General features: G+C 57.5%; 7 protein-coding genes and 1 non-coding gene across 15 annotated transcripts in view; 4 read left to right on the forward strand and 4 right to left on the reverse strand.

The window, feature by feature from the left end:
* LOC123831903 (angiotensin II receptor associated protein) overlaps nucleotides 1-9,105 on the forward strand; it is a 10,533-nt gene extending 1,428 nt beyond the window's left edge. The window contains exons 2-5 of the mRNA XM_045859225.1: nucleotides 4,373-4,407; nucleotides 5,626-5,731; nucleotides 6,580-6,775; nucleotides 8,384-9,105. Coding sequence (XP_045715181.1) covers nucleotides 4,373-4,407; nucleotides 5,626-5,731; nucleotides 6,580-6,775; nucleotides 8,384-8,499 — 453 coding nt within the window. The 3' untranslated portion in view covers nucleotides 8,500-9,105. The remainder of the gene's footprint in view (nucleotides 1-4,372; nucleotides 4,408-5,625; nucleotides 5,732-6,579; nucleotides 6,776-8,383) is intronic.
* On the reverse strand, nucleotides 8,032-9,704 carry LOC123831902. Its single transcript, XM_045859224.1, has 2 exons — nucleotides 8,983-9,704; nucleotides 8,032-8,281 (listed from the first exon to the last, which is right to left on the reverse strand). The coding sequence occupies exons 1-2, from the start codon at nucleotides 9,658-9,660 to the stop codon at nucleotides 8,120-8,122; spliced, it is 840 nt and encodes a 279-aa protein (XP_045715180.1). The 5' UTR covers nucleotides 9,661-9,704; the 3' UTR covers nucleotides 8,032-8,119.
* An 8,597-nt stretch (nucleotides 9,705-18,301) lies between these two features.
* Nucleotides 18,302-36,008, forward strand: CUNH1orf167 (chromosome unknown C1orf167 homolog). The gene is given in 15 exon segments (XM_045858757.1): nucleotides 18,302-18,370; nucleotides 18,781-18,971; nucleotides 19,987-20,970; nucleotides 21,813-21,930; nucleotides 22,599-22,729; nucleotides 22,815-22,923; nucleotides 24,361-24,466; nucleotides 24,937-25,126; nucleotides 28,098-28,231; nucleotides 28,234-28,272; nucleotides 29,375-29,496; nucleotides 30,959-31,371; nucleotides 34,716-34,780; nucleotides 34,872-34,942; nucleotides 35,859-36,008. Coding segments are annotated over 15 exon segments (2,892 nt in total).
* A 297-nt stretch (nucleotides 36,009-36,305) lies between these two features.
* MTHFR (methylenetetrahydrofolate reductase) lies at nucleotides 36,306-48,939 on the reverse strand. 7 transcript variants are annotated; one of them, XM_045858897.1, is made up of 12 exons: nucleotides 48,833-48,939; nucleotides 46,296-46,547; nucleotides 44,959-45,197; nucleotides 44,058-44,168; nucleotides 41,412-41,605; nucleotides 40,454-40,704; nucleotides 40,022-40,156; nucleotides 39,646-39,826; nucleotides 39,248-39,430; nucleotides 38,449-38,550; nucleotides 37,560-37,679; nucleotides 36,306-37,212 (listed from the first exon to the last, which is right to left on the reverse strand). In XM_045858897.1, the coding sequence occupies exons 2-12, from the start codon at nucleotides 46,535-46,537 to the stop codon at nucleotides 37,015-37,017; spliced, it is 1,956 nt and encodes a 651-aa protein (XP_045714853.1). In that variant the 5' UTR covers nucleotides 46,538-46,547; nucleotides 48,833-48,939; the 3' UTR covers nucleotides 36,306-37,014. The 7 variants fall into 7 exon arrangements, with proteins under 7 accessions (XP_045714853.1, XP_045714852.1, XP_045714850.1 ...); XM_045858896.1 differs by having other exon boundaries at nucleotides 46,296-46,550; nucleotides 48,833-48,922; XM_045858894.1 differs by lacking the exon at nucleotides 48,833-48,939 and adding an exon at nucleotides 46,807-46,970.
* A 118-nt stretch (nucleotides 48,940-49,057) lies between these two features.
* On the forward strand, nucleotides 49,058-86,668 carry CLCN6 (chloride voltage-gated channel 6). Of its 2 annotated transcripts, XM_045859296.1 has the most exons (23): nucleotides 49,058-49,321; nucleotides 50,110-50,169; nucleotides 55,770-55,835; nucleotides 56,155-56,220; nucleotides 58,699-58,765; nucleotides 62,188-62,294; nucleotides 62,876-63,002; nucleotides 68,539-68,606; nucleotides 69,793-69,851; nucleotides 70,712-70,844; nucleotides 71,429-71,542; nucleotides 71,879-72,045; nucleotides 72,589-72,715; nucleotides 75,739-75,865; nucleotides 76,187-76,340; nucleotides 76,467-76,626; nucleotides 76,716-76,822; nucleotides 78,042-78,228; nucleotides 79,125-79,282; nucleotides 79,479-79,635; nucleotides 81,270-81,377; nucleotides 81,489-81,614; nucleotides 83,689-86,668. In XM_045859296.1, the coding sequence occupies exons 1-23, from the start codon at nucleotides 49,235-49,237 to the stop codon at nucleotides 83,767-83,769; spliced, it is 2,613 nt and encodes an 870-aa protein (XP_045715252.1). In that variant the 5' UTR covers nucleotides 49,058-49,234; the 3' UTR covers nucleotides 83,770-86,668. The 2 variants fall into 2 exon arrangements, 1 of the variants encoding a protein (XP_045715252.1); XR_006787985.1 differs by lacking the exons at nucleotides 81,489-81,614; nucleotides 83,689-86,668 and having other exon boundaries at nucleotides 79,513-79,635.
* A 2,337-nt stretch (nucleotides 86,669-89,005) lies between these two features.
* Nucleotides 89,006-90,478, reverse strand: NPPA (natriuretic peptide A). The gene is made up of 3 exons (XM_045859629.1): nucleotides 90,245-90,478; nucleotides 89,820-90,146; nucleotides 89,006-89,289 (listed from the first exon to the last, which is right to left on the reverse strand). Exons 1-3 carry the CDS (start codon nucleotides 90,365-90,367, stop codon nucleotides 89,278-89,280), a joined length of 462 nt encoding a protein of 153 aa, XP_045715585.1. The 5' UTR covers nucleotides 90,368-90,478; the 3' UTR covers nucleotides 89,006-89,277.
* A 28,617-nt stretch (nucleotides 90,479-119,095) lies between these two features.
* LOC123832390 lies at nucleotides 119,096-119,211 on the forward strand. The gene has a single exon (XR_006788044.1). It is a non-coding gene; the product is annotated as a U5 spliceosomal RNA (small nuclear RNA).
* Nucleotides 119,212-122,822: 3,611 nt separating this feature from the next.
* KIAA2013 (KIAA2013 ortholog) lies at nucleotides 122,823-128,895 on the reverse strand. The gene is made up of 3 exons (XM_045858581.1): nucleotides 127,661-128,895; nucleotides 124,867-125,720; nucleotides 122,823-123,534 (listed from the first exon to the last, which is right to left on the reverse strand). Exons 1-3 carry the CDS (start codon nucleotides 128,694-128,696, stop codon nucleotides 123,517-123,519), a joined length of 1,908 nt encoding a protein of 635 aa, XP_045714537.1. The 5' UTR covers nucleotides 128,697-128,895; the 3' UTR covers nucleotides 122,823-123,516.
* Nucleotides 128,896-132,993: the final 4,098 nt, after the last annotated feature.

A 132,993-nucleotide genomic window follows, 5' to 3' on the forward strand; every position in this document is an offset into this window, starting at 1 on the left:
CCCAGATCGGGTGAACAACTTGCCGAGGGCCCGTAGGGATTCAGTGGCAGAGCCGGGACCCGAACCCGCCCGGTCAGACTTCAAAGCTGTGACCTTTCCTGGCCACCGCCAGGTAGGGAGGGCCGGCGTCGGCCTCGGCCGTTTATGTCCATCAGGAGGACTCAGTCTGTCCAGGCCTGCCAGCCAGGTGCCACCGCACATGTGAGCTGCGCTGGCTTTGGGGGCCCCGAATGAAAAGGCTGATCCTACCCTTGACTTGGGAAATAAGACCCCTTGTCTCTAAGGGTCTTTGCTGCCACTAGTCAGAGGCCACTCAGTGCTGGGAGTCTCTGAGGGGCTGGGGTTGCCGGGTGACACACAGGAGGTGATGGACAGATGGACAGGACACGATGGACCTCCAGCGGAATTTGAGTTTCAGGTCAACAATGAGTGATTTCTTTTTTTAGCATAAGTCTATTCCAGGCAATATTTGGGACATACTAACAAAAAATTCAGGATCTGAAGTTAAAAGGTACCTAGGTGTTCTGTGTTTTCGTTGTTGAACCTGGCCACCCTGTGGAGGGCAGCGGCGGATTCCTTGTTCGCAGGCACTGAGTGGGATGTTGTGAGGTCAGGCCCCGCGGGAGCCGGGGAAGTGCGCCCCGAGCCCCCGCACCTCCGCACTCCCGGTTTCTCACCTTCCTTGGGCATTGGCCGCAGGCCTGCTTTTGCCCGGCCAGGTGGGCAGTGGGGCCAGATGAGAAGAAACCGCTGCCCCGGGCCCTTTGCTCGAAGGGTGGTCTCTCACGGAGCCCTGTCCTGAGGCAAGTCCTGGGTGGGAGGAGTGACGTTGAGACAAGCTTAGAAACGACTAGACTTGGGTCCAGGAGGCCTTGCTGGAAGAGGCCCTGGGGAGGGGTGGGGGGGGGTGCAGTCTGAGTTAAGAGCTCAGGACAGCTGGGTAGGAAGGGCCGACTACCTGGTAGGCACTTCGCTGAGTGTCTCAGACCCCTCTTCAACGCTGCCCCCCCCCCCCCGCTGCCCCGCTTCCATACCACTAGATCCACTCAACAGCCCTGAGAAACGGGAGCACACAGCAGCTCTGAGAGGTCAGGTGACTTGCCCAAGGTCACACAGCTTCCTGGTCTTGAGTCCAGGATCCGACCCACCTATTTGGCTGGTTCTGTCTCCCCACTAAGGCAGCCGTGACTGGTGGCCCTTAGCCTCAGCCGCCCTCGGGGATCGTGCTGCCTCACGGAACGGGTCGTGTTTGGACCAGGGGCTGGCAGGGATATAGCCCACCCATCGACGTGTGTTGATCGGAGGTTCTCCGCCCCCACCCCAGCCCCCCACGGGCCCTCTGGTGGCACACAGAGGGCCTACGTCCCCGTCCACATGCCTGCTTAGTTTCCCCTCAGCCTTCCCTTCCTCGGGTCCAACCCCATGTCCATCCGCCCTTCCCTTGCTTCCCCAGGTCCTGACAGTTGCACAGGCCGTGGGCCCAGGCCGGCAGTCAAGGCCAGACTTGGCTACTTGTTAGCCGTGTGACCTTGAGCAGGTTTCTTAGCTCTCTGAGTATCAGTTGCCTCACTGTGAAAAGAGGATAAAGATAGCCCCTGTCTTCTGGGGCGATAAGAGGAGGATCCCGTGGTCCTGGAGGTGGTGCAGCATTACGTGTTTGTTGGCTGGAAGACCCGGCCTGGATAGGCCAACTCTGAGATTGGCATCTGCGCTCTATTATTTATGAGTGTTCCGGTCTGGGCCAGTTTGCCTGATCTCCCACAGCCTCCGTTTCCTCACAAGTTCAGCGGGATTAATGCTCTCCTCCACGGAGTTGCGTGAGTGGCGAGGGTTCGGTGTTCAGGGCAGTGCAGACACATGGCGGGCGGATCCTCATCGGGAGCAGGAGTTGTTCTTGCTGATGCTGGTACAGGACGCCTGTCGCACACAGGCGTGTGTGCTTGTCAAGTGGATACATACAGGGACCATCCAGATGCCCGCCTGCCTGCCTGCGGTGGAGGCACCCCCGTGGGATGCATGGGCGACAGGCATTGCCTCCATTTCACAGGGAAGGAAGGCACCTGGGGCTCAGACGCAAAGGGACCTGGTCCTTGGACCGGAACCCGGGGCTCCTGTGCCTAATCCAGCATCCCACAACCCCCGCCTCCTTGGCCATTTGACCCTCTCCCCTCACGGCTGCCGACACAGTGCAGACGCCATCCGGGAAAGAGCTGGGCAGCCCCCCTGGGCGAGCACTGTTCAGGGAGTCCAGGAGCTCAGGTCTGTCTTTCCTCCTTCCCTGGACACATTCTCAGATCCCCTCCCCTCCCTCCCGCATTCTCTGGGGTGGTGCCCGAGAATCCCAGGTGTCCCCTCGGTGACCGGTGACCGGTGACCGGAAGCCTTCCCCAGAGCCCACAGACGTTGTTTTGTGCTGAGATGAGTCACCGTTCTCCTGAGCTGGGGGAAGGGCGGGGCCGGTTTGGCCAAATTTCTTGTTGGAGCTCACCTGGATGTGGGCCTGGGGGTGTGTGCCCCGCCTTCCAAAGACGGGGAAACTGAGGAAGAGGAGGCTAGTCTTCAGTGGGCTTCTTTTCCCAAGGGCTTAAGAGAGGTGATAGGGTAGTGCTACCTCTCATAAATATGTATAAAACAAAAGCAATGTTCACGGGGGGACTGGATGCCTTTGGAGGATCTGCCCTGTTTCCAGGTTATTCCCTTTTCTTCCCCAAAGGGATGGTGTTGTTTCAGACCTTAGCCAGGTTCTCGCTCTGTCTCTCGGAAATGTCTTTATCTCACGGGTAATAGTAAGTGACCTCCCCCCGGGAGTCCCCCTGCAGATCCGCTGCTCTCCTGCGTCCCAGGTCCCAGCCGTTGGCCTCGCCGCAGTAGGGCCGGGCTCTGCAGGGCCACGTGGGAAACAGCTGCGCTGCACACAGCCTGGACGGAGCAGCCAGAGCCCTGGCGGATGAGGCCTGGTTCTGATTTTCAGGGGGACGATGGGGTGCGAGCTGCCACCCCCGTGCCTCCTCTCTCCGCGTCTGAGTCTAAAAGCCGGACACCGGGACCGCTGTGGCCGGCCACATGGCATGGCAGGTCCCCTCCCGCCTGTTAGAGGGGACAGCGGTCTGCTCTTCAGATAAAGATCAGGTTCTTCCCCCACGCAGGCCCAGCCCTGCCCACACCCCGATTCCTGCCCCTCCCCCACTCTCCTCTTATCTTCTGCTGCAGTCACACAGGCTGCTGTTCAGTTTCCAGAATGCCCACAGAGCAGCTGAGGTCCCTTCCGTTCAAAATGTTCTCTCCTCTCTGCCCCTACTTAACCCCCTGCTCACCATTTTCATCTCGGTGGCCCTGTCGTCGAATGAGGTTTCTCTTCCTTGGTTGTAACTTTCCTTCAGGACGGGGGTGTCACTGGATCCCTCGTTCCTCAGGCGGCTGTGGTTCCTCGGGTGGTTGTAGGATTAGCGAGTGTCTCCAGCCGGGGAGGGCCGTACGGTGCCACCTCTGCTGTGCACGCCGTCTCCGCAGGGCAGGGCAGGGCAGGGCAGGGCAGCGCAGCCACCAAGCGGCTATCAGGGGTGTCGGGTTAAACCAGTAAATATTTGAGAAACTGAGAACCCTCTGGTCGCTTCTCTTAAGCCTCTGGGAGAAGACACCCATGGAAGACGAAGCCTTCCCTGCTTCCGTTTCCCCATCTTTGTGATGGGGTGAGCACATTCACACAGGCCCCGAGAGGCTGATGGTTTGAGTCCTGGCTCTGCCGCTGTCCAGGTCTTTGACCGTGAGCGAGTTACTTGCCTCTGAGCCTCAGCGTTCTCAGCTCTAGAATGCACCCCAGAGGGTTGTGAGGATGAAATGAGTTCCTATACAGGACGTACCTAGAACGCACCTGACACACAGGAAGTGCTCACAAATATACAAAGGTAGATGATCGCGCAGATTCCTTCTGGAGCTGGCCTGTGATGTACAGACGCGACCTTTTCACAGTCTCAGGACCTCCCTGACATCAGTCTCATTGGTCCTTACAGAATTATTTTCCTGGTCTTCCGAATTTTGGGGCCTCAGACCCCTTTTGGTCCACTTGCATTGGCGAACTGAAATCGGGGTCTCCTCCCCTTCCAGGGCAGATCCCCGCTCCCCAGAGGAGCCTCTGGCCGAGGGAGCAAGAAGAGTGTGGGTGTCTGCTGTGGCAGCGTCCCCTGGCCTGGCCCGGCCCGTGCCTCCTCCTCCAGCCGGGTTCTCGTGCCACCGCGGGTGTTTTACAGCAGATGCCTGTGCAACAGCCCTCTTACTTAGGAGCTAGGGAAGGGTCTCCTGTGTTTTCTGGCTCCCCCACTCCCATGGCGGTCACACTCACAGATCTCTCCCCCGCCCCCATTTCGTGCTGCAGATGATCATCCTGGTGCACTGGCTGCTGACGACCTGGTAAGTGACTCCCAGTGTCCACCTCCGTGTCCACCTATCTCCCAGCCACTCCCAAGACCAAACAGCACTTCTGTCCAGCAGATCATCAGCAGGCTCCCCACGTCCCAGGAACTCTGGAGGGGCAGGCAGTTCCCTCCCAGAGGCCTTTGCCGTCACCGCCTCCTAGGAGCTTTGAGCCCTCACCCAGGGTGGCAAGGTCAAGTACAGGTTTCTCAGTCACACTCCCCTAGATCCCAAGTTAGTGAGTCTGGGCCGCAGCCCAGCACCCGCTTCCTGAAAACCCTCCAAGACTGCTGAGCCCGGCTGCATGCCACGCTCAACTGCTTTGCACGTGTTTTCCATGTGGAACACTTTAGCGAATGTCGTTGTTGCATTTACAAAGGGCCTCACTGCATGCCGGGCCGTCGAGGCCCAGTGGAAATGCTGAATAAGAGCATGGCCTCTGGAGCCTGATGACCTGGGTTCAAATCCCAGATCCGCCACTTAGCAGTTGTGGGATCTTGGGCAGGTTACTTGACCTCTCTGTGCCTCAGTTTCCTCATAAAATATAAGGATAATAATGCCTCCTTCCTAGAGTTGGTAACACAGATGCATGTGAATGAGTTAATGCAAAACATTCAGGAATGTACCAGATACTGATAAGTAAATGAGTAAACCTATTGGTTAGTTGCCGTGCCCTAAAGAGTAAAACAGAGTGGGCCTCATGGCAGAAAGGGACAAGGCAGCATTTAAAATGGGGCAGTCAGGGAAGGAGTCCTGGAGTTAACATTTGAGCTGAAACTAAAATGACAAAAAGGGGCCAGGTGTTCCCGGTAGAGGGACATAAAGGGGGGCTGTGTCACCAGCAGCGCCCACAGGGCCCCTTGGACCATGGGGCAGAGTCTATTTTATTTCAAGTGGGACAGAAAATCGTTGGAGGACTTTCAGCAGAGGACTGATATGCTGGGATTAGTATTACTAGTTGCCATTCTGAGAATGGCCTGGAGGGGGCAGCAGTGGGAGTGAGACCAGTGGGGATGCGGGTCTGGTAAATCCTGGCAGGAGCAGGTGGTGCCATAGAATTTGCTGAGGTTCCGGGCTCACAGCTGGGCAACAAGTGGCCTGGCAGACGGTGACCTCTTCTCAGACCCTGGAGCGCGAGGGAGGTGACCTGTGGGAGGGGGTGGGCACCGGTGGGGCCGTCACCTGCTAACCTGACTCAGGTGCATCCTCCTGCAGGGGCTGCCTCACGTTCTTCGGCTCGTATGCCTGGGCCAACTTCACCATCCTGGCCGTGGGAGTGTGGGCCGTCGCCCAGCGGGATTCCATTGACGCCATAAGCATGGTGAGCTGGGGAAGCAGCGTGGGGACCTGCTCCGGCCTCCCCTCGCCTGTCCCCCTCTTCTGCCTGTTCCTCGTGCCCATTTTCCACTTCCTACAAGCCTTGCAGGGCAGCCCGCCTGTGCAGCCCACGAGCGTGTGTGTTCACTAGCCTGGCCTGCCTCTGCTTGCCTGGCCCGACAGCCTGGAGTCTCTCCCTGCCTCTCCCCGGAAAGGCATGGGGTGGGTCCCCCCAGTGGCCCAGACTGGCCACGCCTGGAGAGTGGCAGAACACGAACTCCTAAATCACCCCCCAGAACCCTCTTAGGAGGGAGGGACTTGGCCGGGGCGCCCACGAAGAGGAAGCTCCACTGCTCCGTGAGGTCAGAGTGCACACAGCCCCACCGAGTGCCCCCTCGGGGGCTTCGCAATACCCACAGAGCCCTTGGAGGGCGATGGCTGGTGCCTCACAGGGGAGGGGTTTCCTCAGTGGTGGAAACAGTGGGCGAACTCCGAGGCACCTTCCATCTTGGAGGTTCTAAAACCAAATCTTGTGCCTCAGCATGACCTCAACGGTGGTGACAGGAGAGGCAGCGGGGGCTGTTGTGGAGCTGGCAGGCTGGCTCGGGACCTCAGGGACCCCCGAGTCCCTGCTCTGGCCCTGTCGTCCCCTTGGGAACCTTAGCCACAAGGTCCTACCTGCTCACTGAGGCCGCTTTCCAGCAAACCCTACGGACAGGGCGTGGATGCAGCTTCTGGGCTATGCACGGTGGAGGTGGGGGCAACGATAGGGACGTGATAGGGCGTCACAGTGCTCATAAATGGATGACACGCGGTCACGCCTGGCCCCTGTGCTGTTGTCCTGTCTTGCAGTTTCTGGGTGGACTGGCGGTCACCATCTTCCTGGACATCGTCCACATAAGCATCTTCTACCCGCGGCCCGACATCACTGACACGGCCCGCTTCGGCGCCGGCATGGCCATCCTCAGCCTGCTCCTCAAGCCGTTCTCCTGCTGCCTGGTCTACCACATGTACAGGGAGCGTGGGGGCACGCTCCCGCTGCACACCGGTGAGGCGCCCCTCCGGCCAGCTCCCAGCCCCCTCTCGCTGGCCAGGTGCTGGCCCTGCCCTCTCCCCAGGTCTCCTTCGTCTCCTCACCTCACCCACAGCCCCCACACCGGGGAGACAAGGTGCAGGGAGGGGCTGGGCTCGAGCACGGAGCGCCAGGCCACAAGGTGGGCTCCAGGTCTCTGCTGCAGGAGCTCCGCGGTCTCCCGCCGTCCCAGCCCGCCGTGACCTTTCCCATCCCAGGCTGAGCTCAGGCTCGGATGCAGCGGGGGCGGGGGGGGTGGTGCCCCAGTCCCAGCTCTGGGCCGTCTGCAGTGTGAGGAGTGAGGTCACCTGCAGGGCCTCTCAGCTCCCACAGACCACATCCCTACAGCCCCTCGCCTGCCTCCTGGGGTCCGGGTGGCTGAGGGAGAGATGGTGCCGCCATGGCCGACCGGCCCTCTCACCTCAGCCCTGCCCTTCACTGCCCTCCCTGAGTCGCACCCCTTCCCGTGGGCCCAGTGTCCCGCTCCCTCCGACACCTGTGCTCATTTCCTTCCCCCACTCTCTCAGACAGAAGTGGGGAGGGGTGGGCGAGGTCTGCTGCCTTTCACTCCTGAGAAGAGGGTTAGAGTGACCCGTGGTGACCCACCTGGGGGAGCAGCGGGGCCAAGGGCGCACCTGCCCCGGCTGACCTCAGCACTGCCTGGGCCTGCCCAGCGGGGCGGGGCAGGGTGGGAGGGGAGCCAGTAATATCCCTCCATTGGACAGATGGGAAAACTGAGGCCCAGAGCCCCTGGGACTTGTTCAGGGTCACAGGACAGATGAACAGAGTAGACAAGAGTGTGGAGGGGGGGCACCGAGACCCCTACCACCCGCCTTGCGCCCCAGCCCCAGCTGTCTGGGCTCTGCGGCGGCCGGGCGCTGGCCTTCCGGACAGAGCGGTGACTTTCGGCCTGTGCGCCACAGGCATTTTCACGATATGCAATACCTGACCATTTAGTCAGGGGCGCTGACCCCTTTTCCCTCAGATCGTCAAATTAAAAGATAACAATAGCCAACACAACACTAGCAATTGGGTGTGAATGAATCAAATGCATACCTGTTTGTGTTTTTTTTGGTCCCATCTGCAAAAAAATATTTTTTCTGTTGTGCTGCAGAATTTTAATAATTAGCTTATGCGTGCCATGCAATGAATGAAAAAGGTTGAAAACCACTGGACAGAGTAACCGTGTCCATCCTGCCTGGGCCGGGGCCGGGGCCGGGGCCGGGGCCGGGGCCGGGGCCGGGGCCGGAGGGGAGCCCAGGCCCCGGCCTCGTGCTGCCTGTGTGTGAATCCTAGTCCTCAGCTTTGAGCTGTGTGATGTCAGGCAGGTCGGGTCATCTCCTTGATCCTCAGTGTCCTCATCTGTAGAGTGGGGACAGCAAAACTGCCCATTCTGTAGGGTCGGGGGACGATTGAGTGGAATACACACGTGGAAGGCCTGGTGCCCTGGCCGTGGCCGCCGTCGCTGTCCTGCCGGCCTGCCTGGTGGGGGGTGGAGCGGGCCCTGCTTTGGGTTCAGTGGACCGCCCCTCACCCTCACCCTCCGTGTTTCCTTTCTCTCCACCCCCCCTCCCACACCCCCAGGTCTCCTCGGGCCTTCGCAGGAGCAGAGCGCCTACCAGACCATCGACTCGCCGGAGGCCCCTGCAGACCGCTATGCAGACCTGGAGGGCAAGGGTCACAGCCCGCAGGGGTACTGAAGCCAGCCCCGCTGCGCCTGGCCCCTGCTCAGGGGCCAGGGTGACGAACTGTAGGGGAGGTCCGGTCCGCTGGCCTTGCTCGTGCCCTGGACGCCCTCCCAGGGCTGCACCTGGTCCCCTCCTCGGACCTGTCGCGGAACGTGTCCTCCCGTTCCCTGTCTCAGGTGTTGCCTGAACGCACCTGCACACACGCCTGGCCCCAGGGCCCCAGGGCCTCCCCTCCCTTCCGTGTACCCCACTGGTCCCGGGCGGAAACCACAGCCACTTTCCTCACTGCCACCCTTGGCTGCTCCGGGCAGGCTCCAGGCCACGCCGTGCCTGAAGCTGGTGGAGCCCAGCCTCTAGGGGCCGGAGACGCCCCTGCCCGCGGCCTCCCTCTCAGTTTGTCCAGCCCTCCGGCAGAAGGCCTGTGGGCTGCCAGTTGTGCTCGGCCCCAGGAACCATCCGTCAGAGCGGGGTGAGGTCCTTGTGCTCCTCACTTACCTGGTCAGTGGGTCCTGGGAACCCCGGGGCTGGAGGCAGGAGGTGCCTGCTATGCCCGACGCCCACCACGGCCCCCCGCTGCTCTTCCCAGAGCCATGGCATTAAAGTGTGGGGATTTCTGTAGCAGGGTGTGTGTGGAGCCGCGTTCGCTATGCCCGCTGGGCGGGGCCCGGGCCTGCCACTCCTGGGAGGCTTTGTTCTGTGAATGCCCGGGGTGCCTGGGCTGAGGGGCCTGCTCTGTCGTGGCTGGGGAGTCCGGGGCTCCCGCTCAGCGGGGCCCATCATGCCGAGGCCCCCGCAGAGGAGGACGCTGTCAGTGTGGCACAGGGAGGTCTGTTTCTCTGGGTCACATGACTCAGGTAATGGGCGGGTCTTGCTGCGCCGCTGGCTGGCTGTGTGCCCTCGGGCAGCGCAGCCTCTCTGACCTCGGTGTCTTTCCAGAACTAACACCTGCCTGGGGGTGATGATGCCCGCGGAAAGGCCCCGAAACGACAGCCAAGTTGGTAGTGGGGTTGCTCCTCGAGCTGTGCTGGGGTTGGGTCTGGAGGTGACAGGCAACCTCTTCCTGGCGGGCCCTGTGTCTTGGCCGCACAGCCGACTGGAACTGCTTCCTGTGCAGAAGCTCTGAGGGTCCCTTCCTTGGCCAGGACCCCACCCCACTTCGGTGGGGATGGGCATCGAGCACTGGCCGCAGGTGTCTGGCCCAGCCCGGCTTGTGCCCAGCACGGAGAGGTCAAGGCCCTGAGCACAGCCCCCACCGTCCTCCCGTCTGCTGCACCCATCAGGGCAGCGGAGCCTCTGCCAGTGCCGGTGCTGCGGGGTGAGTTCCAGGGCTTGTTCTCAGGGAGCAGACTTTCAGAGGCCGCTGTCGGGAGGCAAGAGCCCTAAGAGAAGAGAACGTGACCTCTGGGGAGGGATGCTGAGAGCCATGGCTGTGGCCACCCGGAAACAGCCTGTGGGCGCGCCGCCCGCACACCAGGGTGTCTGGAGCTGGGGGCAGGGAGGGAAGGAGGTCAGGGAGGCAGCAGGGGCCTGATGGTGCAGGTCAGCGGGTTGTTTTGAGGACTTGGGCGTGAACTGAGTGAGAAGGGCAGAGTTGGTCACGCTCTGACTTGCTCTGAAGGGACAGTGCTGGTGACTTGGGCTGGGAGGTGCAGGTGGGGCGATGACACGCAGTCACGTGACGCAGAACACCAGGTCCCGGCTCTGGTCCCGGGGCCGACTCAGATCCTAGCACCCATCGCGCCTCGGTTGTGGAGGTGCCGAGGGGGAGACGCCACACTGAGTGGACCATGCATCGCTCAGCCGAGATCAGCTTCAGCAGCGGGCGTCCATCCCCCAGGTCTCCTCCCCTACCCCTGACCCCCTGCACCGGCCCCCAGCGTCTGACTTGGGAACATCTGCTACTCTCGTGCTGAGGGGGAAGGGCCCTGCCCCCTCTCTGAGGAAGACACAGCAGCGGGGCTGGCCAGGTGCCATGTGGCACCCATGCTTAAGCAGAACAAACAGCATGCGTTGAGCTACAGAAAGACTGCCATTCAGGGTGACCGGCTGGGCACAGGCTGTGTGGGCTCCCTCTATTGGTGAGGAAGTGTCACCCAAGGCCCTTGGTGGCAAGGCAGCCTGGGGCTGGAAGACAGCTTGCAGGAGACTGCCTTCCCCCACACAGCAGCTGCCGGATAGGGTTCAGTGATTGCAAGGTTTGGGGCCTGAACAGCTGGGGGCCAGAGCTGCCACCGACCCGGGGTAGGGGGAGGACAGCAAGAAGGCCAGGGTTAGGGCCAGGCCAGGAACTTGGTCTCAGGTGGGCCACAATGGGGCTTGCAACCAGACTTTCTCACCACTGGGGTTTTTTGTTTGTTTTTTTTCTAAACACCAGCTTCCGTATGGACTGGGAAATAGTTTATAGGTTATGGTGTCTGACATTCTAGAAACTTAACCACAGGAAGCAAATTCTTCTTGCCTCTGGTCTTCTGCGGGGGAGAGCTGAAAGGGCCTGTGTAGTTCACAGATAATGCATTTCTTGTTTTCACAAAGCCGAATCTTCCCGATGAGGAAGCCAGAGTAACTGCCCCAGGGCCGTCACTGTCTCTGTTGACCAAAACCAGACCAGAGCCAGTGGAGCCCACAGATCCCCACCTCACGCCCCTGCCCTACCCACCCACTTGGGCCAGCCCCCAGAGTGTCCAGAACAGTCTGGAAATCCCAGCTCTCACAGCCTCCCTCCAGACCAGCTCTGGAGCCAGCAGGCATTGCTTTCAGTCCCGCTGCCCTCTGTCACTGGCTGTGGACGAGTCTCTTCACTTCACCGTGTCTCAGTTTCCTCATCCGAAAAATGGGGATAATAGTGCCTAACTTGGGAATTAATGAGGACTGAAAATTAGCAACATGTTTAATAAATGTAAGCTCTCATTACCTGTATTCAGAGACAGGGAGGGAAGGAAAAAGTTTTCCTCAATCCTCTTGGGGGGGGTCCCCAGCTGGGTCTGAAAATTAAACTAACAAAGATAAACAGGAGGAAAGTACACATTTTCATTGAAGTTGTATGTGTACCTGCAAGACTTCACAAGAGACTGAAGACCCGAAGGGACCAGAACAGGAAGCTTTTATAACTTTTAGACAAACAACAAACTTGGGAAGAAATGACGAGACTAAAGGATTTGAGCTAGGGGTGGTCGATGGTGAAGTAAGGAGGAAGATGAGGCTTAGTTTCCCAAGGCTTGTTTATACAGAGTTCTGGGCCATAATCCCCTATCTCCGGTGATGAGAAGTCTTCTTTTCTCTTGGTAGGAGAGGTGACCTCTCTCATCAGAGGTGTGTGACCTGTTTCAGGGAAGGAGAGTGAAAGGGGTGGGGGTGGATGTCGGAATGACCTTCCTGCTTCTGTGATTTTCTTAAACCCCTTCAGCTGAAGGCACCAATATGCCCCGGTGCCGTGTTTGGGGGTAGCGCGTCCTGAATCCCAACACCAGGCTGTCTGGCCATCCATCCATCTACTCATTTACTATTAACTCTGTAAGCATTTATTGAGTGCTTTCTACAAGTTTTCAAAAGATTGAAAAAACTGTCGGGAAGTAAAGCAGAGAGGTTCCTCACTGGCCAGAGCAGAACCCCGAGGGGCCATTCTCCAGGTGCCTGGGGGCTTGTGCGCACACCTGCCGCTCCCGAGACTGTCACCAGAGTCACCAGGTGGTTATTCTTAAACATTATCATCTCGGGGATCTCCATGCAGAACCACACACCTGAATTGGAAGGAAGCTCAGCGCTTCCCTAGCCCAGGGGTTTGGGAAGTCTTATCTTATTTCAAACCCTGTGTTCAAAAGAAACCTCACCCCGTATGTGAAACAGGCAGGTGGGTGGAGCATGTCCCCTGGATGTCACCACTGTCATTCTAACGTAGGATCCCCAGAGCACAAACTGAGGGCAACCCTGGGTCCTCCTTGTGTCACAGCTGGAAACACAGCCAGAAAGAGGAGACTTGGTCGAGGACGCCAGAAGGGAGAATCAGTAGTCTTGCAGACAGATGGAAAGGAATGACTCAGAACGTACCAGAAAAAGGCAGAAACTATGAGACGTTAAGAAATAAAGGATAGAGTGAGAAGGCCCAACATCAATGTAGTCAGAGTTCCTGCGGGGCACGATGGGAGAGGGTGGGGGGGACCCTCAGGAGAAAAATGGCAGAGAATGTTCTAAAATAGACTGACACCGAATTTCAGACCCGGACGCCAAATAATCACCAAACAGAGTAAGAAGAAATCTACGCTCCTAGCCCTCACAATGGGACTTGTTTCACCTGCTGCTGTATTTTCAGCACCTGGAACAGTGCCCGCACCCAGTAAGTCAGCGGTCCCCAGCTTTTTGGCACCAGGAACCGGTTTTTCCCAGGATTGGCGGCGGGGTGTGGGGTAGAGGGTGGGGCAGGAGGCGGAGCTGGGGGGAGGGACCAGAGGCAGAACTCAGGCGGAGTGGGGGTGGGGGTAGGTCAGGAGGCGGGGCTCAGGCGAGCTTCCCGCAAGGCTCGGTTCCTAATAGGCCACGCCTGCCGCCCGGGGCCTCCTGCAGTCAGTGCTTCATAACAGGTAGAACGAATGGACAAGGGAAAACCGCAGAGCACCGGACACACAGTAAGACCCCCAAAGCAGCCCGGTAGGAAAGCTATCCTAGAAGGGATGACAGTTACAGTGGCAACTGATGACTTAGCAGCAGCCACAGTCGATGTCAGAAGACTGGAATGTCAACTTCGAAGTACTGATAAAAATAACCGTCCCCCTCAAACTGTGCTTGCGAGTTATCGCTCAGGGATGAGGGTGAAATGAAGACATTCAGAGAAATGACAGTGGAGTTTATCACCGACAGACCTTCAAGAAAGCAACGTCTAAAGAATGTCTTTGGGGAAGAAGGACATTTTTCCTTAAGGGAGATCTGACAAGCACAAAGGAAATAGTAAATGTGGTTTAGTGTTCACGACAATAATATATTTCCGGAGGAGCTGACCAGACACAATGTATTATAAAGCCTTTTTATTTTTAGGGGGTGGGGGTCTGGAAGGAAGGTAAATACTGGATTAACTGTAGACTTAGTCAAATGAAATACACATATTAAAATGTCTTGGATAACAACTGAACGACAGAAATACAACGTATAAGTTCCAAGCTAGTTGTGGGGGGTTGGGGGGCAGGAGATTTGCCAAAAAAAAAAAAAAAGATAAGAAAGGAAAGAAAGAGAAACATGATACTTGACTACTAGCAAGCACAAAATTAAGATGGTTTGTAGAAATGTGTCATAATCATATACTTGTAAATAATTTTTTACAAAACTCCGGCCATATTGTGTTCATAAAACACACACCTAAATACATGGACGCAGCAAGGCTGAAGAAAGTAAAAGGTTGAAAAAGTTAAGTTCAGCCCTGGCTGGCGTAGCTCAGTGGATTGAGCCGCTGGGAACCAAAGTGTCGCAGGTTCCATTCCCAGTCAGGGTACATGCCTGGGTTGCAGGCCACGACCCCCAGCAACCGCACATTGATGTTTCTCTCTCTCTCTCTCTCTCTCTCTCTCTCTCTCTCTCTCCCCCCCCCTCCCTCCCTTCCCTCTCTAAAAAATAAATAAATAAAATATTTAAAAAAAAAGTTAAGTTCAATCCAGCAGGTTTAGGAGGAGGTATTAGATGCACGGACTTAATCAGGAAGCCATAACCACCCCCTCCTTCGAGGACTGCGTTAGAATTTGAAAGGCTGCCTGGCGTTCCTGAAACGGCTCTCCAGTCAAGCCGGAGGGCAATGGAGTGGGTGTTACCACTCCCCTTTTACAGATGAGGAGCCTGAGGTTCGCAGAAGTTAGGGACTTGCCTCAAGTCACACAGCCGCGGAACCGGTCTCGACCGGGTCTTCCGGGCCCAGTGCTCTTTTCTCTCCCGGTGGGTGTTTAGAAAGGACAAGAACACATTCCAGACCGAGGAAGGAGTGGGCGGGGTGGAGCAGGGTGCTGTGGGGAACAGCACGGACCAGGACTTAGAGGCGGAAAATGCCGCAGGGGAAGTGTGATTTGGCCGGAGCACACGGCGCCTAGAGGAGGGCGTAGGGTGGATGCCAGCCAGTTTCGGAGGGGCCTGGAGGCTGGCAGTCTGACGTGTCTTGTGCGAGCCAGAAGTCTGCACAAGGCCACGTGCTTTTCCAGCGGAGACCCAGCTTGAGTGGCGGCGGGGCCGGCCAGAACCCCCAGGGCCGAGGACCGCGGGCGCCCCCTGGCCCCGCCCTCGGACCCCTACATGCGCAGACTGCGGAGGCCACGCTCACAGCTAGGGGCTCACAGGCGCACTGCGCACCTCGAGGCTGGTGCGGGACCCCGGGAGCACGCTCGCTGACGTTGACCGCCACGCCCCTACCCTTTGCCTTCTTGGATCGTTAGCGGTCCTGCCCGAGGTCCCCTCCAGGTTCAAACCCAACTGGGTAACAAGGGCCCGAGGAAGACAAACGCACTGAAGGGCAAGTTCAGGAGGGCAGGGAAAGTGATCACAAGTTCTTTTGGTGGGAAGAGGAGGGAGGCTCTGCTGTCCTTGATTGGAGGGGAGTGGAAAGGGGGCAGGTAGTGTGGGGGGTTAGAGAGAGAGAGAGCCCGGCTGGGGTGGGGGGAAGAGAAAATGGGGGGGATGGAAAGGGATATGTGGTTTGAGCTGTCTCAAGTCTCCTTTGGAAAGAGGTGGGGCGTGGGACTGTCCTGGTGACGCCTGTCTCCAGCCGGGCGGTGGAGTCAGGCCCAGGGGGCCCCTCTGCAGCCTCAGGGCCGGGAGGGGAGCCCTGTTAAGCTCCAGTTTCCTCTTCCCTAAAGCAAAGCCGTAATTCTTTGGGCCGCGGTGCAGATGAAATGATAGGAAGCATCCTCAAGGGGGCGTGGTGCTTAGTACGGCTCATCCACTGAGCACAATGCGGGAGCTCCTGTGGTGCGCCAGGTACTGTTCCATATGCTGTGAATACGGCCTGGAAAAGAGACACAGTGGCTCCCGGGCCGCTGGAGAGAGAGAGAGGCAGACACCGACTTCCTCAGTCTGTTAGGTGGCGCTAAGTCACGGACAAAGATCTTGCAAAGAGAGGAGGGGGCGGGAGAGAGAGCTGTGTTGCAGAGACAGTGGTCGGGGAGGGGCTCGCTGTGATGTTTGAGGCGGGAGGTGAAGGAGAAGAGAGAGGGGGAGAGAGTTCCAGGCAGAGGGAACAGCAAGTGCAAAGGCCTTGAGGCCAGAACACACGCAGCATTTGGGGAGAACAACAAGGAGGTGGGTGTGTTTGCAGCAGAAAGAGCTGGGGAACAGGAGTAGGGATGAGGTTGGTAACCAGGGCTAGGTCACTGGGGCAGGGGTCAGCAAACATTTTAAAACATAAGTAGAACTGGTGTACATTCTTATGTTGATTATATTAGTCAGGTGTACAATGTGGGGATTCAACTTTGTTTTAAGATGTTATTTATTTTTAGAGGGGAAGGAGGGAGACGGAGAGAAACATCAATGTGTGGTTGCCTCCCAGGCGCCCCCTACTGGGGACCTGGCCCACAACCCAGGCATGTGCCCTGACTGGGAATCGAACCGGTGACTCTTTGGTTCGAAGGCCCATGCTCAGGCCACTGAGCCACACCAGCCAAGGCAGGATTTGACCATTTTATACCTCACAATGTGATCACCCCACTAATTCTAGGAGTCCTCTGTCACCGTGCAAACTTATCACAATATGATCGACTACATTCCCCTTTTCACTCATTCCCCAGTCCCCTTACTTCTTAAACAAACTTCCCTAGAAGCCAGAAAGTAAATGTGTTAGGCTTTGGGGGCCACCATGTGTCTGTTGAAACTACTCTGCCACGTGGTGAGAAAGTAGCCATGGACAAGCCATCTGCCGACAGACTGGCTGTGTTCCTGTGTCCCCTTGTCTGACCAGCAGGCTCCCTGATGTGGGGACCTGGGAGCCTTCACTGAGGACCGAGTGGGTTGGGGAGTCTTTGGAGCCGTTCGCGTTGAGTCCAGACCTGCTCTGACCTAAGTTCTCAGGGTCACTCTTGCCACTGTGGGGAGGAGGCCACAGGGTGAGGGGGGCAGGGCAGAGTGGGAGACCAGTCAGGAGGCAAGAGGTGGTGATGGCTTGGCCTCAGGAGGTGAGGACGGAGGGGGTGAGCAGGGACTGGATTCTAGATATCCTTGGAAGGTAGAGCAGACAGGATGAGCTGATGGATTGCGGGTGGTGTGTGGGAGCAGGAGGTCAGGGGGACTCCAGGATTGTCCCCTGGGCCAGCAGGAGGCTAAAGCTGCCATTCTCAGAGAAGGGACAATGCCTTAGAAGGGTCTGGCGCTGAGATCACTTGGGGTGCATGCCTCAGGGAAGGGAGGAGGCCCTGGCACCCCCAACACTGAGAGCTCAGGAGAAGGGGAGGGACCAGCAGTGGAGACTGGGAACGAGATGCCGGCAGGAGGGAGGGAGGCTGAGGGGTGGCGTCCTGGGGGGCGCCGAGGAGGACCAGTGACCACTGTCCTACTGCTGCCTGGGAACTGGCCGGGGACCTGCACCTCGGAGGTCACCTGGAGGAAAGCAGCTTTGGGGTGGGGTGGGGGGGCTGATTGCAATGAAGTCAGCAGAGGTAGGAGTGGGAGAAGAATTAGGATTTGGGTGTTCTGAGAAGGGAAGAAGTTTAGTGTTTTTGCTCATCGTTTTTAAAGGTGGAAAAAATACCGCCCTGTGTAAGTGCTGATGGGACCGAGTCGGTAAGGAAGTGCAGAGGATGGGGCAGGGGCCTTTGAGAGCAGGGTCAGGGCCCTGACACAGCATAGCCCGTGTCCTGACCCCCAAGCTCTGCGCCCTGGTGTGGTTTAATCAGCTGTGTGGCGTGGACATCGTTATGGGTCCTCTTCCTGATTCAGAGAACGGTATCTCAGAGACCGGTGATGGCCCTGGGTGCTGCCCTTTGGCGGGGGACACAGAAGGGCACCCAGAGCTTAGGGGAGGGTCCGGCGGGGGATGATACCAGATGGGATGGGGGAGGGGCGGGAAAGGCAGTGGGCATGACGCTGGTGAGGGAGCTGGTGGTGTTTCTTTTTGATGGCCCTATTTTGTGGGCACAATAGCCAACAAGTTCTGCCAAAGGGCGTGTGGAGGGAGAAGGGGTGGCAGAGGTTCAAGGACAGGAGAAAGTGTGAACTAGTATCTAGACGGGTGGGGGGGGAGGGGAGCAGAATCTGACTCTCCAGTAGCCTTTTGGGACTGGAGACGGAAGGTTCTGGAGCGAGGCCGCAGGGCGGGGTTGCAGGGGTTTCTTTAGCCACTCGGACCAGCGTTGCGACTCCACGGAGGGAATGTGGCGGAGAGGGGGAGCCAAGGGTGTGCAAACGGGGTGATTATGACCCTGGGCGCTTAAGTGCAGGAGCAGAGAGAGACATCAGTGGGCAAGAACAGACCAAGGAGCCCTGGCTGGCATAGCTCAGTGGATTGAGCGTGGGCTGCGAACCAAAGTGTCGCAGGTTCAATTCCCAGTCAGGGCATATGCCTGGGTTGCAGGCCACGGCCCCCAGCAAACCCACATTGATGTTTCTCTCTCTCTCTCTTTCTCCTTCCCTTCCCTCTCTTAAAAAAAAAAGAAAAGAAAAGAACAGACCAAGGGGGTGGTGTGGTGGCGAGAGGGAGGGTCCCTGGAGGGGAAGACTGTAGGATCGGGCACTCAGGGAATGGACTGGAAAAATCAGGGGCGGGCTCTGAAACGGAGATCGCGGAGGGGTGCAGTTATTTAGGATGACAAAGTCTGGGAGGGTCTCGGGAGCTGGTGGCCGAGGTTGGGGGAAGGGCAGGATGGTAGGAGAGGAGAAGGCCGAGGACCCCACAGGCCAGGAGCTGGAGGGATCGTTGGTGTGGATCGCGGTGAAATCGCCCAGAACGGAGACAGGCATGTGTCGAAGAAAGTGCCAGTAAGCCAGGAGCTGAAATCTTCAGGGAGCCAGGGGGCCTGACCAGCGCTTCCTTCATCGAGCACCTGGAGCTTGGAACCCAGTGTCTTCGAGAGGGAGGAGGGAGAATGTTCAGAAACTGGAGACAGGAAACAAAGAGAGCCTTGCTCCCTCTAGGGGCTGGGCAGGGATACTGCAAGACAAGAGGAAATGACCATGATGGAAAGAGGGTCTTCGGGGGTGTACAGGGCCAGGAGACTCCAAGGGGGCCTGACCGGGACAGCTGGGGCTGGGCTAACTAGGGGTGCTGGTGAGGGGTGGGGTGTGGGCCAGGGCTGGGGTGTGGCCTGGTGGGAGCCAGGACACTCTGTCCTCGCCCCTCAGATCTCGTGTGATCCAACAGGCCGCTGGCTGTGGGGTGACCAAGGACACTACTGCCCCCCTGGCTTTGCCCTGGAGCCCAGGAAGCTGAGACCTGATGCCAGTCACAAGGAGAATGTGCCCCCCAGGCCTGCGACCCCCCTGAGGCCAGGCAAGAGGCGTAGTGGGTCTGGGTTGGAGGTGGCAGGAGCCGGGTCCCAGACAGGCCAACCCAGGGCCTTGCCAATTCCAGAGATTAGCTGTACTGGGCCAAAGGCTTCTCAGCCTGGGGCCCAGGGGGAGGTCAGGAAGTCAGGGAGGGAGGTCAGGAAGAAGGTCCGGCTGGGGCCCCGGGGGAGGAGAGGCTCCCACAGGCCGGGCTGTGCCAGGGATGGTGGGCTGGAGAACCTCCAAGCTCAGGTGCCTGGAGCTTCAAGAAGGCCGCAGGGTGGGTGCAGCCACAGGCAGACGCAGCCCAGAGCAAATTCAGATTGTGCTTCACATGCCGGTTTCTTAGTGTTCTAGCTGTGTGCCTGTGGGCAAGTTGCTTGACCTCTCTGAGCTTTAGTTCCTACTTACAAACTTGTATGGCCCACACTATATTTGCCAGGCCTTCCCAGGCATGGTGCCAGCTCCCAGGAGGCCCAGTCTCCGGTGGGATGGCCTTAGGGGTGGGGGGCAGTCGGAGGGAGGGCTCCAAGGCCCACCCCTGGGTCCCCAGAGCAGCTCGCCTGGAGCCGTGTGACAGGCTGGGTCTTGCTTTCATCCCCAGCTGCTGCCTGCTCCCCGTCACCTCTTTGCTCAAGCTGGAAATCAGCTTAATTTCCCTCCCCCTCTTCTAAGCCTCCGCCTCCACAGCAGATCCGAGTCTGTCTCCTCTCTACCCTCCCTGCCACCCCTGACCCCAGCCCCGTCACCTCTCGCCTGGGACCCTCCGCAGCCTCCTCGGCTCTGACCCTGCCGTGCCCCTGCTCCAAGCGGCCAGGCGCAGTCAGACCGTGTCACCACTCTCGCTCAAGGTCCCCAGGCTCTCACTGCCTGCTGACCTGCAGAGCCAGGCAGACCTCCAAGTCCCAGCTCCCTGCTGCTTGGGGCCCTGTCCCTCCCCGGTTCTGGGGCCTGACAGGCCCCCACTGTCCCACTTGAGCACTGGACACCGAGTTTGCCCACCCTCAGGGCATGACTGTCTCTACTCTTTTTAGAGCCACAGAGACTCCTGGTGACACAGAGCCGGGGCCGGTGGGCGCCCAGGGGCCAGGCTGAGAGGGGAGGGCCTGCCACCGCACCCTCCCTGGGTGCGGTGCTTCGCCGGGAGCCCTGCCGAGTCCAGAGCAACCTGGCCAGTCCCAGCCCCCGCCTGGGCCTTGCCCTAAAGGCCACGACTGGTCCTAACCGGCTCATCAACTCACGCTTCCAGCAGCAGAGCAACTTGCAGCCCCTGCGCAGCCTCCCCCAGAGGGGAGTACGAGCCTCGGCCATCCAGCAGAGTAACCTGGGCCTCGGGGAGGCCAGCCTGGCCAAGTGTGAAATTCGCAGCAGCCCCCACCTTTGGTCGGAGCCTCCAGAAAGCTTCTGGCCTCATGTGATGCCCCTGAGAAGTCCCCTACCCCAAGGGCCACAGGCTCGCCCATCCTCCACCCGGAAGCAGTCCCGGCTGCTGCCCACAGACACCCCACGCCTGGACTTCAGCCCCACCGTGCGCTATGCCTCTGTTGATGGGCACACACAGCCGGGCCCCAGCTCCTGGGGTGGCCTGGGGAGCTGGGCCTCCGGGCTCATGGGGGAACCCCTCACCCTGGAGGACCTGGCTGTCCCTGCCAAGAGCCAGGCTCGGGCCCCATCCCAGGCTGCCATGTCCCAGCTGCTGGCCTTCCTGCAATGCCTGGAGCACAAGGTGGCCCACCTCAGGTGCCGGGGGACCCAGGAACCCCCAGTCCCTTCACAGCAAGAGCCCTGCACCAGTGATGGCCAGGGCCTCCCTGCTGGCCCCCAGCCCTGCCAGCCTGTTCTTGCTTCCTGGGAGAAGAGGAAGAAGCACCCCCGCGGTCTCAGGGGAGCTGTGAATTTCCCAGGGACCCCCGGGGCCCAGCGTGGTCCCTCAGACTCTCAGGCAGGCAGCAAGCCCGAATCGCCCCCACCAGAGACCCCTGCGGAGGTGCTCTCTAGGGATTTCCTCGGCTCCGAGCAGGGCGCCCTTCCTGCCTGTGCCCTGAGGCAAGGAGAGAGGCCGCGTACAGCAGGGAGCAGGAGGGGAGCAGACTCTGCTCTTCCACCTTCTCCAGAGCAGCCAGGGGTGTCCTCCCTGGGCAGGAAGGAGGGGCGGAGGCCCCCAGGGAGCAGGTCAGCGGGGAGACTTCCTGTCTGCCAGCCCCAGCCCTGGCCGGAGGTGCCCTGCAGGTAGAGGACAGAGGAGTCTGGGAGCGGGACTGTGGGGGGCTCCAGGCGGCTGCAGCCCACCCTGGGCATTCCCACCGCCCTGTCACACCCGGTTCCCTCAGAAAGGGAGGCCTCCGGCGGGCAGGCCCAGCAGGCGTGTCCTGTCCTGCTTGCTGCTCGGCCTGAGAGCTACCTTATCCTTTTGTTTTCCAAGAACAAAGCCCGAAACACGGTGAGCCTGGAGTGGGAGACAGCTGGAGTGGGAGACAGCCCGGTGAGTTCCTGGCTGCGGGCCGGGACAGCTCCTCTCCCATTTGCCTGGGCGGAGGGACTCTAGGGCCTGACGGAGATGCGTCCCTGAGGGCAGATCCACACAGGCCCTAAGGGGGAGGAGCTTCCTCCAAGCCGTCCCTGCTGGGAACCACAGGGGGCTGCGGGAGACAGGGGACAGGCACGTGGGGCCCGCTGTTTCTGCGAATTGTCACTGTGGGAAGGGCCACAGGGGGGCGCTGCTGCCCTGCCCCCAGATGCTGCCCTGGGCTGAGGGGCAGGCCCACCTGCCAACCAGCCCTGGAGCACCCCCAGCCCGCAGCTGCTGTCTAGTCCAGATGTTTCAGAGCCTGGCGGCACTCGGTTTGGAACTGGTGGGCTGTGGCGGCCACAGTGGTCCTGGGCCAAAGGCAGCTGCTGAGCAGGGGCCTGCAGGTGCTGTGCTGGGCACGGTGGCTCCGGGTGGCCCAGCTGGAGGCGGTCTGGAGTCAACACACAAGGGCCGGGCTGGCCTGGAGCTTCCAGAAGGTCGGGGGCCTCCCGGCTGGGTCATGGGGAGGTGGTGAAATGCCCGAGTGTCTAGGGAGGAGCTCCTTCTGGGCACAGGTTAGCCCTTCTGAGTGATCTGAAGTAGGGTGGACAGTTGTCAGCCCAGACACCTGAACCAGCTCTGCCTCAGTTCAAATCCTGCCTCCACTACTTTCTTTCACACTCTTTGGCTGTGTGGCTGTGGGCGAGTTACTTAACCTCTCTGTGCCTTAGTCTTGTAGCTCTAAGATGGAATAGTAATAGCACATCACACTTCTTGGGGTTGTCGAGAGGCTAAATAAGTAAAGGGACTCCAAACTCCGCCTGGCCCACAGCTAGCACTACCATATCAGCGGTTGCTATTTTTCACTAGTGGTTTGGGGCCAGGCCCGGGAGGGAATTTCTGTGTTCCTCCCACCTTGGGAAAGGGGTGCTGTGGAAGGTCCCAGCTCTGGGTTCGGCCTCCCAAGGAAAGCCCTGCCTCCTGGGCTCCCTCTCTCCGTTCACTCGTGCATCTCCAGAGTGGCAGGGCATCCTGGTGGCTAAGCCCACAGGCCGTGGAGTCTGATGGATGTGTTTGGCCCCGTGCCTGCCCTCCTTGGGGCTCCCTCTCAGGGCACATCTGAGGCCACAGGTCACGTCCCTTTTCCCCTTCTCTCACGGTCCAGGGGAGAAGGCTGACTCGGCAGCAGAGACAAGGGTTTGAGCAGCCCTACCTCCAGGCCGGGCCAGCACCCCCACCCTCTGGGGGGAGCCCCTCGGGAAGGAAGCCAGGGGTGGGCCCTGCCCAGAGAAGCAGGTAGCTGGGGACACCTCGGGTCGCCCAGTGTGGCTTGGGCAGTGCTGGCAGCCTTCCCCCCTGGTCCCCCATTCCCCCTCCCCAGCAAGAGAACGGGCATGCACACAGCAGCTGCCGGCAAAGATTTGTACAAACGGATGTCCATCACAGCGTCGTGTGTCCTTGCAAAAACTGCGAAAGAGCCTGCGTGCCCCGTGGGTGAGGAAACCGCGGCTTCACCGTGTGGCGGCTGCTTGGCAACTGTTCGGCGTAGTGTTTATGAAGACAAGGATGCCCTCCCTCTCCTTCCCTTTATCTTCCATTGCCATACCTTTAATTTTTATTTCTAACCATGACAGTCCTGTACGCTTGATTTGAAAAAACATCCAGTATCACTGGAAATGTTATCCCCTCCCCACGTATCCTCCTTCCTGGAAGTCTTTTCATGGGCATGTGTGTAGAATTTTTTTCCTAAGATTTTATTTATTTATTTTCAGAGAGGGGAAGGGAGGGAGAAAGAGAGAAACATCAGTGTGTGGTTGCCTCCCACGTGGCCCCCACTGGGGGACCTGGCCTGCAACCCAGGCATGTGCCCTGACTGGGAATCGAACCTGCAACGCTTTGGTTCTCAGGCCGCGCTCAATCCACTGAGCTATCCCAGCCAGGGCCCATTTGTGTAGAATTTGATGGCAAGGAACAATGGTGAAGGATAAATAAGTAGTATCTAAGATGTTTTCTCTATGCACCTAAAACAGTGCTTAAAAAAAAAAGACCAGAAGGAAAAAATACTAAAATGTTCCACACTGAATGTTAAGTGAAGGACTTAACATTACTGAGTTGTCCACTGGGAAATGGTTAAAATGATACATTTATGTTATGTGTATCTTGCCACTCTTAAACATATGATTAAGAAAATATTTCATCCGCGGGTGGGTGGGCTGGATTGGGAGTAAAAGGGAGAAAACTGTACTTGAACAATGATTAAAATAAAAATTAAAAAAAAAAAAGAAAATATTTCATCCTGCCCTGGCTGGCATAGCTCAGTGGATTGAGTGCAGGCTGCGAACCAAAGTGTCGCAGGTTCGATTCCCAGTCAGGGTACATGCCTGGGTTGCAGGCTACGGCCCCCAGCAACCGCACATTGATGTTTCTTTCTCTCTCTCTCTCTCTTTCTCCCTCCCTTCCCTCTCTAAAAAATAAATAAATAAAATCTTAAAAAGAAAAGAAAACATTTCATCCCTCAGCCCCCCAAAACCTACAATGCAAATAGTGCTTATCTCTGGAACAGCAGGGTTAAAATCGGCTATTTTCTTCATTTCCTCAGTTTTCCACTACTGTGATGTATTGTTCTTATTTTGTTTTCAAAACTGTGTTTAAAATAATGATTTAAACAATATCTATTTTACTACATGTTCATTGTAAAAAAAATGCAAATAGTGTTGAAGAGAATGAAGCCAAAGCAGAACCCCCTCCCCAAATCCCTCGTGTAATGGGGGGGGGCGAGGGAGCTGCCTGGAACAGACCTGGGGGGGCCGGCACCCCTTTGCTCCCGCAGGCCGGCAGCATCGCCCCGGGCTGGGTTGGGCAGGTCGCATCGTGTGCCCTTCCTTGGCCCTGGGCACCAGTTTCTCCCTGCGTGACTTTCCTTTCAGTCCGGGGAGTCTGAAGGAGAAGGCCGGAGCCCGGCCAGTGCCATCGCCTTCTGGGCAGAGACCAGATGGAGGAGACAGATCCTGCAGGCCCTGCAGCAACTGGCTGGTGAGAGGCGGGGCCTGGGGAAGCTGGTGGCGGGGGGGCGCGGGACGCAGAGCTGGGCAGGGCCCAGCTGATGGGGGTCCTGAGTGAACAAGTGTTTACTGAGCATCTGCTCTGGCAACTTCCCAGACACGATCTCATTTGAGCCTCTCGGCAACCTTGGCAAGACATTGTGCCCCTTTCATTGCTGGGGAGGGGCTGGGGCACAGAAAATTGAGTGCCCAGTTTGAGGACACACAGTACGAGGTTTATGTGCCGTTGACGCTGGCACCGGCCCAGCAGAAGCTTGAGTGTTAGACCTGGAGCGGCCCTGAGACCTCATTCACTCGCAGCAGACTGCAGTCCAGAGCAGAGGAGCTGACAGCCGAATGGCCGAAAGCCACACAGCTGGGTGCCCTGGGTGCCCCGGGTGTCCCTGGCCCTCCTGGCCCGGATCCTTCCCTCCACTCACTCTCTAGCCTCTCCCTTTACAGCCTTCCTCCTGTGGGGCCGTGGGAAGGAATGGGCCAGGCAGGAGCAGAAGGGGGCCCAGAGAGAGACCTCCGGGGCCGTGCGGAGCACTCTGAGCACGGGAAGGGCCCCCCAGGCCTGGAGCTCTCCCGCTGCAGATACAGCCTGGGTGGCCCCACTGGACCTCCAGCACCAGAGAGCCTGGCTCCGCAGGTAGGCGGAGGTGGGAGGGGGCGGGGCGGGGTCCCCTTCCCCAAGGCGGAGGCAGAGGCAGAGGGTGGCGGGATGCAGCTGGGAGGCGCCCTTTGAGTTCTGGACGCCTAGTCTTCAGAGACAAAGATGAAAGCGAAAGGCGAAGGCAGCTGCCGAGCACCGAGAGCCTAAGGCCACCCAGGAGCTGGGTTAATGCTACGTAAAGCACACTGCCACTCGCCGCCTGCCTCACGTGGAGCCCGTGGCCAGGCTGGGGGACACACAGGAAGTCAGAGGGGCGTGTGCAAACAGCACCTGAGTTTAGTGTTGTGAAGGGAAGGAACGCAGATCTGTAAGAGTTTTTTTTCTGTGTTAACTCTTTAATTATGGGACATTTTTATCTCACACGGAAGTAAAGAAGGTAGCACGATACACCTGTGTAAAGCACCCAGCTTCCAGAAAATCACCTCCTGGGAAACCTCGTTTCAAAGGCACCCCAACTGCTTCCCCCTCTGTGTTATTTTGAGGCAAATGCTAACCATCTCTTTTTTTAAAAAAAGATTTATTTATTTATTTTTAGAGAGGGAAGGGAGGGAGAGAGGGAGAGAGACATCGATGTACAAGAAAAACATGGATCAAATGTGGATTGGTTGCCTCTCACACACCCCCAACCAGGGATACAGTCCGCAACCCAGGCATGTGCCCTGGCCAGGAATCGAACTGATGACCTTTTGGTTTGTAGGCCGGCACCCAGTCCTCTGAGCCACACTAGCCAGGGCCTAGCCAGGGCCCAGCCATCTCTTTTCAACAACATAACCACAAGGCCATGCTCACACAAGAAATTAATGAACAGTAATTCCTTAATGCCGGCAACTGTCTGGTCAGCCTTCGAGTTCCCAGTTGCTTTACAAGCCCATACCTTGTTACAGTTTGTTTGAATCAGGTGCTTAACACAGTGCACATGTTGTAATTGGGCGCTTAACACAGTGCACATGTTGTAATTGGTTGATGAGTCACTGAAGTCTTTGTAAGCTGTGGGCTCCCCTGAATTTCTTTTTTCCTTGCGATTTACCTGTTGAAGAAACCACGGTGCTTGACCTGTGGTTTCCCGCTGTCTGCATTTTGCTGATTGCACCCCCGTGGTAGAGTTTTCTATGAGAACTATTTTTTAAAATATATTTTATTGATTACGCTATTACAGTTGTCCTATTTCTCCCCTTCACTCCCCTCCTCCCTGCACCCCCTTTCCCACCCACATTCCCTCCTTTTAGTTCATATCCATGTGTCATAAGTTCTTTGGCTTCTACATTTCCCATACTATTCTTGCCCTCCCCTGTCTATTTTCTACCTACCATCTATGCTGCTTATTCTCTGTACCTTTACCCCCTCTCTCCTCCTCCCACTCCCCTGTTGCTAACCCTCCATGTGATTTCCATTTCTGTGGTTCTGTTCCTGTTCTAGTTGTTTGCTTAGTTTCTTTTCATTTTGTTTTAGGTGTGGTTGTTAATAACTGTGAGTTTGCTGTCTTTTTACTGTTCATATTTTCTATCTTCTTTTTCTTAGATAAGTCCCTTTAACATTTCATATAAGAGCTTGGTGATGATGAACTCCTTTAACTTGACCTTATCTGAGAAGCACTTTATCTGCCCTTCCATTCTACATGAAAGCTTTGCTGGATAGAGCAATCTGGGATGTAGGTCCTTGCCTTTCATGACTTGGAATACTTCTTTCCAGCCCCTTCTTGCCTGCAAGGTCTCTTTTGAGAAATCAGCTGACAGTCTGATGGGAACTCCTTTGTAGGTTACTGTCCCCTTATCTCTTGCTGCTTCTAGTAGTAATGGAAAGAAAACTGGGTCTCAAATCAATGGAGTGGACCAGAAGGAAGAAAAAAACATACAATCAGAAAAGAATTAAGAAATAAGAATTCAAAAAAATGAGGAGAGGCTTAAAAACCTCTAGGACATCTTGAAACATTCCAATATCTGAATTATAGGGGTACCAGAAGGAGAAGAGGAAGAGCAACTAGTGGAAAATTTATTTGAACAAATAATAAAGGAAAACTTCCCCGATCTGGCAAAGGAAATAGACTTCCAGGAAGTCCAGGAAGCTCAGAGAGTCCCAAAGAAGTTGGACCCAAGGAGGAACACACCAAGGCACATCATAATTACATTAGCCAAGATAAAAATGAAGGAGAGAATTCTATGAGAACTTTTAAAAAAATTTTATTTATTTTTAGAGATGGTAAGGGAGGGGGGAAGAGAGAGACAGAAACGTCAATGTGTGGTTGCCTCTCATGTGGCCCCCGCTGGGGACCTGGCCCACGACCCAGGCATGTGCCCTGACTGGGAATTGAACCTGCGATGCTTTGGTTCGCAGCCTGAGCTCAATCCACTGAGCTACACCAGCCAGGTCTCTATGAGAACTTTTAACGGAGGGAGCTGACCTCGACCGGAGCTCAGCAGAGGCGCGAGGATGAAAGGTGGACTAGGGGAGGGAGGCGGATGAGAGGGAACAGCAGGTACAAAAAGGACCGTGAGGGCAAAGTGCGGAGAACTCAAAAAGAAGGGCAGTCGAGCGGCGGCCCTGTCAGCCCGGGGTGGGGGTGCTGGGGGCGGGAAAGGTGTGTGGCGGACCTTGCAGGCCTGGGGAGCAGCTGCTTGTTATCATCCACGCAAGGGGGCTGCCACTGGAGGATGTTAGCAGGGGAGTACAACGGTTTGCTTTGAGATTTGAAAAATTCACCCGGGTTCCCGAGTAGGAACCGAGTGGAGGGGCCCAGAGTAGATGCGGGCGTCCTGGTAGGAGGCAGCTGAGACCATCCTGGCACCCCGAGGTGGTGGCCTCGGGTCCTCACAGCAGCCCCGTTTCACAGATGAGGGAGCTGAGGCCGAGAGGCGAAGTGACGTCCCCCAATAGTGAGTTTGGCGTAGGGCAGGCGGCTGCGGCTGCCGCCTTCATGATGAGCGCCTGCGCGTCCTCTCGGCTCCCCCAGGTGTTTCGGGGCCTGGCGGCGGGTGGTGAAGAGAGGCGCCTAGGACCCAGATCACCTGGCTCACCGCCCCACGGGAGCCCTGAGGATGTGCCTGGAACAGTGGATGAGGGTGACGTGGCTGCGGGCCTCCGGTGGGCGAAGGTGACTCAGCTGTCCCTCTGCGGGCAGAAGGCCGGTGAGCAAACAGCAGTCCCTCCCACCCCAGCAAGCAGCGTCACTTAAGCTCCTTCTGCCGGAAGGGGGCGGGGCATGTTGAATATGGATCGCTGTAATGGGAAGTGATGGGATCGGGACCTTTCTCAGGGGAACAGCCTGGGAGGGTTCAGGAGGGGTCCCCAGAATGGGTCAGCCTTGGCTGGACCTCGTCCCTGTCGTGAGCTCCTGTAAGCAAGACACTTGGTTCATCTTCCACCAGGAAGGGACATGGTCCCTGCTGGCAGAGTGAGTGGGGCCTGCGACGGGGCACCAAGGCAGAAGGAGGGCCATCAGGGAGACCCAGGGGAGTCCTGATCCTCATGCACAAGGTTCAACAATGACAGGACCCCCACAGGGCAGGGCCAGGACCGGCATGGACACTGGTCCCCAGGTTCACGTCCCCACTCCCATTCCTGGCTGTGTGGACTTTACACAAACTACTCATCCTGAGTCTCACAGGGGGATTGTGGGGTCCCGTGAAGCAATCCACCCACGTGCCTGGCACAGAACCCAGCTCCTAGAAGGGTTCTTGTTCATCGGCCGCCTCGTCCTCCTCACCTGGCTTTCAGGAGTCACAGGTCTGAGCACCGCGTCACGGGACCCTCAGGGCCCAGCACAGGAGGTGGGGGGCCGCTAGGGGGCGTTTTAGAGGTGCCCCGTTACACGGAGACCTCATACCAGTGGGCTGGGGAGGGCACTTATTGCTCTGGAAGCTCACGTGCTGTCCACAGGAAACAGCTGCTTCTCCACCCAGTGGTCCCAGGTGCCCAGGAGGGCTGGCCCAGTGCTGCCAGAACTCTAGTTTTTAAAGAAAAGCTGGGAATCTAGATTTTTATGAAATTCTCAAGATTCCTAAACACCACCAGGCAATTTTTTAAAAAACCAACAACTATGAGTCGGGTGGGCCTGGTCACCTGTAGGGCACCTGTATACCAAAGCACCTTGACCCGGACAGTTAGGGTGGCCTCGTCTGTTTCCAGTTGGGTAGAGGGCCAAGGACCAGCTAAGCAGGGGCCCACGGGCACCCAGGGAGGGCCCGGGGGTGAGGCCAGGAAGAGCACCCAGCATCTCTCTGGCCACAGGGCAGCAGTGCCTGCATGAACAGTACCGGAGGTGGGTGTGGGTTCGCGTCCAGGGCCTGTGAAGAGCTGTGTTCTCAGCAGAGACACAGGGGGGCCCGGCCAGAGCAACTCCTACTGCAGAGGTGGGTGGGTGGGTGGGTGAGCTCAGGATGGGGAGGGGAGGCGGAGGGTCATCCCCACCCCTGGGAAGAGCAGGGAGAGAGCCCAGGGGATGGATGGGAGGCTGGGTTGCATCTGCAGCTCTAGTGGAGTCCAGGCTGGAGGCCCGGGACCTGGAAAATGGCAGGGGTTGGAGAGCGTGAAGGGAGACCCCACCTGGAGCTGCAGAGCCTGGCCCTCCCAGCCAGGTCAGCCCCTCGGTTTCAGAGGACACAGTTAAGACATGAACCCCTCAGACCTCCACCCTCATCTGTGTCCCAACACCGCGTGCTGTCTGAGGGGTCGGCTCAGGGGAGCTCTGTCTACAGGGGCCAAAGGAAAAGGATGCAATCTCAAATAGAGACATTCTCGTGAAACATGTACATAGTTCGTTCGTGCACATTTAAAAGCAGCCAGCATAGGCCCTGGCTGGGCAGCTCACTTGATTGGAGCGTTGTCCCAATACACCAAAGTTGCAGGTTCAATCCCCAGTCAGGGCACATACAGGAATCAACCAATGAATGCATAAATAAGTAGAATAACAAATCCATGTTTCTCTTGCTCTCAAACAAGCGAACAAACCAGAGTCCACAGGTGGCGCGTCCTGCTGCTGTTCAGTGACAGATTTGCAGGTGTTCATGCTGTCCCCACAGCCACGCTCCACTGCCCGCAGAGCGGCTGACCTCTGTGCTTTCACATCTAAAGGGTGTGGACATTTCCCCAGCCCCTCAGGGAGTGGGAGACCCTCTTCCCCTCACTGACCTCCTGCCTGGGAGCAGGCTTGTGAGAGGGGGCAGGGGCGGCTGTCCGCCAGTGGATCTGGGACTTGAACCCTCACCCGCTGGTTCCCTCTCTCCTGTGGGGCTTCAAATGAAAGCCGGTGTTCTCCCCTCTACACGTCGGTCCCTACATTTTTAAGACTCAGGGTTGTCTATCAAACCGTGTGTAATTTATAAGACTTGGTGGGGAGATTACAGGTGTAATTTTGAACAAATGTGACGTTTTTTAAGAGAGAGGGGAAGAGCCTGGCTGGTGTGGCTCAGTGGACTGAGCACCAGCCTGCAAACCAAAGCGTTGCCAGTTTGATTCCCAGCCAGGACACACGCCTGGATTGCTGGCCAGGTGCCCAGTGGGGGACATGGGAGAGGCAACTACATGTTGATGTTTCTCTCCCTTTCTTTCTCCCTCCTTTCCCCTCTCTCTAAAAATAAATAAAAACTTTTTTTTTTAAAGAGAGAGGGGAAGGGAGGGAGAAAGAAAGGGAGAGAAACATGGATGCGAGAGATAAACATTAATGGGCCGCACATGCCCCTAATGGGATCCTGAGCCTATACCCAGGAGTCCCACGGGACTGTGCCCAGCCAGCTGAGCCACACTGCCCAGGGCTGAGTAAACGCTGACTTTGACTGTGGCAGCCACCGGACCCCTCCCCTGCTCGTTTGGCAGCCACTTCCAAGCTGGTGCGGATCTGCAGGGAGCGCTGGGATGCCCCGGGCCCGGTGTCGGGTCTTCCAGGACGGACCGAGGAGAAGGGCGGTGGGGGCCACATTCACCCCATGGTGGGAAGCCAGAGTGGCCGCAGCCTGGACACGGGGGCAGGGCACTGCCTGGACCTCCGCTGCTCGCTGGAGAAGCCACGTGCTGGGTGGCCGGGCAGAGAGGCAGCTGAGGACGACCCGGGCCCAGCAGGCCGTCATAGCATGGCGAGTGGCCCTGGGCCAGTGCCTTGAGGCCCGCCAGCAGACAGCAGAGAGAGCTCGGGCCCAGGCTCGGGTGGCCCTGTGCTGGACACTGTGGGTGCCTGAGTCCCACCTACGTCAGCTCAGCCAGGCCCACCCTGCCCAGAAGCTGAATGCCAGGTGGGTTCCCGTGGCCCGGGGGCAGCCTCTCACTGTGCTTCCAGCTTGGGCCTCGAGCTTGCCTGGGGCAGGGGTAGCGGGTATTTGGTGGCTGGTGCCAGGGCTCAGGACGCTGAGGGTGATAAGGAGAGGTGCTCCTGGTCATTGTCATTAGTACTGGGGTCAGATCCCAGCTCCCCACCCCCCAGCTGTGTGACCCCTCCTGGGCAAGTCTGACTTTAAAGATCGAAGGAAGATAACAGCCTGTTGTGCAGGAGGGCCCAGAGATTAGAGATAATGAATGCAAACGTTCAGCTGGGAGCCGGGGCCAGACGAGGGAGACAGCAGCTGCTCAATAAACCAGTTCCCGGGGGAAAGGAGAGGGAGAGTGTCGCTGGCTGGTGGAGCTGTCCTTTCTCTGAACAGAATGCTTGTGCCTGTTGTGTGAGACTGTGCTGCTCTCCATGCCCATTTCAGCCTGTCTTCTCCAGCAGAGGGCTGGGGTGGGGGGTGGGGAGGAGAAGCAGGGCTGGGGCTTTGCCTGCAGGCCTTATACCGAAGGGCACTGGTGAGGGCTGGGAAGGGCTCCCTGCAGCTGCCAAAGCGCCCCAGAGCCCTCAGGGCCTTGGGTGTGGGCTCCTCCCTCTCCCCCAGGGTCCTAGAGGCCTCGGCTCAGTCAGCCTCCCAGGGTCGTGTGCAGTGGGTCGCCATCACTCAGTCCCAGCAGGTTGGGCACAGGCACCCACTGGGCCCAGTGGGGGACAGCGCTGCTCAGTGTGTGGCCAGAACCGGGAGGCCCAGGAGACCAACACAGCCCATCCCAGGCCCAGGGCTCAGGCACTGGCCCAGACTGGCCAGCAGAGGACGCCGCAGCCCCAGGGAAGCAGGTGAGGTGGGGCCCAGGTGCAGCAGGAGGCCCCAAAATGAGGGCAGGGCCCGTGGCCTCAGAATCAGCCTGTTGCGGCCCGCAGCGGCCAGCATGGCTGGAAGCTTCTGCAGGGGGCCCCGCAGCCTCGTGGACAGCACCCCTGCCTCGTTCTCAGCCCCCGGGCTCTGGAAGACGGCCGACTCCGGTCCATCGGCAGACAGTTACTGGGCGCCTACCGCATGCCAACCCGGCTCAGCTCTGCTGCACAGACAGACGGCACCGAGTCTCATGACACGTCGTGCTGCGGTCTAGCAGCGGGACAGGAACACCAGGACAGCACCACTTTTTTACACTGGAAAAATGAAGCATGCTCGTCACAGAAAAATCAGAAAACATAAATGAAAAATTTTCTCTGATGACATTCTCTACCCGAAGCGAACTGCCAGCCGCTGCAGACCAGACGCAGTTAGTTCTGACACTAGCAAATGGCGGCAGAAGCGTGACGGCCCCGCGGGAGGGAAGAGGCCACAGCGGGAGCCAGTGCACGGCAGTCCGGGGACACGTCACCGCGGTGCCTACAGCCCCTGGGCCTGGCCGGGCCACATCGTGTTCCTGAAAATGAACTGGCATCATCAAGGGTCCTGCTTCAGAATGCCAGGAAGTAACTAATGGACTCCAGAGCATTGAAGAAAAAAAAGATTTTTTAAAAAGATTTTATTTATTTATTTTTAGAGAGGGAAAAGAGGGAGAAAGAGAGAGAGAGAGAAACATCAACGTGCGGTTGCTGGGAGTCATGGCCTGCAACCCAGGAATGTACCCTGGCTGGGAATCGAACCTGGGACACTTTGGTTCCCAGCCCGAGCTCAATCCACTGAGCTATGCCAGCCAGGGCTAAAAAGATTTTTTTTTTAACGGAACGGACAGGGAGCAGCTTTGGTCGTTTGCAGAACCCACGTAGTCAGTGCGTCAGTGCGTCAGTGCGGGGCTGCGGCAACAGCAGACTCTGGGGCCTCGGGGCATCTCATTTCCAGATCTGTGTCGCAAGACGGTTCTGCTTTCAGAGCATGTTTACAAACACTTTCATGCGATTCCTGTCGGCAAAGGTGGGCGGGGCTCCCACTTAGGATGGGGAAACTGGGGCTTGTAGAAACTGGGTCAGTGCTGGGAATGGGAACTAGGGTGCTGAGAGTTCCAGGCCTCCCCACCTCCCTCCCACGAGATCCCAGCGCGCAGGCCGCCCTCGCCCCACGTCTGGTACCGTGCCCCGAGTCCCCGGGAGAGTCCAGCACCTGTGTGCACGGTAGCGGGGGGCGGGGGGCGTGGGCCTTGGAGTCGGACCACTCCTGACAGGTGGGGCCTCAGGGAAGTGGCTGAGCTTTTGTGAAGCTTCCGTGGGAGAGCCATGACCGCCTCTCGGGCCGTACCTGGCACAGGTGCGTTCTCACCGAAGGGCAGCTATCACTGGGCCACCCCGATGCTGGAGTCTCCAGCCACCTGGGAGGATGCGGGGAGAGACGGTGGTGCGAGCCGATGGTCACACTCCCCGTGGGCACCTTCTCCATCTCTGGGAGCCTCAGGGCTCACGGGCGGAGGCGCAGTCCCACGAGCTATCCCACGTCGGCCCACCCAAGTAGGAGACCCCGCTCCCGGGGTGGGGGGTGGGGGCAGGGGCAGGGCAGGCAAGGAATCCCGCCCGGTCGCCTGGGCCCCAGGAGGGCCACGCCCGTTGGGTTGAGGTTTTCCTCTCGGGCTGTTTCCTCAGCCCCACAGCCGCAGGCCACAGGGCGCGGAGCCCAGGCTGGCCGGCCCCACAGGCCCCCATAGCGTCACAGCCTCGGCGGACAGAGGGAGAGCAGAGACACACCCTGGGCTCAGAGCAGTCCCCTGGGGAAGTGGGACTTCTGAACCGCAGGGTCACGGGCCGCAAGGGCCTGGGCGTGAGCCCTGGCTTCTCGGCACATTCCTCCTGTGTACCTACTGCATATTTTCCCCACCCGCTCCCTCTTCTGGGGGATCTCAGCTGCTTTCAGAAAACAGCACATTCTGCCCGCCCCACCTGTCAGTTCTTGGGGGGCAGCAGCGAGGGCCTGGGGGCCGGGTGGATGTGGTAGAAGAGGGGGCACAACGCTTACCCCAGCCCCTTTTCTCACCCTGCCGCGTGCACGCCACTTCCAGGAGCGGACTCCAGGGGAGTCTGCCCTCCTGAACGAGTGTGTTAGCATTGCCAAACTCAATCCCCCCTTCCAGGCGACAGTGCCGTCCAGCTCTGGACACAGTGGCCTGGGCTGACCCACTGGGCCCAGGGCCAGCCCCCTGCGGGACCAGGAGGGGACTGGAGCTCTGAGGCCAGCACCCTCCCTCACAGGCGAAGGCCAGAGGGTTAGAGGCGGCTGGGGTGAGCAGCTGCGTGGAGAGCGTGGGGTGGGGGGCCCCGGCCGAGGGGCTTGTCTGAGTGCGGACAGCACTGGGCCTCTCCGGCCCGGGCTCATCCCTGCAGGATCCTGGAGGAGTGGGCCCAAGGCCAGAGCTCGGCCCGTTTGGAAGGGGTCATGGTGCCCGACTGTCAGGACACACACAGGGCCTCTCCCCCTGGGCCCCCGGGAGGAGATGCCTGCGACACTGGCACCGGGAGGCACTGCTCCGCCGGTTGCAGGGCTCCCAGCAGGCCAGGCGCCTGGCAGCAACATGGCAGCGTGGGGGGCAGAGGAGCTGGTGCGGTCACAGGTGAGAGGGGCGGCCCCAGCCTCACTCCGGTTTCCCATCCCATTGCATCCTCAGTCCAAACCCCTGGAGTGCGGTCTTTTCAAAGTAAGGTCTTTGGACCTACTCAGTCTGAAACCCGGGGCCAGGCCAGGAATCTGCCCTGTTCACACACTGCAGACGACACCCCCGGTCGCATTCCCTTCTTCGCTGTGCCACAGCGGGGCTGGGGGCTGCAGGGAGCATGGGTGCCCGAGGCAGCGGCGGGCCCAGCTTGGGGCCTTCTCCCCCGCTGTCCCCACAGCTCAGGCCGTGGCACCTGGGAGGGGCCTGGCGAACGTGGCGGCGGCGGGTCGTGCAGCTGCAGGTGGCTCGGCGACTCCAGCAGCGAGACAGTGGCTGGGCCCTTTCTCAGACACCAGTGGGGCAGCCCCCACCGCCAGCGGGCCCTTCCCAAACCGGTGCCACACCTGGACATTGCTGAGCTCAGGCCCCCTCCTCTCACCACCCTGGGACCCCTTCTTTTACAAGGGAGCAGGGGTCAGTTTGGCTAGGGAAAGCTGCTTGGATTCTGGAGCCCTTAATACAGCTGGTGGCCACGTGGCCAGCCCTGTCCTGCCCAGCACTCAGACTGGGAACAGGCTCGGCCTGAGGCACAGCTGCCGCACATGCGGCCTGACCGGCTGTGCAGGGTACGGCCCCTGAGTGTCCCTTCCCTGACAGCTCTGGGCACGGCTGCCAGATCACCGGCTGGTCAGTGGGTCTAGTCTGAGCCGATGCATTTGAGCTGGGGCAGGGCTGGCTGCCTACCCGCCTGCGGTGGAAGGAGGGACCTTACTCCCTCAAGGCACAGGAGCTGGACACAGGCGTGAGCCTGGCACACACCACCCAGGCCTGGGAGGGAGCTGAGTAACCCTTCCTCCCCGCTCCCTGATCCCAGGCCTTTGAGAAGTGGCACCGGAACCAGGCCACCAGGGGCCTGCGGAGAAGAGCCACCAGCAAGCAGCCTGAAGCCCCCGAGGGAGGTGGGCGTCGGGAGCCCCGGGAGCGGGCTGGCAGCTGCCCGAGCCCCTGCGTGTGGTGGCCTTGAGGCGGAGGAGGGGCCCAGCGGCAGCTGTGACTTATTTCCCTGGAAAGAACATCCGAACGGAGCCCATCGCTTCTGGCCTTCCGGCTAAGACCGAGTGCGGGGGAGCCGAGCACAGCCTCCCCGGGGCGGGGGGAACTGCGCCCTACTGTCCCACGAGTGCAGGCCCTCAGGAGTGCAGAGACCTAACCCCAGAGGCAGAGACAAGCCCTGCTCAAGCAACCTCACCTTTGCCCCGGGTGGTAATGCGGGGGGGGGGGGCGGGGGGAGGCCGGGGGCTACGCCACGCACGAAGGTTCGGACACTTTAAGAGGTACTTTATCTCTTGAGCCACCAGAATCCAGAGAGAACTGTTTCAAACAGCAGCATTGCAGAGCGGAGAAGGCCCAGCGGAGCTCTCAGGTGGGAGGTGGCAAGAGATGCTTGTGTCATTAGGTTGCGGTCCCTGACCCGCCAGGGGCCTGGGGCCAGGGAGTGTCCGCCTCCCCGGACACAAGGAGGAAGTGCCCGGCTGCCAACGTCTCGGAGGTGGAAGGGGGCGACATCTTCATTTTGCCACAGCTCTTTGGCAACACCACCAGTGCCCGCTGCCCGTGTTCGCTTTGCCCGTCTCCCCAGGCCCCAAGTGTAAGGTCACTGGCAGTCTCGGGCTGGCTCCTAGCAGACGGCTCAGTCAGCAATAACCAGTCTCCTCCCTTCTTGGGGAGGCGGTGACCCACCCACTGCGGCCCTCGGCAGGGCGGAGGCGCTCCCCACGAAAGAGCAAAATCTCCCAGCTGAGCAGGGAGCACCAGGCTCCCACGTGGGGCGGACTCAGGTCCAGCCGGAGCCCGGAAGCCCCGCACCGGTCTAGCTTCCGCTGTAGGCGGGGGAGTGGAGCCCGGGCCTGGGGAGGGACAAAGACAGGTGTCCCCAGGAGAACCAGTCCCCGGGAGGAGAAAGGTGGGAGGGACGTGATTGGCCCGAGCTGAGGGTGCCGGGGTGCAAGGTCACGGAGCTAGTAACCCTCTCATTCCGACGTGGGTCTGTTGAGAAGTTCAAGTGTGTCTTCCAGCACCTGCCACAGGCAGCTGTCCAGCGGAAACTCGTTGTCCACCAGGTTGACGAGGAAGTAGTTGTCGTGGATGTGCTGGATGATCCGACGGGACGGGGACTTCTCGTCGTACAGCTTGCCCCACCGCTCCACCCACAGGGCGAAGGCTTCGTCCTGCACGGGCCCGGGAGCGCAGGCGCAGACACGGCCATACACACAGACACACACACGGGTGCAGACACACAGGCAAGGTCAGCAGGGCTGCCCTTGGGTCAGGGCTCCCCGCCCCGCGCCGCAGAGCCTCTGCCACAGCCCGACAGCACGTTCCCAAGAATAGAATCAGGCCCGTGGCCAGGGCCGCCTCCCACCGCCCTGCCCGGGAATAAACTGTGACGCAGCCACAAGGGCCCCGGCTGGCGGCTGTGGGAGTGTGGCTTCCAGCGACACCCTGGGGACCCAGCCGTACTGCCTGTCCAAGGCTTCCCATGAGGGCAGGGCGGGCTGGCTCCCAGCCCCCTCACCTTCCAGAACATGAAGCTGACAGGGTCCACCACGGTGGGCTGGATGATCTCCCGCCCGGGGAAGATGCCCCACGTGACAGCGTTGGGCTGCAGCTCAGGGGCATTGGTGATGTTTTCCCCCTGTGGGTGGGGGGTGGGGAGAGAGGGGAGGTCAGAGCAGATGTGGCAGAAACAGCTAGAGCCTTCTCACTGCCCAGAGCGCCCGCCCTCCACACCCTGCGTGCCCCCGCCCTCCCACTCCGTAAACCGAAACCTAAAGGCCATCCCGGACATTTCCTTCTCCCTCCCTGGGCCTCCGTCAGCGCCACACCCAGGAGTTTCGTCCGCTTCCTCTCCAGTCCGTTCCCACGAGTCCAGCCCGGCCACACCTCCCTCCTCTACTCAAGACCCCACCCTGGGTCTCTGGCTCCCGTGTTCCCACCACGCCAGTCATCAGCTGTCCACTGGGACCCGCCTGAGATCAGACTCAGAGCCAAGTCCCTCTGCTGCAGGGAAAGGCTCCCCCCACCCCTCGGGGAAAACCCAGACTCTAAACAGGACCACGGAGACCCCGGCTCCCGTCGGCCTCACTCTGACGCCCCCAGGCCTGCAGACGATGCCTCTGCCAGGAATGCCCTTCGCCTCCTCATCCTTAAAGACTGAGGCCACACAGGACCCTCCAAGGAGCTTCCGTGACCTCCCAGGGTCCCGAGCATCCCACACTGAACTGTATGGACCTAACGATCCACCGACGGGCCTCCCTCGCTAGACGGGGAGCTGAGTTGGGGCCTGCCTATGTCCTCCTGTCTGTCCAGCGCAAGGATCGGCCGGGGCCAGGACGCAACACCTGACCAGTGGGGGCGGAACCGTGGGGGCCTTTGGGCCACCCCTCCCCACCGAGCCGGCCCACCTTCACGTCCACGATGTGGTAGTTGACTCGGAGCTCGTACTTCTTCAGCACCCGCAGCAGCGCCCCCACTGTCTCCCGGGAAGTGAAGAACTCCAAGTAGGCCTGTGGGGGAGGCAGGTGCCCGTCACGCCACCCCAGGTCCCCGCAGGCCGCCTCCTCGGTGCTCGGCGACACCGGTCAGACGCCCGCCCCTCACCATCCCCAGGGAGGGGCCCGTGTGCACAGGCGTGGTAGGACACAAGGCTTCGGGACGAGCGCCGGCCACAGGGATCGGATACGACTGTGGAGTCGGCAGATACACATGCCAACCGGGGTGGGGGGGGGCGGAGTGGGTACGTGGAATTTCTCAGCTGGACAGGGCGGAGAGGCCGCTGCACCCCGCTCCCAGCTGGGGAAGGCCCCGGAGAAGCCGCCTCAGAAGCCGCGGAGGAGGCCCAGCCTGGCCAGCGAAGGCTGGTGAGAGAGGCCTGCCACATTCCCGCCGCCCACCCACGGGGCGGTGCCGGGGCTTCGAGGGCTTCTCTGGCACCAGCTGCTGTGCACGTGCGGAGGTTAAGCTGGGTGTGAGCGGAGGTTAAGCTGGGTGTGAGCGGAGGTTAAGCTGGGTGTGAACGGAGGTTAAACTGGGTGCGTTTCAGTTCCTTCGCTCTGAGGCCCGTAATCCTGCAGGGCGGGCCCTGTAATCCCTTGTCGCAGACTGGAGGGTTCTGGGAAGCCCAGCAGCCGGTCCAGCCCATCCGCCACCGCTCAGCACGAAGGGCCCCTGGGTGCCGGTCAAGGTGGGGTGGCTGCCGCACACCTTCTGGAAGACGTAGCCCCCGCTGGGGCCCCAGCCCACGACGGGGTCGGAGGAAGGCTCCCCGTTGACTCGGGGTTGGGAGTTGATGGTGAGGACGCCCCGCTGGTTCACTCGCAGCAGCTCCTCCTTCATCAGGCTGGTCTCGGCTGCCAAGGGCTCGTCGTTCCAGGGCAGGCAGGTGACCTGCGGGGGGGGGGGGACCGGGCTGGGGTGACAATCGGACCTGGCAGCCTGGGTCCCTGCCTCCCTCGGGCCATCAGAGATCCAGCCTGTCTCTGCCTCCGTAAGCCCCTCCGGACCCTCAGGTGGGGATTCCCTTTGCTGAGATGCCACGGCCAGGCCAGGGAGGGAGGGACCACAGGGAGACGGGGCCGGGGGTGCCTGCCAGCGCCACTCACTGGATGGCCGTTTTGGTTCGGCTCCCCCGAGAGGTAGCACACAAAGATGTCGAAGACGCTCTTCTCGCTGCTCAGCTGCTCCCCCCACATCTTCAGCAGCTCCTCCCGCGGGGCCTTGCCCTTCAGGTAGAAGAGGTAGTAGTCCTTCAGCTCGCCGAAGGCCGGGGAGGAGGAGTTGCCCCTGGCACAGAACGCACCCAGAGGTCAAGGCACCCTCCAGACCTCGAGCTCCCGGCAGACAGTTGTCCCACACACTGCCGAGGGGACCACTGCTGGGACTCCTGTCCCCAGGGGTCAGGTAAGCGTGCAACCTCCTCCTGCCGCCCGCCTCCCAAGCCATCGGCCCCATCCGCAAAGGACCGCGTGCCGGCCTCACCAGCGGCCGTTGGGGAACTCGTCCCAGTCCCGGGTGCGGTAGATGTAGCTCTTTGGTCTGGAGGCCCAGAAGATGGGGCGCACATCTTCCTCCCGGCGCTTGGGGTGGGCACTGAGAGCCCAGGGCAGGGGACGCCTGGGTGAGAACGGGCACAGGGAGGGTAAGGGGCTGGCTGGAGGGGGCAGGGGGCAGGAGCCCACCGAGCCTGGGTTCTTCCACCTGACTTGGTAACTTTGGGGTGCACAGGAACTTCGTGCCGAGACCGGAACCCTGAGTGTGCCGACAGCCTTGGCAGACAGCCCCCGGCGCCCCCGGCACCCCCGGGCGGCCGGCACTGCCAGGGCACATGCTTTCTGTGACCTCTCTCTGACCTCCTGCCCGCTGCCTTGCCTCTGGGGCTCCTGGGCCTGCACTCGGGGCCGCTGGCCTCACCTGGGCTCCTCCGTCCACATGCCCAGGCGCTTCAGCACCTCGGTGGTGGCCTTCAAGCGGTTGAGGGTGTAGAAGTGCAGGCCTGGCACCAAACCACTTGCCAGCAGCTTCTGGCACAGGCTCACGGCCTGATCGATGCCATAGTTGCAGATGGCATCATCATTGTCCTTGATCGGCTCGATCACGTCCCTGATGCTCTGCGGTACCTCCAGCTTGGACAGCTTCACGAGTTGCTGCAGGGAGTGGTAGCTCTGTCCGAGACACCAGGGGGCTGTGGGGCCGGGTCCCACCCCGTGTCTCACCCTATTGATATCCTGTCCTGCACCCACCAGGTCTCCTGGCCAACGGCAGTGTGACATGGAATGACCCACTACACTACAGACTACACTGTACGAGGACGCTTGCCTGGCCCTGCCTTTCCTACCCCGTTGAGGACGGCAGCGGCTCAGAGCGTTCCTGCCGTTGGCCTGAGCCAGCCCTCTGGCCCCGGTGGTTCCCAAGCCTCCGGGGTCATCAGAATGAGCTGCAAAACTTAAGAAGTGGCATACAAATTCCAGGCCCCACCTCAGAGCTACTAAGTCAGAACTTCCAGGCACGGGATCGGGAAGTCTGTCTTTGACAAAGCTAGTCCAACGATTCTGATGACAGCAGAGTCCGGGAGACACTGATTTAGTCGAGGTTCAGGGTGACAGCTGTAACAACCCCTCGTAGGGACACTTAAGCCAAAGCACAAGAAGCCCCTCCAGCAGGTACTGCTGCTGTTTTGGTGGGAGCGGGGGATTAAGAGGTAACCAAAATGGGGTGGTGAGACATTTTACAAGGAACACCTGACAGGAAGTCCCGTGAGTGTCAAAGAACTTGACCGTGAACGGAGCACCTCACCCTGGGCCCTGGCCTGTGCAAGGACGGGGTGGCGGTGGGGGTGGAAGGAGGCCATCAGCCCTCCTGGGCCCCTCACCTGAATAAGGAAGATTCCGGGGAGGATGGGGCAGGTAATGCCTATATCGGAACAAGCCTTGACGAAGAGGAAGAACGTGTCAGCCTCGAAGAAGAGCTGGGTGATGATGAAGTCGGCTCCCGCGGTTACCTTCTCCTTCAGGTGCTTCAGGTCATCCTCAAAGCTCACGGCATCAGGGTGGCCTTTGGGGTACCCTGCCAAAGGGGTGACGGTAGGGAGAGGCTGGCTGCACCTGCCTCAGGTGAGTGACGAAGACATCGGAGCTGGAAGCAGAGAGCACCCCCCACCTCCACGGATCCGGACGCGTACTTTCCAACACCGCAGCTCGGGCAGGTGGGCAGCTCGGACAGGTGGGCGCGGGGAGTGGCTGGGCGCACAGCTGACGTGCCCCTCGGCCCGGAGATGGCCTTTGGTGACAGGTGGCTCACAGCCACCCTCCCTAGAGTGGGGGGGTAACTGCTCCACAGCCCCCACACTGTCCTACCTCGTGTTCCCTGCCACCGGCTGGGCAAACCAGGCCTGTGCTTCCTGGCCATGGAACAGAGGAAAGGCTATGCTCCGCACAGCCGGGCAGTGCTCGTGCTGTGCCGGGCGCCAGGCACCGGGTTACAGCCGTGCTTTTCACTTAACATGACGATTGCTCAGAGCTCTGAGACAGTGAAAAGTCAGACACCGCATTACCCGAGGGGGAACTGAAGAAAGCGGTGTTTTGCTTGGAGAAACGAATCAAGAGAACGTGGTTACTATTTCTAAATGACCAATGGCCCCTCATGGGGAAAAAAAGGTTCACTTCAGTCCTGTTCCTTATTAGTCCTGTTCCCTGATGCTTCTGCTGGCAGAACCAGGACCAGTTTTGGGGGCTGCCTGACGCCGGACCAAGTGGCCCCACAAAACAATGCGCTTCTGGGGCGTGAGAACACTGGGGCAGCCAAGATGGACTCTGGGGTTGCCCAGGAGGTGGGAGCAGACGTGCCCTGGGCTCCTCACTAGCTCCAGAAACTCCAGGACCCCTTCCTGAACGCACTATCGGCCCTGCCTGCCCAAAACCACAAGCTGCAGGCAGGACGCTGGCTTCCTCGGCCTGAGCCCAGCGAGGGCAGGACCCCAAGCCAGGTGGGGGGCAGGCCTGGGACCCAGGCTGGTGGGTCGCCAAGCTGCGTGTCTGTGATAAGGCAGTTTCGTTCCGAGGAAACCCCGAGTCATGAAAAGTGGTGGTAAAAGCTGTTGTTTTGAGAGCTGAGGTAGGGGGAGCTGAGGTAGGGAGGATTAAGCACCAGAATCACACTTTTCAATCACAAGGCCACGTTTCCAGTAGGAATTTCAGAAACAAAGAGGTTTTACCAGCTGAAACTTTGTGGCTGTAAAACTTTGACACCGCCGAACAAATGTAGCATTTGCACAGAGCTGGATTTTGCTCGGTTCCCTGTATGCTTTTCCTGTTGTGGTCAGCTGGGTGCTTTCCCACCCACCGATCCCCCTTCTCGCCCACTGAAGCGGGCGCAATGCGCGGAACCACACGGCAACTGCACGTGCACAGCTCTGCTGGCTTCCACTCGTGACCGTCCGATGCCCGCTGCACACGTGCTCACCCCCAACTAGCTGACCGTGGGCCGCGGCCGTGCGAGCAGTGGCCACGCGAGCGCTCAGAAACGCCTGCCCTGTCCCTAACTCCGCCCAGACCCGTCCACCCAGACACCCCTGCGGGGCTGAGCGGAGTGGAAGGGTACGTGGGGCTTGGGACTGAGTCCAAGGTCGCCCGCAACAAGCAATTTCCTCGAAGCTGCATGGCTTAGTTTTTAAAGTTCACATCGCTTTGACACTCGACTCCGTGATATGGCTGTGTTTGTTTTAATATAAAAAATATCATTTCCCCTCAATTGTTTGAAAAAAGTGTCGAGCCAAGATGACGTGCCAGGGCTCCCATGGACAGCTGCCCCGCCGTCCCCAGCCCCCATGTGAGAGGCCGGGCCCCCAGCCCTGGGCAGTGGACAGAGGAAGGAAGGCCGCCCCACCCATTTCCAGCAGGCAGGCCTTGCCCCCAGCTGCAGCCAGTGGCGCTGGAGTAGAGCTCACCCGACTCTCTCTCCTGAAAATCTGGAATGGACACTGAGGCCTGTCGATCAGTCTGGGCTCTTAGCTAGAACTGACCAGGCGCCCTCAGGAGCAGACGAGCGAGATTGTGCGCAGCAGGAGGCAGAGACAGGAGCTCACACTCCCCAACCAGGGGCCGAACCTGCAACCCAGGCATGTGCCCTGACCAGGAACTGAACTGGTGACCTTTTGCTTTGCAGAGTGACGCCCAGCTAAACGAGCCACACCGGTCAGGGCTTGACCTTAGGTTCTGAGAGACTCTGCCTCCTGAATAAATATTCCTCTTTCGTTTTACGGAAGAAGAACAGGTGAAGAGCAGGAAAAGGCAGAGAGTCAGAAACTGGAAGGGCGGGGATGGCTGGGGCGGGTGGCGGTGACGGAGCGTGAGTCAGGGCCTCGCTTCGCTGGCCTCTGCGCTGCCCTCGTCCAGCGCAGGCTCGGGCCCCGGTAGCACTGTGTGGCCAGACCCTGAACTGAGTACTCCCAGGCGTGCCTCTCGGGGTGTTTCGATCCTTCCCCTCTGTCCCCACCCACGGGGACACTCTGGCCGCTCACCTGCCACACAGATGTCAAAGTAGTCACCAAACTCCCTGCGGATGTGCTTCACCAAGTCTGTGGCATGGGAGAACTCTCCTTCCTCCTCCTCCCACTGCTCACCTGGGGGGTCTGGGGGGGTGAAGGTCACGGTCACTGGGGCTCAGCCGCTCTGTTCCTTCTCCCACCCCTACACCCGGGTCCGTGAGCTCCTCAACGGCAGAGCCTCGTGGTATTCAAGCTGGCGGCTCCTCTTTCTAGCACAGCACTTGGTAAACCGTGGCGGGGAAGGCGGTGCCCAGCCTGCCAGGCGTTTACCGAGCCAGGCGCTGGGCTGGCAGCGGTCAGCAGGGGACAGCAGGGGACAGCTGGTATGCTTAGTTTAGCCTGGAGCATCTGCGCCCCCGCCCCCCCACACAAACCTGGCTGCGTTCAGGCACCGTTGCCCGACCCCACTGTGCACCCTCCCACCGTCCTGGAGCTCCTGCCTCCTGGGAGAATCTTCTGCTTATCTTGAGGGAGAAACGGTCTTGTGGCCGGGAACACGAGGCCACAACGCCCACCCCGCAGGCTCCCTCTGCCCACTCTCGTGGCCCCGGGCACAGGCAGCCGTCTGCACTTCTGGGACAAGTGCCAGAAGTGCCGTCTTCACGGGGCCGAGGGCTGGGAGCAGCCGGCGGTGGAGGCGGCCGCGCCACCAGGGCAGCGTGTTGTCAGGCCCCCGCTGCATTCCCGACTGAACGTGGGGGTCAAGAGGTCAAGAGGTGACTCCATCTGGGCCGCGCCTATGGATGCTACCAGCGGGGATGGGACCTTAAGCATGCTCAGCGTGGGACCCGGAGAAAAGCGAAGGGCCATTTTGGGGACAGAAGAGGAATGCAAGAGGAAAGCAAGACCCCAGAGAGTAGCGCTAGCTGTACACCTCCTCTCAGCGCCAAGACGTTCTTCAGGCCCAGCCGCCTGGCCTTGCGCAGGTGGCCCGTGATGGCCTCCCGGCTCTGGCAGAGGCAGGTCATGTGCAGCATGGTCTCCAGGCCGCAGTAGTTCACGGCGGTGCTGGCGATCGTCATGGAGGAGGTCTCCTTGTCTGAGCCAGGGTCTTGGGTGGGGCGCCAGGTCACATCTATGAACAGGGGCCCGCCTGCCCCCATCTGGTCAAACCTGTAGGGAATTTCTCTCTGAAGAGAGGTTCCTGGGGGCACCCCACCCATCACCACCTTCCCATGGGGTCCGGAAGTTAGAGAAGCCTCACAGCAGGTGGCATCAGACCACCGTGCATTCCTATCCTGGCTCTGCTACTTACTCGCTGTGTGACCTTGGGGAAATTACTTAACCTCTCTGAGCCTCAGTTTCCTCATTTCTACAACGCAACAGAGGAGAGTCCGACAGATGGCCCCACAGCTCTTAGAACAGTTCTCTGCTCTTACAGCTGAACTGCTATTATTGTGTTACTATGATTGTGGAGATAATATACAACAACAATGTGACCGTTTTGCCTGAAAGTAGTACTGTAGACTTTTCCAAGTGCTTGCCTGTTTCTATCTTGGTTGAGTAAAGTTCAATGGCCAAGGGTTGGCGAACCCTCGGTGTGGCAAGCAGAGCCTCCTTCTAGGAGCAGGAAAAAAGAGGAGCAGCAGACACAAGTTTCCACCGCGGCCCCTCCTCCCCAGTCCCAGTGCTGCAGCCGCCAGCACTGCGGAGCGCGGCCCCGGTGCGGAACTAGGCTCCAGTGGCACGGCTGTGCACGCGTGCTGTGTCACAGCCCGTTCTATGGTGCATTTAAATGTCCCGTGCCTTCAACTCCAAGCCCCGGGAGTGAAACATGAGATGCACGAGTGGTAAAAAAAAAAAAAAAAGCATCAACTCTAAAAGAACTGCAATTCATAAAGTGTTAATGTAATTCAGTTGGCATTTCTAGATTTCAAGACGCGTAATCCAAATTCCTAACTTGGTGAAAATGTCCTCCGAGCTGCTGCTTTGTGACTTCCTACACGGTACTCATGATCCAGCTTGGATGCCGAGAAATCAATTTCGAACCCACTGAAGAGTATGTTTAAAAATCCAGATGCTTGCTTCTACTTGGGGGGGACTTCTGCTGCCAAGCGAGAAGCTACAGATCGAGTGACTGAGCCTGCATTTACTACCCTTTCCTGTCCCCTCTGGCTGCCTTTCCTGCCGGGTCACAGTGGCCCTGCGTGCACTTTCTCCCCCACCCCCCCTTCTAGTCCAGCCCCACTCCCGAACCTTAAAGCCACTCACATTGCGATGAGGTTGACAGCTCCCTGAGCCATCCGCGGAGGGAAGAATTCTAGGGAGAACCACTTGTCGCCAGATTCCATCTTCCGCTTCATTTTCTCCCGGAGTCTCTCCCGCCGCTCGGGGTCCAGCCCTGGCGAGGAACCTCTCAGACTATCCTTGGAGCTCTCGATGCCACAGCTGCTGCCCTCCCAGTGGGCGCCGGGGGCGCCGGGGCCGCTGTTCCCTCTGGGTTCGTTCACCATGGCCGAATCCCTGCTGCACGGGATGGGGGCAGAGGGTGTCAGGAGCCGGCAGGCAGCCTAACCCCCGAATGGCAGGGTCAGGCGAGAGGTGCTGCATTTCCACGCAGGATTAAGGCTGCCGAGGGGGAGCGTGCCGATGCCCCTACCGGCTGGCTCCACACACCATAGCTCCAAGCTTTTCCTTCCTCTGTAGCCTGGTTCCCTGTATGACAGCCCCCGCCCGTACGGAAATATGCACCGTCAGCCCAAGGATCCTCAGTGACAGCTACCTGATGGAGGGGGGCACTGACAGGCTCACAATGCCAGCTTCCAAGGCCCGCATTCCTAGGGAGGGCCAGCAATGCCCGGCTGGGAGGACCTCCGGATTTAGAAGGTCCATCCTGGCCAGCTTGGACCCAGACTGGGCTAGGAAGAAAGAGGAAACTTCCCCAGCACTCAGGGGCGGAGCAGTGACTGAGGAAGGGCTTACAGCTGGAGCTGGGGCCCACGTCAGGGGCGGGGCGAGAGGTGGGGGCAAGGCTTCCCAGCAAGAGGGAGGGCTGAGGCGCTAGCTGCCGCAGGCAGATGGAAGGAGGGGAACTCAGGCCGGAGACGGCAGGGGCTGGTGGGAGGAGGCCTACAGACGTTCAGGGTCACCAGTTCTCTCTCCAAAGAAGGCATGGAAGGGCGTGGTTGTGCGGGGAACATCTCCAGTTCCCCGGAACAGTTTGTGTGCAGGATGGACGGAGTGAGGGCTCGACAAGTCAGCCAGATTTCTCCCAAGCTCACGCTACTCCAAAAGGACCAGGTCACGCGTTGGAACTTGACATGGGCTGGGTTCTAAAAGTAGCCCGACCCAGTTCAGGAAGGCCATGAATTTGTGTCCAACTCGGAACACAGGCTGCCTTCCAGGCACACCACCACTTACACACACCACTGAAGTCAGTCAAAGTAAGGACGGTGACGGCACGGCCACAGCATCCGAAGCCCTGGGCGGTGCCAACCACAGGCCGGCCGACAGAGGGCGGGCACAGTGCCAGTGGGCAGTTCAGTGGGACAAGTAAGACCAATACTTAAAAACGAAACAAAGCGCTACTCATGCCTGGCTACGTGCAAACACGCAGTCCTGGAAGCGTGGGGAGTGGTAACACGGAGATCAGAGGGATAATCGGGCCAAGTTCATTCCTTTCGAGGAACTTCCACTGCCAAGCTGGTGTTTTTAACCCCTTTGGGGTCCTAGAGCCTTGCGAAGCGGACGAAATCCAATGCTCCTCTGAAACACACACAAGTGCGCATAACACACACAAGTGTGCCTAACACATAGCGACACATCCAAAGTCCATAAGCCAAGACCAGACTCAGAACACTTGTGCCAGCATTTTCTCTCCCTGGGGACCCCCCTTTTGATTCTGACATAAAACTCCAGCTTCTCAGTGAGGGTGACCGTTGGGAGCCAAAAAGGGGGAATGTCAAGATCAGACTCCCTGGCCCTTCCCAAGAATTCAAGAGTGCCCACTGCCTGTCTGCTGAAACAAAATTAAGAGTGAGGGGGTGGGGGTGGGGCGGGGAGATGGACCCAGCAACAAATTATCTGCTCTTTCATTCGTTCAATAAAGACTTACTGCCTTCCCAGGACGCGCCAGGCACACGCCCTCTCTCCCCCTGCTTTCTCATGCCATTACTTATCCATCTGGAGCTGGACTCGCACAGCACTCTGGGCTGTGATTGTGGGTTCGCAGGTTTGTCTCAGAGCTCCAAGACCAGGGCGGCTTCCTGCCTTTGACAGGCATCTTGCTATTCCAGTGACTGCCACAATGAAATGGGACTGCCAGCAATGCGCGCCAGCCGGCCCGGCGCTGTCACTCCGATCTCAAAATAACCGTCTGTCATTTACCGAGAGCTCACTTAATCGGTGCCACTGGGGGCATATGAAACCCACAACTGTGCGCGCCCGACGCAGTGGGCATCAGAGGCGGCAGTGCCAGCGGCCCAAGGCTCTTCTCCAGATGCTCGGCGAACGGGCAGGTTTAAAGAGCTGGAGCCGGAAAAACGCCTCCAGCGCCCAGGTGGCTCGAGGGGCGCGAATAGGGTCGCCAGGTCATTGGGTCATGGGAGGGGAGCGGGGACGCGGGTCCTGGGGGTGCTGGGTCACCATCTTTTTCTCAAGGCCGCCTCATCCTCGGGCCGGAGCCCCCATCTACAGAGTGCAGCCCGGCCCCCATCGCTCTGTGCGCACGAATAAGTCCCCGTCCCAGGTGGTGGTCCCCGGATGCCAGGTCTCTCTACCCGACAAGCCCAGGCCACACCGTCACTCACCCTGCTGTCGCGGGTGTCTCAGAACACGCGCGCCAGTCCCAGATGCCCGGCCGCTGCGGAGGCGCTTGCGGAGGGGGCGGAAGGCCGGGAGGAGGGGCGTGGCGCAGGAGTCGCGTGGCCCTGGAGTCTGTTGCTAAGGGAGGCGGGGCCAGAGGGCCGAAACCACCCTCACGGGCGACCGGAAGCTCCGCCCCTAACATGGCCGCGCCCAGCGTTCTCGTTTGTGGCAGTTCCACCGCCCGTCATGTGACGCGGGCCCTCGTCCCACCCGTCTGCAGCCATTCCACGTCTGGTCCCCAAGCTCGAGAGGGCCACGTGACACTCCGGGGCCCAGTCACGTGAGGCGCAGATCTCGGGTGGGGGGGTTGGCATAAGGGTCCAGAGTGGCAGTAAACGAGGAAGATGGCGGGGTGCAGGGGGTCCTTGTGCTGTTGCTGCAGGTGGTGCTGCTGCTGCGGTGAGCGTGAGACCCGTACCCCGGAGGAGCTGGTAAGATGCTGGTGGAGCCGGGCTGGAGAAGGGGCGGTTGCTAAGGGACGGTGAGAGGCGTTGCCAGAGGTGGGGCTGGGTCGAGCTGAGCCAGCAGGTGGGGACCGCATCCTGGGCTCTCTCAGAATCTGCCCTGATTCCCGTGCCCGAGTCTGTAGTCTTTTTCTCATAACTCATCCCTGGAGTGGAAGAGAGAATCCAGACTAGCTCTAATTAATCCTATACATATTTTCCCTTATTTCCATCTGAAAGGAGTTTTGAATGAAAGAAGTCTTTTCGGCAGAAGCCCTTTCACTGGACCTTGTGTTTATCATGCAGCTGGCTTAATTTCTCCAGTCCTTTCTCCCTGTATCCCTAACCCTTTCTGGGTCATTAACAATCCAGCTTTTCCCTGCAAAGCACCCTGGGAAAACCGGAGTTGCTGTGTCCTCAGATTTGACAGGTCCCTTCCACTTTCAGATTCGGCACATTATCAGATGGAATCTGATCCCCCCCCCCGCCCCCGGCCCCGTCCCCGTAAGCCGACAGTGGACCTCTTTCACGTGTTCTGAAGACAAGACAACACTGGTTATTTAGAGAACGTAGTAATAGAAATGAAGAGCTCAGCTGGATCCCCACCCAAATCGCCCCCCATCCCAAAAGTTTGTTTTGTTTGTGAGGTCTTGTTTTGTGGTGATAATGGCTCCAGATGATTTAGAAACTAGCAACTGATTTCAGTAGACACACTCCTGCCCCCTTTCACGTGTAACCATTAAAAGGGTCTTCCTTCCATGGATCTGTTTTTCTAGACCATCCTTGGAGAAACCCAGGAGGAGGAGGATGAGATCCTTCCAAGGAAAGACTATGAGGTGAGATTCTCAGATGCTGTCTTGAGTAACAAAAGCGGTGAATGACCTGGTCCCTTAAGACTGAAGCATGAGGTTTCCAACTAGAGGTGCTGTTTGACCCTCTGTCCCAGGGAGTAAGTGGGTAGGGGGTAATTTCCCTCTGGGGAAGGGGCTGTTTAACAAGCCCTTCTCTCACCTCAACTGCAAAACAAGGTCTGGGTGTCTCCACGCTTCCATGGGTCTGTTAGAGCCTTAACCTGGATAGAGTATGAGTTTGCCATTAAACTGCTTGCTTTTACAGCTCAGAGACCCAGAGTCAAAGCCACTGACAGTGTATGCTCATAGCAGGCGTGGGCCGGTAGACCTTGCTTCTCTTCTGGGAGAACTTAGTGTTCAGAAGATTGTTTGCTGCTTGAGCAGCTTCTCTCTGAAGCGTTCTTGACTGTGGCTTCTGATTTCCATGTGGGACTTGTAGATTGTGTGTGTGTGTGTGTGTGTGTGTGTGTGTGTGTGTTTAGTACTGCTGGGGTGAGCCATAAGGTAATCAGTTTGTAATGACTTCTGAAAACACAAAAAAGCCATCATTGTGATGGAAACTATTTATGAAAAGGAGCTAGAGGAAAACCCATAATCCTGCTCATTGAAAGATGATTATTACTACCTTATTAAATATTCTTTTTTATACATGCTTTGCAAAAAAAAGATTTTATTTAGTTATAGAGAGAGAGGAATGTAGAAAGAGGAGACAAACATCATTGTGTGGTTGCCTCTTGAGTGGACCTGGCCCACAACCCAGGTATGTGTTCTGACTGGAAATCGAACCAGCAACCCTTTGGTTCACAGACATACATGCTTCCTTCTGCGTAACAGAAGTGAGATTCTACTGAATATTTTAACCTCTTTTTCTCCCCACTTGATAGCAATTTTTGTATCACTAGGGACTTCTCTACACTATCTTTTTAAATAGGGGAATATTATTTTATTGTGCCACAATTTATTTAATTTGACTTTTCTCTTTGATGAACTACATGGTGGTGACCATCCTTTCTTGTTCATCCTTAATTGCTTCCTTAGGATTAATTCCAAGAAGTGAAATGATCACGAATATGTTTAATACTTTCTTAAAAATGTCGTGTAGACTTTAAAAATTCAATACTCTAGGGCAATAATATATTAAGACTGATTTTCTTAATAGTTCATCTTTTATTGCAGAATTTGGTATAACTATTATGATTTGTCATGTAGCATGAACATTTTTAAAATCTTTTATCACAGCCCTGGCTGGTGTGGCTCAGTGGATTGAGTGCCGGCCTGTGAACCAAAGCGTTGCTGGTTCGATTCCCAGTCAGAGCACATGTCTGGGTTGCAGGCCAGGTCCCCAGTTGGGGGCATGGGAGAGGCAACCGGTTGATGTATCTCTTGCACTTTGAAGTTTCTCTCCCTTTCTTTCTCCCTCCTCATCTCTCTAAACATAAATAAATAAAATCTTTTAAAAAAATGAAAGCCCTCACTTCTTTTTTTTTTAGAGATTTTATTTATTTATTTTTAGAGAGGGAAGGGAGAGAGAGAGAGAGAGAGAGAGAGAGAGAGAGAGAGAGAGAGAGAGAAACAGAAACAGAAACAGAAACATCGATGTGCGGTTGCTGGGGGCCGTGGCATGCAATCCAGGCATGTACCCTGACTGGGAATCGAACCTGCAACACTTTGGTTCATAGCCTGCGCTCAATCCACTGAGCTATGTCAGCCAGGGCAAAAGCCCTCACTTCTGTGTTAGCTAGCACACAGCCCACAGAACATCAGCCACCTCTCCCCTCCCGTACCCTGACCCCAAATACAATTCCCAGCTTCACTCCACCCATGGAGGAGACAAACTCAAAGCAATGGTTTTGGGATCTCAGGTCAGTTTTCTCATCCAGTCCTCCGCTCCCATGGTCCTCCAACTTGATCACGTATCACAGTCCAAGGGAGGCCTTGTTATAAGACACAGAGCTTCTGTTCAGCGGGCCTGTGGTGGGACTGCGTTCGCACTCCTAACTAGTTCCCAGGAGGTGCTGCAGCTGCTGCTGCTGGTCCAGGAACCACACTGAGAGCCTGGAGGCAGTGCTTCACTGAGGACAGTCCTAGAAGGGCATCCCCAGCCAGGGGAAGGGCTTGCATGGAGGGGCTGGGCGACACCCTGCCTTTTCTCTCCATCCAAGGCAACCACACGCTGTTTCAAGTGGTACCGAGCACCTTGGAGGCATGTAAGCAGAGGGCATGAGACTATATTGCCCACACATAGCATCTCCACTCCTGCTTAAAAAAAAAAAAAGACAAAGAAAGAAAGGAAAAAAAAACTTTTTACAATTTTAAACATATACCAAAATGGACAGAAGAGTGTATCGGAACCCCGTACTCATCACGCCACTGGGCTTGACCTTGTTTCCCCTCTGCTCCCATCCACTTCCGGGTCTGCTGACGGTGGGTGGATCGGGAGGCTTCATCAGAATTGAATGACAAGACCTGGCTGGCATAGCTCAGTGGATTGAGCACGGGCTGCGAACCAAAGTGTCGCAGGTTCGATTCCCAGCCAGGGTACATGCTTGGGTTGCAGGCCATAACCCCCAGCAACCGCACATTGATGTTTCTCTCCCTCTCTCTCTCTCCCCCCCTCCCTTCCCTCTCTAAAAGTGAATAAATAAAAAATCTTTAAAAAATTTACATTAAAAAAATTGAATGACAAGAGTTTTATTCGAGGGTCTTAAGACAGTGTTCTGAAGAAAATAGAAAAGTTGAGAGTTTTTACAAGTAAAAAGTACATTCTTGAGAAAAATCAGTCCTGCATTCTTTTTTTTTTTTAAGATTTTATTTATTTATTTTAGAGAGGGAGGGAGGAAGGGAAAGAAACATGGCTCAGCTGCCTCTTGCGGGCCCTCTACTGCAGCCCAGGCACGTGCCCTGACTGGGAGTCAAGCGGGTGACCTTTTGGTTCGCAGGCCGGCATTCAGTCCACGGAGCCATGCCAGGCAGGGCCATCCTGCGTTCTTAACCTCTGGGTTGGTCTGAGACGGTGATCTCTCAGGTGTCAGCAACCTGGATCCTTGGGCATTCTTTCCTAAAACCTTCAGAGGCTTCTTGAGAGTGTATGTGCAGAATCTTCAGGCACTGATGTACAAACTGAAAGTTTCAAGAGTTTTAAGTTTTCGGGCTCAGTAAAGTGAAATAAAATCGATTTCTCCCGTTTCAGCCCATGCTGACTGAAGTAATTTTGTTAGCTCAGCTGTGCTCACGCCATGTGGTTCCTTCACTCTTTCCTCATCCCCCTCCCATCTTATTTTGAGGGAAATTCTATACGTGACATCATTGCATCCATAAATAATCCAACATACATCTCTAGAGAGTAAGGGCTGGTTTGTTTGTTTTTTTGGCATAACACCATACCCATTTTCACATCTATGAAACTAACGATAATTCCTTGATATCAAATGTCCAGTTTTCCAGTTGTCTTACAAATGTCACGTGTATTTTTCAATAGTTTGTTTGAATCGGGTCCCAAATAAGGTCTTCACATCGCATGTATTTGATTTGTATCTTAAATCTCTTCTGTCTTCAGGTTCCTCCATCTTTTTTTTTTCCCCCTTGAAATGTACTTGACAAAATAATCAGGATTCTGGAATTTGCCTGCCCCACCGTGGTGTGGTTTAATGTGCCACTCCAATGGGACTTCTTTTAGTGAGTCAGAAAGCCTGGTGTCCACGGATGTATTTTCTTACACTTTTAAAATACTCATTTGCTGTACATAGTTGAGAGGTTTGCAGGGATAAGGATAAGATGCTGAATACTGTATTATCATCTCAGTAAACCTGGTGATATCATCCTGTCTGTTCCCAGGACTGACGCCATCCCAGCGCTCTTCCTCTTCCTCTTCCTGTGCCTGGGGGCTCCCACACCCCGCCCCGCCCCACCCCACCCACCGTGGACCCTGCTGGTCCCAAGCCGCCTCCACCCCTTTCACTGAGTTGCAACTTACATTTGTAATGCAGTTACTTCCCGTTGATATGCATACTTACGTAAGTTTTATGAGTTAATGTTCTTTTCTGTGAGTCATTAATATTTCTCAATTAGCCATGTTTTGTATTAGAGCTTCGTGAGAGTGTGAGCTTTGTATGAAAGCACATTTAGCCAGGCACTTCCTTAGAAAAGCCTGCTCTGACGGTGGTTATTAAGGCTCACCTTGAAACCCCTTCTGCTGAAAATCTTTCTACAATGTGCTCCTCACCTTAGTAAGAGTTCATCCCACGTACTTGGCTCTTTGTGTGGTGAGGTGGGGTGTTACGAGATGGTAGATTCTCCTTTTTGCCGTCCATTCACAGAGGCGGGTTGAAGAAGAACTTCCTACCTGTCCTCTGGGAGTTAGATGGTGTGGGTTCCAAACAGCACTGTTTTCTTGCAGGTCACAGGCTCTTTTGGATTAGAGAAAGGCACCCCTCGGAGCAGAGGACTTAGAGTAAAAGGCCCACCTCTCTGGGCCATAACAACATCCCCAGATCAAGGCCCACCCAAGATGCTTTTTGGGTGAGCGCTAGGTGCCTGCCTGGTTGAATTTGGGCTGAGTCTTAGCCCCCACCTGCCTCCACGGCCAGGTGCTGTTTTGCTCATAACCACAGGAAGCAGCCCTACTGGACACCTGTAAAAAAACTTTCTAAAAAGTTATTAGTCTCCCAAACCAAAGAGCAGCGTATACAGCGGAAATAAGAGGAAGTTAGTCACGGCAAAGGAGAAGTAACTCTGATTATAACAGCAGCTCCTATAGTTAGTTCACTGGGACGTACTTACAGTGTTAGGCTCTCGACTGATTTATTTAAAAAAGGAAGAAAAGATTGGTGTTCTGGCGTTGCATTTGTTGCTAGCTGCCCCTCTGAACAGCTGTATTCAGGGTTAGGTTGGTATGTAATTCATGGACTACACAACTCACCCCCTTGCAGGGTACAACTCACTGGCATGTTCAGTGTGGTCAGAGTTGCGTGGTCATCGCCAAATCCGTTTTAGATCATCCCGTCGCCTCCCCGTCCCCTTAGCAGGGTCACTGCCCATCCCCCTTGTTGCTGACCCCAGGCCGCCACTAACTTACTTTCTGTCTCTGTAGATGCGCCTGTTCCGGACATCTGAACACCTTTCAAATGTTCGTGGACTCGCAGCATTGTTAGACAAAGCCATCAAGCAGATAATTAGTTAACCAGTCATTTCTATAAATATTTGGTATGAGGGATATTCATGCCTTTCAACATTTTCTTTTCCTAGCCCTAGAATGGGATGTCACTCACTTGATTGAAATATGTATATTTAATCACTCATGGATGAATCCAGTTTCCCAGCAGAATTTCTTACTGTGGCCTTTTGTCGTGTAATCAGGAAAAAATATTTTTTAATGTAAAAAATGCACCGTGCTTGATGTGAAAATTCCAGACAATACCCAGCTGTGAACACCTCCTAAAATACCACCTCAGAGGTGGCCACTCTCACCGGTGTTCCCAGATGCTTTTGCTTTATGTACGCTGACGCGCAAATGACCTTCATTTTGTTTCCTCGAAATGGGACCCTGACACTGTACGGTGACTTCCCCCTGCATGGCCCTCTTTCAGAGTTTGGATTATGACCGCTGCATCAATGACCCTTACCTGGAAGTTCTGGAGACCGTGGATAGCAAGGTGGGCCTCTTACCGATCTCTCAGGACTGAGCGGGTCTTACGACAGCTCCTTCGCCTCTGCCCCTTTGCCCTTTTAACTTCCTTCACGGGGTGCCCTCGCCCCCCGTCCTGCCCTGCCAGCCAGAGCACGTGCTGGCCCAGCCTTTCAGAGCCCCCGTCCTGGCACTGCAGAGCGCCCTCCGCCTGGGACATCGCCGCCCTCGCCATCTCCGCTGCCCGAGTGAACCTCACTCCAAAGTGGGCTGGCCAGGGCGTGTGCCTTCCCCGCCGCCAGCAGAACCCACTAACAAACTGAGTCATTCTTTTCCTGTGTGCACAGAAGAGTCGCAGGTACGAGGCGGTGAAGTGGATGGTGGTGTTTGCCATTGGAGTCTGCACGGGTCTGGTGAGCCGGCGGGCATGGGAGGGAGGGTGGGCTGAGGGGGGGTGGGGTCAGAGGTCAAGCTTGGGCCTGCTGAAGAAGCTGTTTGTTATAACAGGGCCTGCCTTGTGTTTTTTCCTTTTTTTTTTTAATTAATAACCTGTTTTTCATACTTCTCTTTTGCTTTCCCTTTATGAAATGAAAGTGAGTCATACAGCTCTGGTGTTCTTTAAAGCACTCAAAGGTTTGGTCAGGCCCTGATCCTTACATAAGGGATGGTCTTATCAGGTAGATAACTTGGGAGGGACAGTACGCAGTGGCCGTCAAGGTCACTCTGTAGGGAAAAAGCAAAGCAGTGAGACCGAAACTATGAGCATCACGCCCTTCCCTACAGGACAGTGCACCGGTGTGAACAGGACCCCATCGATCTCAGGGAATTTTTTGTGCTGTCCTGGGCTGCTTGCCTGCACACTGCCGGTTTTTTTTCTAGAAGGTAGAGCTGGCAGCCGTGGGCAAAGGGAAGCCCGATGCTCGGAGTTCCGGAGTCAGCACACTCACAGAGGAATCACCAACAACAAAAGATTGTGAAACATTACCCGAGACCACAGTAACGCAAGGTCTGGGGCCGGAACTGCTGACTTAACTGTGGTTAAACCTGGAAAGAGAAACTGGCGAAGTCAGTCGTCCGCTGGAGTGATAACCCGTCACAGCTGATTTCCGTCAGTTCGGTGTTTGAGCAGGGGCTTGTCTTAGCCCATTCGGGCTTCTGTGACAGAAACAGCACCGGCTGGGTAGCCTAAACAGCAGACGTCTATTTCTCAATAAGGCTGGAAGTTCAAGATTCAGGGTCAGCAGATTAGTGTCCGGTGAGGGCCTGCCTCCTGCTTCGTGGATGACCGCCTTTCCGCTCTGTCCTCCCCTGGCAGGAGGGAGCAAGAGCGCTCTTGGGGGTCTCTCTCTTTGTAGTCCTGGTAAAGTTGGTGTAGTATGTACTACTACATGTTAGGCACACTACGTTATAATTCAGTATTTGTGTTACTACGGAGTGTTCGTTACTGTGAGTGCAGTTTCCATCTGTCACCATACAGTGAACCCCCTGCCCCTATTTTCCCCTCCCCTAATTCCCTTTCCCTCCTGGGGTCTCCTTAAGAGGGCACTAACGCCATTCATGAGGCCTCCGCCCTCCTGACCTTGTCACTTCCCAAAGGCCCCTCCTCCAACTGCCGCCCTACTGAGGTCAGAACGTCAACAGGGATTTGGGATGGGGGCGAACACAAGCATTCAGCCCCCAGTAGGGGTCACACGCATTCCCAAGCAGCAGTGTGTTCATCCCCTCTCTCCAGAACTGACCGCAGTCTCCTACTCAAGTCTGTGTGACGTGCCCGGGAAATGAATACACGTGTCCAGTAGAACGTAGCCCCAAGGGCCGGCCACAGTTTTTGTTTCCTGGCGGTTGCCAGATGTTCACTGCAGTAGATTCAGAGATCACGGAGCATCTTACTAGTTAAGACTAGTGGCCTCCCGAGGTCTCTCTGGTAGCATTTTAACGGACACCAGTGTGGGGCAAGTTGGGCTGATTTCACCGCTTTATTGAAATTTCAGAGTGTCAGTTTTGCTGCGTATGGTTCTGATGGCAGATTTCCCTGTAATAAGCATAGCTGTTAGCCATCTACTTGTTCGTTTTCTTTCTGTTTTCCTATCAAACTCCTCTGAACTGCCATTTAATCAATACTAGCAGCTTGACCTGGCGCCCTCGTGTCCTGGGAAGGAAGGCCGGCCTCCAACAGGTGTCTGTTGCTCCTGGCTCTCTTGGCCTTGGACTTGTCACGACTTATGACTTCCACATTTAAGAGCCTCCAGCACTGGCTTCAGGGAAGTCGGGAGTTAAAGGCCTCAAGCCTTTGATCCCGAATCTCCGAAATCAGAAGTCTGTCCAGTTCTCCTTGAAGTAGGGACCTTAGGAGGGTAGAATAGGGGAACATGAGTGTTTTTTTTCTTATTTACCAGGATAACCATTGACTATATAAGACAGGAATAAGCCAGAATAGTGACTTATATAAAACAGTAATAGTACTAATAAAGCTCACAGCGTTTGTGAGTTCTGCAGCGGTAACCACCATGCAAAACGCACAAACACCTGCGTGCGCGCTGTCATTCAGAGTCACCTGAGCCGTGTGCTCACCCTGCTGAGCGTCCCTGAAGACAGGCGTCCTCCCCCGTCTCCCGTCTTCTGCTGCTGCGTCCTGTTCCTCCGTTGTTTCACTCTCCTCCTCTCATGGCTGTATCTCGTGCCTTTGTTCTTCGGTGGGCAGTGGGGCCAGGCTGGAGTGGGGCCCTCCAGAGAGCCGGGGTGACCAAGGGAAGCCGGTTCACCCAGCAGCTGTGCGTGCCCAGGGCCGCAGACGCAGCGGGGGAGGCCCGTGCCTCTGAGGGCAGCGCCCGCACTGCCGCCGCCGCCGGGAAGAGCTGCGTGGCTGACGGCTCCTTTGTTGCTCTTCACAGGTGGGTCTCTTTGTGGATTTCTTCGTGCGCCTCTTCACCCAGCTCAAGTTCGGAGTGGTGCAGACATGTATCCTTTGCGTCGGCCTTGGGGTTCCTGGGTGTCAGCCGTTTCTGGGTTTGCTTTCTCGTTCAGAAATGGGTTTAACAGTAGACGTGATCTGTGAAGAGCTATTTATTAGCCATTTTCAGCGAAGGACACAAAAAGAACACTTTGATAAAATAGATACTCGTACTTGTGGTTTAGTAAGACATGAACCACCAGGATGCCTACTTTGCCCAATCTACAAATTCAACGTAGGGCCAATGAAAGTGCCAATAGAATTTTTCATGGAACTTGAAAATTATCTTCCTAAATCTGTGCGGAAAAGTAAAGTGCCAAAAGTAATTGAGATACTTTTGAAACCAGAGGGCCACTGAGTCCGGGGGTCGTGCTGCCTGTCACCACTCAGCCAGGAATCCGAGACGGGTCGGATTATAGCTGCATTGGCATTAATATCAGAGGCCACAGTCTGAGAAGCCTGCAAACATCCACCCTCCCTTGAGCTTTCAGAAGCAAGTTTACATGTGGGGGAGTGTGGGGGTTGGGAGGGGGCAATTCTGAGGGGTGGGGCAGAAATAAGCGCTGTTTCTCCTGGGGGGGCGGGGGCTGCCCAGCCTCATCCCCAGCTGGCTCCCTTTGTTCCGTGTTATCGCCCCATTTGCATCGCATTCCTTACCCCCCTAGAGGCCTGTGGTTTATGGCCAGGGAGGCTTTGTATTCTCTGGTCAGGGAGGAGAGGCATAAACCATTTGCCCCCTTGCCCTCGGTTAGGTGAGATAAGGTCTCTCACATTCACCAGCTGGTTGCAAGTTGCTCCAACTATTTGGCCTTGTTTGACGTTCATATCTCAGTTTCTCATTCCACTTGTCCAGGAATTATCCTGACTTCTTACTGTCCCGTTCAGTTTTGAGCCACAAGCAGGGAGATTTGCCCTACCCGGCGTCAAGAGACAGTAATTGAAACAGTTGCACGGGTGCAAGGACGCCTAGTTAGACGACAGGGGTAGTAGAGAAGCAGCTGCTGGCCTGTCCGGGCCGTGTAGGGAATGACAGAGTCAGTGCGATCACGCGGTGAGGAGGGTAAGACGGACCGTTTGGTAAAGGATGCTGGAACGTTGGGTCTCCGTCTGGAAAAATAGAAAATTAGACTCCTGCTTGGTACTAGAAATTCATTCCAGATGGACTGAAAATGTAAATGGGCAAAACAAAACTTTTAAGGCACTATGTGATGTCAAGAGTAGGGAATCGTTTCTTAAAATTCCGGAAGGCACTCAGCGAAAAGGAAAAGATGAAAAAACTTGACCACATCAAAGTCAATAGTCTACGGATACAAACAAACCCCAAAACAGTATCAACAAAGTGAGTAACAAGCCCACAGCCTCAGGGAAACTATTCACAATACCTTTAAGAGACAGATCAGCCCCTGGCTGGAGTAGTTCAGTGGATTGAGCACGGGCTGCGAGCCAAAGTGTTGCAGGTTCGATTCCCAGTCAGGGCACATGCCTGGGTTGCAGGCCACGGCCCCCAGCAACCGCACATTGATGTCTCTCTCTCTTTCTCCCTCCCTTCCCTCTCCAAAAATAAATAAATAAAATCTTTTTTAAAAAAAGAGACAGATCATTTGTATCTAGAACATGGGAAGACCTGTAGCTCTAAGAAGAAAAGCCCAAACAGCGCAGTGGAAACACTAGTAAAGGATGCGCACAGGCACTTCTCAGTAGAGGGACACTGAATGGCCAGTAAATAACCCGATGGAACAGTGCCCCCCTCTGCGCTGATCGGGGAAGTGGACGTTTAAAGCTGCACCTTCCCGGGACTCAGGAGTCCCTTTCCCAGCCGTGGACCTGAGACACATACGAAGATATTTATTGCAGGTTTGTGATTGCAAAAAGTTGGAATCACACCAAGTGGGAACATGGAATGTTCACATAGTACAGTTTTGTGCAGAAGTTAAAGCGAACGAACCGGAAGTGTGTATGTGGATGTAGCTAATTCCCAAAAACGTAACAGTGACTAAGAAAAAGAAAGTTGGAATATGTGCCTAAAATGTAATGCCATTACTTTAGTTTTAGAAACACACGGAACAATATGGGTACATCTGAAAAAGCACAAGTGCTGATCTACAACTGAAAGGCCAGACGCAAGAAACATTCATTTGAGATTCAGAGAACAGCCTTTTGGGAAGCCCTGACTGGTGCCGAGCTCAGACAGTGCTGCAGTTAGGAGGGGAAGGCAGGAGGAACTAGTGAGGAGGGAGAGGGGAGCAATCACGTTCGTGTGTAATTGCGTCATGGAATGGGGGGAGAAACTTTGGGTGTCAGGAAGCTGGGGAAGGGCTTCCTGCCGGTGCAGATACGCTAGCGTGAGTGAGGCTAACATCAGTCGTGACGCCGGCTGTGTTCCAGTGTTTGCATGCCGTGTGAGCACTGCTCTGTCAGTCGCAGTCTGAGGGTTAATGTGTCCGGTTCCCACGTTCCAGAGGCCTGGGGAGCCAGACGGGCAGGGCAGGGCAGGGTAGGGCAGGGTGTCTGGGGCGGCGGCTCTGCCTCCTCTTCCCAGAGGCTCTGTCTCTGCAACTTGTCTCAGAGGGAAGGAGGCACAGCAGTTTCATGGTGGTGGTTTCTCCCAACGAGAGAGGACAGAAGCGTGAAGGTCGTTTTTCTTTTAATTGTGCTTTAAAGTTTTATTTTTAGAGAGAGGGGAAGGGTGGGAGAAAGGGAGAGAAACAGTGATGTGTGAGAGAAACATCGATCAGTTGCCGCTCATAGGCGCCCCAACGGGGGACCGGGCCCAGGCATGTGCCCGGATCAGGAATCGAACCGGCGATTCTTGACTTTGTGGGATGACGTCCACCCAACTGAGCTATGCTGGTCAGGGCGAGGTTTTCTTTTTCTTTCTCTTTTTCTTTTTCTTTCTTTTTCTTTTTCTTTTTCATGGCTCTTAATGTTTTGTCTTAAAAAAAAAAAGCCCTGGCTGGTGTGGCTCAGTGGATTGAGCTCCAGCCTACAAACCAAAAGGTCGCCAGCTCAATTCCCAGTCAAGACACAGGCCCGTGTTGCAGGCAGGGTCCCCGGTTGGGGGCGTGAGAGAGGCAACCAGCCGATGTGTCCCTTGCACACTGATGTTTCTCGCTTTTTCCCCTCCCTTCCCCCCTCTCTAAGGATATATAAATAAAATCTTTAAAGAGAAAAAATAAGTAATAAAGTAAATTTTAAAATGGAGCAAATAGGGTATCACATTGAGATTTATTAAAGCTAGGGCTGGGAGGGTTGTAATATTCGAACCATCCCATAGTTAAAACGGTTTCTAGTTGTTATTGTTCGGACGTGGAGACGTGGAGACCAGGAAGGGGTGCAGTAAACGTGCTTCAGGAGAGACGCCGCGCCATGTCACGGGTTCGCAGGGAAGCCCTCGGTCGGCGAGCCCGGTTTCCTTAACCCCCTTCCGCAGCGGTGGAGGAGTGCAGCCAGAAAGGGTGCCTCGCCCTGTCCCTCCTCGAGCTCTTAGGCTTCAACCTGATCTTCGTCTTCTTGGGGAGCCTGCTCGTCCTAATCGAGGTGAGGGGCGTGGGTGCTGCCCCTCTGTTGTCGAGGTTTGGGTCCTGCACGCCTCCTCTCCGGCGCCGTTGCTGGAGGGTCGGAGGCCCGGCTTGGACCTGGAACGCAGATTCCTGCGGAAAGTGGGCACTCACTCACTCACTTAGAAACGGTTCTGAGAGGAAAGGCGTGTAGCCTCTCCTGCTGAGGTTAAAGAGGAAACATCTCGATTAGGAGGGTGGTTCTCCACCTCGGGACGCACAGTAGGATGCCCTGGGGAACTTCGGAAACAGCTGGCACCCGGGCCCCAGCTCAAAGGAATGAAATCACAATTTCCAGAAGCCGGGTGCCTGCACGTATGATCGAAAGGCTCCCCGGGTGATGCCGAGTCACCGGGAACCTGTTAGAAACGCACGTCCTCCCATCCCCCCTCTGACTCCGGGGCCAGACACCGGGGGGATGGGGCCAGGCATCCCATCTTCCCAGGCCCGCCAGGGGATGCTGGCGCTGAGGGAGGAGTCGGGTGTCCCTCTGTCGCCTTGGGTGAGGGTGGGCCGGGGCCAAGGGACCTGGGTGCATGGGCACGCCTGCTCTCCCGCCAGCCAGTGGCAGCAGGTTCTGGGATCCCCGAGATCAAGTGCTACCTGAATGGCGTGAAGGTGCCCGGGATTGTGCGTCTCCGGACCCTGCTCTGCAAAGCCTTCGGAGTGCTGTTCAGCGTGGCCGGAGGTGAGGAGGGTCTGACGTTACCTGCAAGTCTTCGGGGGGCGGGAGATGGCAAGGAGCACTGTGTATGTGAACGAGGCAGATCTGGGCCGGGGGCCCGCCCTCAAACAGGTCTCGGCGCCTCCTGTTGGTGGTGGGCTCTTCTCCGTGCAGACACTGCTGGGGAGGTGCCCTTCCGTTTGAAGTAGACTGACCATCTAGTTGGTCTGTGGCGTTGGCTTTCAGCACAGTCAGCCAGCAGTTTATGCAAACAGCCAGGTAATCGGTAGTTTAGGCTTTGTGGGCCAAGAGGCAAAATGGGAAATGTTATTTAGGAACTTAAACATACATAGCTGTGGGGTGCCCGTTCCCACGGAGCTCTGCCGGCCGCCTCGGATGAGAAACGAGTCGTCCCGGACAGTCTTGCTGCTCTGGCAGGAAAGGGGACGGCGAGTCCCTCTAGTGGGGAACGCCCCGAGCCCTTCTCTGAAATGGCTTTCATTGGGAATGGTGTGTATGGGTGCACAGCATACATGCATGGCTCACCAATCAATGTCAAAGGCTACAGTCACACAGACACAGGTGCCGTCCATGGATAACAGCTGAAGCAGCACAGAGACCTGCCTCAGGTCAGGGTCTGTGAGTCATGCTGACGCCAGAGGGTCTGCAAGACGTGTTTCATGAGATACGGAGTTCACTCCTTAAGCCGTGAACTTCAACATCCAGTGTGTATCGACAGAGCCATAAAAGCCAAGCAAGCTTCAAAGGGTACAATGTATTCTTCAGGCCTGCCTTCCCACGGGAACCGTGGGTGCTAGTGTCGGGTCATGCCTGCCTCCAGCATTCCCGACGTTCCAGTCGAGACTCGGGGGCCTCCCTCAAGGCCTTGCTCGTGGGGGGCTGCAGTCTCTGATGCCACACAAAGTGGTCCCCAACATCTCCCCCCCTTTTTAAAGTATTTTTAATTGATTATGCTATTATAGTTTTCCCAATTTCTACCCATGTTCCCCCTCCACCCTGCCACCCCAACCCTCCAGCATTCCCATGCCCTTAGTTCATGTCCGTGGGTTGTACATGGTTTGGTTTTTTTTGAGTTCTCTGTCTCTGGTACCATTCTTAACCTCTCCCCGTCTATTTTATGCCTCCCAATTATGCTTCTTCCCCCCATTCCTCCCTTCCCCCCCCACTGAAATCCCTCCATGTGACCTCCATTTCTCTGATTCTGTTCCTGTTCTCGTTGTTTGCTTAGTTTCTGCTTTCGTTGGTTTTCTTTTCTTTTAGGTTCATTTGTTGATAGTTGTGAGTTTGTGTTCATTTTACTGTTCATATCTTTTATCTTTTTCTGAGATGAGTCTCTGTAACATTTCATATAATAAGGGCTTGGTGGTGATGAACTCCTTTAACTGGACCTTATCTGGGAAGCACCTTATCTGCCCTTCCATTCTAAATGAGAGCTTTGCTGGGTGGAGTCGTCTTAGATGCAGGTCCTTGTCTTCCATCTCCCCCTTTCCTGTTTGTCATGGCGGTCTCGGTGGTAAGTACGATGAAGCCTGCTACTTGCTTTCCGCCTGCACGGTCTCCGGAAAACAGTTGGTGCGTGCATCTCAGGGCTCAAAAGACGACGGTGATCAGGAGGCAGCCCGTAGCCCCTGTGACCTAGACCCGCAGATTTGGTCCTTGAAACCGAGTCCTTGCATTGAGCCGCTGTAAGTTGTCATGCAAGGCCCGAAAGACCCCTCGTTCGGTGAACCGTGTGTCGTCCTGGAGTTGTTGACGTGGCTCAAGCTGGGGTTGGTGGACTTGTCCCTGGAGATCGGTGGGAAAGGCCCCTCACGGGCCAGGTTGGACCTCCTCCCATGAGCACTGACGGGAGTCCCACTGCGGAGGGGTGACCCACGGCTTGGGGAGGCCTGGGTCGCAAGTGAGCTGTTGACAGGTGACGGGAGCATCTCCGTCAGCTGTACTGTTCCTTCCTGGGTCGGGGGGGTGGGGGTCCAGCGGAACGGAGGCGGGCCACAGAACGGGGTAGCCCTTTCCGTGATACGGCTTCACCCTCTTCGCCGGCAGCCCCAAGGGTCCCTTGGGAGAGGAGACACGAGCACACCCTCTTCCCCAGGGTCGCTGTCGGGCCCAGTCACGGCCCTTGAAGATAAGCTGACTGAGGGCTGTGATGTGGGGCTTGACGTGGCTGGGGAGGGAAGAAAAGCCATTCAGTGACTTCAGATTTGGGGTTCGCTGTCCTAACACTCCTGTGGGCGTGCGGAGAGTAGGAAAACAAAGTGACAGCACTGGGTTCGAGAGATCCACTGGAGTTAACTGCCTGGTTTGATTTGCTTGATTGACAAGACTCAGCTCACAGGAGTGGGGAGAGACACCCCTGTGATGTTAGTTCAGTGCCTCCTCTTCTGTCGTCTTGAAGCCCTTTACCCTTGGCCGCGTGGCACACAGTATCCTAGTGGGGGAGCGTCTCCAGCCTCGTCTGCTCCGTGCTCCTGGTGCCCCTTGGCCTCTGCCCCGCCTTCTCCCAGGCCCGGAGGCCTGACGATCCCTCGTCTGGGAACCAAGGGCAATAATACTTCAGCTTTTGCAAAAGACTCATTCAGTGCTGGTCGGTGACCTGGCAGCCAGCTCCTTTGATCAGCTGCTGGAGCAATCGAAAGTAAACTTCTTGTTCCTTCCATAGTCCCATTCCCGTCTCGGTTAGAGGTCAGATAGTAGAAAGATCTCTCTCCTCTTAAGAATTAAACCTGAGTGGGGAGTTGAGCGGTTAAACAGTGGCCCACTCCCTGGGAGGGAGTGGCCTGAGAAGCAGTTTGCTCCATCCTTACAGTGACCTTTCCCCCACTTTGCTCTGCTCCGGAATCTGGACAAAACGGAGCTGGCGGCTCAGGCTCAGGCCTCAGGCGGCAGCTGAAAACCAGCCTGAGCTTTCAAAGTGTCACTTTCTTCCCCTGCTCGGAAAGACAGGCCCCCTGCTGTGTCTGCAGGTTGTGACGCCAGTTAATGGCCCTGCTGTTCTCTGGACCTGGTAGCTCCTAGTTCTAGAATGTGCAGTGTTTTAAAGACTTCGATGCTTATTTTTCCTTCTGTAACAAGTCTTTCAAAACTCAAGGCTGATGAGGTTTCCGAATGCCTGACCGAAGGAGAGTATATTAGGAAATGAAGAGAGGGAAACTTATGAATGGAAGCAAATATGAGCGAAGAAAAGGCATAACTAGGAGCAAAGAACCCGGAAAAGCTAGCTCTTCCACTAAAGGCTAAAATCTTGCTTTCTCCTCCCAAAAACTAAACCTAAGTTGTTCCGCCGCAGGGATGGGAGTGTGGTTGCTTCCACAGTGTGCCCCTCGTCGCCTGGACTTCCTCCTGCAGCTGGCCGTGAACCCAGCGTCTGTCCTGGTCCCCGTTCCGGCCTGTCCTCTCATGGGTGTCTGTCTTTGCGGCAAGTGCCCTTGAGGTCTTTAATGCTCGACCCGTGCCCACGGGGTGCGGCAGTTTCTGGAGGGAGAGAGGGAAGAGAAGAGGAAGGATAGTAGAGAGAGAGAAAAGAAGTGGAAGGATAGTAGAGAGAAAGTAGAAACCCCTTTCTCGAAACTAAGCGCACCGGCAGCCTCCCAGACCCCGGGGGCTGCTGTCCCGTAGCTCAGGGGTGACCGGCTGGAATTCCCCTTCCGGACGTGCTGTCTGCGCTGCTTAGTGACGATGGGGAAAGCGGACAGAGCTTTCCAGTCCCCGGCTGCGCAGCCTCTGGGAGACGAGGCTGCAAGGCGCTGGCAGTCTGGCCGAGGGCCGAGGTGAATCTGATGGGGGGGTGGGGGGAGCAGGTGGCTCCTCCAGTAGGTTTTCCTGGAGTGGGAACGGAGGGGGGCTGGGGGAGGGAGCCTTCCTCCTCCGTTTGCGGCTGTGGGTTTTCATTATTAGGTTCGGCACCTACGTCCGGTGCCACCACCCTTTGTGTCCCCTCTGTGGTGTCTGAGCTTTGCTGAATATCAGGGTTTCTAGTATAAATAGGGGCAAGAGCCACTCTAACTAGCTCCTGGGTAATACATTCTGATGTCCTATAGGGGTCCTGTTCTCCTGATCCCATTTGACTTCTGCCCCACTTTTCCCCACACTTCCACATCTGAAGAGCCCTTATCTGGGAACCACGGGCAGTAAGTAGCTCTAACTGTCTGCAGTAAGTTAATTAAGTTCTGTTCTCCAACCTGACGTCCCGCAGCCTGAAGAAGTTGCTGAAGCAGTCAAAAACATATCTCCTGCTCCCTGGAAAGTCCAGAGCCCGTGTCAGGGGCTGGGATGGTTTTGCTTTTGCTTTTGCTTTTGTCTTCCCCCACCCTCACTCCGCTTATCTGGTTCTGTAACCCTCTTCGGGCTGATTGCTGGGGAATGAGCAGACGTCAGCTGATGGCGGTTTCCTGGAATACCTGGAGGCGGAGGGCAGAGGAGAGGAGAACAAAACTAAACTGGCACGAGAGGTGGCCCTGAAAGAAACCCCCCTCTCCCTCACCCTAGACGCGCCGGTGGCATAACCAAAAGCGCTGGTGCTGCTGCCCCTCACCGTGGGGTGCAAGGCCCCGAATCCCAGCCCCTGTCTGGGTGTGCCTTCTGTGATGATGGCTCGTAGCCTCTTGGCCGATGCAGGTCCCGAATCAAGGGTCGCCGTCGGGGAGCTAAGATGTGGGCTGCCCCGTCCCACGGAGCTGTGCCGGCCGCCTCGGATGAGAATAAGTCATCCTGGACACAATCTTGCTGTTCCCGAGGAAAAGGGGGTGGCAAGTCCCTCTAGTGGGGAACACCCCGAGCCCTTCTCTGAAACGGCTTTCATTGGGAATGGTGTGTGTAGGGGTGCACAGCATGCATGCATGGCTCACCAATCAATGTCAAAGGCTACAGTCACACAGACACAGGTGCCGTCCATGGATAACAGCTGAAGCAGCACAGAGACCTGCCTCAGGTCAGGGTCTGTGAGTCATGCTGACGCCAGAGGGTCTGCAAGACGTGTTTCATGAGATACGGAGTTCACTCCTTAAGCCGTGAACTTCAACATCCAGTGTGTATCGACAGAGCCATAAAAGCCAAGCAAGCTTCAAAGGGTACAATGTATTCTCTAGGCCTGCCTTCCCACGGGAACCGTGGGCACTAGTGTCGGGTCATGCCTGCCTCCAGCATTCCCGGCGTTCCAGCCGAGACTCAGGGGCCTCCCTCAAGGCCTTGTTCGTGGGGGGCTGCAGTCTCTGATGCCACACAAAGTGGTCCCCAACACATAACCATATAAAACATGCCCAGGTAAGAAGGTAAAACTTACCCTTCCCTCTGTAGCTATATAAGAACAGCCCGGTGGTCCTCTTTGGCCTGCAGGCTGTAGTTTGCTGATGCCCAGTGAGACTTTAAATTAAGAGTGTTTCCTCTCCCCTGATGGGGATCTGACTTGCTCCTTCCGTGAGACAGTCACGCGACCATCTCTGTTGCAAAGTCAGCACGAGGAAGACTTGCGTAGCCAAGGCCTCCTGAGCTGGAGCTGGCTCGGTGCTGACTGGTGGTCTCCCCTCTCCCCCTGTCTCAGGGCTCTTCGTGGGGAAGGAAGGCCCCATGATCCACAGTGGCGCAGTGGTGGGCGCTGGCCTCCCTCAGGTAAGGACGGCTGGGCGGGGAGGGGAGGCCCTTGCAGCACTCTCCCGGGCGGGGGCGTTCTGTGATGCCATGTGGGCAAAAGTCCACTGGGAGCACCTGAACCTGACTTTGGAGTCTGATTATTGATTCTAGGGAGAGGGGAAGGGAGGGAGAAAAAGAGAAACATCGATATGAGACAGGAGCGATAATCAGTTGCCTCTTGCACGCGCCCCAACTAGGGACCGAACCCACAACCCAGGCGTGTGTCCTGGCCAGGGTTCAAACCGGTGACCTTTCGGTTGGCAGGATGCCACCCAGCCAACCGAGCCACACTGGCCAGGGCGTGACACCTCAAAGTGTTCACGAGGCCCTGCCAAGTCCTGGGGTCAGAAACGGGGCCCAGAGGAAGTGTGTTCAGGTGGAAGCCACCCGGGGCCCCGCAGCCACTGCCTGGCACCTCCACACGAGGTGGATTGGCGGCTGGCTCAGGCTGCCGCATCCCAAGGGGCTGGGAGCCCGTCCCGGGTGGCCCCGGGCGCAGGGCCTCGCCGAGTGCACCGGGCCTTGCCGAGTGCACCGGAGACAGCACAGAGCCAGCAGCAGCACAGGGGGAGGAGCCGGCCCGGTGCTCCGAAGCTCCCGTCCTTGCCGGCTAGTCTAGACTCGGGCTGCGGGGGGGGCCATCTCCACTCCTCGTGATCTGTCACGTGTGGACGCCTCCCTCTCCCGCTCTGAGGGGCGAGGGTGACCGATAGTGAGTGGTCGGAGCAGAGGAGACAAGTGGGTCTCGCCCACAGTCCATCTTCTCCCCATCCTGCTGCTGCTGCTCCATCTTCTCACCCAGACCCCGCGTCCTGGAAGTCAGTGTGTGGCGGACAGGTCGGCGGGTGGCGCCCGGCCCTTCCTTACCGCCAGCCGAGTGGGCTCCACTTCGTCTTCTGCGGCAGCTCCCACTTCCTCCCGGCCCTCCGCTCAGCCGCTTCCTTCCCCGTTCTCTTTCTGCCGCGCTGACCACGTACAAAGTGCAGTTTCCGAAGATCGTAGACATTCAGGGGCAGGAAAGGAAGTCCCTCCCAAAGATAACTTCTTCTGGGCTGCTATGCTCGCAGAACACCTGCCCAGGTGGTCGGCGGGTGTCAGGGGGAACCTGCCCCCCCCCCCGGGGGTCCTGTAGGCTTGGCCCTGACTTGGTTTCCTCTCATTTTAGTTTCAGAGCATCTCCTTCCGGAAGATCCAGGTGAACTTCCCCTATTTCCGAAGTGACAGGTATGGAAAGGTTAGGAATTGGATTTTCTTTTTTTGGCTGGTGCTTCTTTAAATTATAGCGGGGCGACCTTTACCGCCCCTCAGGCCCGGCGGCACTCGCTCTAGCCGGCTCACCCTCTCCCCTGCCGGGCAGGCTGCGTGCGAACCCCGGCATCAGGAGGGAGCGGGCCTTGGGCTTCTGTCGTGGAAATGAGCGGCAAGGGCCCAGCTGGTCCAGTGGCTTCTGTTCTGTCGTGAACTGAGGCCTGGAGGCATCTCGGGCCAGGGAGGTGGAAACTCCCTGGACAGAGACAGCCCACAGGCACGCTCTCAAGGGTGCATTTCGTAGTCCAAAGCAGTGTGCTTGGTCTGCGCCTCTCTGGGTGGACGGTGCGCTCTCTCGGTGGGTTTTCGCCCTGTGGGATTTGTGTGTGAGAAACCGCCGAGCACACCGGGCCCGTGGAGTCCGGGGCCCTGGGTCAGAGCTGTGGTGCACCTTCCTGTCTCAGTGTTCCTGCAAGTCATTGCCACCCACGCCTCTGCATGTAACCGGCACTTGGACATTTTCACGAAGCTGTGGCTCTCTGGAAGGAAGAGCTGGGGAGAGTCTGGCTCAGCAGGGGCCAAGCTGGGGCTGAGCTGGGGCTGAGATGCTGTGTTCAGCAACAGGGGGCCCCCTCCACCTGGCGGAACTCGGGCTGGGGAGAGCACCTGGCTTCAGGGGAGCAGATCTGCTGCCCAGGCGGCTTCCCCAGAGACCTGCCCTCCAGCCCTGACCCCATGGGTCCCCAGATAAGATGTTGGCAGATAAGGAAGGGAAGAACTGCCTTTGGCGGCCTGAGCGCTCTTTCCAATAAACCGCCTGTCCCTTCTCTCCTCAGAGACAAGCGAGACTTTGTGTCTGCGGGGGCAGCCGCCGGCGTCGCCGCAGCTTTCGGGGCTCCCATCGGGGGCACCCTGTTCAGCCTGGAGGAGGGCTCGTCCTTCTGGAACCAAGGGCTCACGTGGAAAGTGGTGAGGGGGGCCTCCGGGGAAAGCCTTCTCCTAAGGAGCCACGCGCACAGGGTCAGGCTGGACACGCCTTGCCCGGTACCTGTGGCCCTGATGACCGGCGTGGCTCCCTGGGTCGGAAACTCCTTTGCCTTAGACGCCCATGACTGCCAGGCCATGGACTCTCCTGTGCTTTTCGTGTTCGTGCCCCCACCTCCCCACGTCACACTGGCCTCATCCTCTCTCGGCGAGCCGTCCGACGGGAAGAGGCGGTGCTGGCGTGGCCGTCAGGCAGGCAGGACCCCGGTCCCCTACCTTAGAGTAGCGCGTTCTTCCTCGAGTGCCTGCTGTTCCTTTCTGGCTCGGGAGCTGGTGCGTGACTGGCTGTGAGCAAATAGGCTGTAGCCACAGGCCGTTGAAGTGGAAGCTTCTTGTGGCCCGTAGTGCAGTCGGTCGCACCGGGGGTGCCTCCCCGCAGCGGTCCCTGGACCCTGAGTCAGACCTGGAGTTCGCAGGTTGCTGTGGAGAGCGGGGGGCTCTACGAGGAGGGCCAGGGAGAAGTAGGAGTTGTCCCTGTTGAACGTCCTTGTTTTGTCACCTGTCCCCAGCTCTTTTGTTCCATGTCGGCCACCTTCACCCTCAACTTCTTCCGTTCTGGGATTCAGTTTGGGAGCTGGGGCTCCTTCCACCTCCCTGGACTGCTGAGCTTCGGCGAGTTTAAGGTATGTTCCGTCCTTTTCCCCCAGAATTTATTGCGTGACCCGTGACTGCTGCTCTGAGTACCAGGGAGAAGTGATCAGAAGGGCGGGTGCAGCTTCTGGTTGGGGGGGGGAGTCCCTGCCCCGCCAGTCTCCCAGGCTCGCCCCACCCCCCGGCCGGTGTGGGCGGGGCTCCAGCACCACGTGGCTCCCGGGGAGAGCCGGCAGCCTCGCCCCCCACCCCATGTCTGCCTCCTCTGCTCCCGCCCCTGCCTGTCCTCAGGGGCCCTGCCTGTTCTCAGGGGCCCTGCCTGTTCTCAGGGGTGCTTCTCTCTCCCTCCCTTGCCCTCCTCCTCTCAGTGCTCTGACTCTGACAAAAAATGTCACCTCTGGACAGCTGTGGATTTGGGTTTCTTCATTGTGATGGGGGTCATCGGGGGCCTCCTGGGAGCCACATTCAACTGTCTGAACAAGAGGCTCGCAAAGTACCGTATGCGAAACGTGCACCCGAAGCCCAAGCTCGTCAGGTACCTGAGCAGCCGCCTCCCCTGACCTGCTGCGGGGGCTCCCTGAGCTTTGTGTGGGCGGGGCCCTCTCTCCGGAGGGAGGCGGCCACGTGACCAGACCCTGCCTTCCACACCAGCTCTGATCTCACGTCCAAGGTTGGGGCAGTAAACAGGGTCACACACCGGCCGTATCTGTCAGACAGGCCAGAAGGCTGCGTCTGAGCTTAACTGACACCAGAGTCGCTGGTGGGCCCCCAGCCTGTCCTGACTCGCCACTAGGGCACGTGACCGAGCCAGGAGGGTCAGTGAGGCTCTCAGCCCCGGGACCATGTACGAAAGGCCATCTTGTTGTTCAGAGGGAGCCGATGTGGACGCCGCAGCCACGTCCCCGGCTACCCACTGTTTGCGTAGAAATTGCTAGAACAAGTGCTGACTGACTGGGGGCTGCTGCGTGTGCGTGCCTTTGGGGAGACGAGGGCGGGGGGCAGGCAGGGCTGTGTGTCGAGTCTCCGAGGCTGTGGAGTGTCCTGTCACCCCGTCATCGCGGCCTCCTCTGCCTCGCAGAGTCCTGGAGAGCCTCCTGGTGTCCCTGGTGACCACTGCGGTGGTGTTCGTGGCCTCCATGGTGCTCGGGGAGTGCCGGCAGATGTCGTCTTCCAGCCAGACCGGGAATGGCTCGTTCCTGCCCCAGGTAACCCCGGCGCCACTGCAGCCGCCTTCGTGCTGCGTCCGCGGGAAGGATCCAGAAACACGTAGCACAGGACGTGACTCTGTTAGAGCTGCTGGGCGCGTTGTTCCGCGCCTGCCCGGCCTGCCGAGGGGGAGGGGTGTGCAGCAGCCTTTCTGCACCAGCAAGCGTGCGCCTCTGCCTCCTTCGCTGTCCTGGCTGCCCTGGTGTCACGGACGTGACCTCCGGCCCCTCGCTTCCTCTCTGGAACAGCACCACTTGGAAGCAGAACAGTCTGCGTCTTCTTCAAGCCCCAGTCCACTCTTCTAGCTGTCCACACCTGAAATGTGCCACCAGCCTCACCTCCTCCCCCGACCCCGGTGGCCGCGGGTCTCACTGAGACAGGGCGGCAGGAGTGACCGCCGCAGGGTGAACAGCAGTGCTGGCTGTTCACGGTGGTGAGGTCACTTCCTGGCACCCGTCCTGTCCGCACTGCCCCTTTTCCGTTCTTAGGAGCATGTGGGAGTGTCCAGAACCTCTCCCTGAAAGAGCAGGGGCCGTGGGGCAGGAGTCGGAGCTGACTCTGCCCCACGGCTTCGGGGCCAGCCTGGCGGTGGGTCTGTGAGCTGGACTTTGGTTGGCCAGCTGCACGGCTCTGGCCTGCAGGGTGGGGCCTGGGAGTGCTGTCTAAGTACCCGTCTAGTAGTCCCGAGGGGCCCCCCGAGTGCCCCAGGGGCCCTCTGGGGCCTTGTCTCGGATGGCTGCTTCTTCAGGGTGCCCAGGCCTGCCCAGGCAGCGGAGTCGGGGCGCAGGGTGGTAGGCAGACTGCGGCCCACGGGCCAAACGCAGCCCTTGGCAACTGCTTGTTTCCTTGTAGCCCCTGAGGTAAGACTGGCCTCTGCATTTTTAAAGAGCTGAAAAAGGCCAGGAAGAATATGTGACAGAAGTTACATGTGGCCCCTGGCTGGTGTGCCTCAGTGGGTTGAGCGCCAGCCTGCGAACCAGTGGGTCACTGGTTCAATTCCTGGGCAGGACACATGCCGGGGTTTCGGGCCAGGTCCCCAGCTGGGGGCGTGCGAGAGGCATCCGATTGATGTTTCTCTCCCTCCCTTCCCCCCCCCCCCGAAAATAAACAAATACAATTTGAAAAAGAAAAAGAAAAGAAAAAGTGTATATGGCCTGCAAAGGCTACAATATGCACTATCTGGCTCTTCACAGACAAATTTCACTGACCTGCTACTGGTTATTCCCAAGGCCACCGCCTCGTCACTAAACCAGTGTCTTCTAAAATGCGGTCCAAGGAACACTGGTTTACATGATTCAGAAACACGTGGAAACGGGTTCTGTGGTCAAACGGGTTAACCAGAACGGAATACATTTCGTCAGTGCCAGACTTCGTAAGGCCCTTAAGTTCCAGTCAGAGTTACGAACGTTTGGAACGTTCACTGCCCCAGATTTTCCATGAGGCGCTTTAGAAAATCATCTCATACCGCCCCCACCACGGCCATGCAGGCGCGTGTCGTTACCCCCATTCTGCAGGTGGGGAAACGGGGGCCAAGTGAGGTCTTGCCCAAGGTCACTCAGCTAGCAACGCGTGGGGTGGGGGCCGTGCCCGTTTTGCAGATGAGGAAGCTGAGGCAGCACAAAACGGAATACCTCATTTTGCCGTGAATAATGCACACCACGTTTTAGTGCTAATTCCCATGTATACTTCACACTGCACATGGGAGTTAGTACTGCCCACATGTAACGCACAACCTTCTTTTTCACTCGGAAATTGGGGCGAAAGAGTGTGCATTATACACAGCAAAATACGGTACCTTTCCTAAGGTCACAAGAGAGTGTCAGGTCCCTCTGGTTATATGAGCCCGCACTCTGCTTTTAGGGGATGCTCCGATTTCCAGCAAGTGCTCTGGTGCTGCTCAGGGCATGTGACTCTTCCCCGGGAGCCTTCAGGACTGGCGTTCCTCCCGATGTGGTTTGGGAAACGCTGCACGTGTTGGCTGCTGCACTGTCATCTCAGCCTGTCCATGCATCGCTGTCCTAAACACATTTCTCCCTTGCCAGCTTTTCCCCGCCACCTTCCACCAGTAGGGGGCACTGTCCACTTCCTCCTGCAGCGTTCCTCCAGCTGAACCCAGCCAGGTTCACCCGATAGGGTTAGACAGGCCCATCACCTAGCATTGTTGGAGTGTCCACACACGGCTGTCTCTACAGTGTTATCAGTAGGACTGAGCCCAGGACTAGTCCACAGCCTTAGTGAGCTTTGCAGGAATGCTTTCTGTCCATGTGCCCGAGGACGGGGTGAAGTTCACCCCCATGCTGTCGCCCACCATCAGATGGAAAGCAAGAACAGCCGTAGTCCGGACACCCTTGCCCTCTAAGGAGTTAGGCAGTGCCAGAATCTCACCTTCTGCACAAGGTGATGGGGAGAACCAGAGGTCTCAGACACGAAGTAGTGACCTGTTTCCTGGACGGGGTCTTGCTCAGCTGGGTCTTGCTTAGCCAGGTGGAGCGTGGCGGGGGAGCCCGCAGCACCTGGTGTGCATCAGGCCTCGTGCGGAAGTGGCTTTGCTTCTGCAGCAGATTCAGGGTGGAGGCTTTTTCCATTCGGAGCCGAAGTTGGGCCGCTAGGTCAGCCATACCCTGGACACGGCTCCGCAAACCTGCCAACCCCCAGCCACTTGTCTGTCGCCTGCCTCACCTCCCCCTGGTCGCCGGGGTCTTGGGCTGGGCTTCCTTCCGGGAGTGTCGCTCACAAAGCCAGCACAGGGGGCAGAGGCGAGGCCAAATCCGCAGGGGCTCCTAATCCCAGCTGCGTGTTCTCCACGAGCGTGGGTGAACCAGGGCCACATCCTGGTTCATCGTTCCCCAGTGCGAGGAGTACAGTCTCAGTTGGCTGCTCTTGGGTGCAGAGCTCTTTTTTAATGCCTGGTTAATTTACGGGGAAAACTCGAACGCCAGACGTTTTCGACCTAGCCGGGAACCTCCTGCCGGAAGATGGAGGGGTGCAGTCAGGCGTGCTGACCTTGACTTCTGTTTCTTAGGTCGCATCAGAAGATGTGAATTCGAGCATCAAGACCTTTTTTTGTCCCAACGAGACCTACAACGACATGGCCACGCTGTTCTTCAACCCCCAGGAGTCTGCCATCCTGCAGCTCTTCCACCAGGACGGTGCGTTCCTGCGTGCCCACGCATCCCGGGCGGCCGGTTTCTCTCCGGGGAACAAAGAACAGGGACTCCTCAGCGCCTCTGCCGGCCGTCAGATGCAGCCAGCCTCGCCCTTAATTCTGGGTGGGAACCGGGCTTTCCCGCTGCCGTGCCGACCCGGACAGATCAGCATCTCTGCCTCCGGTGGTGGTGGTGGTGTTGTTGTTGGTGGTGGTGGTGGTGGTGGTGGTGGCGGCGAACTGGGTGGGGTGCAGGAGCCACAGTGGCCCGGTGGGCCTCGGCGGGCACCCGGTCTCGGGACTCAGGTCTGCCCTTGCCTTGCAGGCACCTTCAGCCCCGTCACTCTGGCCTTGTTCTTCGTGCTCTACTTCCTGCTTGCGTGCTGGACTTATGGCATTTCTGTTCCCAGCGGCCTCTTCGTGCCTTCTCTGCTGTGCGGCGCTGCTTTTGGGCGTTTGGTCGCCAATGTCCTCAAAAGGTAGCGCGTGTGCGTGCCTGAGCATGCGCGTGTGTGCACAGACGCACAGGTGTGGGGGCCGTGGCCCCCGCCCCCCCTCCCCCAGGCAGGATTCTAAGCCACGTTCTCGGTCTCTCCCTCCACCAGCTACATCGGTTTGGGCCACATCTACTCGGGGACCTTCGCCCTGATCGGCGCCGCGGCGTTCTTGGGCGGGGTCGTCCGGATGACCATCAGTCTCACGGTCATCCTGATCGAGTCTACCAATGAGATCACTTACGGGCTCCCCATTATGGTCACTCTGATGGTGAGCGCTCCCCTGCGAGGCCCCTTTGAGGTACAGGGCCAGGGTCGCCCCACAGCGGTCTCTCTCCAAGTCCCGGCTGTGTGTTGCAGGTGGCCAAGTGGACAGGGGACTTCTTCAACAAGGGCATCTACGACATCCACGTGGGCCTGCGAGGAGTGCCGCTTCTGGAGTGGGAGACGGAGGCAGAGATGGACAAGTGAGGCCACACTGCCCCCGCACGTCCTGGGTTCAGAACTCGTAAACGCTAGGGCCCGAGGAAGGTTTGCTGTCGGGTAGGAAGCGGTTGTTCGGACTCTGGGGTCGGAAGTGAGTGAGACAGGAAAGAACAGGAGGGTCGTTAAACTAGCAAGCCCGTTGGTTCCCGGACGTGTCTGGGGACATGGCTCAGCTCGGTGTGGCTGGGCACTAGGGACAGGGCAGGGGACAGAAGGGCAGAGCGGGCAGGGCCGACGCCTGGGCTCGTTTGGCTCCTGGGGCATTCTGGTTAAACAGGAAGTGAGCGCTCCACAGCGCAGAAGTCAGCGTCAGGATTGAACGTGGAAGGGTCTGCTGAGCCCTGTTTGAGGACCAGCCCGCCTCACGGGCGCCTCAGGGGATCTCATACTGTCGGCAGTGATTTCCCGGGCGCAACCCCCAGACCGCCCACCAGCGCACAGGTGTCTGCGCCTCCCGTGTCGGGGCTGTCGCACAAGGCCCCGGGAGTCTCTCAGAGGGGCCAGCAGCGCTCTGTACGGAGGCAGAGAGTGAGCTCGGCCAGCTTTGCGGGCCACGTGGTCTCAGTCGCGGTGGCCCAGTTCTGCCCTGGCCGTGCGGAAGGAGCCCCAGACAGCCATCCCCGGTTAAAGGGGCACTCAGACCCTTTTTATTTTTAAATATATTGCTTTTATTTATTTTTTATTTTTAAAAAGATTTTATTTATTTATCTATTTATTTTTAGAGAGGGAAGGGAGGGAGGGAGGGAGCGAGAAACATCAGTGTGCGGTTGCTGGGGGCCGTGGCCTGCAACCTAGACATGTGCCCTGACTGGGAACCGAACCTGCGATGCTTTGGTTCGAAGCCCGCACTCAATCCACTGAGCCATGCCAGCCAGGGCCCTTTTTTAATTCCACTGCTAGAATTAGCCAGTCAGTGGTGATATGTGGAATGTGCCATGAGGTGCTCAGAGGGGACGGCCAGTCAGTCCCCTGGGCGAGTGGACGGGGTTGTGCCGAGGGGACTTTGAACACTGAGCCGAGGGGCAAGTAGAGGCCCAGTAGTCTGACAAGGCAGGGAAGGGCGTCCTGGGCACGGGGACAGGCGTGTGCGGAGGACACGGTCGGGAGAGGCACACCAGAGACCCAGCACAGCGCATCATGGCTTGCTCCCTGGGGCCCTCGCATGAGGCTGGACGGCTTCCCTCCTCCCCCCACCCCCAGGCTGAGAGCCAGCGACATCATGGAGCCCAACCTGACCTACGTCTACCCGCACACTCGCATCCAGTCTCTGGTCAGCATCCTGCGCACCACGGTCCACCACGCCTTCCCGGTGGTCACGGAGAACCGGGGCAACGAGAAGGAGTTCATGAAGGGCAACCAGCTCATCAGCAACAACATCAAGTTCAAGGTGAGAGAAGCAGCCCGAGAGGGGAGGAGAGGGGAGGAGAGGAGAGGAGAGGGACAGATGACAAGTGGTTCCGTCGCTCACGCCGACCAGCGCTGGTCACACCCCCTGCCGATGGGGTGGCTCCGGTCGGCTCTGAGGGGTCGGCACGTTTCACGGTGTGCGACCGTGAGCACAGCGAGAGTGGGCTTCATCTAGGCCAGCAGGACAGGCGTCCGTTCTCCCAGGCAGCACGTGGGCAGATTGGTTTTTATTCCACAGTCTCTGGGCTTCGTTCTTTACGGTGTGCAGGTTGTGTCCGGGTGGGCTCAGAGCTGCCAAGCGCAGAAACGGACTTCGTCCTACTTAAGAAAGAAAAAAGCAGTTGGCAGCTACAGGACCCACAGGGATGCGGGAGACCCGGAGTGGTGTGTGTGCCCTGGGCGTGCAGGCGGCTCGTGGACGCTCTTTGGGGGCCAGGAGGCCTCAGAGCTGGCTGTTGTCTGTCCTTGGGGGCTCCCAGTTTGAAGTCCAGGCAGAGGCACCTGGGCCATGTGCCCACCCCTTGGCTTTGGGGGCCGAGGGGCACAGAGACAGACAGTCCCACTGAAAGGTGACGCGGGAGGAGGGTGGTTTCCCACTGGAGAGCTGAGGTGCGGCTTCCAGATCGAAGGAGCAGGGAAGTGGGCCGGCCGGAACCACGGGGTCCGTAACAAGCCCCGCGGCCCCGGGAGGCTCCTGTGAGCCCCCGAGCCACTGCGAGGATGCCTTGCAGCCCCCACCGGCCTGTGCTGTGCACCCCCTCTGTCGCCCAGACCCACAGCACCTCGCCGAGTAGGCGCTGTGTCAGTGTGCCCGCGAGCAGCCACCCACGGCCTCCCCGCCAGAAACCTGCCCACGCCCCCCCTCCCCACCCCCAGAAATCCAGCATCCTCACCCGAGCCGGCGAGCAGCGCCGGCGCAGCCAGTCCATGAAGTCCTACCCGTCGAGCGAGCTGCGGAACATGTGCGACGAGCACGTGGCCTCGGAGGAGCCCGCCGAGAAGGAGGACCTGCTGCAGCAGATGCTGGAGCGCAGGTGAGGGCGCGGCTCCGCCCGCCACATGCGCGCACGGGGCCGGCGGCCCGCGGGGGGCGGGGGGGGGGCGGTCGGGAGGGGTCAGCCTCGGCTCCGGTGCTGTCGGGGGTGGGGGGTGGATTGGGGAGGGCTCGGGCGTGGAAGCCACGCGGTCCTGCGAGGGTGCACTCGGCAGCGTCTGGTTTTCACGTAACAGATACACTCCCTACCCCAACCTATACCCTGACCAGTCCCCAAGTGAAGACTGGACCATGGAGGAACGCTTCCGCCCTCTGACCTTCCACGGCCTCATCCTTCGGTCGCAGCTGGTCACCCTACTCGTCCGGGGAGTTTGCTATTCCGAGAGTCAGTCGGTGAGTCTCCTCTGCAGTGGGACCGCGGGGGGCAGGAGGGCAGGAGCACAGCCCTGCGCCTCAGGGAGGAGAGGGGGCGCTGGGAGTCGTGTGCCGCCCCACGGCCCCTCTGTGCCCATCGCCGCGCTCCAGGTGACACCGAGCCGAGCGCAAGAGCTCCCCCCCGCCATTCTGCACTCGGTCTCTCACCTGTCCTCAGGTGTCCTACCGGCCTGCAGGCTTTGAATACATTTCTGTGTTTTGGTTTCTGCTGTGCATGAACCTGCTCACGTATGTTATCGAATGAAATACCATCCTTCCCGTAAATTCACCCATAGTTTCTCTTTTCCACTGGATTTTGTGGAGGTACTCGGGGGGTTGTTGTCCACAGTGGCTCCCTCGCCACCTGAGACCCGCTCCCCCTCACACACTGCATCCCTTCAGGGGGAGCCGGGGAAGGGGCCTGGAAAAGTTGCTCAGAGGCCTGTTTTCCAACAGACTCTCCTGGTTCAGGTCTAGTCCGTTGGAGGTCAGCTGAGGTCACTCGGGGTCCAGCTGGTGCACGGAGGAGCGGCACACACAGGGCGGGGTGGGGCGGGGCAGGGAGGGCCTCGGGTGCAGAGGCTGGGGCTTGAGAGGGTGGTCTCTGGGGAAGACCGGCCTGGCTGGGAGTGGGGTAGCGGGGTCAAGTGGAGCACAGGGGACAAGGAAGCTGGGGGCGTCAAGTGGGCCGGACTGCAGAGGCCTCGCCTGCACGCCCCGCCAGCCAGAGCCGGCCTGACACCGCAGTGGGGGCCGTGTGCAGAGTGGACTCAGGGAGGAGGACGGAGCAGAGCAGTGACCAGGACTGGTGGTCACTGTGGCCACCAGGGGTGGTGGCCCAGGGGCCCAGTGACAGCAACAGTGAGACTCGGGGTGGAGGAGCAGGGACGGAGCTAGTGGCCGAGTTTCCTGTGGCTGCCGCACCCAGCTGCTGCCTCCTGCGGGCGGCTTCTCTCAGCAGCTGGCGCCCCCCTCCTTCCCGAGGCCAGAGCACAGCCTCCGGGGTGGGCAGCATCGCGTGTGCTGGAGGGTCCTCGCCTCCCCTCCCCAGTTAGTGGTGGCGGCCAGCCCCCCTCGGCATTCGCTCACTGTAGAGGCGTCACTCCCATCTCTGCTCCCCGTCCCGCGGTCTCCTCCCCGTGTGTCTCCTCTTTTTATAAGGGCGCCAGGCACTGGGTTTGAGGCCGCCCTAACCCAGGAGGACCCCGTCTGCGCTGGCCCACGTCTGCAAAGGCCTGGCTCCCAGTGCGGCCCGGTTCCCGGGCTCCAGGTGTTCAGACTTGGGTTTATCTTTTGGGAGCACACGAGCCAGCGCACACAGCCCCTGTCAGTGCTTTCCTCGTTTAAACTTCAGAACAGCCCGTGTCCGTTCCACAGGTGGAGAAAGGGGCGTCCAGGGGAGTTCGGAGGCTCGCCCAGGCGACACAGCCGGGCACAGGCTGAGGGGGAACTGGCCTTGGATCAGGGTCTCGCCCCAAAGCGCCTGCTCTGGCCGCCTCGCTCTCGGGGGCTGTGGCTGGGCAGATGCGGACCCTGGGGTGGAGGGGGCTCTACCTGTGACCCTGCCCGTGGCCGCGCCCCGAGCAAGGACCGTGTCTCGGTTGGGCTTGCAGAGCGCCAGCCAGCCGCGCCTGTCCTACGCCGAGATGGCCGAGGACTACCCCCGGTACCCTGACATCCACGACCTGGACCTGACCCTGCTGAACCCCCGGATGATCGTGGTGAGGAGGGCCGCCCTCAGGGGCGGGCTGAGCCGGGTTGCGCCCCGCCCCACCCCACCCCGGCGAGGGCAGCGCGGGCCGCCGCTCACCTGCGCCATCTCGCCTGTGCAGGACGTCACCCCGTACATGAACCCGTCCCCCTTCACCGTCTCACCCAACACCAGCGTCTCCCAAGTGTTCAACCTGTTCAGGACCATGGGGCTGCGGCACTTGCCGGTGGTGAACGCCGTGGGAGAGGTGAGTCTGCGGCTGTGCCGGCCCGTCCGTCCTCCCGCCTGCCGGGAAGGACCCCCTGGCCACAGCACTGTTTGGGGGTCAGGGCTTCTCCACCCTAAGGGCACATCAGGGCCCACCAGGGAGGTTTCCAGACCAAAACCTCCTCTGAAACTCGCCCAAGGAAGTGAGGAGGGGGTGGGCCGGTGGGGCCTGAGCCAGCCTCACCCACTTTCCCCTTTGCCGCCTGTGTTCCTCACGTGCTGTCCCCAGCATGGCCAGCAGGTGTCGCCAGTGGCACCGTGGACTAGAAACGCTGGCGGCCAGCTCTCTTCTGGGCTGGCAGCACCTGGAGGCTGGTGGGGGTGCGGGGCACCTGTTCCCACCTGCTGTGGGCATTGAGACCATTAGATGAGAGAATTTCAAGCAAAACACTGGGACAATTGTAAGAGATGCAACACTCAGTATTCAGTAATTATTGCTACAGACTTTGCCATTTTTTCTTCTTCGAGCTCCGTATTTTTCTTGTTACACAGCATTGTTGTTTCATTGCAGAAGAATAAGAAGACATAGATAAGCAAAAAACCCAAAAAGCAGCACCAAACCACCCTCTCTCCCGAGGTAGCCATGTTAATTTTCCAGCTTACCCTCGCCCTCGGCACCTAGACAGGGATCTCGTGTGCCGAGTGTTAACGAACACGACGCCAGGGCTGCGCCGGTCGGCGCCCGCAGGGCGTGGCCGCACCACGAAGCACTCGCGAGTGAGGGAGGCCCCGGCGCCCCGCAGGGCCCGCTCCGGGCACCGCGCTCTGTAGCATGCGCTCGGTCACCCTCTGTGCTGCAGTGTTAGTTAGATGTCCCTGCAGCGGTCGCTTCTTGAGGCCCCCCCAGAGAGGGACAGGTCCCTCCCTGAGGTCAGAGTGCACAGGACAGGTCCTTCGGACGCAGTGGTTGCCGCGGATCAGTCGTGTCCCCTGCTTCACGGGGCCGCCAGTTCACGGTGTGCGGCGCCTGCCTGCCTGAGTGACAGGACGTTGCCGCGGTGACAGTGAGCAGCGGCCCTTAAGGAAGAACTCTGTCCCTCCGCGCCCCCACACTCTCCTGTGCATCTGTCACCCAGGGTGGGGCTCCCCCCACCGAGCACTTCTCGGACCCTCTGGACACCCGCTGGCCCTGTCAACCTGCAGAGGCGCCAGGCTAAGGGTCCTTGGCAGCCGGAAGTCCCAGCAGTCCCCTGGGCTTCTGACCTGGCCCTAAATGAGGTTTTCACGGCCCCTGGTCACAGAACTCAGGGAAGCAGTCTGCTGATAGGTTGCCGGTTTATTACAAAGGGTCGCAGCTCAGCCACAGCCTGACGGAAAAGGTGCCGCCCAGGGCGGCGTATGTGGAAGGCGTGGCCAAGCAGGGGCTTGGGGCTGAGAGTGCTGGCCTCTAGTCACGGGGCTGGTTCCCCTGGCAGCCGGCCTCCCTCCTTGGGGTCCTTCCACAAGTTACACCATCAACACAGACTCGGGTGTGGTTGGGAGGGCTTGTTGTGAAAAATAAATAAAAGACTCCTTTATGAACTCTTACCACTTAGGAAATGCCAGGGGTTTTTAAGAACTTTCTGCGGGGACTTGGACGCAGAACAAATATGTGCTCGTGCTTCTCACTGTGAGTCAGCGTGACGGTGGTTCGGAAGATGGCATTTAGGAGCGCCAGGGTCACAGCCTGTGAGACGCCTTGGCCGGGCCCTTCCTCGGGCACCCGTACGTCAGCAGGCTGGGGGTAGCGGGAGCCGGGAAAGCCGGGGAGCGAGTGCCCTGCTTAAAAAGACGGGCGAGTTCAGAGTTTAGCTGGTGCAGCCACAGGGTGTTTTGAAGCCACGTTCACGCCTCCAGCTCATGAGCCCTGGCCACCCGCATCCCGTTCCGTCTGGAGGTCAAGCGGCCTCCGGAGTGAGGGTCCTCATTCTGTGGCCGCACCTGTTCTGCGCCGCCGGGACCCAGTTCTGTCTCCTCCGGCTCTCGTGACAGACCAGGCGCACTCCGTTCGCTCCTGGCCGTGCCCCGGCGGGTTTTACTCTGGGGTGACTCGGGTCTCTCCCTCCTCGCCCTAGATCGTGGGGATCATCACCCGGCACAACCTGACCTACGAGTTCCTGCAGGCCCGGCTGCGGCAGCACTACCAGACCATCTGAGGGCCCGCTCAGTGGCCTCACGCCACGGGCCGGCCGGCCCTCTCCCGGGGCTCCCTGGGGCGGCAGCCCTGCCTGGGCCGTTCCGGGGCTCGGCACATCCCCAGTCACCCCCTCACTCGGAAAGCCTGCAGTCATCAGACGCTTTGCTGGTCAGAGGTCCCGGGGACGGTGTTAACCCACGAGGGTTGGGCCTTGGCCGCCGTGCTCAGCAGTATCTTCCCATTTCCTGCTCCCCAAGGCCCCCCATCCAGTGTCCAGTCGGGCCGCAGCCCCTCCACCCCACTAACGCCAGGACCGGAGCAGGCGGGTGGCGGGCCTCGCTGGAGGGGGGGCCCCAGCGCATTGTTCCTGCCCCCCCCTTGCTGCTTTCCTAGGGAACCCCGCTGTTGCCTTAAACCGTGATGAGAGGGGCTGTGGCCCAGGCAGACACTGGGGGGAATCAGTTGCAAAATGAAGTGAATTACTAAGTTCTGGAATTGGGCACTGTGGAAACAGCCTTGTGCCTGGGGGGCCTTCCTGCACCGGGCCTCTCGGCTCGGTGCCTGTTCGTCTGAGGGACCCGCTCTGCTTCCGGGGCGTGGGCTGCAGGCGCAGTCTCTGTGCACAAGGCGTTCCCCACTGACAGTCTCTGAGTGGAAAGCCGGGCGGCAGGAAACCCCCCTTCGTTTGTGCCTGCGTCTCCCTGGAAGAGCGGCCACAGCCCAGCCCCGAGCACCCTGACGCGGCACCCCAGACGGACTGCCTGGCTCTGGGGAGCGGCGCGGTGGCCTTTGAGGTGGAGAGCAGGGAACCCTGGGGCAGTAGCCACTGCAAGGTGCGTGTGCCAGCTGGGAAAGCCCAGGTGCTGGTGACAAAGCAGACGGCGTATTTGAGGACAAGGCTGTCCGCCCTCCATAAACATCTGTCACTTCCCTGCTGTCACCACACCCCTGCCTCCCAAGGGGCTCAGACGTGGGAACTGCAGGAGGGGCCTGCCTGGAGTGGGGAGGGCCGGGCCCCCAGGGGCCAGCATTGCACATGGGAGGCCCCCCTGTGTCTCTCGGGGACTCGGTTTCCCTCCAGGCTGGCTGGTCCTCGGGGCAGGCCCCTGAGTGGGCATCTGAGTGTCGGGCACGTGCTCCTGCTGGCCTCTGCCTTCCGCCCACTCCGCATGCTCACCAGCGTCCGGGGCCCACGGGGAAGCCCCGTGGCGGGTGTGCTTTGGGTCTCCAGGTGGCGCCGTTTGCATCTGACGTTCTGATTTGACCGCGGAAGCCGCGAGGACCGCGGGGCCCCAGCGACACCGCTCTCCTGCCTTCCACCTCATGGTGACGTCGATGCCAAGACCCTTGCGGCCAAGGGGGTGGGTGCGGGGCTCAGGTCTCGCGTTCAACACACTCTGATGACCCCTTTCCTTTCAGCGAGGGCCGCTTCAGGGTCTTTTCTAACGGACCGTGGCCCCCTCCTTGCTATTTTTTTAAAGATTTTATTTATTTATTTGTACAGAGAGGGGGAGGGGAGGGAGGAAGAGAGGGAGGAACATCCGTGTGTGTTGCCTCTCGCACGCCCCCTGCTGGGGGCCCCGGCCCGCGGCCCAGGCATGTGCCCCGAGTGGGAATCAAATTGGAGACCCTTTAGTTCGCAGACCTGTGCTCAGTCCACTGAGCCGCACCAGCCAGGGCTATTTTCTCATGTCTCTGACCAAAAGTGCTTTGAGGCCTAAGTTTTTCAGCATCCCTGGATGCACCTGATTTGTGAAATGTGGCTGAAACCCCCAATAAATCGTTCAGGAAATCACGGGGACCAAAAAAGGCAAGCCCTTTCTCGGTGTGATGGTGTTGCACCAACTGCCACCTTATTCTAAAGCAGCAACTGGGAGCTCGGCCCTCTGACCCGTCCCTGTAATGACGAAGGGAGCCAGTTGCACGGGTCATGGGCAGAGCCTGCCTTCCCAGCCCTCACAGAGACTGGAGGGGCCCACGGCCTGTGGGAGGGCCTCTGGCGTCCAGGGCCGGGCCACCAGGTGCTCCCCAGAGCCACCGGGGGAATGTCGTCGGAATTGACCCCATGCACATTGCATTGCCCTTCAGCCACCAAGATACCTTGCTCCCACCAGCATAGCCCAGACATAGACGGCAGAATGCAATACCTTCCTCCCCCCAAACTCCCTGCACAACCACCAGGGAGGACCCACACCCAGGCCCCTCTGGAAGGACACCCTTCCCGTCCTCTGTGGACGGCTGTCCTTTCCAGATAAGCCCAAAGACAGCCACTGCCCGCCTTGTAGCAAAGCAGCTGTTAGCCTCGCGCCTCTGATTTCTGTTAGAAGCCTGCATTTCCAGCTCGCACCTGGTCCCGCGAGCCCCACGGCCTCCTGGTGATGTGGTCCCTCCACAGATAAAACTGCATAGAGGGCTCTGGGGTGGCTAGAGGTGGTCGTGTTTTGTCTCCAGCCTGGTGCTTCGTGGCTCCCCGGCTGAGGTAGGTGGGGAAGTCGGGGGGAGAGTCCCCACAGCCGTGGGGCCTTTGCACTCTGCCAGGTGATTTGCTCGTGACCTTGTTTAGAGACTGCTGGCTGGACTGGACGCCTGTTTGACCCAGCTGCCCATAGGACATTTCTGATGTGAAGGGGCACATTGACGCAGCCTGGTGACCAGAAAGCCTCCAGAAAGGCCAGGCGCACCCTCCTGGCCCTCGGGATCTGAGAGCAGCGTTGCCCTGCAGCTCCCATGGACCTTGGTCGTAGCGATGGCCACGGCTTCCTTGGTTCCGTTTGCACTGTTGGTTTGTACAGTGATGTGTGCTAATTCCACTGTGTATGTAAATGGTGTCTTTTTTAATTTGTAAAATCCTATTTTTATTTGAACTGTTGGAACTTGGACGTTCTCATTATAACCTTACCATGTCAGAGTAAAACGTCTTCATCTGTCTCTAGCCTTTGGTCTCCGAGGTGCTCCTTTGAAGTGGCGTTTGGGTTTGGCCTTACACCCCCTGTCTCACTGGTGTGTGCAGGCCGCAAAGCCAGACGACAGTTGTGTGGCCTCAGCTCTCTCCCCGTAGAGTTTTCCCAGCAGGCGCCTTCATTCGCAGGGGTCCACACACCACCCTAGGAAGCAGTGGGGCCCCACGGGTCCCGGCAAACGTCACGCGGCTGTCCCTGTTCCCCCCCCACGTGAGCTCTGTCAGGTCGTGTTTGCCGTCCTTTTCTCCTTTGGAAACTGCCCGCTCCTTCCAGCGGCTGCTGCCCATAGCAGCCGGCGGAGAGGCCGTTCGTAGTCCTGGCAGGGCTAGGAGTTTGCCCACAAACATCCCGTGAGCCAGCCAGGAGCCACAACATCGGTGCAGCGTCTGCACGTGTCTAGACCCTGTGGCCAGCTCCCGTCAGTGCGCGTGTCCCTGCCTTCTGTTCGCTTCTGGTTTCGCCAGAAGTGGGACTTGCTTTCTCTCTCGCCGATTTGCTTCAAGTTGCCATCGCAGCAGCGGTAGAAACGGTCTGTCAGTCAGTCCCCTCCGCCTGTCCCCAAGTGCCAGGGGCATTTTCTGTGTATGTGGCACTTTCAGCCAACCCACTGTGTCATGGCCACGCCCGGCTCACCACCCTTCCCTCCCAGCATCTCTCAGTCATTCCTCCAGCGCCTGACCCCGGAGCCAGGTTGGACACTTCTTCCACCGCCCCTCCCCTTGTCCTTGTGAGTCCCCTGCTGCTCGCTTTCCCGCCCCTCGGAGCTTGGAGTCCACATAAGGAACATTCTTACTGCAGGTGATCAGGTCAGAGTTCCTTCCCGTCTCTGTTCCCTGACCCTGAGTTCACTTCTGGCTTCCACATGCTCTGCTCGAGGAGTAAGTTGCCACTTTATTACCCCTTTTCCCAATTTCCGGACAAGACCAAGACAACTTGACCAGCGTTTACAGAGCATCCATGGTCCGGGGTGCTGAAAGGGGCATCTACGCTCAAAGAACTTGCCTTCCCAGACAGACTGCCCTGGTACAATAGTTACTATGCACGCGGCGCTGCCAGCGGGGAGTGGAGCTTACATGGGGCATGTGGTGTCCAGGAGGCTCCGGGAATGAGTGGTGTTTGCAGTGAGCCTTGAGGGAGGGAGTGGCTGTTCTCGGGAGCACGGGACGAAGGGACAGCGTGGACAAGGGCACAGAGCGGTGATGGCGCAGGCGGAGGGGCACAGGGGCTGTTACGGAGAGTGGGGGGCGGGGAGGTTAGGGTGGGAAACGGGTCCGAGAGCCACCCCCTGCTGCAGGTCGACCCCGAGCCGGGCAGTTCCTACAGAGGATACATTTTCAGAAGCCAATACAAAGAAACCATCTTCTCCAGGGGCTCCCACCTCGGTGAAATCTACGCGTCCAGGCACCTTGGGCCTGAATTAGGGAAAGAGGGTGCCCATTTTTAAAAGCGTGTTAGTACCCAAAGGGCACATAAACTTGCAGTGTGTCAGCATAGCAAACATTTCTTTCAGTTTGCCCAGCTTTTAAACCCAAATTCTTTCCCTCTTCTTAAAACTGAAAGTGCAACTCAGTGGCAGCAGGTAACTGCAGCAAAATGGATCAGAAAATTCAGGGCCCTCATTATGTAAAATGTTCCTTAAAAAAAAGGAAGTACTAGGTGTGCAAAAATTGTCTATTGCACGCCAGCTCCATTAGGTGTAACCAAGGGGAAGAAAGCTCAGATGTTTTAAGTTTTCTTTTTCATACTGAAGGGCCCTGAATTAGGAGCAGATCTAAAAGAGCAATGCCCTTTCCGTCTCTGGGGGCTTCTTCAGGATCCGTGAGGAGGCTGGCGTGAGGGAGCAGGTTGAAAAGTGCAGTTTGAATCCCAACCCACCCCCAAAAACAGAAAGAAAGAAAGAGGAAGGAAGGATTTGTCCAAATCCACAGAACGCACACCACCAAGAACGACCTCTGTGTAAACTGTGGCACTGGGGTGAGAACGGTGTGTCCTGACGGTGCGGGCGCATGGACTAACAAACATACCCCCCCCCCCGGGGGGGCATGTGGGCAGTGGGGGAGGCTGGGCAAGTGAGCAGAGGGGCGTCTCTGGGAGACCGGCACTTCCCGCTCACCGGTGCTGGGCACCTAGCATTGCTCTAGAAACAGCTCGTTCATGACTTTCAAAAGGAGGAAGAGAGGCATTGAGCATTCTTCTCCCTGACTAAAGGAAGGTGATCAGGACTGGCCAGCTGAATCCTTTCCCCCCCTAGGAAACAGAAAGAAAGCACAACCCAGCTTTTTGGCTTCTGTCCATGGTGCTGAAGTTTATTCGTTTTCAAACCTCTTTCAATCATCACAGGTGAGGGTTTACCCTACAACGTTAATAATGCACGGGGCGGGCGAGGCGGGGAAGCCACAGTCAAACCACTTCATCTACGTTTAGCACAAAAGGTGACAAGTGCAGACGGGCGCCTGCAGCTCGAACAGGGTGCTCGTCACAGCTCAGCCGGATGGCAATGAGGTGGTACACGGTGGAGCGCGAGACCCCCGGGGGCGCGGGCCTCGGAGTCCGCCCAGGCCTGGCCATTATCTTCGGTACTGCAAAGAAAACACAGACACGTTTGGCTCGGTGTCCTGGCTGCACTGGGCATCTAAAACATAAACGCCCTCCACAGCTTCACGGGACTGCGCTCACATCCCACCAGCCCCCGCCGCCCCCCCGCATGGCCTGACGACCCTCTGAGTTGCAGGAACTGATAAACAGGTTGCTCATGAGAAGCTTATAAGGGCCAGTGCTGGTCCATTTCCGTTGACCTTTGGGATCTGACAGTTCTGGGGAGGAGAGCGACCTGCCAGTCCGCAGGATGAAGGCGCCCTGGCTCCAGGCCTCCCGGGAGTCACTTTGCTTTCTCAGCATCGTCTCAGCAAGCTAGAGATGATGCCATCGACCCTACACGCTTGGGACACCCACCAAGTGGGGGCAGAAATGTGCAAGGGCGTGAGTTTCCGTGCTGGCCCCCTTCCCGCCGAAGGCACCCCCTGGCGGTGTCCTGTGATGGGGTGTGAGACTCGGTGAAACCACAGTTTCCTTCCCCCCCCGCCCCGCGTCCAACCCCAGGTCCTCTTACCCGGAAGCTGTTGCAGCCCAGCCCACTCTGGGCTCCGATCCTGTCCATCCTGCCCCCAAAGCAGCTGGACCGCCGCAGGCTCCGGGGGGCGGCGAGCAGCGCCCTCAGCTTGTTTTTCAGGAGGGCAGACCTCTCGGAGGAGTCCCAGGGGCCCCGTCCGAGGGCACCCCCATCTCTCTGGGCTGCGCTGACTTCCCCGGTCCAGGGCGGCACCTCGGGGAGGGGGCTGAGAGCTGCCCCAGCTTCCTCATTCTGCTCGCTGAGCACTTGCGGGGGCACGAGCTCCTCTTCCATAGGCACCTTGTCCTCCAAATGGTCCAGCAGATTCTTTACAGAAGGAAAACACGGGGAGAGAAAGGGGTCTCGCGGACGGGCAGTGTCACGGAGCCCCCGGGCCCCAGACCATGCCCCCTTCCTGGCCCTACCTTGAAATCCATCAGGTCAGCGTTGGACACGGAGCTGTACACAGGGTTGGCTCTGCTTGGCCCTGGCAGCTGGAACGCCAGAAAGAGGAGGAAGCTGGTGGTGATGGTGAAGAAGGAGCCCATGCCGGCGTCGGTCAAGGAGTGCTCTGCCGCTTGTGCTGCCTTTCCTCTCCTCTCCGGCTTCCCTCTGCCGACCGTGGTTCGTCTCCGCCTGTCTCCGTCTCCCAGCTGCCCCGCGCCTCCTCTTTTTATAGCCCCCCGGCTCTCCAAGGGCGCAAGAGGGACAGAACCCTCCCCATTCTGTCACTTGCAGCGATAAAGCAGCCGAGTGAGGAGCCAGCAGAAGATGCCCTTTTAAAGTTATCAGTCCAGCAGAGCCCTCCACGGCCCCTCCGCCTTGAGCAGCCCCAGCAAGCCCCGGGAACCCAGGCGGCAAGAGCCACATTCTTGTTGATTTGCCTCAAGAGCTTCCCACTTCAAAGGTGTGAGGAGAGCAAAAAAGAGTCCTTGGTTATCTCGCTGCGATGATGCCTCGGGCTTCTTTCTCCTGGGCGATGGGGACCCATGCCGGGAAGCGGAGGAGGGTGACGGTTCCGTCGCCCAGTTGGTTTACGGCTCAGCTGTCAGGGCTCCAAATAAGGGTGGGAGAGGAGGAAATGGCAGGCAGCCGGATGCCGGGGACAAATTAGTCCAGATGCTGGAGCTGGCCTCACACCTGACTCATCCGCCGCGAGGGCAGAACCTCTCCCTGCAGCGGGGCTGCCCTGACTTGGCCGCCGCTCTCGGTGATCAGGCGAAACGCGAGTTATTTTTCAGAGGACCAGGTCAGCCGGATCCGAGTGTGCTAAGTGCCCCAAGAATTCAACTCCCAAACACGAACACCAAGAAAAATGAGGGAGGGGGGCACCGTTGTTCCTCCGCAGAGCTCACTCCCCCTTCCCCACCCCCCCACAGCCCCTCCGAGGTGTCAGGGGAGACGGGCCCCGAGAGATTGCCTGTTCTCATCTCCCCGCTCACAGAAGCTCAGATTCTTTGAGTTTGCAGCTTGTCATGCCCCCCAGGAGGTGGGGAGTAGTGTTCCCATTCACAAAGGAACAGGACTGAGGCCAAGCACGAATGTCACTTGCCCAAGGTCATGAGCGCAGAACTAGCACTGGAACCCCAGGTCTGACACCAACGCCCGCGTCCTTAACCCACTTCACCGATAGGCGGCTGCTCAGCGGGACGGTTCCCGACAAGCCCCGTAGGCACCGGCCCTGGTGAAACACACCCCCACTCCCTGTCTGCCTCTGAGCAGCCTCTGCCCCCTTCCCGCCGCCACCCGGAGGCTGGAGCCTTGTGTGCTTGACAAGTTGGTGTGTGGACCGTCTCAAAAAAAAAGTGCTACCTCCAACCTGCACGACCTGCTGACACACCCCACCGCATCTCCACAGAAGCTCGGGAAACGCGTGTTGACGACCAATAAGTGTGTGCTGGCCAGGCCCCTCCCCCACAGCGCTCACTCCTTGGCTAATCGGAGTCTAAGGACAGGACTTCAGGGCCGGATGGGACAAGATCCCCTGAGAGGCATCCAGGGTGGTTTTATTCTAAGACGGAAGGGACACGGAGGGCTCTTCAGGAAGTGATTCAGGTCAGGCAAACTCAGCCTGAAATCGAATCGGCTGCTGCTCTGAGTGGGAGCTCCGGCGGCCAAGGGCCACCGCATCCTGACAAGTCCCTGGCGTGCGCTCAGGGCTTAATTGCTCGGTTGGCAGGGTTATTATTAGCCAGGAGGATTCAGCGAGCAGCCACGCTGGGAGGAAGTGGCGCTCCCAGCTGCCTGCCTCACGCGGCCCGTCTCCTGGAGATGCCCTTTAAGACGAGCCTTTGATGCTGGCGAAGACTTCTGGAAGGGTGTCGAGGCAGGTGGCCTGCAAGCACGCAGGCGGCCGCCCACCCAGGCCTGAGCCACGGCTGAAGTCTGCAGGTGGCCCAAGGAGAAGCAGAAGTCCCGCCCAAGGTTCCAGAAAGAGAATTTCAGAGTCCACCCAGCTCCTTTTATGGAAGAGAGTTTTCTTCTCCCGGAGCGAACCTGGGGCCTGGGGCCTGGGTGGCATCTGTGGGGTGTCTTGTTAGCCAGGGTTTGCTTGGTTTGTTTGTCTGCAGAAGGGGTCGGCGACAAAAAGAATGTTCGGTTTAGCTGCCCTGAGGACTTTGTGTAGAAGCAACACCCCCTCCTGCACCAACTGGACCCGGAGAAAACAGACAATTCCCAGACACACGTATTACCCCAAATCCCATGAAAGCCTTTGACTTGAGCCTGAAACAAACAAACAAAAAAATGGCCTGATGTAAAGTTTCTCTTCGTGTCCAGCCTCCTGCTCAGCTTCGGGCCGTGCGTATGGAGAAGGAGTATTTGGTGGGATATTTAGGACTCAGCCTGTACGAGTGAGAGAGAGGAAAATCAAAAGGCACAGATAACCGGATCCGCCCCCTCTTCCCCGACTGGCTGAAAAATCAAAAGGTTTTATTCCCTTATCACTGGAAAGAGTTGGGTTAGTCATGTACTGAATGGACATTGTAAATGGTGGGAGGACCCAGACCTGGGGCACCCCCAGTTTCAGGCCGAGGCTGGCTTTGAGACCCTCCAGAGGGGTCACGGGCATGCTGCAGGCTGCTCTGGGGAGCCATAAGGCCCAGCGATGTCACGCGTGTGCATGACTGGGGTGAAAAGCCCATCATCGCATGCCTGGCGTGAGCCTGTCAGACCCGCGTGGGCTGGAGCAGAAGCCCCAGTTGGGAGAAATGGGCCGGACACTGCTGCGTGTTTAGGGATGCTCGCTTTTGACTTTGAAAACGCCGTTCTGTTTCTTTGGTATGACATGGAGGCCCCTGGGATGGGAGGGTGAGGGAGCAGGTTCCCTCAAACACAAAGCCCAAGGAAACGCTCATTGGCTAAAGTTTTATGGGGGTTCCAGATCAAAGGAGGGGAGGTGTGTATCAGTTAACTACTGCTGCGTGACAAACCACCCCAAACCTTAGCAACTTAAAGCGGCACCTGTCTACCATCTGATAGTCTCTGTGGACCAGGGACGTGGCCCCGCTGAGCTGGGCGCTTCTTGCTCGGGTTCTCACCGGCTGCCCTAAGAGGCTGGCCGAGGCCTGGCCAGGGAGCCCAGTTGGTTAGAGCGCCGTCCTGATGCACCAAGGTTGCAGGTTTGATCCCCGGTCAGGGCACATGCAAAAAATCAACCAATGCATACATAAATGAGTGGAACAACGAATCAACTTTTCTTTCTCTCTCTAGCTCTCTAACATCAATATAAAAATAAAAGTAACAGATGTTGGCCAGGGCTGCGGTCCTCTCAAGGCTTGGCTGCAGCATCTGCTTGCAGCCTCGCTGCTGTGCCTGCTGGCAGCCCTCTCTCTGGTCCTTGCGCCCTATTGGCTGGAGGTGCGGGTTCCTTGCCACGTGGGCCTCTGTACAGAGATGCCGCTGGCTCTCTTTAGGTAAAGAGAGACAGAGGGATGAAGCCGACCACACAGAGGGCATGGGCACCAGGACAGGAGCCTCCCTGGGGCCGCCCCAGAGGCCGCCCACCCCAGGGCAGGACACAGAGAGAGGAAATACAAGGCGAGGTGTTACCACCTGGCCACGGTTTTGAAAGACCACCTTAGCGGCTGGTCCGCCAGGCTGAGCATCTCCGGGGGGCTTGCTGGAGCCACCTGTGGGGAGAGCAGAGGCTGAGGGTACCGCATCAGGTCCCTGGGCCGCTGCTGTGAGGAAGCGCCACAGCCTGGGGCCCTTGGCAACAAAAAAGTCTTGTCTCACGAGGTTCCGAGGCCAGAGGTCTGAGAGGAAGGCGTCGGCGAGGCCACGCTCCCTCCGACACCTGAAAGGGAGGGTCCTTCCTGGCCTCACCCAGCTTCTGGTGGCTGCCCTCTCCCCCCACGCACAGATGCGTCACTGCATCCCTGCCTCCGTCACCACATGGCTATCCTTCCTGTCCGTGTGTCTCTCTACTGCAAGGATGCCCAGCACCGTGCACTAGGAGCTCACCCTACTCCAGCGTGACTCATCGTAACGAGTCAAGTCTGCAACAGTCCTGTTCCCAAATGAGGCCCTGTTCGGAGGTTCTTGGGCTTTGGGGTCTCTACGTATCTTTTGGGAGGAGGTCCGTACTTCCACCCAAGGCACAAGTGCTTTATCTGCTGGCTTCTTTTCATTTTCTCCAGTCTGCCACTGGTCAAAGGGGTCCAGCCCCACCCCCACCCCCCACCCCCATCCAGGCCATTGTCTCCCCTGCACTTCCGCGCTGTGTCACCCCATTCCCTCAGGCAGGGCGGGGGGCGTGGTGAGGGGTGGCGGGAGCAGACCCCCACCCCCCGGCCTGACCACCCATGAACCAGCTTGGCAATCTCTCCCTGCCAGCTGACCCTGCGTGGAGGATGAGGCGGTGGTACATGGGGGTAGATAGCAGGTCGAACGGCGGGTTAGCCATTGCCATGGCTGCTCTGGCCAGGAAGCCAGAGGCTGAGCAGGTGTGAGACGGAGCGTGAACCAGCTGCAGGTCGCCCTGCGTCCCGGCACCTGGCACAGAAAATACTTCCTAAATGACTGGGCCAACGAGTTCATCTTCAGCGCCTCTCCCACAACCGCCCACGGCCAATGCTGCCCCTTGCCCTCCCCGGGGCCTCCCAAGGATGGGGAGTCACCTTCTGGATGGAGCAGCAAGGTTCTGCTCTCTCCCCGACGCAGGGGGAGCCAGCTGGGGCACCTGGGGGAGAGGCCAGGTAGGGAGCCAGTGTGCCAAGGTCCCCACGAGCGGTGAGGGTCTCAACCAGGACAGGGAGTGACGGACAGTGCACAGGAAGTGCTGGGGAGGGGCGTGGGAGGGACACGGTGCCACCTGGGGGTTTAGCCAGAGAAGGGAGCCAGCGAAGTCTCCGGGGGCGCTAATCATCGAGGGTGGGGCCCCAGGTGGAGGTTCAGTCATTCAGGAGTACCTTTGTTCAGGGTGAACGTGAGACAAGAATCCAAGCCAAAGTCCTTTACTTTGGAGAGGATCCCAGGAAATGCCAGGAGAGTGGGGAAGTGGCCGGGTTAAGGAGGAAGGCGTGACCACCTGGGGCAGCCGGAGGTTACCCCTCCCTCCCCACAAAGAGCTCCGGGAGCCAGGGTCAGATGCGTCCCACCTGTGAACCCCGGACGTGAACTCCGCAGCACTTCCTGCCCGCCCCAGGGCAACCCGGTGAGCCCCGCTGCCAGAGGAAAGTGCGGTGCTGCTGGCCGGAGCTGCAGCCTGGCAGCCCGGCCCCCGTGCCCTGGAGCCTGCAGGGCAGGGACTGTGCACAGCAGAGACGAGAGAGCTCGGGCAACAAGACTGGGAGCCTGTGTCCCGGGGGAGACACGGAGTTCAGGTTCAGAAATCTCCAGGACATCCAGGCAGCCGTATCCCGACCCCATGGCAGAAACAGGTCACTTTGTGGAACCGGACTGATCGTTAAAGCTCAGGCAGTGTGCGAGAAATCCCGCAGACACACGGACAGAGGGCTGAGGACCACGCCAGGAACCAAGACGAAGGGCCAAGTTCATGATTTTGTTTAGACCTGGGTCTGCAGGAAAAGAAATGCATCCTCCACCCCCCACCTCCAATTATTCTCAGAAGGGTCACAGTGCCACAGAGGGACAGAGAGGGGCTCAGCGTTGCATGAGAAGGTGGCAGACGCAGACCCAGTGACGAGATGCAGCGTCCGGGCCCCACACTGTCCTGACTTCTGAACCTCACGTCTGAGACGCAGCAAAGCCCGTCCACCCTCTACTGAACCTCCTTCCAGCGCTCAAGGAAGCACGGGCTAGACCTCCTTGGGCCTGTGTTCACCAACGTCTTTCTGGGGAGACTCAAGTGACCGACACCCACGGACACGTGTCATCCACGCGTGTCGTCCGACAGCCTCTCTACAGGACGAGGTCGGTAACCGGGAAACCTCGAAGGGGCGTGTTTGAAGGGGCCGTGGTCACAGGTTCAGAGGCTGGCTTTCAGGGGCACCACGGATGGTGTGGGGGCTGCCGGGCTGCCCACGGACACCAAACACTGAGGGAGCTCCCGGAGACCCTGCTCCTTCGGGTGCCTCGGGCCACCCGCTATCCCCCCTCCAGTGGTCAAGTTTGGTTCCTTCGCAGTTGCTTTAGGGCCCCCTTTCCTGGAAAAGCCCGATAACAGGACGCCTCTGTACCACGCAAGCAGACTCCACCACCCGAGCCCTAGTTACGGGAGACCAGACTCACCTGGGGGCTGGGTTTGGGGAGTGGGTGTTCTGGGAGGGGTTTATGGTCACCACCTGAGCAGAGAGGCAAGGCTGCAATGGCACCAAAGGCTGATCTGAGGGATGCGATCGGGAGGGGAAACGGCCATCCCCCCAGCAAGCCTACCTCCCTGGCTTGGGAGGGGCCAGGTGGTGCAGTGGGTAGGGGCCCGGGTGCCAGGGCCAGGCTGGCGGAGTTCGAATCCTGTCTCTGCCACATACTAACTTAGTGACCCTGAGCGAATTACATTGCCCGTCTGTGCCTCGGTTTCCCCACCTGTAAAACGGGAGCTGATAGGAATTTTTACTTCTCAGAGTTGTTGTCAGAAGCAGTAGGCAAAGACAGCTCACAGTTTTATTGCAAAAAAGTTGCTCCTGAAACCTCACTTTTTGTGTTATTTAATGCATCTACCTTAGGGATGGACCTGACAAAGAGAGACACAGAAACACCGATTTGGTGTTGCACGTATTTACACTCACTGGTTGCTTCTTGTATGTGCCCTGACTGGGGGTAGAACCTGCAACCTTAGTGTATCAGGAGGCGTTAGCTCAGTAACTGACGGAGCTACCTGGCCAGAGTCCAAAACCTCCTTTTCTTTTTTTCTTTTTTTTAATTTTATTTTAATCATTGTCCAAGTACAGTTTTCTCCCTTTTACTCCCAATCCGGCCCACCCACCCAACCCTCCCCACTTCCCTCCCATTACCACCCTCCCCCTAGTTTTTGTCCATGTGTCCTTTAAACTTGTTCCCATAAACCCTTCCCCTTTTCCCCTGAAATTCCCTCTTCTCTCCCCTCTGGTCACTGTCAGTCTGTCCCCTATTTCAGTGTCTTAGACTATATTTTGCTTGTTTCTTTGTTTTGTTGTTTAGGTTCCTGTTAAAGGTGAGATCATATGGTATTTGTCTTTCTCTGCCTGGCTTGTTTTGCTTAGCACAATGCTTTCCAGCTCCATCCACGCTGTCGCAAAGGGTAGGAGCTCCTTCTTTCTTTCTGCTGCATAGAATTCCATTGTGTAAATGTACCAAGTTTTTTGATCCACTCATTGACTGATGGGCACCTAGGTTGCTTCCAGCATCTCCTTTTCGAATCTCGGGGGATCTCATTAGATACCTGTGATCTCTGACGCACCTGGGTTCAAACGAGAAACAACAACACAGGGACCCGCGGCCTCTGGCTCCCTCTCCCCCAAGGGAACATCCACGAGGTGCGCAGGCCGGCTGAGAGCGCGGTTCAAGGCCCGCAGCTCCAGGAGCGGGCGGGCTCTGAGCCACTCCGGTCTGCGCTCAGACCCCAGCACGGGTGCGGAGCAGCTGCGGGCTGAGATGCTTTGTTCTCCTAGGTCTGGTTTCCTCACCCGTAACATGGGGATGATACCAGTCCTGTCGCCTTTACTGAGTTGGGTCATAAACGGTACGGCCCCCAAAGCCAGAAAAGCAGGGTCAGAGTCAGGGTCAGTGGCGTGGCCTCCGATGCCTGGAACGCAGGGGACAGGGGAAGGGGGCCCACAGAACACAGGGCGGTGGCCCCGACCAGGAGGCCTCCCCGCCAACTGAGGCCACATGGTGGGGTGCGGGTGCCTATGTTCTTTTCTGACTGAAAAGGAGGGGCTTCCCTCTCTAGGGCAGACAGAAGATGACGATGCAAAGCCCAGGCGAGGGGCATCCTGAAATGCTGGACCCCTTGCCCCACGCTTCCAAGCTTGTGGGTTTGGGAAATGGAAGTGCTTTAAACCTCGGGGTTTGAAAGGCTCCTCTCAGAAGACATCAGGACCCCAAGGCTTGAGGCTGCGGTTTGGGGCAGGACAGAGGGCTCACTCCTGTTCACCAGTGCAAATGAGCCACATGCGCGCACGCACACACACACACATGCACACACACACTGCCCCGTCTCTGACCTTCAGAAACAACGCACTCCGGGCACAGCGCCTTGCACAGGAAGGCGGGCAGAGGCCAGCCTCAGGCGGCACTGAGACCTCGGGACCCGTTTCCAGGAAGCAGCTGCCGGGCCTTGGAAAGCAGTTTCTGGGAAGTGTCTCAATTGCTTGAGGTATTTCTGGACATTCCAGAGCATGCAAACCCTGGAAAGAAAGCCACCCCCCACCCCCCGCCAGCTGACCAGCGCTGGGGGCTTCTATCCACACCCCCCCATCAAGACACCTTCGGGACCTCCAAGAAAACACAGAGTTGGGGGGGTGTTTTGCTGTTTTCTTTTTAATGTCTTTGAAATGATGAATTATTCTGAATACAATGAGACAAGTCAGTTTCAAAAGAAAAAGCTTTAGTGTTGACTTTATCCCATGGAAAATTTGTGCTCAAAGGTAAGAACTGGCATATAGAAAGTAATCAAGTTAAAAATATAGTAAATACATGGGAGGCGCTTCAAAGGGGACCCAGGGGTTGATGGGAAATCAGTCTGTCACTAGGACTTGCTGTTACTGGCTCCTCAGTCCTGTGGGGGGAAGAGAAGGGGTGATGGTGGTGTTGGCGGGGAGACTGAGGTGGGATCTGAGCCTCCCCGCACCCTGTGCCACCTCTGCCACCACCACCGCCTCACCCCACTCTCATCCTCTGCTGGTCTGGATATTTGGAGTGTCCTCCGTCACTCTGTGACTCAGTCTCCTTCGCTGTGAGCAGGGCCGGGGCTGTCCTCGTGACTGGGGCCGGGGCTGTCCCCGTGATCGGGGCCTGCCTTCGCCGCTGTAGACAGTTGAAGGGAAACCAGGAGGAAAGTATTGAGGGATCTCTCTGCCCCAGGCACAAGCTGCCAGACGCCACTGAATCCCACCCCAAAGCACTGCTGCCCTTTTGACCACAGGTGCAGCAGGTGGCTACAAACAGGATGGGTGGGTCTTGTGGGCGTGGACATGAATGGGGGCCACAGTAAACACTCCCAGAAAGGCATTCCTTGGCCCGGAGGGCTGTCAGCAACAGGGAGTGGCGTCCGGGAGTCCCTTTCTCAGACCGAGGTCCCCAGAGACAACAAACCCAGAGGTGACTCCCATGGCGGAACGCCCGGGAACGGGGGTGGGGGTGGCCAGCTGACAGGTAGGGAGCTCACCCTTGCAGCCCAAGCCACCGAACTCGATCCGGTCCATCCTCCTCCCGCCGAAGCAGCTCGAGGGAGGCAACTTCTTGGGGATTTGTCGTTCCTGTGTGCTCTGGAGGACATCGTCATGAGGCCCGGGGTCACCAGCAGGGGCTGCCTGCTTGACTGTCCACGCAGCTTCAGATCTGTGTCCGTGCTGTGGGGGCTCCGGGATACAAGCCAGCGGCTCCTGCAGTGGGGGGAATAGCCCGAGCCTCAGGGACCCTCCCCTGAGCCCAACCATCCTCGATGGCACCCAAGGGAGCCGACCGCTGTGGGTCAGGGTCCTGGCTCCCAATCTCACCCTTCCCTGAGTCTCAAAGGGACCTCTTGCAACAGTAGGTAGAGACCTTTTCACTTCTGTTGTCATCCTGAGACATGTCCATGTTGGGACAACCTTCCAGCGGTGACAGGTGAAGGAACAGAAGCAGCAAGAGTGCCCTGGACAGCCCCGTCTGTGGGTCCATGTTGCCGGAGAGGTGGGCAGAGGTTGCTGTCCTTCAGCCGCCGTGTCCCGGTTCCGGTATCGCCGCCTCCAGGTCCACAGGGGCTCCTCTGGATCCTGAAGTATCCATGCCCTTTTATCCCTGGCCTGGTGCCCGCCTTTCTGCCCTCCAGGGTTATCTCTGAGGGATCGGCTGCGTGCCCGCCACCAGTCCTTGCCAGGGGGCGGAGCCTGCGGGGAGCAGGCATCACAGGGAAGGGGGCCCAGCTGGGGCCAGAGCAGGCATGGGGCGTGTGGGTCACAGCAACGGGTCCCTCACCTCCCACTTCCTCCTTTCCTGCAAAAATCCTGGACCTTAACATGGCGCTTTTCCCTTCCCTCCCCAGCCCAGCCATTCCTGGGGAGGGGAGGGAGGACCCCAGGGTACTGAGGCCCCTGTGATGATGACACACGAGTGTGGGGTGCACCCAGTGACCCCGAGAACAGCCGCAGCCAACACGCTACCCCTGCAGCCTGCCCTTCCCACCCAGCGCCCGTTTGCTGGCCAGGCTGCGGGGTTCCCCTCCGCCTGGAACGCTGTCCGTGGTCCTGATCGCCCCGAGCAAATTCAAAGCAAGAGGCCTCGCTCCAGTAACACAGGTCCAGCCAGAAAGGCAAGTGTGCGGTGGGGGACAAGATTCCGCCTGACCCTCCCACGAGCCCCTTCTCCAGGGGGCAACTTGTCCAGTGTCACCTGATTACACGTCTGGCTATGACAAGGAACTTCTGGAATGCCGACCCTGCTTGCAGCCCTGAAAGGACAGCTGATTTGGCTGGAATTTTGAGAGGGAGGCCTAGGGGTGAGGTCATCCCGAAATGCCTTCTGCCACGGCCCCTCCAGGCGCCGCCGACACTTCCTCTCCTGCGCCAGGCCAGCACCTGTGGGGAAAGCAGGATCTCTCTTGAGCTGCCAAATCCCAGACCCATGTTCAGTGTCTGGGCACCTAGGGGGGCTTGAGCTTTCTGGGACTGATTTCACCTGTGACCTCTATTTTCTCCTGCTCCGCCCTCTCTTCCTCCTCCTTCCTTTTTGTTTTTTTTTTTTTCCTCCTGCATCCTTTAAGCCTCCCTCCCCTGCGGCTCCCACCCACAGACTGGAAGTGGCCAAGTGGCTCTGCTGGAAGCTGGTGTCTGAGGCTCACGGCTAACTCATTGGCTGCTGTGTGCTCTGCTCTCAGTGAGGTCGACGGTGCGGGTCGTTTGCATGGGGACGTTTGCATTCTCTGTTGACCTTGTGTGTTCAGATGTATCAGCTCGGTGAATCCATCTGCTGGACATATTTCCTTGATAACTGATAGTTGCCTTTTTTTAAAAATATAGTTTCTTTTTTTTAATTTTTAAATACTTTTTAAAAAAGATTTTATTTATTTTTAGAGAGGAAAGGGAGGGAGAGAGAGAGAGAGAGAGAGAAACATCAATGTGTGGCTGTTGGGGGCCATGGCCTGCAACCCAGGCATGTACCCTGACTGGGAATCGAACCTGCGACACTTTGGTTCACAGCCCGCACTCAATCCACTGAGCTACTCCAGCCAGGGTTGATAGTTGCCTTTTTAAGTATTTTTTTCTTGATTGATTTCAGAGAGAGAGAGAGGAAGGGAGAGAGAAAGAAAAAGAAACATCCATTTGTTGTTCCACTTATATATGCATTCACCGGTTGATTCTTGTATGTGCCATGCCCTGACCGGGGATCGAACCCGCAAACTTGGCGTGCTGGCATGATGCTCTACCTGACTGAGCTACCTGGCCAGGGCAGATGCACCCTTCATCCTCTCCCCGCTGCCCAGGATCCCAGAGGCTGACTTTATGGCTCCCGTGGACTGGTTAATGTGTTCTCTAGCTTCCCATGGGCCTCAGCCAATGGTAGGGGAGCAGCAAAGTTCAGGGGAGCAAGAGAAAAGAGGGAGGTCTGGGTAGTTTTTCTGCCAGCTCTGCCCTGCCCTGTCACTTGGGGGTGGCCCCTGCCTCTGCCCCAGCTCCCTCCGTCCCAGGACGCCCCCAACTTAGGAGAGGTCACACGGCTGCTGCTCCTTCCCCTGGCCGCGATTCCTAGTGCTTTCTCACTGTGCTTGTTCCAGATGCCCCACATAAATGGGACCACGCGCGATGTGACCACTTGTGCTCTGGCTTCTTTCGCCCAGCATGCTGTTGTCAATGTTATAATGTTGCGTGTCAGTTTTTCACTGCTTTTTACTGTCAAATAATATTCCGTCGTGTGGGCAGACTGCATTTGGTTTATCCATTCATCCACCACTGAGCACTGGTGTTGCTTCCGCCCTTAGGCGATTATGAACAGTATTGCTATGAACACTTACGTACAAGTTTTGTGTGAACGTACATTTTCACCTCCTGGGTATTTACCTGGGAGTGGAACTGGTGGTCGTATAATAACTTTATGTTCAGTCATTTGAGGAATTCATATGTGTGTGTGTATGTGTGTGTATGAGTATATATAATCCTACACATCACTTTAATATGCTTCTCAGTGTTGCTAAAGAGCTGTCATATGCGTCTCCCTAAATGGCCATTTTATACTGAATTTAATATTCCTAATATAATTACCTTGAATTTGATAGATAGTGCCTAGATGTTTTGTTAATTTAAATTACGTTGCTATAAAAATCTAGACATATGCGGGCTTTTTGTCCTTTTATTTTTTTAAAAAAGATTTTATTTTTTTATTTTTAGAGAGAAGGGAAGGGAAGGAAAAGGAGAGAAACATCAGTGTGTGGTTACCTCTCACGTGGCCCCCACTGGGGACCTGGCCCACAACCCAGGCATGTGCCCTGACTGGGAATCAAACCGGCAACCCTTCGGTTCACGAGCCCGTGCTCAATCCACTGAGCTACACCAGCCAGGGCTTTTTGTCCTTTTTTTTTTTAAGATTTTATTTATTTATTTTTAGAGAGGAAAGTGAGGAAGATAGAGAGAGAGAGAGAGAAACATCAATGTGTGGTTGCTGGGGGTCATAGCCTGCAACCCAGGCATGTGCCCTGACTGGGAATCAAACCTGCGACTCTGGTTCACAGCCCGCGCTCAATTCACTGAGCTATGCCAGCCAGGTTCTTTTTCTCCTTTTCAGTCAGGGTTCCTCAGCCCTGACCCTGGAGACATCTGAAACCATACAAATCCTTGCTGGGGCGGGAGGCAGGGCTGTCCCATGTAGTGGGCAGCATCCCTGGTGGACCCCCCACCCAAACTGTGATGACCAAAAACAACCCCAGACAGCGCCAAATGTCCTCGGCGGGGGGGGGGGGGTGCAGGGGATAAAACCGCACCACTGTTTTAGAAATTTTGCTCAAGATACAGGCCCGAGAGTGCAGTGCACTGAATTACAGGCTATGAGTGTGCCCCTCCGTGACCCGGAGACCCTCCACGGTCTTTGTCACGGGGGGCAGGGGGCTGGAACCAGGCATCCTTGTGGAAGCAATGCTCCTCACGTGCAGGGTGAAGAACAGCTTCCCGCCACTGCTCACACACCTGTGGGAGGGGTGGGGAGCACCCTTCCCGTCGCAGCCCCCGGAGGTGCACATCTCCAGGCAGACGGGGCTCGTCTCGGGCACCGCAGGCATGCGGCAGCCTCTCGAGTGTGGGGCTCGTGTGGGGAGCAAGCAGGCACTGGCTGAGATCCTGCAGACACGCTGGGAATGGAGAGGGGGAGGGGGGCTGGGAAGGAGCCAAGAGCAGAGCCAGCGCGCAGGAGAGAGGGAGCCAGCCAAGATGGGGGGTCACACTCATGAATGGCTCGGAGCGGGGGGGACCTGCCAGGACGAGATCATGAATGGCCGTCCCAGAACGTCCGCATGAGGGATATTAATAGAGCTCCTCCGGGAGAGGACACTCTGTGCTTGGGGAGGGTCAGACAGGCCCGGGACCGGGCGTGCAGGAAGCAGGTCCTGTGACAGCCTCACCTTCCGAACCAGAACGGGAGGAGGCGCCGGCAAGGCACCGGGGGCCCTCTGGCTGGCTCTTGTCCCCTGATGTGGCTCCCTGGTGAAGCCAGCCATCCCTCTGCAGGCTCGGAGGCCCGGGCCCTCCAAGGCTGGTAGCAAGGACCCAGCTGGGGACCCAGAACTGTGTTCCCCCATTTAAAAAGCTGTGGAGCAATGTGAAGGGCTGAGAAAGTAGCCAGGTGTGACAGGAAAATCAGAAAGGAGCATTAGAGCCCTGGCTGGTGTGGCTCAGTGGATGGTGTGCCAGCCTGCCAACCAAAGCATTGCCGGTTCGATTCCCGGTCAGGGCAAAATGCCCGGGTGCAGGCCAGGTCCCCAGTAGGGGGCGCTCAAGGGGCGACCACACATTGATGTTTCTGTCCCTTTCTTTCTCCCTCCCTTCTCCTCTCTCTAAAAATAAGTAAAATTAAAAAGAGAGAAAGAAAGGAGTATTATACTAGGCTGGACGATGTTACCCAAGTTCATGGCTTCCCAGAGCCTCTGAATGTGACCTTATTTGGACACAGGATCCTTACAAAATGTAACTAGTTAAGACGAGGTCATTCTGGAGTACGGTGGGCCCTAACTCCAATATGACTGGTGTCTTATAAGAAAAGGCGAGAGACACAGACACAGACAGATACGCAGGGAGAAAGCCACGTACACACAGAGGCAGAGGTTGGAGGGGTGTGTCCCTAAGCCAAGGACACCACGGATTTCAGGCAGCCCCCAGAAGCTGGCAGAGGCAAGGAAGGGTCCTCCCTGAGAGCCTTCAGAGGGAGCGTGGCGCTGCCGACACCTTGACCTCAGCCTTCCGGCTTCCAGAACTAGGAGAGAACGCATTTCTGTTGTTTCAGCCTCCCCACCCCCGGCTCTTGGGGCCTTCTGCCACAGCGGGGAGCACAGCCATCTGGTATTTGCAAAGGGTCAGTGGCCTGGGCTCCTGCGCCCTTAGTGGGGCCACGCTCTGCAGTGAGGCAGAGCCCGGGGTCCCGGCTTCAGCGTTCCTGCGTTCTGATTTCAGCCCCGCCCCTTCCTGGCTGTGGCGGATCAAATCTCCCACGATGGCTGCAAAACCTCCCAGTCAACTCTTCCCCTAATGGGCCTTTGACTCTCTTCCCATCAAAGGGTGGGTCCAGGTTCCGTCCTCTTGAATCCGGATGAGCTTGAGAGAGACTATGATAATGCTCCGTTACTTTTCAGGCTGGGTCAGAAGGTGAAGTAGCTTCTGTTTTGCCCACCAGACCACGTGCATCAGAGCCCTGAGCTGCCAGGTGAGCGGCCCCACTGCCCTGCGGCCACCAGGCCGTGAGGATGCCCAACTCGCCCACGTAGACATGCCCTGAGGACGTGTGCAGAGCCAGCCGCCAGGCCAGCCCCTGCCCCCGTTCCAGCTCCGGCCCCTGGGTGACCACGGTGGCCTGAGAGACCCCAGCCAGCATCCTCGGACCCGTCCCAAACTCCTGACCCCCGGAAACCACCAGGGACAGTGAAATGTTGTTGTTGTAAGCCAGGAAGTTTGGGGATACATACAGGCTTTTCCTCTTACCTTCCAAATTCTTCTAAACTGAGCTCATAGACAGATCAAACAAGACAGATTAACAGGACAAAAATCCAAGTGTTAATACCTGCGCACGAGGAATTCACATAGGCGTGACAGTTTTGGAGATGGTGAGTGACACTGGGGGGGGTAAGCCATTTCTGGACACAGGAGGAAAGGGGTCTAGGATTGCAGACCTGAGAATGTGTGATTGGCAGGTGGCTGAGGAAGAGGGGAACACATCTGGCAGAGACACTTGCTCGGTGACTCGGAAACCACGGGACACGGGGGTATCTCCCCAGCAGGCCCCGGCCTGAAGCGCTCTAATCACCATTCTGAGTTCACATTAGGCAAAGGCAGCCTGCTAAGATCTTCCCGAAGCAGGTTTCTCTGTCCGAATCTCTTGGGCTGGAGAAGGAGGAGGGTCAAAGGTTCTTTCTGAAGCTTTTATTTCTTCATAAACAGCCGCAAGCCAGCAGCCCCAAAGGGCAGCTATAGGGTGGCGGAATTTGGGTTCCCTGCAGGTGACGCGTGTAGCCATTGGTCACTCGGCGCTCGCCGTGTACCATGGGGAAGCCACTGGCGCCGTCCTTGCCTCGTCTGTGATAACAACACCCGCCTCTTAGGCTCAAACGGGCTTTGCAGATGTGACTTAAGTGAAGGATGCAGAGATGAGAGGTCCAGGTGGACCCTCAAGGGCATCCCAGGTGTCCTCTTACGAGGGAGGTGGAGGACAAGCCGGAGCACACACAGCTGAGGAGCCGCCTTGCCCAGGCAGACAGGGGTTGGAGCGGTGCAGCCACCGGGAGCTGGGAGGCACCGGATTCTCCCCAAGGAGAGTGCCCCCTCCGCCCCCACCCCCAGACACAGACACCCCTCCCCCTTGGCTTTAGCCCAGCGACAGTGAGTTTGGGCTTCCGACCTCCAGAACAGGGATAGCTCCATAGTCTTTAGGCAGCAAGTTTTGGGTGATTTGTTCCAGCAGCCGCAGGACACACTAATGGCGAGGCCTTGCAGGGGAGCGGCCAGGCCAGGCCAGGCCCGGCCCACAGTGGACAGGAAGGAGTTCGGATTTTGTTCCTGGTGCGTCCCCCACCCCGCCTCTCTCCCTCAGGTGCATCCCCACACTCTCCAGTCCCTTTTCTTTTTTTTTTTCTTTCTTTAAAAATTTTTAAAAGATTTTATTTATTTATTTTTAGAGAGGGAAGGGAGGGAGAGAGAGAGAGAGAAACATCAATGTGCGGTTGCTGGGGGCCGTGGCCTGCAACCCAGGCATGTGCCCTGACTGGGAATCGAACCTGCGACACTTTGGTTCGCAGCCCTCGCTCAATCCACTGAGCTACGCCAGCCAGTCCAGTCCCTTTTCAAATCATCTAACTGGTGGCAGGAAGCAGGCTTCCGCTCGGAAACTGTAAACACAAGTTTAAACCTGTGAAGGAAAGAGCAGTGGAGGGAAAGCAAGCCCCTGGGCAGGTCTTCCTGGGTCTCCTTCTCCCGGCCACTCCCTCCTCTCCTCATCCATCCGCCGAGGCCCCCCTCCCTCCCCGCGGTGGGAACCGGAGGCCCGGAGCAGAAGCTGCCACCGTGCAGCTCCCGGCTGTCAGCGCCCTCGGCCAGCGGGGCTGTCGGCTGATAACGCCCCACGACCCGCTGGTCTGGAGCCTGGGCCTCTGGTCCCGACAACTTGGGCCTGTCAGCACCCCGTCCACACCCGCTCCCGGCCAGGCCGCCCGGAGCCCACCCCCGGTCTGCGCCTCCTGCTGACTGTTTACAGCCACACCCTGGCCGCCATGTCTCCACCAGGCCACTGTCACCTTGAGGTGACCCCGGGGAGCCAGGCCTGAAGCAGCAGGATTGAGGACAGTTCATTCAGGATGGGGAGGGGGCCGCCCCCGGGGTGGAGATTGTCTGCCCACGTGCTGTTCAGGCTCCCGTTTCCAGGTGCATCCAGGTGGGTTTTCTCTCGAACATGAGGCTCACAGCGGCCCAGCCCTGCCTGGGGCCACCAGCTGGGCCTAGGAGCTGACCTTGACCCCTGGGAGGTACTTGGCGATGTCCAAGGCACCGCTGGTTGTCATGATTAGGGAGGGGCCGCTACCTGCTGCTGGTGGGCAGGGGGCAGAGGTAGTGTTCAACATCCTCCAGTGCCCAGGACGCCCCACAACACTGAATTACCTGGCCCTGGATGTCAGCATTGCCCAGAGTAAGGCACTCGGAGCTGGAGGACACAGCAGCCAGCCCGCAAACGGGGCCTTGAATGCCTCACCCAGGAGTGCAGCAGCCACGTCTAAGCACCGGCCTGGAGCCTGGGCCTGGACCAGAGCCACCCTCCAGGGCCACCCAGCTGGGAAAGGCCAGGCTCCCCAACTTCTCCCCAGGCTGGCTCCCCACAGCCCAGCCAGGAGCTGCCCTGCCCACAGACCCCAAACGCAAGTGCCTCCTGACCCCCAGCCTCTCGTCCCGGGAGAGTCACAGGAAATGGCAGCTGTGTTCCTGAGCGCTGACCACGTACACGAGCTACGTGCTGTGCCAAGCGCTTTTCTCCCTCTGGGCGTCTCTGCACAGCAGCTCGGGAAGGGGGGGATTGATCCCAACCCCATTTTACAGATGAGAAAGCTGAGGAGGCCCGGAGCTGCGAACTGACTTACCCGAGGGCACGGTTATGGTCACGGGGAAGCCGCCCCAAACTCCAGAACCTCAGAATGACCTCACTGGGTGGGAGACAAGGTCCTTACAGAGGGTGCCGAATCTACGTGAGGTCGTTAGGGGGGGCCCTAATCCAATAGAACAGGCGACCTCATGAAACGGGGAACTTGGACACAGAGACAGGCGCACATTCGAACAGGAAGGCAGACCAGCGTGACGCTTTCACAAGCCGAGGATTCCGAAGGTGGCCAGTAAACCACCAGAAGCCGGGAGAGACACACCAGAGTCTCCCTCTCGGTCCAGAAGGAACCAACCAAGCCGGCACCGTGGCCTTGGAGTTCTAGCCCCCTGGACTGTGGAGCAGGAAGGTTCTGCTGGTGCAGCTGCCCTGTGGTGGTCCTTTGTACCACAGCCCTAGCAGACCCCTCCCCCAGTCCCACAGCCGCTGGGGTGGGCTCTGGGCGAGGTTCAGACCTGTCCAACTCCGGACAGCCTCTGGCCGTGTTCCTGTGGTGCCTTCTGGGGCAGCCACCCCGCACCGAACAGGTCCCTAGAAGGAGTGGGCTTCGGCTCCCAGAAGCGTCATTCAGTTGCTGCTCATAACACCCGCGATAACGCTGCTCAGTGTCCATTTGGTCAGGGCCAGCAAGCGCCATCCCAGGCTGTGGGGCAAGAGGTTTTCCCCTTAGGGAATAATTAGTCCGGGCCTCACGGGTGGTGGGAACAAGGAGATGAGGTGTTAGGAACAGAACCAGGCCTCGCTCCTCCCCCCACCAGCTGTCGGGTCTTGGGAGAATCACTTGGGGTCCTCCGGCCTCAGGTTCCCCAGCCTGGAAAGTGGACATAGTGATGGTGTCCACCACCACGGGGCTTTCGAGACGGCGGAGGGAGATGGTGCCTGTAAACGGCTCCACACACTTTCTGGCCCCTGGTAACCCTCAAAACCCAGCTGTTAGGACGACCATTACGATTGTGGTGGCTCTTATCAAGTCCCATGAGATTTCAGCTCCGGGTCCCCTGGGACGCTGCTCAGCGCCCAGCCCTGTTCCCAGGGCCGGGGCTCTGGGGACCTGGAGATGCAGGGCAGGGGGCTGGGGCCCACCGCACACTCTCCTCCTCCACGGGTCCCCGAGGAAGTCACATGGGTGGTCACACTCAGGGCATGAAGTGCTGTCAGCAGCCCCGCTGCATTCCAGGGATGCTCTAGCCATGCCAGCGCGGTGAGCTCGCCTCCGCTGCCGTCACACGGACGGCATGTGCCCCGCCCCCCAGGCACCGCTGGCCACGCCCAGGGCTGCTGTTACCAATCCACCAGAGTCTGTTCCGAGATGGACCACCTTTGCTTCCTGGTAGGAGACCTAGAAAATTCCCAGAAAATGTGGGAGGGCTGCCAAGGACGGGCGCCCCTGAGCGAATCTGCCAGCCTCCTGCTTCTGAGAGGCAGGCTGGCCTTCCTCCCCCCGACTCCACTCCCCGGGCCTCCGCAAACATCCGCTGACCCTGACCGTGGGCCTGATGCTCTGTTGGACAGAGGGGACCCCAAAGTGTCCCCGTCCTAGCGGAATTCGTTGTCCGGAAGGAGGGAAAGACCAATATATTTTGTGTTGTATTTTGCTTTGTTGCGTTGTTCATTACAAAGTCCAGCTCTCACGGTGTCCCACCAAAACCCAGCCATAAGTAACAGAAAAGTAACAGAGGAGGAAGCCCTAAGACACATAACAAAAGCCTGAGAGTGCAGGCAAGGGCGAGGGCGGGTGGTGGGTGACTGGCCTTTGGTTTTCTTCCATTTTGCTTTTTGCAAAAAAGTAACACATGCTCCTGATAATAAAAAGGGAGTCAAACTTTTGAAAAGGTTGTGCCCCTTGGGAGCCCTCCCCTCCCCCGGGGTCCTGCTCCCCTGTTAGCGAGCAGGCCCTGGTCCAGTCCTCACAGCTCCTCCGGGACAGCCCACCCACACGCAGCACACGCGTCTGCCTGACAGTGCGAGGCATCCAGCATTGTGCACAGGTCTACTCTTTGACTGAAATTATTAAGCTAGCCAGTGACTAAATTGCTAAAGTTACTAACTGGTCTTAGACATGATCCTACGTGAACATATGTTGACTTAATAGCATAACCGTGTACCATGAAGTCCAAACCAGGGTGGTCTGGGCATGAAATGGGCAGCGCTGAACACCAGGCGAGGGGGCCCTGGCTGGGTGGGGCATTGTCTGTCCACCAAAAATGTGCTAGTTCGATCCCCGGTCACACCCAGGCTGTGGGTTCAGTCCCCAGGCAGGGCACATACCGGAGGCAACCGATCAATGTTTCTCTCTCGCATTGACGTTTCTCTCTTTCTCTCCCTTCCGGGAGACCCAGTGAAAGCTGAGGTGGATGCGGTTTAGCAAGAGCACACCTCTTTGCTGAGTGTTTCACATGTTTTCCAAGCAGGCTCCCGGAGGCTCCAGGGTGGGAGAACCTCAGTCCAGACTCTGAGCCCCCACAGGCTCTGAGTGAATCATCGGAAGGACCCCTGGGTAGACGGTCTGGGGGTCCAGAGGGGCCCGTGTGCACCAAGCTTTGGGGAAAGGCATGCACGTCATTTTCCACGTGGCTTTCTCCTCCTTGTAATTCCGAACCCCCAGCAGGTTCCCTGAGAGTTGATCCCAGCCCACCTGCTTGTCCAGTCTGGTCTGTGAGAGTGTCCAGGACCCAGGCTGCAGAGCTGGGGCAGGGAAGCCTAGGCCCACCTGGGCGGAGACACCTGGGCGGAGACACCTGGCCTCACAATGGGAGCGCCAGGCTTCAAGGTGTGTCTGCCTCTTGTGAGCCACCCCCCGATGCACATACACACCCCCAGAATGGAGCGGCAAGCGCGGAGGCAAGGAGACAGTCAAAAAAGGAAACGCGCAGCAGACCGGAAGGTCAGGCAGCGCCAAGAATGGGCGGCTCTGGCCCCTCCACTTCCCTGCCCCCCGCGCGCTGGGCGCAGACGGGAAGCGGTTGGAACCAGCCCCAAATTCTGCAGGCGGGTGGCTGGGGCAGACGTGCCCGTGACCCCCGGCCAGCGGGCAGTCCCGTTGGACCTGCAGGCTGACCTCATTGCCCAGGCCCGCGGGAGCCCTTCCTGGGGTCGCATTCCGCGCTGAAGAGCCCCTCTCCAGGGCCTTGGTCGGCGCCAATGTCTTTTTAGGAACCGAGGGTCTAATTTTAGTGGCCGGCCCTCCACACCTTCTCGAAATAGCTCCCTGTTTTCCCTCTCGTCCCTGCCCCTCCTTGGAGAAGGTGAAGCCCCCACGTCCCCGTGATCTGAGCTGGGAGCACGGGCCCAAGGCCTTGTATGGGTCTGGGTGGAAGGACCCGTGTCCCTGCCGTGTGCTCCGCATGAGCAGACTGGCCTCGGGACAGGGCAGCCCACCGCGCCCACCCCGCCGGGGGTCCCGCGGCAGCAGCACCAGCCGGAGCTCGCCCCTGCCCCCTCCCTGCCAGCCTGCCTTGCTCAGGGGTGGCACGCGCTGAGGTGGGTGTCAGGAGTCAGGTCGCCACCCTCCCGGAAACCCTGTCTCTACCCGTAGGAACCCTAGGTCAGCTGACACGTGGACCCAGGAGGCCTCTGTTTTCCATGTTGCAGGGTCTGTGACATTTCTGTGTCAATAATAACAACAGTTGCTAAGCCTTTTCTGAGTGCTCACTGCGTTGCCAGTTGCTCCTTGGGCATGCTTCCATTTAATCCTCCGTTATTGTCCCCAAAGGGGTGAAGCCGCCGAGGGGCGAAAGTGGGATTTGAACTCAGGACATCTGGCCCCCAGCCTCTGTCGTCACACTTCCATCCTCACAGCAGCCCTCTCTCCGCGACCTTTGTCCCAGCCCCTTCCCCAAAGTCCTGTCCTCAGATTGTTCTAGGCTTCCGAAGTGAGCAGGCCGGAGGCAGAGGGGCAGGCCTGCTGGCCTGCGGTCACACTGCACGCTGGGGGGGGATGAAGACGCCAGCCCCAACGTTCTGAGTTCCAGGCGGCATTGCTGGAGGGAGGCTGCAGCCGCCCAGGCTGATGGGTCCGAGAGAGCCAGGCGGGTCCGCACCGAGATGAGGAAGGTGCCCGGGAAACAGCCAGGCACAGGCCTCTGGGCCGGGAAGGCTCCGCCAGCAGCCCCTCCCCTCCCAGGCCCAGGTCCTCAGCAGTGTGTGAGCTTTCTCAAGGGACCAGCAGCGGGCTGAGGGATTGGTGTACGGGAATCAGGACTCGGCAGGCTCCCCGGGGACACTGCCCGTGAGGACCCCCTGTCCTGCTGGGGGAGGGGACACATCGCAAAGGAGAAAAGCCAGCGTGGGCCTTCCTGGCCTCCACGTGCTTCAGTCAGAGCCCAAACCCTACATCCGGGGGCTCCCTGGAGGTGCTATGGGGCGGGGTGTGCTCCCCGAGGGGGCCTTGTCTGCGGTCAGGCTCCTGGGGTCCGGCGGGGGGGGGCTCCTGCCCTGACACCTGGGAGTCTGATCACTCAGCCAGGCCCGTCGGAGGCTGGGTGGGGTGGGGGCGGGCAGAGATGGCGCCGTGGGGCAGGGCGACCCTCTGAGTCAGGGGGCCGGCCCACGCCGCCCAGCCGGAGCGGAGCCCGTCAGCAACCCCCAGGTGTCTCCAGCCGTGGGGCTCCCTCCACCCACGCAGCCCTGGTCCGTCAGGACAGGGAGGTGCAGTCAATGGCTGTCGGACTGGGGGAAGAGCCTCTCTTCTGCAGGGAGCCAGGGCCAGCAGCTTTCTTAAAGGTCCCCCACCTCCAGAGCCGGTGCTTGCTGCCAGGCGGGTGGGCACACACGGGGCTAGATGGAGCAGAGGGAAGGGGGGGGCTGTTCCTCCACCAGAAAGGGTGCCGAGCCTTGAGATGACCAGAGGGACAGTGACAACACTGTGTTTCCCGTGCGCGTAACGCATGGGTTACAAACTCAGACACCTAGAGGGGTTGGGCGGCTACTGGAAGGAGGGAAGCAAGCCACGTGACAGATAGCACCTGACCTTGGACCTAAGTGTTGGGGACATCCCTGGGCGTGCAGAAGGCTGTGAGGACCTGACTGCTGTTTGGGGGCATGTACTAGTGTTGTCAGATGCAGAAGTAAATTCAAAATCTTCTGTAGAAATCTAATTTTTAAATCTTGGCCAAAAACTTTCATTTTTTTTTTCTTTTTTGGCTGCTCGAGTTTCTTGCAAAACGTGTCTGCAGGCGGTATTCAGCTCTGGACAGAGTTGGGGAGGCAGCACTGGCTGTGAGCTTAACGCTTCTTTTATTTACAAAGCACATTGTCTCCCGCAACTGGCACCCTGACCCTGTGAGCAGATTGTGCAGGCTGCTGTGCCCATCCGACAGATTAGGAAAACTGAGGCCCAGCAGTGAAGCACCTTGCAGTGTCACGCAGCAGCGGTAGAGCATGGATGTAAACTCAGGTCCCTTGGATGCCAAAGAGGGGTGCTCTTTCCCCTCGGATAGGTCAAGGCTGTGTGGCAAGGGAGGGGCTGTGGCGGCCTGCAGCGGGGTTAAGGGGCACTGTGCACCTTTGCACCAGCCACTGCCCCCATCGTGTTACCTGAGCTCGTGGCTCCCTGCTCTCAGTACCCTGAGAAAAGCTGAAGGAGCAGATAAGGTTGCTGAGGTGCTGATGGGGCACGTGACACCAAGATTTCTGCAGCTCCAAGGACAGCCCCACCTTCCCCGGGGTCTGGTCTGGTTGGGTGGAGTGGAGAAAAGGAGAAGGGGGGTTAGGTGATGGGCAGGGTGCTGGTGCCAGGCAGAGTCCAGTGTCAATCCCAGGATCTCTGAGGCCACCTCCCCATCCATGCCTTCCTGTGTCTCACCCACTCTGGCTTCTCTCCGAAGGGTCCTCCCCCACTGTTTGGCCTCTTGAGGTCCCACAGCCCTGAGTTCTGAGATGCCCGGCCTGGGAAGGGCCACCCCGGTGCCCCCCACCCCCCCGCCCGGGCTCCTCCATCCCATAGGGCCGAAGCAAACTGCTTTGCTGTGGACCCTGCCTTTGAGACCAGCCAGCGTTACAGGGCCCTAAAGGAGACCCAAGAGAAGCCCTCGGGACCAAAGACAGTCCTTCCCCACCCCAGCCCAATCCACCGATACGGGGGGCTCAGCCTCTGGTCGCCCAGGACACAAACGCATTTCGGAAACACCTGTCTGGCAGCTTCCCTGACCCTGGGGTCCTGGCTCTGCTGCCCACCCCCTCCCTCACTTAACTGCTGCTTCCTGGGCATGGGGCCTGTCGGGGGTCCTGTCGCTCCCCCACTCTCCCCGCTGGAGGCTCCAACCAACCAGCGCCTGACACTCCATTGCCCCTGCCTGGAACCACACGCCCCAAGCACCCCCAGGCCTGCCACTGGGGCCAGACCCAGCTTTTCCATGGGAGCTAAATCAGCACCCTGCCCCTAGGACTACATTTTGCTGCTTTTTAAAATCCTTGATCTTTTATGTATGAATATATATATTTAATTTTAAAGAGAGGAAGGGAGAGAGAAACATTGTTTTGTTGTTCCACCCAGCTATGGATGCATTGCTTTATTCTTTTTTTAAAATATTTTATTTATTTAGCCCTGGCTGGCGTAGCTCAGTGGATTGAGCGCAGGCTGCAAACCAAAGTGCCACAGGTTCAATTCCCAGTCAGGGTACATGCTTGGGTTGCAGGCCATGACCCCTAGCAACCGCTGGGGAGAGAAACATTGATGTTTCTCTCTCTCTCTCTCTCCCCCTCCATTCCCTCTCTAAAAATAAATAAATAAAACCTTTTAAAAAATCATCCTGTTTTTTTTTAAAAAGGATTTTATTTATTTATTTTTAGAGAGAGGGGAAGGGAGAGAGAAAGGGAGGGAGAGGAAACATCAATGTGTGGATGCCTCTCATGCACCCCCTACTAGGGTCCTGGCACACAACTCAGGCATGTGCCCTGACTGGGAATCAAACTGGTGACCCTTTGATTAACAGGCCAGCACTCAGTCCACTGAGCCACACCAGCCAGGGCTCATTGCTTTATTCTTGTATGTGTCCGGACTAGAGATCAAACCTGCAACCTTGGCGTATCGGAATGACGCTCTGACCAACGGAACTATCCGGCCAGGCTGATCTTTTATGTTTTAACATCCCCTATAAGCATGAGGATGTCTGCTTGGACAGGCTTTTTCTAGAAAAGCAATCACTGTTTTAAAATAAAGTAGAATTTTCCCTCCAGCCCTGTTGTGAAAGAAGCGGGAGGAATTGGAAAATTGGGATGACGTGCCCAAGTGTCCCCAAAGGGGGGCAGATACTAACTAGTGTGGCTGTTAGCGGGACCCTGCTCACCCCACCTTCAGTCCTGTCTTACCAGGAGCCCAATTCTGGCCCTGCTCAGGGAGAAAGAAACACAGCCCCTCGCTGGGCTCAGACTGCCGACAGGGCCACCAATACGAGGCCTGTGGGTGCGGAGGGAGTAACCTCGCCCACAGACCAGCTGTTCCAATTGGTGCTTTTACTTGACGACTCACTTCAACCAGATGCGGACCTGAACAGTCGGCATCATTACCCCATTTTACTGGTGAGTAAACTGAGGTCAGAGACAGGAAGCAACTTGCCTGCAGACACACAGCCCTCCACAGGCAGAGCTGGGATTTGAACTGTGGCCTGTGTAAGCACAAGGTCTATGTCCTTTCCAGCCCAGGAATAACTCTCTGGGAAGACGGAGTGAGGTTAGTTCTGACCACTAGGCAGCTGATCGCAGACAGAAGAGGGACAGGCCCTCCTTCACAGCCTGGAAATGCTCACACAATGACCAAGGTCTCTTTTGGGAGCTCCCCTGCCTGGTCTGATGGCCTTGGGCTGAGCCACTGCGGAGTCTGGCCGGCCTGCTCCTTTTCAAAGGGAGTACAGCAGTCAGTGTCACCCAGGAGGAGAGAGCCTTTAGCGCCACCTGCTGGGGATACAGTAAACAGCATCTCCAGTGAACTCAGCATCTCTGTGGTCCCTGGCCCTTGGGGAGACTGGGGTGAGTTAGGACAAAGAGCAGGGAGAGGGGCCAGGCTGCCTCTCAGAAGATGAGCTCCTATATGTGAGCCTGTAAACACGTTTGGGTATTTCTCCTCCCGGAACCTTAGAAAGTTGCAGCTGGAAGGCTCAAAGCAGGAGCCTGACCTCACACGGATGGATGGATGGACGGATGGATGGATGGATGGATGGATGGAGGGACGGATGGATGGGTGGTCAGATGGATGTAAGGTGGTATCTCCTCATCGTTTTGATTTCCACCTCTCTGATGGCTTGTGACATTGATGGCCTTTTCATGTACCTGCTGAACATTTGTAACACTTTCTTTGGAACAGTGTCTATGCAGGTCCTCTGCCCATTTTTTTAAGTAGGAATTTTTTTTAAGATTTTATTTATTTTTAGACAGAGGGGAAGGGAGGGAGAAAGAGAGAGAGAGAAACATCAATGTGTGGTTGACTCTCACGTGGCCCCCACTGGGGACCTGGCCTGCAACCCAGGCATGTGCCCTGACTGGGAATTGAACCGGCGACCCTTTGGTTCGCAGCCTGTGCTCAATCCACTGAGCTACACCAGCCAGGGTGGAATGTTTGTTTTTTTGATATTGGGTTGTGTGAGGTTTTAACATATTTTGGATATTAACTCCTTATCAAATATATGCTTCACAGATACATTCTCCCATTCCATAGGTTGCCTTTTTATTTTGCTGATGGTTTCCTTTTTGTGCAGAAGCGTTTTAGTTTGCCGGAGCCCCACTCGCTTACTGTTCTCGTTGCTTTTGCTTTTGTTGTCAAAGCCAGACCTAAGGAACATCTGGAGAAACGTTGACATCTCTTAAATCTGGATGCGCATTTTTTCATTTGTTACGCTTTTCTGCAGAGTTAGAACTATTTTGTGATTTTGAACTATTTCATGTTTTAGTGGTAATGAAGGAGAGAAGTGAGGAAGTGGAGGAAAAAAGAAAAATAAGAACCCTGTCTTACTATAGGGTTGTTTTACCTAATTAAAACGCGTATTGAAGATTGTGATGCTCGGATTCATCTCAAGATCTGTGAGTCCTTATTTACTTTCTTAGGTCATTTAGAAAACATCTGGTGCGAGAATTGATTTGGTTTGGTACCAGTGGATGTCGGTGAGCCAACAGGGAAAGTTATCAAGCTTCTTTCTCAAGGTGCAGCTCAGTGGGAAAGGATTGTTCAGAATGAACAGTTTCACTGTTCTCTTGGGGCTACATAAAGCTTGGGGTTTTTATTGCAGTAAAGTACATATAACATGAAGTTTGCCATTTTAACCATTTTTAAGTATGCAATTCAGTGGCATTAAATGCATTCACAGTATTGTATGTGCTATTCCACCGGTCCTCACTCTACCATGGAGTTGGGGTCCCCCCTCTAGGCTGAAGTCAGCCTCAGCTCCTTTCCCATCCCCCCCCACCCCACTACTGCTTATTTCCTCTCTCCTGGATCTTCACCCTCTCCCATCAATGCCACTCTCCTGATAGCAAAGAAAGAAAAAGACTTCCTTTTTTTAAAAAAGACTTTATTTATTTATTTATTTATTAGAGAGGGAAGGGAGGGAGAGAGAGAGAGAGAGAGAGAGAGAGAGAGAGAGAGAGAGAGAGAGAAACATCAATGTGCAGTTGGTGGGAGTCATGGCCTGCAACCCAAGCATGTACCCTGACTGGGAATTGAACCTGCGACACTTTGGTTTGCAGCCCGTGCTCAATCCACTGAGCTATACCAGCCAGGGGAAAAAAAAAAAAAAGGCTTCCTTTAACTTCACACCCCTTGAGCCTCCCTCTCCACCCCCCTCCCCCCACAGACTCCCTCCCTCAAATCCTGGAAGTTGGGCTTCAAACACCCCCACACAGGAATTTGCATCTCTAGAAGGAGGTACCCAGATGATGCTGACCTGTGGGTCCAGCGACCACCCATGTTGAGACCACTGTCTCAAAGCACTGATCCAATCATGCTACTCTCTCTTTTTTTTTATTTTATTTATTTGTTTTTAGAGAGGGAAGGGAGGGAGAAAGAGAGAGAGAGAGAAACATCAATGTGTGGTTGCTGGGGGCCATGGCCTGCAACCCAGGCATGTGCCCTGACTGGGAATCAAACCTGCGATGCTTTGGTTCGCAGTCTGCGCTCAATCCACTGAGCTACGCCAGCCAGGGCCATGCTACTCTCTTTTAAAACTCTTCTACGCTTCCCCATTTCCTTCTAGGGAAATCCAAGCTCTTAGCTTGGCACCCCTGCAGCACGGTGCCTCCCGGCCCGAATGCTCTGGCCGTCCCTCTACTGTGGATTCTTTAAGGGTCTGCCCGGATGTCCGTGAACATTCCGTGATCAGGGCTGACCACACACACACACTTGGCACCCCCATCACACGGCGCGCTCCTCGCTGATGAAATGTTAGTGATATTCTCTGAGGGTAAGTATTTTCAAGTTCTATTTTATAATTGTATTTATTTCATTTCTTTATGTCCAAAAGAAATTTTACTTGCAGTGCCAACGCAGAAGGGTCAGACTCTTTGTGGTCGGACCAAGGCTTAGGTTTATACTCGTATTCCCTAAATCTGTCCTCCGCTCTGCCCCCTGGTGGTAGTCTCCGTCCCGGCACCAAAACAAATGATGTATTTAAGATTATTACCGGAAACTGGCTGGGGGGGCGGGGCGAAGATTTATTTGCATACCCAGAATGCATTGTACATAAAACATTTTCTGCCCCACCAAAAATGACTAGATTTTCCTTTTTTCTTTGAACTATCTTTCCCTCCAAATGAGAATTCTCTCACAGAATTGTCTGGAATAGAGGAAGACGTGACTAGCTCTTTCAGGTAAATAATCACCATTATAGTGTTAGGGGTAACAGTTACCCGAGGAATGTGGGCCAGGTACGTTCAACATACTCTGGTTTCTCTTCAGATCGTATAAATCTTTCGCCTTTTACTAAAGATTTCCGTGGAGAGGAACAATTCTGAGTTTTTAACCAATTTTTTGAGGCCTTGTTTTTACAAGGCTAATAATTCTTGTTTAAAGAATAGATTGTCTTACTGACTGGTAAAAACAAGTAGTAAGTTTATGCAACTTACTATTCTAGTTTTTTAATAGTACTTGTCGGGTTGGGGTTCTTTTCCATCTACTTCTGTAAGTGTTAGAAATGGCTTATGTGTGCACATTATGGCAGCAGAATGGAGTGTAAACAGTTGAATGAGGTTCTCAGCTAAAACAACGTTGTCTGGGTTACGCCAAAGTAGAACCTCGTTTTCATCACCAACCACCAAACGTGACCCAGAATCTCGAGGAGGGCCAGGCTTAGGTGTTTGTTGAGTATACAACACCCGCTTAACCTGGTTTTTATTTCAAAGTGACTCTTAAAACATTTCTGGAGGTAAATACCAGGCAAATCTCAGCACCTTTCTGACTGGCTGTTAAGTGTTGCATTTACAATGTTTTAACTGCTTATTTTAAATAAGTTTAAAATTTGAAAACTTTCTGTAACATTTTATAAGTATTGTGGGTTTTTTTCCTTTTTGATGAAGTAAGTTAACCTTAAAACTAGAACTAGCTCATTTATTAAAATTAGGAATGAGAAAGACACATGATGATGATTAATGGACTTGAAGAACCGCAATGAGGAAATGAAATTTTTAACTAATTCCATTGGCCAGAACTCTTTCCTGAGCACGCCTAGGTGCAAGGCAGGCTGGGAAATGTAGTCTTTCTTCCAGGCAGCCATGAGGCTTTCCGCTGGTCTGAGAATACCAAGAAGGAAAACTAGCAGCATCTGCGCCAGTACAGAAGGGAGGGAATCTTTCTGGAATTTCGTTCCTGGGGCTCCATTTCTCAGCCTCCCATGCTCCTCCCTGTGGCCAGCTCTTGTCAGGCAGTTACCCACAAGCCAGCCTGCCCTGTAGGTCCTAGACACTATTCACGTGGTGGGACAGTATTAATGATACTTTCCTTCCCCAGGCAAGCTGCTCCTCACCTGACCAGCTCTGGTCAGTCAGAAGTAAATGCCTGTGTCCAGTGCTTTGGGCTCTGAGGTCTGGGTGTGCATCTAAACAGGGGGTTTTAATTTTATTATTATTTATTTATTTATTTATTTTTAGAGAGGGAAGGGAGGGATATATATAGAGAGAGAGAGAGAAACATCAATGTGCGGTTGCTGGGGGTTGTAGCCTGCAACCCAGGCATGTACCCTGGCTGGGAATCGAACCTGCGACACTTTGGTTCGCAGCCTGAGCTCAATCCACTGAGCTACACCAGCCAGGCATTATTATTATTATTATTATTATTATTATTATTATTATTATTATTATTATTTAGATTTCCTTTCTTAGAAGGGAAGGGAGTAGAAAGACAAGGAGAGAATCACTGATGTGTTTGAGTTGCCTCTTACATGCCCCCCACTGGGGACCTGGTGGGCAACCCAGACGTGTGCCCTGACCCAGAATCAAACCCACGACCTTTTGATTTATAGGGCGGTGCCAGGGCAAGGTTAGGAACTCCCGAGCAAGAAAGCTCTCAGGTTTCTTCTCCAGGAAAGGTCCTGTGAGCCTGTGGAGCCCTTCCCGTCTGGGAGGCTGGAGGTCTGAGAGCAGGGTGCCTGCACAGCCAGGTTCTGGGAAGAACCTCCTCCGGGTTGCAGGCTGCTATCTTCTCCTCGTGTCCCCACTAACCCTACACATGAGGGCTCCACGCTCGTGACCTAATCACCTCCCAAAGGCCCCACCTCCAAATGCCATCATCACATTGGGGTTGGGATTTTGGCACATGGATTTGTGGGGAGTGGACAGGACACAGATATTGAGTCTGCAGTGATATCCACAGGAGAACCCCACTTCCCCTTGGAAAAGCCCTCCGGAGGAGCCGTGGGCTTCATGGTTAGAGCCTTAGTCTGAGGCAGGAGCTTGTGTGCAGGCTGCTCATTGGAGGACAAATGCCAGGGACAGAGTGGGCGCCTGGGGGAGGGTCACACGGGGGGAGGAAAACCAGGTTGAGGAGGGTGGCTTATCAAGTTCACCAGCGTGGGCAGTAGCGGCCCAATCCTGCCAGGAGCCACATATAGAACGTGCCTCAGAATCGTACACCGGAAGGACAGCAGAGGGGAACGCTTGTCCCCTAGCCAGGTAGTATGCAACCCAAATTTCCACACCAGGTGTCTACCTCTGAAAAAGCAACTTGATAAAGACTCTCTGCGCATCCTGCCCAAGAGGCTGAGAACACAGCGCCGCTCAGCGCATGAGTGGACTGTGCAGGTGGACCCCCTCAGGGTCCCCACGGAGGCCTGCCAGCGTTTGCTCTCTGCAAGGGGGGCCGGAGGGGAGGACCGAGTCACCTTCACAGCGGGCTGCTGGTGCCATCCCGGAGCGGGTGAGGGCACCTTAGCCCGGTCCACCACTGGAATCCAGCACAGGAGCCGGGTGGGGAGAAACGGAGGGAGTGTGGGGGCTCAGAGGGAGGCCCGGCCCACCGCCAGCCCCGTCTGCCTGCCAGCCTGGCGCTCATCGGCTGAGCGATCCTGGGCCCATCACTCAAGTCCGAGGTCATTTCCTCACCTCTCACACTGGTATCTTAACCCTCGGCAACATCCTCCCCACGTAGCGCCAAGTTCGTGTGAAATACCTAACACACACTCATACAGTGAGCGCCTAAATGAGAGCTATAGTCCACAAATAGTAGTTTACTAAATCTTGGTTGTTCAGCAGGTATCTCTCGAGCACCAGGTATGTGGGTTCCTTTTTCCATGTTTGGGAACCTACAACAACATGGGGGTTCCGGGTTAAACAGAGGGAGGGGGGCGATGAAGCGTGGCTCTTGTGTCAAACAGCTTCCCGTGTAATGCAACAACTAGAGGGGACTAGAGGGTATAGCATACCATCAGCCATACCTGACTGCACCCCATGAAGTCTCCACTCCCCAAAATGCGCAAGCCCGCCCATGACCCAGGCTGGGAGGGGAGAGCAGGGTGGAGAGGTATTTCCGAGCTCTGCACTACCCAGAGCAGGAGTGGAAGGTGTGTGGGGCCGAAGTGACTAGAAAACCAGGACAGCTGGTAGCCAAGCCTGACTTTTTCTCCGGGCCACCTGCCGCGGGCCAGACGCTCAGCTCCTTGGCAGAGAAACCCGGCTTTCCGGTGAGTCCGGCTGCTTCAAAGAAACAGCCTCCCCAGATGGACTGCCACGCCCAGCTCCCAGCGGGGTGTCGGGGGGCAGCTCCATTCTCCTCCCCGCAAAGGCGAGGGTCAGACCTGTTTCAGGAAACAACCGGCAGAAGTCCACCCCGGGTTTTCCCCTGCAGCCCAGCCCTATGGCCAGCAAAACCCAGGGCAGGCACATCAAGGCTATTTAGGGCAGGTAGGGGAGAGGGCGCGGTAGCAGGAAAAGGACCCGGATGGTGCTTTCTCGAGCAACCCACTGGGCTGGACTACACCCCGCCCCCAGGGGAGCAGAAAAGGGGCCGCCTCCACCTCTGAGCGGACTCCTCTGGCAGGAGGAGACCTGGGGAAAGACGTCCTGTCAGGGCTAGGCTGCCGGTGCTGCTTCTGCTTCAGACACCCCCAGAAGTCTGGTGACGGAGGGAGGGAGGGAGGATGGCTCCAGAGGTTTCAACCACACACAAACGGCTCGTGAAGTTTGAAAGAGATTTATTTAAAAACAGAACAAAAGAAAGCTTTGGTATTTCAAAACCCAACAATCATCAATCACTAGAAAGTTAAAACACTTCCCCGGAAGCCCAGAAATACAAAATCACAGATCTCCACGGGCTCGTGAGAAAGGGACGACACGCAAACCTGAGGATGACCCGAGACCCACGCCATCCCCGCGGGCCATGAGCGTGGTCTCCCAGACGCCACCCCCCCGGTGGCGAGATCAGAAATCACCGCCAAGATTCACTGTCCAAAGTGGATGTCAAAGCCGTCCAGCAAAATCTCCACAATAAATTAAAAAGTCAGTCAAGAAAGAACACATTAAATTAGGAGAAAAAAAACCCACAATTTTTCCCAGACGAGAGTCTTTTCAAGAGGTCTAGTTCCTGGGCCAGGAGAAAGGGGAAAAGTGGAAGGAGTAAGTTCAATTTCAAGTATTTTCCACATAGGTTCATTTTATTGAGTCGAAAGCTTACAAAAAAATCTACTGGCCCCTCCCCTCCCGCTCCTCTATGTAAACTCCTGAACATCCACACGCGCCTCTGCGTCACTGGTGTCCCCAACAAGGCACGAAAGGGTGGGTGCTTGCAAAGGATCCCTTGTTCGTAGCAGCAGGACGGTCAGTGCTGGGCGTCTCGTGCAGTCGGTGGCCGCGAGCGGGACTGCCGGCTCACTCAGACACTGGGGTCTTCCTGTTCAACCAACAAAACAAGCCGTTACTGCTTGCCCCCAGCCCCGTGGACAGCTACAGGAGCACCAAGGGAAGCCGGCCCCGGGGACGGCCGTGGTGGTGCGCGCCCGCCCAGGCTCCGATCTGCACAGGCAGACAGCCCCTGGCCCAGTGACAGGCTGGAACTAACTGCCACCTACCACGGAGGTAGCGGTCTGGTGCAGAGCGGTCGCCACCAGGCTCTGCTGTGGCGGGGCCAGCTCTACACGAGGAAGCTGAGGGACGGGGGCAGTACCGTGTGAGGGCGTGTGGGGAAGCACGGTGGGTGGGTGTACGCCACATTAAGAGCAGAGAAGCCCACCAACCAGCAGGGAGAAGCGGCCCCGGGCTAAACAGGGCGGCTGCCACCCACGCGGCTGTCCCATTACAGCTGGCCCAGACGGCTAAGCAGACGGTGTCTGCACATTTCGTTTTGATCTGATTTTCGATTTGTCCTTCAAGCTTCAGGAGCTCAGACCTGCCTCCCCCTCCTTCAGGTCGGATGCTACTTCCTTCTCCAAGTTCCGGCCACAGAGCCCTCCAGGCAGGTGGGCGGCATTTCCCCCGCGCTGGCCCCTGGCTCTCTGACCGCTTGGGAACACAGAGCGGAGCGCCACACACCGCCCTACTCCACGCCAGCCAGAGGACGAGCTCGGCTCCCTCTCCAGCCTTTCTCCCGACTGCCAACAACAGGGGCCCTCTGGGCTTTCTCCCAGAAATCCTGGCGGCGAAAACGCACAGGCAACTGACTGGCTGAAGGGGCAGAGGTGGCATCCTCTGAGACGCCGGTCCTGCTGTCCTGAGATGCGTTCCTAATGGGACTGGGGTCAAAACCGCGGCTCCTGGGGGCAAAGGTGTCTGAGCGAAAACGAGGGGAATGACCCTGTCCTGCACAGCTGAGGAGACCCCCTGGGCCGGCCCACAGGGAGGGGCCACCCCTCGAACGCAGTGCACAGGCCCTCAGGGGTTAGGGTGGGGGGTCCACCGGCACTTTAGAAGGAGGCTTCGGGTTAATCTGGGGCTTTGCTGCAGGTTTTCACGGATGCTGAGGTTCACGTGGGGCGGGGGCAGGGGAACAGCTGCCACACCCTGGGAGGCGGGCGGGCTCCTCTGTCCACAGCTGACCTTTCCTATGGTCGCCTTTCCAAAGTCACTTTTTAATGTCCTTTCAAAGCCCGCTCGCTCCTCTCTCTGTCTCGAGGGCTGAGGGCGCTGGCTTAGGAGGACCCCTATGACAACCCCGGCCTCAGCCCGCCCCGGCGCCAGACCAAGCACGAGGCCGGGGCCTCGGGTGCTGAGGACAGGGGCTTTATACCTTGCTCCGGAAGAGGGGCTTGGCCCCGGGCCCACAGTACTCGTTGTAGATGAGCTTGAAGAGGAAGAGGTGGAAGAGAGTGATGAGGGAGGCCACGCTGAACCAGAAGAGGAAGGGCAGCCCGGGGTCCTGCTGGGCCATGTGCTCGTCGTGCGCCAGGATGGCCTTGAGGTGCAGCGTGTGCCGCAGGTCCTGCAGGTGCGTGAGGTCGGTGGAGATGTACAGCAGGGGCGTGATGGGCTGCGTCACCATGACCGAGAAGGTGTGGCCGTGGGGCGCGGAGCTGAGCTCCACGGGCTCGTCCAGGCAGCCCGCCTCGCAGGCGTAGATCTTGGCCGGCTGGCCGCGGGACTCCACGGACACGTGCAGGTACGGCTTGCCCTCGGCGTCCGCCAGCACGGCCAGGTTGATGTGGTCGTTCTTGTAGCGGATGCCGTGCAAGGCGTAGCTGTTGTGCAGCACGTCGGGGTCGGCCTGGAACTGGAGGTGGTTCTCGGTGAACTGCAGCCCCCCGAAGCTGAGCACCATGCCCTGCAGGAGGCCGGGGGCGCCCACCTTCACCAGCCCCTTGCAGCCGCGCTTCTGCAGGGTCAGCCTCCACAGGTCGGACAGCTGCAGGATCTGCGGGACGGAGGACAGCCGGCCGGGCCAGAGGTTCTCGGCGTGCATGGTGGCGTGGCCACTGAAGCAGTGGTCTTCGTAGTTGAGCGTCGCCTCCATCTGCTCTCGCTCCCTGGGGCTCAGGCTGGGGCTGAGCAGTGGGGCCGGGGAGCAGGACAGCATGTAATACAGGGTCAGATTCACGGTCAGGCCAGACGGCGTGTGAGCATCTGTGATCTTCTTCATTTCCACACCTGTGACACCACAAAGGCCGCACGTTAATGGGGAATGGTTTGACGGAGGCTGAGGTTACAAAACGGAGATGGAGACCAGCGGAGGCGCCAAGTTTTCGTCCCTGGGGATGAAAGTGGCAGCTCCGGTTTCCCTTGGGTGAGAGGGGAAGCCGTCCTGCCCGGCTTCCTCACCTGACCAGCCCGAGCCCTGTGGGCCCGAAACCTAAGGTCTCGTTAGAAGGCAGTGGTGCCTCCTGCCGGTCCCGAAAGAACACCGCCTGCAGCCAGGGGGAGGTCCCACTCAGAACACTGTCCCCAGCGCCCTGGCCGGGCCGGGCTCCTCCCCTCCACCATCTCCCTCCCTCCCGCCCTGCAGCTTCTTCCAATCACGTCTGAACCCAGAGTCTCCCCAATCTGCACGACCTCCAGACTCAGCCAGCGGGCCGCCCGCTTGGTGTCTCCCCGCAGGCGTCTGACAGGCAGTTTGAGCCTGACATGGTTGAATTCTTCCAACTCCAAACCTACCCTTCCCTGAGTTGTCTCCAGACACCCACTCACGCCCCGCCCCCACCACGCAGTTCAGGAGTCACCCGCAAGTTCTCACTCCCCACGGCCAGTCCTGGCAGCTCCGCCTGCAACGGTATCAGAGTCCACCCACTTCCATCTCCTCAGCCACAACTCTGGCCCCAGCCCCGCTCCCAGCTCACCTGCGCTCCCGCAGGAAACCTCTCACCTGGCCTCCACACTCGACTTTTGCCCTCGTCGAGTCTACACTCTGCACAGAGCAGCTGCGGGGACCTTTAAAAGCGTGCACCACGTGGCGTCTCTGCCCTGCTGTCTGCCCCACTGATGACAGAATTAACCACAAACTCACTAAGGCCTCCAGGACCCTGTGGGGTCCAGCCAGCGCGAGCCTCCCGCGTCTGACCTCACCTCCCGCCACCCTCCCCTTGCTCACCACTCGCCACTCCACCAAACCCGCCCCTGCCTCAGGGGCTCTGGCCTGCTGGGTGTTTCCTCCTCAGAGCGGCCTCGTGCCAACTGGAGCCAAACGGAGCCCCGCCCCTACCCTCTCCTGCCCATCTCGGGTCACCCGCAGTCACAGATTAACTTTCTCCATGCTTCCTTTTCTCCTAGAAAGCTATCTCACTTATCTGTTCGAATTTTCACACCTCTGATATTTGTCTCCCTCCCACCCAGCGTCCCAGCAGGCAGCACGGAGACAGGACTTCGTTCTGTTCCCTCTGTCTTCTCCACGCGAGAACAGACCCTGGCGAAAGCATTCAGTAAACACTCGTTGAATGAATGAGGGACTCCTTAAGCAGCTACATGCAGGGATGCAGGCTAGAACCCCAGCAGCCAAAATCTCCCTCGCATCCTTTCTTCTCTGAAACAGTCAAGGGGGACGGTTTTCACTGGACAGAACATCCCGCCTGCTGAGAGGTCCCACCACCTCTCTGTGGAGAAACTGCAGCCGCAACGGCTAGGGCCCAGGTCAGCCTCAAGGGATGTCGTGAGCCCACGCTTGTCACCAGCCAGGCGATGGGGAACCGAGAAAACAATGTGGGGACCGACCAGGCCTCTCTGCCTGTTTCCCCTTTACAAACTGACCCTCCAAACCGCAGTGCTCAAGTCGGGCCTGGCCTACAAGAACGAATAATAGTAAGACCTACCCGTTACCCACATTCTTTCATCAGGACCTCACACAAGCCCTCCGTAGGGGCCTCTGTTACTGCTGAACACAAGTCCAGAACGATTAGGCTGTGGGTCCAGGTCACACGGGCACTAAATAATGGGGTCGCTAGGGGCAGCCTCAGGTCAAACGCCATGCCTAAGACTTAGCCACCCCTCTGCTCCCTTTACTGTCGCCTTGGCAGACTCTGGAGGAACGTCTCCAAGGCGGGCCATGTTCACCCTGGTGCAAGGCGTGGACTTTGAACCACGCACTTGCCAGGCCTCACCTGGGCTGAAGAGCTGAGCCCAGAGGCGCTGGTGGTCCTGAAGCAGCTCGGCTCCGGGCATCTCCAAGAGCTCCAGCATTTCCTTCCGCGCCAAGTCCTGGAGCGCCTTGAGCTCCTTGGCTGCTTTGCTTTTGAGCACCTGAGGGTTCACAGGGCCTGAGACGTGCACCACCCACAGTACCGTCTCATCCAGCTGCGTCTTGGGAGCCACTTGGAGCCGGTTCACTAGTTTCTTAGCGGCCACCACCACCAGGTGCACCAGCCCGGTGGGCAACGGCGGGGACAGGCCCGAATAGAGGAGGAACTGATGGTCTCCGGCCTTCTCCAGGGTACTGGTGTAGGTCCTGGGGACCGGAGCAGCCGTGGGTCCCACAGTTTGCAACGCGGCCACACGTTCCGTGGGGTTGTTGAGCTGGATGCGCTGCAGATAGACGTGGGGTCGGCCCCGGTGGGCCAGAAAGTCCTCCTGCAGCAGCACACAGTCGCGGCCGGATCCAGTGACAAGGCCCGAGGCTGAGGCTGGCCCGGGGGCGGCGGCCGCTGCAGCGCCGGAACCTGGGGTCCCGAGCTGCAAGCAACGCACCCGGCGCAGCAGCCCTTCACGCAGCAGGAGCACTGACTCTCCAGCTTCGGAAAGCACGTTGAGCGGGCGCAGCTGCACAAAGGGCACGAAGTCCGGCGCCACGGAGGGCTCCCGCTCCCCAGGGGTCACCCACAGCCGGTTGGCAGTCACGTCCAGGGCCAGGAAGCCGTTGGCCACCAGGGCCGGCACCCCAGGACCCAGCGGCACAGCCTCGCCGCGCTCCCGCAGGCCTCGCCAGGCACGGGTGGCCGCCTCCAGGCAGGCAGAGGGTTCGGCGGCGCCCGCCTCGCCGCGGGCCCAGGACAGCAGGTGCAGGCCGCCCGCCGCCCGCCGCGCCCCGGAGCCCCCGAACCACAGAAGCAGCAGCAGGAGGCCGAGCAGGAAGAGGAGGCGGCGGGCCCAGCTGCTCGACAGCAGTCCCGGCAGCCCCTTAAGCCGTTGCTGCAGCCACATCGGGCCGCCAGGCGCGGGCGCGGCGCGGGGGCGGCCGCCGGGCCCGCCGCCCAGCCTACCGGCCCGGCCGCCCGCGCCTCACTGTCCAGCCGGGACCGCAGGACCCACCACGGACCGCGTCGTTGCCGCCGCAGCAGCCGCCACTGTCTCTTCCTTCTCCTTCCTACGGGCCTCCGACTGTCGAACGACGCCGGCCGTCAAGGGCCGCCGAGTCTTTTGCGACATATGGAAAAGAGGGGGAGGAGAGAGGGGCGGGCCAGGGAAAGTAGGCGGGGCCACAGCAGGAAAGGGACTGGAGCCCGCGGTGGGGCTGGACCACGCTTTCCAGGGCAGAAGGAGTGAAGTTCAAGGGAGGAGCGAGGGAGGGGTGGCGGGGAGAGCGAGGAGCACGGGGTGCATCCAACTCACTTGTCAGAAACGCCGAGTCAGCCAAACCGAGCTTGTGGTGGGCCCCGCTTGCCACTGATGGATTCAACAGTCCTAAGATTTAAAAATAATAATAATAAAAAGTTTTCTGCAGAAATGATCCTCACTGCAAACAGAACAGTACAGAAAAGAAAGAAAAAAGAGCAAAGAGCAAAGGAGTAACCGCTCTAAACTAGACTTCCTAGGAAATACTTTGTTGACAGCTCTCCCCGACTGCCTGGCTGCGTCTGGCCACGTGTGCCACATACCAGACACAAATCCAGCCCAGGACCGGCCATATATCTCTACTGCACCAAGTCGTCTTCACGTCAGCTCTGAGTTATAACTTATTAAATAACATAAGGCACTATATAGTCTCAGGCTTTGAAAATGCCCTCAAATTGTGAATCATCAATGCAAACGAGACATTTTGCTTTGTTAACTGGGGCAAAAAAAAAACCATGAGTGCAGGGGTGGGCAATGGGGCCATTGTTTCTATTTTGCTTTCAGGGCATCCCAAAGCCCGGTAGTGCTCCCCAGTTGCTGGAAATTAAACTGGCATTCACAGTGGCTTCTTGTGGGCTGTGAGCACACGAGCGTCTCACGAGTTTGTGGGCCAGCGCCGCCATGTGGGAAGGTGTCTGTCCGGATGATCCCACAGTACCTTCTCTCCCCCCGCCCCCCAAAGGTTTTTATCAAAGCACAAACACAAAATTCTTAGTTACCACTGGGAGTTCACAAAACCCACGGAATATGTGTGTGGCCGTTCAGAAATCCGTGCCCTGCAGTTAGAGAGACAGGAGCCACCCAACCTCCTCCTGAAGGAGGCAGAGAAGTATAGGCTTGGGAGCACAGTGAGGTGAAGACAAACCAGCCCTCCGCGATCCCACCTGTGAAATGCGGGTGACCAGAGACCCTGCCTCTCCTGTTTCTGAGGAGTGAATAAGTTAATACGAATAAAGCAAGCAAGGTGCATGGCACGCACTAAGTAATTTTAACTGTAAACCCGTATTGTTATTTTCACCGTTACAAACATCCAGGTAATAGGCATATATCTTGGCCCACTTGTGTGAATTTTGGGGGGGGGGTAGCAATTTCTGTAAACAGATTCCCAATCAAAGGGAAGGTTCATTTTTCAGGGAACTCCCTGGCCATTTGGAAACACCCCAGGGGGAGGGGACTCGCAGCCAAGGGTCAGCGACATAGCCACAACACAGCCAGCAGGTCAAGAGTAAGGATCGTGGCATCAAGCTGTCTGAGTTTTGAGTCTTGGCCTTACCTCTTGCTGGCAAGCCAACTACCTTCCCTGAGCCTCAGTTACCCCAGCTGTAAAATGGGGATCTTGAGACAGAGTAGGGTTGCTCTGAGGCTTAAGTTGGGCAAACATGGGCAACATTCAGCATAGTGCCTGGCTCAAAATAACTATTCATTATTTGATTTATCTTTACTGGGAAACAGGATACATGATACAAAATTCAACATGTGCAAAATGGTGAAGAGTGACAATGGTCTTCCTCCCTCCTGGGGCGCCCCCTGCAACCACTGCACAGGTTCCTTGGATTCTTCCAGATATTCTGTTCGCCCACACATATACAGACATATAGACAGACAGTGTATATTTTTTTTCTTTCACAGAATTTGTACTATATAATTTACATTTGCATCTTACTTTTTTCACTTAGGGAAACAGCTGGGAAATTCAGTTTCTATTATTACTATTATTATTATTATTATTATTATTACTGTTATTATTATTATTATTATTATTATTACAGGGGCTGGTGCCAGTGGGATTAGTTGATGGGTGTGAAGGGGGAGGGGACTGAGGGCAAGCTGCCAGCCTGTCTGGCAGCACACAGTGTGGCTGTCCACTGAGGCCATAGCTCTTCCCTAGGCCAAGGGAGGACTTGGATCAAAGAAGAGAATGAACGTGAGAAATGATCCCGTGGTACTGGACAACTGCCCGCCTGGCCAGCAATCCCTTCTGTACCTTCCCAGGAAAGCGGGGTCCTGCGCCTTTAACTGTGCACAGCATGTGCTGCACGTACCAGGAGTAACATCTGGGCAGCAGCCGCCTCTGGTTAAAGAGACAGGCTGTCTTTTCGGGTGAAGCTTGGACAGGGTTCAAGTTCCAGCAGTTTGGTGAAAGGAGCGAGAAACAGATACCGAAGGCGGGGGCGGTGGTGGTGGTGGGGCAGACTTCCCCAGGGCGAACCCTTTCTCTAGCAAAGGCCAGCAGCCTTCCACATCGGTCTCCCCTCCTGGTTTGCAAGGACTCTGGGGACTTGGGTCATGGGAACCCCACTCCACTGCCCAGGGACTTTTTCCGGCCCACAGAACACCAGCATCGAGGTTCTCCTCGGGCCCCAGAAAACGGGAAGCTGGAGCCGGGTTGCACAGCTGCCTCCCTTGCTGTGGTCCCACATCAGCTGTGTGCTTCGAGCAGGTGCTTCGCTCCCTTCTCTGGGCTGCAGTCCCGCCACGGGGGGCCATCCCGTCCCACTGGGAGGCGGCTGTGAACGAGCGAGTGATGCAATGGAGCTTTGAAAACTGAGCCGGCTGCCATGTCGCATTCTCCTCCTCTCTGCCCATCCCTCCGTTTCCTCCTCACAGGGTTTGGAATTTTAGTCTGTGTCCTCTGAATCCAAAATCATCCGGTGGATTCTGGCACCAAGTCTTGGCCCCGGCTGCAGAAACCCCCGCCCGGGGTCCCAGTTGGGTGGTAGAAGGCCTGGATCGCACTCATGCCCCTTCCCTTTACTCGCCTTGTTGCTGGGTCCCTCTGGGCCCCGCTTGCGCCATCAGTGTGAGTAAATCTCTGTACCGTGAGACGTTTTCTCAGGTTCCCAGAGATGGTACCTATCTTCTAAAAGTAACAGGCATTGGTTTTGTTTGGTTTGAACTAGTAGTATATACTCATTGTAAAAAAAATAATAAAAACGATGGAAAAAACCCTACCTGGCAATAATATAATTATCTATTTTGTATATATACATATATATATAGCCACTGTAAACATTTGGCTGTCATTTTAGCATTGTCTCTATAGAAGCATGTTTTCACTGAGGGGTCCAATGTGCACACGGCTGCTTCCACGACGCATCATCTCAGGAGTGGGTTTCTCTGATCCCAGAGCCTGCCCGTGGCCTGCTTTGTGTGGCTGTTGACGACCATGACAGTCCTCCTCCCTCCGCCCTCTGTTCCCCTAAAGGGGCGCCCTGCCCACCATGCTCGCACCCGCCACCCATTCCTCTGGGGGCCAATCTGCTGCAAAGAGGCTGCTGGATCTCTGTCTGAGTGTCTCTTCCAGGAGACGGAAGCTCCTGGCAGGCATCTGCTCCACGAGTCCTTGTTCTAGAGACCCCAAGTGGTTTGTTGGGCTTTGAGAAGACCCCATCGGTGAAGAGGGCCTCAACAATTCCCTCCTCCCTCCCTTCCTCCCTTCCTCCCAACCATTCATTCATCAGCGTTGCCTCCCAGGGACGAAAAGGCAAATTGAGTGATTCCTTTTTTTTGGAGTGGTGATGAGCTCTCTCCAGGGTTCCAGCTGCCAGCAGAATCTCAGCAGAGGTGTGGATGGCTCTGAATACATTCCCGCCCCGCCCCCGCGGCCTCGCGGCCCCCACCCCGACTCGGGGCTCAGAACCTCACGCCCAGGGGTTTACGGGAAGACTCATGAAATCCTAAGAGCTGAGTCTTACTGATGGCTTATCACCACGCTGCTCTGAGTGTGCTACAGGTAACACTCCTTAACCCGTGCAAGACTCAGTGAACAGATGCCATTGTAATCCCCACCTCAGGCGACGAAGCTGGGGCTCACGGTTACTGATACCATCAAGCCTTGGCGCAGAATCTGGGGTATAGAAATCGTTGCCTCGCCCCGCTCTCCCCT

The sequence above is a fragment of the Phyllostomus hastatus genome, unplaced genomic scaffold (assembly GCF_019186645.2).
Source record: "Phyllostomus hastatus isolate PE091 unplaced genomic scaffold, TTU_PhHast_1.1 phas_scaffold_182, whole genome shotgun sequence".
Taxonomy (NCBI): Eukaryota; Metazoa; Chordata; class Mammalia; order Chiroptera; family Phyllostomidae; genus Phyllostomus; species Phyllostomus hastatus.

Excerpts from the sequence above, each read along its gene's own strand:
- LOC123831902 (XM_045859224.1), bottom strand. The coding sequence starts at position 9,660 with ATGCCCATCCCCACCGAAGTGGGGTGGGGTCCTGGCCAAGGAAGGGAC. Across the intron at positions 8,282-8,982 it reads TCCCAGGACCCACTGACCAG|GCAGGCCGGCAGGACAGCGA; the intron begins GTAAGTGAGGAG and ends ACCCCCCACCAG.
- MTHFR (XM_045858893.1), bottom strand. The coding sequence starts at position 46,916 with ATGGACCTTCTAAATCCGGAGGTCCTCCCAGCCGGGCATTGCTGGCCC. Across the intron at positions 40,157-40,453 it reads ATGTGGACGGAGGAGCCCAG|GCGTCCCCTGCCCTGGGCTC; the intron begins GTGAGGCCAGCG and ends GTTCTCACCCAG. Across the intron at positions 38,551-39,247 it reads GGGGCTACGTCTTCCAGAAG|GCCTACTTGGAGTTCTTCAC; the intron begins GTGTGCGGCAGC and ends CCTCCCCCACAG.
- CLCN6 (XM_045859296.1), top strand. The coding sequence starts at position 49,235 with ATGGCGGGGTGCAGGGGGTCCTTGTGCTGTTGCTGCAGGTGGTGCTGC. Across the intron at positions 50,170-55,769 it reads TTCCAAGGAAAGACTATGAG|AGTTTGGATTATGACCGCTG; the intron begins GTGAGATTCTCA and ends GCCCTCTTTCAG. Across the intron at positions 69,852-70,711 it reads CCCTATTTCCGAAGTGACAG|AGACAAGCGAGACTTTGTGT; the intron begins GTATGGAAAGGT and ends TTCTCTCCTCAG.
- NPPA (XM_045859629.1), bottom strand. The coding sequence starts at position 90,367 with ATGGGCTCCTTCTTCACCATCACCACCAGCTTCCTCCTCTTTCTGGCG. Across the intron at positions 90,147-90,244 it reads CTGACCTGATGGATTTCAAG|AATCTGCTGGACCATTTGGA; the intron begins GTAGGGCCAGGA and ends CCTTCTGTAAAG.
- KIAA2013 (XM_045858581.1), bottom strand. The coding sequence starts at position 128,696 with ATGTGGCTGCAGCAACGGCTTAAGGGGCTGCCGGGACTGCTGTCGAGC. Across the intron at positions 125,721-127,660 it reads GGCTCAGCTCTTCAGCCCAG|GTGTGGAAATGAAGAAGATC; the intron begins GTGAGGCCTGGC and ends GTGGTGTCACAG.